The sequence below is a fragment of the Pleurodeles waltl genome, chromosome 1_2 (assembly GCF_031143425.1).
Source record: "Pleurodeles waltl isolate 20211129_DDA chromosome 1_2, aPleWal1.hap1.20221129, whole genome shotgun sequence".
Classification (NCBI taxonomy): domain Eukaryota; kingdom Metazoa; phylum Chordata; class Amphibia; order Caudata; family Salamandridae; genus Pleurodeles; species Pleurodeles waltl.
Window position 1 is genome coordinate 1,065,668,778 of NC_090437.1, and position 144,179 is coordinate 1,065,812,956.

Below are 144,179 nucleotides of genomic sequence, written 5' to 3' on the forward strand. Positions count from 1 at the left end.
GTGAGGGAACCGTCCTCAACATGCTGCTTTTCTTTTTCAGGTGCTGTAATTTGTCTCACAGTTGTTGGTACTCTTAACAGCGCTTCTTCATGATCTAGCGGACATGCCACTTTCTTCGTGTGACTCCTGTGAATCCAGTTCGGGATCCCAGCACACTTCACAGCTGTTGTGGTTGTTAGAACCACTTGGTATCGTCCCTTCCAACGAGGTTCCAGGCACGTCTTGCGAACATGTTTTCGGACAACAACCCAGTCACCAGCTCTCAGGTTGTGCCCTGGATCATGGATCGGTGGCAGTGTGGTGGCAACCAACCTGCTGAGAGAAAGAGCAGACTACATCAGCCAGACCCTTGCAGTTATCCAACACCATGTCATCTGTAATGTTGACAAGTACATTTGCAGTTCGCCCATCACATATGGGATGCTGGTATTCCTCAAGATAAAGGTGTCATGCACAGAGCCAGGATACTTAGCATTCACATGGGAGATGTACTGGTCCACCAAACACAGCATCTGCACATTCATAGAGTGATAGCTTTTTCTATTCCTGAACACTTGTTCATTTCTCCCGGGGTGGACACATGCTACATGTGTACCATCTATAGCACCAATGATGTTGGGGATATGTTGGGCATAAAAGTCAGCTTTCACTGTGGCCAGATCCTCCACCTGGGGCAATACAATGTAGTGGCACATGTGTTTAAGCAGGGCTGACAACACTCTGGTCAACACGTTGGAGAACATTGGCTAAGACATCCCTGATGCCATGGCCGCTGTTGTTTGGAAGAAACCGCTTGCCAGGTAATGGAGCACTGACAGGACCTACACTAGAGGGGGGATACCTGTGGGCTGGCGGATAGCTGACATCAGGTCTGGCTCCAATTGGGCACACAGTTCTTGGATTGTGGCTCGATCAAGTCTGTATGTTAGTATAATCTGTCTGTCCTCCATTGTCTCAAGGTCCACCAGGGGTCAGTACACTGGAAGATGTCTCCATCTCATATTCATCCTCAGCGGTTTGAGCCTATGGAGGAAAACGGTGAGCAAAGGGTCATAATCACACATCTAGTGCAATAATGATGCATTTCTACATTTACAGTACCATTATGTGAATCCAAGAGTCAGTTGCTGTGCCAATGTCTGCTGTGACGCAGTTAGGTGCCATGGCATCTGCCCCCTTGAAATGGCGGCTGCCTGACCTGTGAGGAGGGACAAGTGGAAATAAGGTGTTGTGCACCGCTGCGGAAGGCGGTCGTTGACCACCACGTAACTTTGCATTGTTTATCATTGGGCCCTAAGGGTTCCATTAGCCAATGGTGATGTATGCCAGCGGTGACGGTATGCACCGTTGCGGACGTGTTCACCATTTTCTATCTCTTCACTCACTTGCTACCTGACCTTCAACAGGAGAGGACCTACACTGCAAGTGCTGCTGTGACCTGTGTCTGGAAGCGACAATGGCTCATGTGTCTGTGAAAGGGCCCCTCCTTTCAATGAGGAGGAGTTGGAGAGACTGGTGGATGGGGTCCTTCCCCAGTACACGTTACTCTACGGTCCTCTAGACAAACAGGTGAGTACACTGTGAGCATGATGCGTGGGCCATGAATGTATGGAGTGCTGTGTATATAAGCCACATGTAGGGGGGGTCCGAGACATCCTGGCCAGAGTGCTGCAAATATGGTGGTCAATGTATGTGCATCAGGGGATTGGAGGGATATGGTGGGCCATGAGTGTGATGGTCCGGACGGTTAACTAATTCCATTTTCTGCTGTCTTTTTCCTGCAGGTCAGCGCCCATCAGAAAAAGGGTATTTGGCGTGCCATTGCGAAGGAGGTGCGGACCCTGGGGGTCTTTGACAGGCAGAGCACCAACTGCTGCAAATGGTCGGAGGACCTGCCCCGCTGGGTAAGGAAGATGGCTGAGGCCCACCTGGGGCTGGCCTCCCAATGAGGAAGGGGTGCCCGTCGTACCCTGACCCACCTGATGTTCTGCATCCTGGCGGTGGTCTATCCGGACTTCGCTGGGCCCTTGAGGGCATCATAGCAGCCACAAGAGGATGAGTACATATTTTGATTCATTACTTTGCGCACGTTAAGCTTTTACCTTGGTGGGGATGTGGTCTGTGGGTGCCCTTAGGCCAGGGCGAACATGGTAGGGTAGGTCCCTTGTTGGGCAGGCTCTGAAGCACTCCAAACCCAATAGTGTTAGTGGGCATCTACTACTGGTCAGGGCGCTGTTTGTTTTAGGTCTGCAGCTGATGGCGTTAGGCATTGTGCCCCATGGGCTGGTGACTGGCATTGTAACTGTTAGTGCATGGCCTAGTGCATAGGGTTGTTCTCTGTGAGTTGTGTACGCCAACGGTAGTGTTGTTGCTGGCATTGACCAAGTATATCCTCTGTCTCTCCCCCCCTTTTTGTTTTGTCACCCTATCATTGTGTGCATTAGCATCATCTGGTGGAGGAGCAGAGGCACTGGCAACAGAGGGAGCTGCATCCCACATGGGCCTGGAGGCCGAATCCACCTACGGTGAGGGCACCAGTGGGACAGAGACTCCTCTTCCGATGGAAGCTCCCTGGCGGTGGTCGACACCTCTGTGCCCACCCCAACAACAGGTACAGCCACCACCCCCCCTACCAGCACCGCCCTCCCAGCAGCCCCTCTTTGTGTTTCCCGTGCCCGCTCACCCAGGAGGATGGGCATCTCCTTCGCCCCAGGCACCTCAGGCCCTGCCTCAGTCAGCCCTGCTCCCCTCAGTGAGGAGGCTATTGACTTCCTGAAATCCCTCACTGTTGGGCTGTCAACTATTCTGAATGCCATACAGGGTGTCGAGAGGCATTTGCAACAAACAAATGCATTCCTGGAGGGCATTCACTCTGGCACAGATGGCAGCCATTGTCCCTGTCTATAGCCTACCCCCTCCAACTTCCTCTACCCAGTCCCAATCCCCTCAACCCCAACCTATCCCAAGCACACCTTCAGACCAGCATTCACCCAAATCAACGCACAAAAGTGGCTCAGGCAAACACAAGCACCACACTTCATCTCACAGACACTCACACAAGCACCATCCCCATGCAGACACACCAACATCCACTGCCTTCACTGTGTCCCCCTCCTCCTTGTCGTCCACCTCCCTCCCAATAGTGTCTCCACTCACACCTGCATGCACTACATCCTCATCCACTAACTACATCATCAGCACGCCCATCACTACACACGCCTCACTGGCAATCACCACCCCCACATCCATGCACACGTCCTCCTGTGTCCTTTCCCAGTGTGTCTGTGACACCTCCTCCCAAAGTACCCAAAAGCAAGCACCCACCCTCCCAACAGCCATCCATCTCCCAACAGCATCCAGCCCATGCACCTGCACCCAAACTACAACCACTGCCTTTTCCTCCACTCGCAGACCTTCTCCCATTTCCTTCCCCAGTGTCCCTAAGAAGATTTTACTGGCGAACATTGACCTCTTTCCTACCCCTTCCCCCTGTCCTTCCCCTCGGGCCAGGGTGGCCAAAACCCAGCCCAGCACCTCAGCCACCAAGTCCACATCCGTTGTGGTTCCTGCAGCTGTCAGAGGATCAAACGGGGCACCCGTCAGCCCAGCTAGTGTGCCACCAACCCTTGCAAAGGCAAAATCGATTCCGCCACCTGGCAAGGTGAAGAAGGGGACAGCATCCAGCGAGGGAAAATGGCCACAACCACCCAAGAAGGCCACCTCAAAGACTCCAGCTGCAGAACTAAGGTGACACCACCATCTGCCAAGGTGAGGAAGGGGCACAAAACACCAGGCAAGGTACTTCTGCCATCTGAGGCTGCAGGTGAAGGCCTGGTGGCTACCAGCACAACCGCCAGAACCGCCACCTGCACCGCGGCCCGCACTGCCAGCAGCCCCCCACCGCCGCAAGCACATCTACTGTCAGCAGCAGCATCCCCAGTGGACAACCATCCGAGGCTGCAGGAGAAGGGCTGGAGCCTCCCCCAACCACTGGCAGCACCGGCACCTGCACCTGCACCGCGGCCACCATTGCCACCTGCACCGCCGCAAGCCCCGCCGCAAGCACCGCCACCTGCACGGCTGACAGTAGCACCACTGCCAGCAGCAGCAGCCCCAGTGGGCAGCCATTCAAGGCTGCACGAGAGGGGCTGGAGCCTCCCTCCACCACTGACAGCACCCCAACGGCAACAGCACTACCACCAGTGTGCAGCCGTAGCAGCCGCTGGATGGACTCTAGCCCTGCATCCATAGACTATCATGCATCCTGGTCACTGCAAATCTCGTGGCTCAAATACCCAGGTGAGGGACTGTGAACTGCCACACCCCTATTGTTGCATCACTGGGCACAGAGCCCCTCCAGAACCAGTGGAGAACGGTATCCACTCACACTATCCTTGACAGGATGAAGAACACATGGCACAAAGCCCCCTCCAGAACCAGTGGAGAAAGGCATCCACTCACCCTAGCCTTGGCAGGATGAAGCACACTGGGCACAAAGCCCCCTCCAGAACCAGTGGAGAAAGGCATCCACTCTCCCTATCCTTGGCAGGATGAAGCACACTGGGCACAAAGCCCCCTCCAGAACCAGTGGAGAAAGGCATCCACTTAAGAGACTATGGCTTTGCACTCCCCAGGACCAGGCAGTGGGCAAACCACCCACTTGAGAGACGTGAGAGACTTGATAGACTTAAGAGACTGTGCCTTTGAACTCCCTAGCACCAGGCAGTGGGCAAACCACCCACTTGAGAGACTATGGCTTTGAACTCCCCAGGACCAGGCAGTGGGCAAACCACCCACTTGATAGACTTGAGAGACTGTGGCTTTGCACTCCCCAGGGCCAGCCAGTGGGCAAACCACCCACTTGAGAGACTTGAGAGACTGTGGCTTTGAACTCCCCAGGACTAGGCAGTGGGCAAACCTCCCACTTGAGAGACTTGAGAGACTGTGGCCTTGCACTCCCCAGGACATCGCTGTGGGCATGGGGCCCCCTCCAGAACCAGTGGCGTTGTCCTATCTTCCGGCTGAGGTGGCCCTCCTTCCCCGTCCCCCTGAGTTGCCTGTGTGTTTTCGACCTGATGCCCCTGCAGTGTTCTCTCCGTATTGAGGCAGGTGTCAAGTGTGGGCTTGACCTATGTGATAGGGCCCTGTGGCCCACGGACATTTCGAGTGGACAATGGACTGTCTTATGTACATATTGTATATATTGTAAATACTGTTTTTGAATTTGTAATGTATATCTGACTATTTCTAAAATGACACTCATTTGACTCAATTCCTTTTGTCCTTGCGTTCTTCCAGAGGGTTACGGGGTGTATATGTAATGTTGTTGCATGTGTTTGTGTGTACGGTGTCAGGGGTGAAGGTGGGGGTGTTGCATGTTGCGTGTGTATGTCACTCTCCCCCCCCCCACTCCCCTGTGTGCTAGGTGCAGTACTCACCGTGGTTGTCGCCACCGACATTCGTACTCCTGGTAGATGAGAAGATACTCTATAAACAAAGGTGGGGACTGGGAGATTACTGGTCCAGTGCAGAGTCTCCCAAAATGAACCTATAATATCAAAACAAGTGCACTGTTCCACAAAGGAGAGAAACAAGGAAACTAATCCAGTTTGGAAGTGGCGAATCTGTACTGAGTATTCTTAGGAGGGCCCTCAAGCACCCATTTGGGTGACAGGTATCATCATCGGGCTTGCTCCTCGCCAGACTGGTGCTGCAATGCCTGGCGGTCCATCCAACATTCTGGGTGGCACTCAACCATTGTAAAATTGCTAACAACAAGGGTCTGGGAAAGAAACTGAATCAGAAATGGAGAGTGTAGAAAAAGAGACAAAACTCTAAAATTGGCTCTGAACCTGAGCCACTATTTTAATGTGATAGAAATTGGGTTCAGGCCAAGATTAAAAACAAAAATATTAGAGTGATACTGGAAATAATGTACCGTTACACTCTATAATCTAGGAAGGTAGTTCACCTAATCCTACATGGTCAACATGTTTCGCGTCTATGTTTGGTCACAAAGTGATCCAGTGACGCTTCTTCAGGACCCACGAAAACAGCTTTTGATTATTAAACTACTTCTCCTATGTGCCAGTAATTTATCAAGTGCACATAAAGTCACTTACAGTGTAGAAGACAGAGTATGTCTAAGTCAGTCGGTCAGTATAGTCGCCCATCCCATATTAGAGATTGGGCTCCCTAGGTCTGCGCTAGCATCAACCAAGGAAAATGAATTTTTTCGATCCTCAGTCCGTCCGGGAACCTGCCCCCTGCTGCGCGCCTGTAAACGATGAGAAGATACACCAACATTGGTAACACCTGTAGTTCGGGCTCCATGGCATCCTAGTTCTTCATTGAGTGTCTAGAGGTGAGTTGTTTCCCTTCTCTGTACTGTTTCCGCTGTGCTTTTGATGGCGTTGATACTGCCCCGGAAAAGCTGGTGGATGGGTGGGTTGTGATTTGGTGGGCGGTACATTGACTTCCACCTGTCTGTTGGTGGTTACCGCTGCGGTGTTTGTTGCTACCACCTTGGCGGTCGGAGTGTTAAAGTGGCTGCCTCTGTTGGCGGTTTCCACCCTGGTCGTGATTCCATTTTTTTTTACCACCGGCCTGTTGCCGGTGTTACCGCCACTTTAACAACGTGCGCCAGGGTTGTAATGAGGTCCTTTGTCTTACACAGCAAGTCCCTTCCCAATAGGGATACCGGGCTTGAATTGCAGACTACAAAATTATGCAGTCCCTGGAAATGGCCAATCTCAACTTGAACTGGATCTGTGATCGGGTTTGTCAAATACTGATTCGCTACCACCACAACCAGAACTGTTCGACCTGAAAGGGGCAAATTTGGAACTTCTGTACTTCTCACTGTAGAGCTTGTAGCTCCTGTGTCTACCAGAAATGAGACTTTGTGACCCATAACCTTTTCTCTCACATAGAGTCCTCTCTGATCTACTTCTAGAAAAGTTGCAAGCACACATGGCTCCTCATCAGAACTATCGCTCATCCAGTCACCATTTATTTCATTCTCACTATGTAACGGGAATTGGTGTACTGCATGACTACTTCTGTCTTGTCTCTGACCTGTGACATGTTGAGAAAGCATCATCTGTTACTGCTCAATCGGGCCTTGAGGTATCTGCATTTGCTATATATGTACCATGGTAACCTGCTGCTGCATCGGCTGCAACTGTGACACTTGTGCACGAGGCATTTGCACCTGTTGCATGGGCTTAAAATTCTCCATTTGACTCACATTATTCTGAACATTTGGTTTAGGACCCCTTAATGTCAGTCCTCTCATATTCTGAAATGTGTTGACATCGTTACTTTGCTGAACAACACCCTCTTGCACCATCATCGGATACTCCGGCTTCCATTGTCCCACGGCCCCACAATCGTGACACAGCAATAACTTCTTCATTCCTTGCACATCAATCTGAACCACTACAGTATTCAAATCCAGAACACTATTAATATTGCCTCCGCGACCTCTACCTCTCATCTGAGGCTGGAACATGACATTTCCCTGCTGCTGTAGCATCTGTTGCACAAAAGTCCCCTGTACTCCTGTTTGAGCTGCCTTAATCTGTATCACCGTCACCCTCTCTTTCAACTTTTTTGCTTCAACTCAGTCTCATCATTACAGTATTTCGCATACTGCAACAGCTCATCAATCGGCTTCGCCTGCCACCAAATCAAATGACTCTTAATCATCTGACCTATCTCAGGTCTCAGTCCCTCCACAAACCTAAACACAAAATGCAGCATGTCTTTCGGCTCAATCGCTTCCTTGCCTCTGTACTCCTTGAACGCCTTCAACAATCTTTCAAAGTACGCATGTATCGATTCCTTCAACTCCTGCACTGGCCTGTCAATTCTCTGCCAATCAATTTTTTTGGGCGAGATCCTTGTCTTCAGGAACTCAATCACATTATAGTAATGTTTCATTACCTAAGGAGAAGGAGCACCTGTACTCTTATCCCTTTCTGGCTCACTTGTCGGCCAATCTATGGCCCTCTTACACTCGATCCACAAGTCTGCCAGAACCACTATCTCCAATAATATATTCACGTCTTCCCACAAACATTTCAAGAGCTTCACAAATCTGTCTGTCTTCTGATACCACTCTACCGGCTTTTCCCTCAGCTTTGGATAATCTTTTGTGAATGCCAAGGGACATGAACAAACTGTCCCCCTGGGATCTCTCTCATCGGTAAAATCTTCACTGGATCCTTGCCCTGTTGTACATTCTCAGGCACCACTAGAGAATCTAATTTCTTTTTATCCTTTTTCTTTGCCCATCTGCCTTCCCACTTCTCTAAAGCTCCCCAAACCTGAGCACTCTGCAGTAATTCCTTAAGGTGCGCCATCATTCCGGCTGACCTCATGTGTTCAAAATCTTTTGCCTGAAAATCCAATCTGTAGCTTCTCTTCAAATGCTTTGTTTTCTCAATTTCTATGTCATGCTTCTCTGTCAAGGCTGCTAATCTCTAATGTACCTTGCTCTCCTCTCTTGTAATTCTCTTATAAGTATCTCAACTCTGCCTCTGGGTAGGACTCACATCTATTCACCCCCATTGTTCCCTCTACCAGTTCACTTGCTTCCATACTTAGTCTGACACAATTGATCTGCTCTTCACCCTTGGAAACATTCTGTGGAGTAGTAAGCTTGTCTAACCATTCGGTCAACTGCTGAGCTGTCAGTCCCTGTATCGAAATGCTACTGGCGTTCACCGGTGGCACCTGCTGTACCACTGCACTTGATGTCTGCGGTGTCAATAATTTCAAGCTCTGACCTGTACTAGGTCCATTCACAGCATCTGGAAGTGCAACGAGTGGACTGAGATCTAACAATGAACTTGACCCATCAAAGGTTTGACCCATAGAATTGACTACCTGAACTTGCTCATTTGGTCCCCTCCTCACTAGACTCTGGGACATCTCTCTTTGCTCACTCATGCCTGGTTTCTTCTGGGCAAATAATGGTACATTGGATTAGAGACCAACAGTAAACAGCAGCGATATTGCACCACACCCTTTGTCTAACTAGTATTAATCTGTATCAGTCTCACTGTCCCTATTGCCGTTGCCGGGACTGTTGGATCAGCACTAGTACTCGGACCATCGTCATGCACCGCATACGGTGGTGGTCGATCTCTCAGTGTCTGTGTAACAAGATCCTCAGTATCAGAGTCCTCCTCCACTATGGAAGACTTTCTTGCCTCCTGACTCTCAGGCGAAACCTTATTAGACTTTCTTGTTGTTTTCTTTCCTAACATCCTGTCTTCCTGCGTAATTGCTGGAAACAACTTAACATCCTGCAATGTCACTGCTTTCTATTTCTTCTGCTCCCAATCCCATCTTACCTCTGCTAATGACATTTCTACCTTTCTTATTCCCCTTTCGACTTTCATTTGTTGTTGCTGTCTAGCTACCAGCTCCCAAACTGCTAATGCCTCAAACTGTGCTGGTCTCGGAAAGGGCGGTTTTGCACCAAAAAGTATAAATCAGGGCCTATATGTCTAATTGGCTTTCCATGATTGGCATATTTGATGTACTAGTAAGGTCATAGTATGGCCTGTAAATCAAATGCTACTAGTAGGCCTAAACTTTCTCTTTTTCTACATGTAAGGCACCCCTAAGGTAGGCCCTAGGTAGAGCCATTGGGCAGGGTGCCATGTATGTTAAGGTAGGACATATACCGATGCAATTTACATGTCCTAACAGTAAAATACTGCTAAATTCAGTTTTCACGACTGCAAGGCCTATCTCTCTCATTTGTTAACATGGGGGCTGCCATTTAATGTTATTATACAGATTTGGAGTTTAGAGGCTCTGAACTTACAATTTAAAAATCTTTTATTGAAGTTGGTTTTTAGATTGTTAGTTTGAAAATGCCACTTTTAGAAAGTAGCTATTTTCTTGCTTCAACCATTCTGTGACTCTGCCTGTTTGTGTATTGCCTGTCTGGGTCACTTAGACAGTTGAGCTGTTTGTGAATCCCCTCTAGACAGTGAGACAAAGGGAATTGGGGTGTAGCCTGCATATCCTGATGAGCCATTTGTTCCAGAGTGGAGGGATGAGTGGCCACTTGAACCTGAATGAGCTGTGCCTGCCCTCTCACAATGCAGTCACCAACCCCATGGTTTGTGTCTGGGGCCTGGCCTGGGCAAGGTAGGATCTTGTAAACAACAGAGACTTTTCTTTGAAGTAGGATGGTAAAGTCGGATTTAACATTACTATTTTAGAACTGCCACTTTTAGAAAGTGCAAAAACAACAGATGATCGATGGAATGCAGAACAAATCAAACATTCATCCTTCATCAGCCAGGCTAGCTTGATTCTGGTGGCATAGCAAGCACAGGACCCACGTCTGGCCATACCCTTCCCACTTGGGGCAACAAATGCAAAAACATTGGATGATGAATGGAATGCAGAACAAAGCAAACATTCACCCCCAGTCACAGATCTGGGTTTAATCCATCAGTTTTTTTGATTGCCAGGCCATTTCAGTTTGAAACCAGCCATATGCAAATCAGTCTTGACCCTTTTCCCTATGGGAACAGTCCTGTCCAAACTGCCAGGCCAGGTCCTCCCTGGACCAGAAACAAACATCTTGGAACCAGTTTCAGGGTATCACTCTTCATCAGCCAGGCTAGCTTGAATCTGGTGGCATAGCAAGCACGGGACCCACGTCTGGCCATACCCTTCCCACTTGGGGTAACAAATGCAAAAACAACAGATGATGCCAGGCTAGCTTGAATCTGGTTGCATAGCAAAGTGGGCCTTTCTCTAATTTAACTGCTCTGTGTTCCTGGCAGCCTGTCTCTAATACACGTGTGGGCTAGGTGACAGCTCACACTTACACTTAGGGAAGTGCATTGCCCCCATACAAATGATAGATTACCCCTACTAATAGTCAGGAGCCAGGGCTAGGATGAAAGGTGGGCCTGTGCACTTCAAGAAGCTGCTTTGAAGTCAACCCACTTCAAAGGCACTTTTTGGTATAAGTACTGGGGCTATGACCCTAGCAAATCAGTACACTGCTGGAGTTGGGAAGAACTCTGTTAGAGTAAAGATTGCTGTGATGTGAGGATTGACATTTTGCCTGAAGTGCCTGTTCCAAGGAACTGCCTCTCTGCTTTGCTGAGTTATCTTTCTGCCTGCTGATCTCTGCCCTGCTGAGGGCAAGTACTGGACCCATCCTGCTGACCCCACAGTGACTCAAGGGCTTGCAGGCTCGTTCCCTGCTCTTCTGCAGTCTCAGGGACATCAAAGACTACCTGCAGAGGTCCCCGTGCTGCTGGACTCTGCCATCTGTGAGTCATACCTTTCCCTGAGGTGACCCCTGGGCCTCAGAAGTGGGTTCTGCAGCTGATATCTGCAAAAACCAATACATTGCTTAGAGTGCGTGAGAAATTCTACTGCATGACCCCTTTGAGGCACAGGCTTTTTCACTACAGCAGATTCACAGCCTGCACTGCCCAACAATAACATTATGCATGACTCAACGATGATACATCGCATTCACTTCAGTGAAGTTTGATGCATTGATGGGACACAACTGCGAGGTTCAGAACTGACACATCATGCTTGAACTATTGTATTGAAGGCTGCTGAGAGACCAAGTAGGATGAGGGCTGCTGTTTGTCCGTGGTTGAGGAGGAAGCCGATATTATCTGAGGTGGCGAGCAGGACGGTTTTGGTGCTGTTGTTAGTTCTGAATCCTGATAGGGAGATGTCCAGGATGTTGTTGTCCTCAGTGTGTTGGCATAGCTGAGTGTTGATTGCTTTCTCGGCGACCTTAGCTGGGAAGGGCAGCAGCAAGTTGGGGCAGTAGGTCCTGAGATCCATTGGGTTGGCTGTTGGGTTTTTCAGAAGTGGGCGGACCTCGGCGTCCAATCAGTCTTCGGGTTATTTTGCTGATTCTAGGGAGCAGTTGATGGACTTGGGCGCAATCGAGGTCCTGACCTTGTTGAAGATGTAATGGGGCAGGGGTCGGTAGGGGTTCCGGAGTAGATGCTGCTCATGATGGAGTGGGTTTCGTCTGTCATGAGGGGGATCCAAGTGTGCAGGAGTCTTAGGGGTTAGGAGGGTCCTGGCAGGGGTGTTGTTGGTGAGTTCAGAGAATCTTAGGGGGTCATTCTGACCTCAGCGGTAAAAGGGCCTTACTGCCGGTCAGAAGTCCGCCTTTCTACCGCCGCGGCCGCGGTAAACCGCCACGGTCATTCTGACCACCAACTGTGAAACCGCCAAAAACCCGACATCCAAGGAAGGCCGCCTCATCAGCGGGCCGCGGAAAACTGGAGATGACCAAACCTCCACCGTCACGCCAACACAAACACGCCCATGCCATTCTGACCCACGAATCCACGCGGCGGTCTTTCAACCGCGGTATTCCATTGGCGGTACACACCGCCGCGCTCAAAATACACACACAGCTCCAAAACACAGCCACATTGGACAATTTGAAATACACACACCTGACACACATACAAACAACACTCCCACACATCCAATCAACTATAAAACACACACCCACATCACCCACAAACCCCCACTAGTTGGAAATCGGAGAGAAGGCGATAGAGATAGAGATAGAGAGAGCGAGCACAGCAATCGAAAACCCCAACACACACAGGAACCCAACTTCATCACCCACACCACATTTACGCACACATCACCACATATCACCACGCACATCACCACAAACACCACCCCACACCTCATCCACACCACCCCATGGCACCCCAAAGACACCCCAGGTTCTCGGACCAAGAACTCAGGGTCATGGTGGAGGAAATTATAAGGGTTGAGCCCCAGCTCTTCGGCACACAGGTGCAGCACACCACTATAGCAAGGAAGGCTGAGCTATGGCAAAGGATCGTAGACAGGGTCAACGCTGTGGGACAGCATCCCAGAAATCGGGAAGATATCAGAAAGCGATGGAACGACCTACGGGGGAAGGTGCGCTCGATGGTGTCGCGACACAACATCGCAGTGCAGAAGACTGGCGGCGTGCATGGGTTCTGGAGTCCACCCTTTGCCAGCAGTGACACTTCAATCAGCAGCAAGGGGACAGCCAGCCCCCCCCCAGGCAAGAGGACCAGGAAACTAAAGGGCCGCCGTGAGAGGACTGACACGGCTGCCCCCAAGGAGCAAAGTTCGCCCACTTCACCAGCCACAACATCTAGGGGAGGCAAGGGCCCGAGAGCCCCATCTAAGGAGCGAAAGGGCAGCAGGGCGGAGAAGTCAGCCAGCAGGAGCGCGGAGCAGGAGGGCCCCACAAGCCCCATCCCGGGTGTTAGGGAGGACACCAAAGGGCCCAGGACTCCGTCACCGAAGAGTCCAGCAACAGCACGGTCGGAGGGCGACTGAGCAGGGAGTCCAGGCCAGGTCTGGCTCCCTTGACTTACTGGACGAGCACCGCTGAAGAGGGCCCCGCCATGCAGAAGAGCACCGCTGAAGAGGGCCCCGCCGTGCAGAAGAGCACCGCTGAAGAGGGCCCCGCCGTGCAGAAGAGCACCGCTGAACAGGGCCCCGCCGTGCAGAAGAGCACCGCTGAACAGGGCCCCGCCGTGCAGAAGAGCACCGCTGAACAGGGCCCCGCCGTGCAGAAGAGCACCGCTGAACAGGGCCCCGCCGTGCAGAAGAGCACCGCTGAACAGGGCCCCGCCGTGCAGAAGAGCACCGCTGAACAGGGCCCCGCCGTGCAGAAGAGCACCGCTGAAGAGGGCCCCGCCGTGCAGAAGAGCACCGCTAAAGAGGGCCCCGCCGTGCAGAAGAGCACCGCTGAACAGGGCCCCGCCGTGCAGAAGAGCACCGCAGAACAGGGCCCCGCCGTGCAGAAGAGCACCGCTGAACAGGGCCCCGCCGTGCAGAAGAGCACCGATGAACAGGGCCCGCCGTGCAGAAGAGCACCGCTGAACAGGGTGCCGCCGTGCAGAAGAGCCCCGCTGAACAGGGCCCTTCCTGTCAAGCACCGCTCCGCTGGGCCCTTCCTGTCAAGCACCGCTCCGCTGGGCCCCGCCGTCTCAAGCACCGCTCCGCTGGACCCTTCCTGTCAAGCACTGCTCCGCTGGGCCCTTCATCTCAAGCACCGCTCCGCTGGGCCCTTCATCTCAAGCACCGCTCCGCTGGGCCCTTCATCTCAAGCACCGCTCCGCTGGGGCCTTCATCTCAAGCACCCCTCCGCTGGGCCCTTCCTGTCAAGCACCGCTCCGCTGGGCCCTTCCTGTCAAGCACCGCTCCGCTCTTCCTGTCAAGCACCGCTCCGCTGGGCCCCGCCGTCTCAAGCACCGCTCCGCTGGGCCCTTCCTGTCAAGCACTGCTCCGCTGGGCCCTTCATCTCAAGCACCGCTCCGCTGGGCCCCGCCGTCTCAGGCACCGCTCCGCTGGGCCCTTCCTGTCAAGCACCGCTCCGCTGGGCCCCGCCATCTCAGGCACCGCTCCGCTGAGCCCTTGCTGTCAAGCACGCTCCGCTGGGCCCTTCCTGTCAAGCACCGCTCCGCTGGGCCCCGCCGTCTCAGGCACCGCTCCGCTGGGCCCTTCCTGTCAAGCACCGCTCCGCTGGGCACCGCCGTCTCAAGCACCGCTCCGCTGGGCCCTTCCTGCATGCACTGTTAACGGTTCACTGTGCCCACCATGCCTCCTCCTTGACCAGTGGAGACTGTAATCCACCTGATGGACTGTGGCTTTGCACTCCCCAGGATGGAACAGTGGGCAACCCACCTACTGTAGAGACTTGAGAGACTGTGGCTTTGCACTCCCCAGGATGGCACAGTAGGCATGGTGGCCCCTTCGTGGATCTGGCGTCGTGGACTCATGTGGCTGTGGTGCCACCCCCTTCCCTTCCCCCTGAGGTGCCTGTAGTTTTTTCATCAGATGCCCCTGCAGTGTTCTCTCCAAAGGACTCAGGTCTCCTGTGTGAGCTTTGCCCTTGTGTTGTTACACTTTGGCCCACGGACACTTCGATTTTCTTTTGATGTGCAGGACTAATTGCCTCGGTTATCCATTGCACTATATATAGAATTATTTTGATATTGATTTTTTGGCTAGTTGACCAATACTTTTCAGAGCCTATTTTGTACATAAATTTTTATTCACAATTTAATTATGTCTTTGCATTTTTCAGGGGGGTTTGGGTGGTGTCACTGTGACTTGTTGCTCTGCATTGGTGTGTACATAGTTTGGGGGGGTGGGGGTCGCATATGTGTGTGCCGTAAGCTTTCCTCCTTCCCCCTCCCGTGTGTCGTAGGTGCAGTACTCACCGTTGTCGTCTGCGCCGGCGTTCGTACTCGTGGTAGATGAGCAGGTAGACGAGAGCAGGTAGGATGTTTAATTCGGGTTCCATGCTGTCCTCCTTCCTCGTGGAGTGCGTAGAGGTGAGCGTTTTCCCGTTCGTAGTCTGTTTCCGCCGTGTTTTTATCGGCGGGGCTCCCGCCCCGGAAAAGGTGGCGGATTGGTGAGTTATGATACTGTGGGCGGTACATTGTCTGCCGCCTGTCTGTTGGCGGTGACCGCCGCTCTGTTTGTCTGTACCGCCGTGGCGGGCGGAGTGTTAATGTGGCGGGCTGTGTTGGCAGTTCCCGCCATGATCAGAATTCCATTTTTTGGACCGCCAGCCTGTTGGGGGGTTGGCCGCCGCTTTATCACCGACCGCCAGGGTTAGAATCACCCCCTAAGTGTCTGAAGCTATTGTAAATGTCTTTGATCTGTATCATGTTTTTTATTTCTTAGCTCTGTTTTCTCATGTTCTTTCCTTCTTTCCCTTCTTTTCTAGTCTTATTTTCTTTCTCAGTCTTCTTCTTCCCTCCCCCTTTATTCTTTCTCTGCATTTCTCTTTTTTCTTGTATTTACATAGTGTACTCCCTTTTTCTTATTTTTTTATTAGTCTTTTTGCAGTTTTATGTAGTGCAAACTCAACCTGAATGTATGGGAGCACTTCGCCTGAGCACCAATTTTTAGGCATGGGAAGATTGAGCGATTTGCCGATAATCACAACATTTTTAGCCAATTCCGAAACTCAAACCTGTTTCCCCTGTAACTAAATCAGCAGCTCTAAGTGCAGCGCCACATTCTGTCTCCTTTCTGTTTCCACTACCGTTCTTTTCTACATGTCTCTCTTTTCTGTTTTTCTTTTTTCTTTTCCTTTTTCTTCTGCTCTCTGTCCCTTCATACTCTGATGTTTTCCTTTCCTTCCCTTCCATACAGTATTTTCACTTTGCATACCTTCTTTCTTTTCTCTTTCTTTGTCCTGCCTTTTCTTTTTTTAATGAAAGTGGTGATGCAAATAAACAGGAGTCGTGGTGTAGGAGACAAAAATAAGAATAGTTACATTTTGGAGAAGAATACAATTTTGGTTGCAGAGAGTCATCCACACGTTGAGGGTGGTAGCTAACAGAAAAATGGTAAAAAGGAGACATTGTTGCATATTTATTTGTCATCTCCATATTAGCAATGACTTTTTCTGGAGGTGCAACAGAGAGTCACAAGTGATAGAAGAGATAACTTTTAGAGTGTGGGTGAAAAACTTGAACCTTTGTGGAAATTCTAGAAGAGAGGGACATGAAATAGAGTTGCCTACTTTAGTTAGTTGACAGCTACCATTGAAGCTTAAGAAAACCACATAAGAACTGTATACTCAGTATGCATTGTGGTATGGTTCACTGACCTGGTCTGCTCCTAGCCCACCCAGTTAACAATTTCAATACTTTTGATGTGACCACCTGGTAAATCGCACCCTCAGTTATGTGCTTTGACATGACAGTTATGAGAAGCCCTTAGGTGCTTTATCTTGCTACTTGGGTACTCTGCCCCACACCCTCATGTCAGATACATTTTAGTGTAGTAGAAGACCCTTCCAACTTGGTTGAGGGCACTGTGAAGTTCTGCAACCGACCCTCCAAGCGCATCAAACCACCACAGACCCTGCACCGCTGGACCACCCTCACCACAGCCGACACCTGCACCATCATGAGCAGCATCCACTCCTGAGCCCCTACGGACCACTGTCCTCACCATATTTTCAACAAGACCAACACATCCATCGCACCAGAGCTCTGACACACTCTTAAGTGTTCCATTGAGACAGCCACCTTCCCAGAGGACTGGAAGCATGCCTAAATCAATCAATCAATCAATCAAAGAAATTTGTAGAGCGCGCTACTCACCCGTGAGGGTCTCAAGACGATTGGGGGAGGGAACTGGGGGGGGGGCAGGGGGGCAGGGAGGGTCACTGGTCGAACAGACAAGTCTTGAGGTTCTTTCTGAAGACCAGTAGGTCTTTGGTTTTGCGAAGGTCGGTGGGGAGGGAGTTCCAGGTTTTGGGGGCGAGGTAGGAGAAAGACCTGCCTCCTGTGGTGGTGTGCTGGATGCAGGGGACTGTGGCTAGGGCGAGGTCGGCTGATCGGAGGTTGCGTGTGGGAGTGTGGAAGTTTACCCTTTCATTGAGGTAGGTTGGGCCGGTGTTGTGGAGGGATTTGTGTGCGTGGATGGGGATCTTGAATGTGATTCTCTTGTCTATGGGAGCCAGTGAAGGGATTTGAGGTGTGGTGAGATTCGTTCGTGGCGGGGGAGGCCAAGGACGAGGCGCGCGACTGTGTTCTGGATTCTTTGGAGTTTGCGTTTGAGTTTGAGTGTGGTGCCGGCGTAGAGGGCGTTGCCGTAGTCCAGTCTGCTGCTGATGAGTGCGTGGGTGACTGTCTTTCTGGTTTCTGGGGGGATCCATTTGAAGGATTTTTTTAGAGTGCAGTGTGTGGAAGCAGGAGGAGGTTAGAGCATTGATTTGCTGTGTCATGGAGAGGGAGGGGTCGAGGATGATGCCGAGGTTGCGTGCATGGGTTGCGGGGGTGGGTGCGGGACCTAGGGCGGTGGGCCACCACAAGTCATCCCATGTGGTTTTGTTGGGGCCGAAGATGATGATTTTGGTTTTGTTTGAGTTGAGCTTGAGGTGGTTAGTGGTCATCCAGTTGGCGGTTTCTAGGAGAGCGGCGTGTAGGTTGGTTTTGGTGGTGGTAGGGTTGCGGGTGAGGGAGAGGATGAGTTGGGTGTCATCTGCGTAGGAGAGGACAGTGATTCAGTGTGATCGGAGGATGTTGGCTAGGGGGATCATGTAGATGTTGAAGAGTGTGGGGCTAAGGGAGGACCCTTGGGGGACTCCGCAGGTGATCTTGGTAGTTTTGGAGTGGAAGGGTGGAAGGCGGACTCTCTGGGTTCGGTCGGTGAGGAATAAGGTGAGCCAGTCTAAGGCTTTGTGGTGGATTCCTATGTTGTGGAGGCGTGTGTGGAGTGTGTGGTGGCAGACGGTGTCAAAAGCTGCGGAGAGGTCTAGGAGGATGAGTGCGACGGTCTCGCCTTTGTCGACTTTGGTCCTGATGTCATCAGTGCATGCGATGAGGGCGGTTTCTGTGCTGTGGTTCTTGTGGAACCCAGATTGTGAGGGGTCAAGGGTGTTGGTTCCTTCGAGGAAGTGGGATAGGTGGGTGTTGACTAATTTCTTTGCAACCTTGGCAGGGGAAAGGGAGGAGGGAGATGGGGCGGTAGTTGGAGAGGATCTCCGGGTCGGCTTGTTTTTTTTTTTAGGAGAGCAGTGATTTCCGCGTGCTTCCAGGGGTCTGGGTAGGTGGCGGAGTCGAAAGAGGAGTTGATTATGTTGTAGAGTATGGGGGTGATGGTAGGGCTAGCTTTGTTGTAGATGCGGTGTGGATAGAGGTCGGAGGGGGAACCGGAGTGGATGAAGTTCATGTTTTTTTCCGTTTCTTCGTGTGTGGTAGGGGTCCATGTGGATAGTGTGGTGGGGGGTCTTGGGTGGGGGTTGAGTTGGGTGAGTGAGGGGTATGTGTGGTGGGTGTGTGTGATATGAAGCTGTTTTGGATGTCCAGGATTTTGGGGAGGAAGTGGTTGGAAAGGGCGTCACATAGGGGCTGTGTGTGTGTGGGGTCTATGTTGCTGGCTTTGGGTTTGGCAAGTTCATTGATGATGGTGAAGAGTTTTTTGCTGTTTTGGGAGTTGTTGTCAAGGCGTGTCTTGTAGTGATCTCTTTTGGCGGTGCGTATGAGTTGGTGATGGGTGCGAATGGTGGTTTTGAGGGTGGAGAAGTTGGTTGAGGAGGGTTCTAGTCTTGGAGTTCAGGGGTGAACGATGGGGCGTTCTTGATGTTGCGGGTGGTGATGTGTTTTTTGAGGGGTGCTAGTGTGTCTGCGCAGGTAGTGATCCATTTGGAGAGGTTGTGTGCTCCTGGGTTGGGGTCGTTGGTGTGGGGGAGGGTTGTGGGCCAGTTGGGAGTTTAGTCGTTCTGTGGGGATCTTGTTCCACATGCGGTAGGGTGTGGTATGTTGATGGTAGTGTGTGGGGGGTTTGGTGAAGGAGAAGTGGACGCAGCGTTGGTCAGTCCAGAGGAGTTCGGTGGTGTGGGTGTAGGCTATGTGCTGGCTTGAGGTGAAGATTGCGTCCAGTGTGTGTCCTGCTGTGTGGGTGGGTGCGGTGACCAGTTGTTTGAGTCCGAGGTTGTTGAGGTTGTCTATGAGGGAGGTAGTGTTGTGGTCGTGTGGGTTTTGTAAGTGAAAGTTGAAATCGCTGAGGATGATGTAGTCTGTGGAGGTGAGGGCGTACGGGCTGATGCTTTCGGCGATGGTGTCGCAGAAGGCGGGGCGTGGTCCGGGTGGTCTGTAGATTAGTGTACCTCTGAGGGTGGAGTTGTTGTTGATGTGGATGAGGAAGTGCATGTGTTCAGTGTTGCCGGTGATGCCCCCGCCTGGCCTGTTGAGGCAGTCTTTGCATTGGAGTTTGTATCCCTTGGGGGTGGCTATGGCTATGTCGGGTTCTGAGGAGGGGTTGGTCCAGGTTTCCGTGAAGAAGGCGATGTTCTATGGCATGTTTGTGAAGGGAGCAGATGTTGAGGAGCAGACAGTTCGGGTTTTGTGGTGGGTGGCATTGGTGTGGTGCGTGAGGGTATTGTTGCGGGAGGGCCTGTCCAATGAGAGGGCTGGGGCCGCAGGGGACGCAGCGGCGGGGAAAGACATAGAGGAGAACGGTGAGAAAAGGAGGGGGGAGGCGGGAGGGGCCGCAGGGGACGCAGCAGCGGGGAGAGACAAAGAGGAGAACGGTGAGAAAAGGAGGGGGGAGGCGGGAGGGGCCGCAGTGGACGCAGCGGCGGGGAAAAAGCAAAGAGGAGAACAGTAAGAAAAGGAGGGGGGAGGCGGGAGGGGCCGCAGGGGATGCAGCGGCGGGGAAAGACAAAGAGGAGAACGGTGAGAAAAGGAGGGGGGAGGCGGGAGGGGCCGCAAGGGATGCAGCGGCGGGGAGAGACAAAGAGGAGAATGGTGTGAAAAGGAGGGGGGTGGCGGGAGGGGCCGCAGTAGATGCAGCGGCGGAGAAAAAGCATAGAGGAGAACGGGAAAGGAGGTGGTGCGGAAGGCGGAGCGGGGAGCGACCTACCTGCAAGCAGGGTCAAAGGTTGCTCTTCTCACTCTTGAAAAAACCCACGGCTCCCTGGACCTCAAGAATTATCGCCCCATCTCTCTGCTGCCGTTCCGAGCCAAGGTCTTTGAAAAGGCCATTAACGCTCAGATCTGTTAGCACATCGAGCAAAACAACGTAATGGACACCTCTCAATCAGGTTTTAAGAGTAGTCACAGCACGGAGACCACCATCCTCACCACCACCAATGACTTCCACTCACTCCTCGACTGCAGTCATACAGCAGCCCTCATCCTGCTGGACCTATCGGCTGCCTTCAACCTCACGCTCTGCTCCAGGCTCCACGCAGCCGGCATCTGCAGAAAGGCCCTACAGTGGATATGCTCCTTCCTGTCTGGCAGAACACAGAAAGTCAGACTTCCGCCTTACCTGTCAGAACCTATAGAGATCAGCTGTCAAGTTCCACAGGGCTCCTCCCTGGGCCCCACACTTTTCAACATCTACATGGCTCTACTAGCATCCATCGTCAGGGACCACAGGCTGAACATCGTCTCCCATGCCGACGATGCCCAGCTAACCATCTCACTAATGAAATCTGGTCCCCATCAACCCTTGGCACCCCCCTCTACCCCAACAACCCATGCACACAACATTGGCTTCATCCTGGTCTCATCGCTCACCATGACTCAGTTGCACCCTCCCGCTTTTACACACTCCAACTCCATAAAACTGTAACCCATGCCCTGGTTACCAGCAGACTTGATTATGGAAATGCCCTCTATCCTGGTACCACCTAGAAGAACCTGAAGAAACTACAGCACATCCAAAACACCCCAGCGAGACTCATCTTGTACATTCCCCGCTGCAAACATATCTCAAAATCACCTAAGATACCTCCACTGGCTTACTACTGAGAAAAAGAATTACCTTCAAGCTTCTCGTCCATGCTTACAAGGCCCTCCACAAGCTAGGACCCACCTACCTCAACCACCGCATCACCTTCTACTCCCCCACCGGACCTCCCCACTCTGCTCAACAAGCACTAGTCACCGTACCCTGCATATGGAAGACCTCCTTCGTCTACCTCACGTCAAAGAGCTGGAACACCCTGCCCCTGCACCTCTGGCAGACACCGTTGCTACCTCAATTCAGGAAGGACCTTAAAAGCTGGCTCTTCAACTAAAGCTTAGAGGACTAACCCCTTAGCACCTGGAGACCCTGACAAGTGAGTAGTTGCGCTTTATAAAGCCTGTTTTGGTTTGATTGATTTGAAAATATTCTGCAGAGGTGCAGTGATATCAGTTCCTGGTTCATCTGTGGGCAGGAATAGAGCAGGAAAGAGCCTCGATCTCAGCACTTGTATAGCAGCATGTCACAAGGGTGGATCATCTGGAAAGCTGAGACACTTGACTTTCAACTGATACCTCTTCTATCCTGTAAAGCGCACGGCAATCACAGTGAAATGCAATCGCTTGGAACGTTCATTGAACAGTAGCTATTGTGTAGCAAATTGCTTCTCTGACATAATATCAAAATAAAAAATGTTGACCTACAAAATGTTATTAAAAGACTGTTGGCACCAGAAAATATTGCTATCCTACACATAACACTCAAATCATAACACACTATTGCTATAGAAAATTATCTAAAATACCTAAATATTGAAAACAAACATTTAGAATCACTAAATATCGAGATTGCAATGAATTCTGAGAAATACCACCAAAAACCCCAAAAATATTGTTAAGGAAATTATCACTAAAACATAACAAAGGTATGTATTTTTATTTTTTTCTGTAAATAGAGAAAGATATTGGTTAATGAAACATACACTACTGCTAAGAGGAAAACCATAATGAGCATTTACCCTATAGGATACAAAAATTATGAAACTATTCAAAAAACAGTAAAAATAAATGTAAAAACTGTTTAGCAACAAAAAAATAGAAACAAAAATGTAAAACAAATTGCTGCAGAAGTATGGGTGTCAGGTATGTGTTATTCAAATTGTCCAATGTGATGTTGTTTTCTATGTGTGTGTATTTTGAGCATGGCAGTATGTACCGCCAATGGTTTACCACAGTTGAATGTCCGCCGCGCTGATTCGTGGGTCATAGTGCTGTGGGCATAGTTCTGTTGGGGTGATGGTGTGGGTTTTGCTACCGCCATTTTATCACTGACCTTTGGGCTGGCAGGCTTATGTGTGGATATGTATAGTGACGGATTGCTATGTGTGTGTCATAATATGGGTAGCGGTAAACCGCCGCTGCAGCAGTATGTTGGTGGCAGTCAGCATGGAAGCGGGACTTACCGCCAGTGTCATAATGAGGGCCTCCATGTTTTAATAAAACACAAATTATTAATAATTACAAAAACAAAGCAAAATGTAAGTTTATTAATACAATAACTTGTTTAATCACAAAATTTATTAATTACATTTTTTGAATCAGTAATGGCTATAAAGAATTAAAGAAGGTAAAAAATAAATAAACAACAATAACTTTAAACATATCTCATTCTGAACAGTACAATTTAAAAAGCAGAATAACAAAAAGAAGAAAGATAAAAGACTTTCAAATAACACAGAACCAACTATCATAAAAGATGAAGAAACATTAAAATATAAGTACATAACAAAAACATGTATATATGTAATCCACTGATACAGCATGGGAACATTATTCTAATGCAAAGTATTGCAGAGACACGACCAAAAAAAGCTTTGGTTGAAACCATAAGGGAAACTAATCATCCTGTAAATCTGACTGATATTCAAGTTAGGAATGTTATACAGAACTTAAGAGAAGCAAATAAAAACTCACAAAAGCCCACAAATATATTAATTAAAACAAATATTCTACATGTTCCTAATGAAGAGACTATGCAATTCCTTGCCATAGAAAACCTGAAATAAGTAGAACAAAGTGATCCTCTGGACAAGCACCAAGAGCACTCAGAACATGTTACGTAACACAAATTCCTCAACATTCAAAATAATAGTGGATGATAGACAGGGCAGTTAAATCATACCCACCACTATCTACACAAATATACACTGTCTATTGGCAATACCATAACCAAAATGTCCCGTCGATATATACACTTTTTCCAAGCAAGCAAACTGCAACCTGCAACTCCTAACAGTAATCAAAATAAAAGCAAATAATTGCAATCCCCAATAAATTAATATTGATTTTGCAAAAACTATGCCTTCTACAATCCTAAATGGTTTAACCTCATACAGCAATACAAGGGTTCTACTACCACTTCTGTCAAAGTATGTAGAAAAACCTACTCAGTATACAATATGCCACATATTCAGAATTAACCTATACATTCAAAAATATTATACCATTAGCCTATGTCCCTTTCATAGCAGTAACCCAGCACTACAAGATGCATTAGTGGCATTTAAAAACAATGAATACTGACTACAGACTAAAACAGCACTTTAAAAATGTGTACAATAATATGAAAAGTATTAAAATCTTTAAAATAAAACTGTAGTTTGTTGTACAAATTATTTTAAAAACGCAAATGATTTAACTAGTATTAATATATAAAAGAGAAAAAAATTAAAATGTATGTAGAAATATGTAAATACTTTTTGGTAAAACAACATGCATGTATAGTTTTAAAAAAATGTACATAGTTCTATATACATTGTTCATGATTACCAAATGAAAATGTGTTCTTGAAAATAAAGCATACATGATCTTCAGTAAAAGTTGTTACTATAAACTGTGTAATTTTTTTATTGAAAACATGTTCAAAAAGAGGAAACATGAAAAAATCTAAAACAAAGTTTATACCATTACAAAATAAAATAAAACAGAATAAACTTAAAAGTAGGTGACATAAACAAACCGGGCAAAATTTATGTAACTTAAATTAAGTTTTCCCACTCTTAAGAACTTTGTGGAAACTATAAGTCTTTTGGTGGGGGGGTAAGATTTACTATCCCCACTTCAAGGGTAACCATATTGGGGGAAGTATTGGACTTTAAAGGGTGCTGGCGATGTTGGATTAAATGTTGCCTCTCCAAACTTAATTACATTTGGGAAAGTGTTGGACTTTGCTGGCATGGAAGCTGATTTACTATTTCCACTCCAAAGGTAACCACACTGGGGAAAGTATTAAACTTTAGCAGGGATTTAAAAATACTACCCAATAAATATCCTAAAAAATAAAGGCCCTCATTACAACCTTGGTGGGTGGCGGAGGCCGCCCGCCAAGGTTTTACCGCCAAGTGGCCACCTATGCGGCCGCAATCCCGCCGGCCGCATTATGATATCCCAGCTGGGCCGGCGGGCGGAAACAGAGTTTCCACCCGCCGGCCCAGCGGGGATGTCGGCCGTAACATTGGAGCCAGCTCCTAATGGAGCCGGCGGTGTTGCGCCCGTGCGACAGGTGCAGCTGCACCCATCGCGCTTTTCACTCTCTGCTGTGCATACAGTGAAAAGCTGGGTGGGGCTGTGCCTGGGGGCCCCAGCACTGCCCATGCCAAGTGCAAGGGCAGTGCAGGGGCCCCCAGGGGCCCCGCGACTCCCCTTCCCGCCAGCCTTTCAATGGCGGTCTCCACCGCCATGGACAGGCTGGCGGGAAGGGGAGTCGTAATCCCCTGGGCAGCGCTGCCCTGGCGGATTAAAACCGCCGGGACAACCATGACGGGAAACCTGTTGGTGGTACAATCGCCAAAACAACCCTGGCGGTCTTTGACCACCAGGGTTGTAATGAGGCCCAAAATGTAATATTCAACATTATATACAATGATATTAAATACAATGAAAACAATCAGCAAAAAGAAAATATATTCTTGCCTGCAGGAACCACCATGATATACATGACATTACAATATTAACAACTGATAATATTTTTGATACAATGTTAAGGTCATGTGGTGAGGATATTCAAAAAGCCATGACCTGGCCGCCCACCTGAAAAAATCATAGAGTATCTGGCCACAACTTTTCTCCAGAAATCTCAGATCAATGCATTCTTCATGTTGCTGGAACAAAGATCGGTGTATTTCTTTCACCTCCTTTTGGCCCTTAAGTGTGTCTGGGCACCAAAAAAGGGACAGTTTCAAGTAATACGGACTATATTTGAAAATCGGGGAAGTTTTGAACATGTGAAGTCATGCTGTATAGGTATTTTAAGTTAAGCATTTCACTTGTTGCAAGCAATGTTAGTGGTATTAACAGGGAAATAAACTGCTTAAATTAGCCTACTAGACCATAAAACAACTCTAAAAACTGTCTAAAAACCAGCCTACATGCTGATCTGGCAGATCAGTCTTTCTGCCATTGCCAGAACTCTCTATAGGCCAGTTCAACCCTGCTCATTTTCATACCACTGACATAAAACGTGATCCAGTCCCAAATTCCATTTCACAGTGTGTAATATATCATGCTTTCATGCATTCATTTGTTTCAGTGCTGTTTCATGCCCCATCCGACCCTTGTTTAAAGAATAAAGTGAGCTGAGTTGCATAAAGGTGTTTAGGTTGTGGGTGGATGATTAACTTCATTCTTCATTTGCTAAGTGTTTGCATTTTATGTACAGTATGTTTCAGTACTGTTTTATGTTATATATGACATTTGTGTAGTGCATACTGTAATCTGAGTTGTCACCAGGTTGTGGGTGGGTTTTCATGTTGGGGTGCAGAATTTTATGTTTCACTTCACCCTGCATTCCTTAAGAGCATTTGAATTTTCTGTATGGTGTTTTCAGTACTGTTTTAGAGAACGCTTTACCCTTGATCAGTGGAAACTGTGAACTAGTTGCCTCTAGGTGGCTAGACTGTGGGTGGTTGTTCATGCTGGGGTTAAAAATTTAACTTTTTACATTTGCATTCTCTAAAAATATTTTCTTGGTTCTAGATAGTATGTGTCAGCATTGTTTTTTCCACATTTGACCTTGTATGGTGGATACTATGAAATAGTTCCTCCAGTTGTTCATGACATGGAACAAGAAAAAGCTCTGGAGATGAGGCTGAAGGCAGTGTGAGTTTTTCATATTGTCTGTCAGAAACCACACTGAGCAAAAGTTACTGCTTCAGAAATAGTGACTGCAGCTTACCTTGAATCTCTAGAAATGTGATCATGTTACTGACATTCCTACTGTGATTATCGTGCAGGTGTAGTTATAGTTAGGTTACAGTTTCCATAAGAAGAGACATTCATGTTTTGTTTATAACTTTGGTGCTATTTGATAAGCCTGCTACATTTTTCTAAAAAAGTTCATCTACCTCAGTTTCGTCCTGGAAATTTTCAGGGAGATCCATGAAGCGGGAGCCAAGAAAGATGGGGATTCCAAAACATTGCAAAACATTGACTTCCTGTTTTAATTCCCAAAACAAATGTTAGAAAGTAATACAAAAAAAGGCTGAAAGGAATTTCAGAAAATAAATAGAAAAAGTCAGTACTTTATTCTGGAAACATGCTTTTCAGTATTTGATGTAAAGCTGTTTTCAAGAAATTTGTGCTGAAAGAAGGGCTCATGTTAATCATATAAGAGTTATTAAGCTAGGTAATTCTAAAGTGGTAGTGGAGATGTGCTCTGATTGGGCACTTTAAAGGGGATTAACCGATCGTGATTAGCTGGTCACAACCTGACCAATATCTTGTAGCATTATTTATGGACTCAGACAAAAGACTCCTGCATACTGAAATGAATTAGGAAAAAATGTAAGAGAACAGGGTGAGTACACCTTGAGCTACAGAGGCATGTTGTTGCAGCCATTACATGACTCAGAAGACACAGTCCTCATTGAAACGTTCTGTAGTGAATGCCAGGTTTTAAAGGTCACATTTAAATGTTGCTGACAGATTTTAGACACAATATGGATAACTTGGTGGTGCTAAACTCATTTTGAAAAATTGTGGTGAGTTCTCAGATGATTTTATCATGTGAAAAATGCTGTCCCTCTGCTGGGATCTGGCAAGTCATGTTTGAAAGAAAACAAATTCCCTTCATGATTTCTCTTCAAGGTTATGTGCAGTGTTCCTGACGCCAAAATGAAAGCACTTTTTCTGTAGATTCACACTATTTTCTGCATTCTTGTATTAATATGTTTGATGCTCTGATTAAAACATGTACATGCCAGAGAAGCAGCAGTCTTTGATTTGATTCCACAGTATTTGACTGCTGGTTTCCACAATGGTCTAATGAACAATTGGAGTGCTAGCATTCTTTATTTACACCAAAACTGTAGCACAACCAAATCCACCTCATTGGAAAACATTATGCAAAACTTAAATCATTTTCTGCAGAAATTAGCAAAATGAAGGGGTTTGTTTTGTCATGAAAGTTATGTTAGTGCTCTAAAAGGCTTAACTGATGACACATTTTCTATGAGTTGTCAATTATCTTTCCCGTCGATGTCAGTAACCTTCTGACATGCAAACTGAGATAGTATTTGCAACACCAGCAGCAGCCTGTCAGTTAACTCCTCAGTGTTCTTCTGCAGCACTAGAAAAAACAAGCCATTACAGTAAGGTGACACATTTACAAACCATGTAATATTTATGAACAGAAAGACATCTGAAATTCACCAGTTATAGTTCAGTGAACTAACTAGCTAACTATAACGAGCACCCCATCAAGAACTACTGATGACTAAACATATTATATTACTCATAACATGTTAAAAGACATAATTTTTGAAATTACTGATGACATCTCAAGTGACATCTCTGATGATGTCATTAATGATATTGGCCAATCAATGTAACAGTTTGCCATATGCTTTGATAGTGGAAAGTATTCACTAATCCACACCTGGACCTAATTTTCTATCACTTTTGTAGTGCTAATGGATGTAACATTTTGCAACATATACAACATGAAGCATATCTAGGAGATTATTCATATTTCAGATGAATCCCTGGTATTATTCAAGGGACGGCTGCTGTATAAGCAATACATCAAAATGAAGAGAGCTCTGAATAGTATCATATTGTAGCTTCTTTGGGAAAGCTTTACTCCTATACATAAACCACTATACCCATAATCTAAGATTCTTTGCAGTCTGGTGCATCCTATATTCAACAAGGGATGCCACTTCTATTTAGATAATTTGTACACCGCAAATCTACTTTTCATGGTGGTGTTTTCTATGGCCAAATCTGTTTGTTATACCGTGAGTAGCAACAGAATAGTACTTCCCATGGAGCTGCTTACTACGGAGCTTTCAAAGAGGCAGTGAAGTGATTTGTGCTTTATGGAACTGCTGGCCTTCAAATTTCAAGATTGCAGGCAAGTGTATCTTTTTACATACATATATAATAAGACAACATCATCGTTTACCATTCTCCAGACATGGTAAAATGGCTGAAACCTGGAAACCTAATTGCATTCTCCTCTGTGAAAATTACATGAGTGGTCATGACAAGCACAACCAAATACTTGAGCCTGACAATGTGGTACATAGGACCTTCATCTGATATATGAAGCTGGCTGTAAAAATGGCAAACTGCAGTGTGTATGCTGTATATTTCATTCAGTTCCCGGATGAAAGATGTGCTTTCTTGACTTTGAGAAAGCAGTCATAAGTAACTTTGTTTCAACTGAAGCTGGAACTGTTATCACTGAGTAGAAGTCTCTTTTGAGCTTAGGTGGGTGGAACTTTTTAGATCTTCTTCCTGAAACAGAGAAACACATAACTTACTGGAGGTGTCAAGTTTGCTACTTAAAGGTTATCATGCCATTGTCAAGGTACTAATGTCCCCACGCTCCTTCCAGTTTCTTGAGCTATGGGCGAGGAGCCACTTTACTGTATTTCACTAGTCAGTGGGTGAGGATGAATCCTGTCCACTCCCTAACCAATGAAGATAACGTTTTTAAAGGCAAATCTTCCCACTTTTATAGCAGATCCTGTCTGTCTTTCCAATAATGCACAGGCTGTTTTGCCTTGTAGGGAGCCTGTACACCAGTTAGGGGTATGTTGATGGAAACAGACAATCCCCTGCTCCTTAGCTACGCTAAATTGTCTCTGGTACCAGCTCCCACTGGGCTGGTATTCAACTGGCTACAGAAAGCCTAAAGAACAAAAGCCTTCCCTTCTCTTCAAACACTCAACTCTCAATGGATAGGCTTCAGACTTGCCCCTTTGAATTAAATGAAAGACATGCACCTTCCCATCTGCTTTTCTAGGCTCACAGATATCACATACCTTACACCCAGCCCATTCTGCCAAACAGGCCTAAGCCATTGCAGTGTTCTGGGAGCAATTTTCTCATCTTGTTAAGACTAAGCAAAGGCTGTGATAGCTGCTGGCAGGCTCATACAAATTACACTCCAGGAGCTCCAGCCAGGGAAAATATAATTTTCTAAACGCCATGGTGGCCATTACAACCCTGGCGGTCAGTTTTGAAGCGGTGGTAAACTGCCAACAGGCCGGCGGAACAAAATGGAATTACGACCGTGGCGGAAATCGCCAACATAGACAGCCACATTAACACTCCGACCGCCACGGCGGTACAAACAAACAGCATGGCGGTCACCGCCAACAGACAGGCAGAGGACAATGTACCGCCCACAGTATCACAACCTACCAATCCGCCACCTTTTCCGGGGCGGATTCACCGCAAACAAAAAAACGGCGGAAACAGGACTTCGAAGGGAAAACGCTCACCTCTACCCACCCCACGAGGAATCCGGACACCATGGAACCAGAGCTCCAGATCCTGCCAGCCCTTATCTTCTTGCTCCTCTACCAGGAGCACGAACGCGGGAGGCGAAGACCACGGTGAGTACTGCACCTATGACACAGGGGAGGGGGGAGGGAAAAAACAGAGACACACACACGCAACACGCAACACCCCCACCATCACCCACTACAACACACACACTAATCCAGCATGATACATTACAAATCCGGAAGAATCCGGAATCCGGAAGAATGCAAAGACAAAAGGAAATGAGTGTAACCATTGTAATGTATTAAAATCCAGTACACAAAAATATATATACACCATAAACAAATATATACACCAAGAATAGTAGAACACTGGGCCCACACGGCATGGGCGAGGCCCACACTCAATCCCCGAACATGACAGAGAGAACACTGCAGGGGCATCAGATAGCAATAAAACAGGCACTCAGGGGGAAGGGAAAGGGGGGGCACCTCTGCCAGTTGAGCGCACAACGCCAAATCCACGAGGGGGCCACATGCCCACTGTTCAATCCTGGGGAGTGCAAAGCCACAGTCTCTCAAGTCTCTACAGTGGGTGGGTTGCCCACTGTTCCATCCTGGGGAGTGCAAAGCCACAGTCTCTCAAGTGGATAACAGTCTCCACTGGTTCTGGAGGGGCCTGGTGCCCAGAGTGCTTCATCCTGCCAAGGACTGAGGTAGTGGATGTATTTTTCCACTGGTTCTGGAGGGGGCCTTGTGCCTAGAGTGCTTCATCCTGCCAAGGACTGAGGTAGTGGATGTATCTCTCCACTGGTTCTGGAGGGGGCCTTGTGCCCAGAGTGCTTCATCCTGCCAAGTACTGAGGTAGTGGATGTTAATCTCCACTGGTTCTGGAGGGGGCCTTGTGCCCAGAGTGCTTTATCCTGCTTGTGACAGACTCAGTAGCATCAGTGCCCTTTTCGCTCATGTTCCAGCGGTGCTTGTGGTGGCAGTGTCCTGTTCAGCGGTGCTTGTGGCGGCGGTGTCCTTGGCAGCGGTGCTTGTGGCAGCAGTGTCCTGTTCAGCAGTGCTTGTGACAGCGGTGTCCTTGGCAGCGGTGCTTGTGGCGGCAGTGTCCTGTTCAACGATGCTTGTGGTGGCGGGGTCCTTGGCAGTGACTCAGCTGGTGGTGGTCCTGTCTGGCCCAGCGGGGCTGGTGCTGGCGTTCCTGTCTGGCCCAGTGGGGCTGGTGCTGGTGGTCCTTTATGGCCCAGCGGGGCTGGTGCTGGTGGTCCTGTCCTGGGCAGCTGGTGCTGGCGGTCCTGTCCTGGGCAGCAGGGCTGGTGCTGGCGGGCCTTTCCTGGGCAGCTGGGCTGGTGCTGGCGGTCCTGTCCTGGGCAGCTGGGCTGGTGCTGGCGGTCCTGTCCTGGGCAGCAGGGCTGGTGCTGGCGGTCCTGTCCTGGGCAGCAGGGCTGGTGCTGGCGTTGGCCTCCTGGGCAGCGGGGATGATGGCGGTGGCCTCCTGGGCAGGTGGGATGATGGTGGTCTTCTCCGCCGTGCTGCCCTTCCCAGACTTGCTGAGTTTCTTGTGCCCCTTTCCCACCTTGGAAGGTGTCGCAGCTGACTCCACTCTCCCACCTGTACCCCTGGGAGCGGCTTTGGTGGCTGGAGTCTTCCCCCTCTCCCACCGGGCACTGGCCAACTTTTGATGCTTGACAGGTGGGGGACTGTCTGTGCTGTGGCTCCGTGCCACACTGGGTGCCCTGCTGCCCAGTGCACTCCAGATTCCGGTGACTACAGGCACCACTGGTCCCGGAGATGTTGTGGCTGAGGTGCTAGGTTGGGACCTGGAGAGTCAGGCCCTAGGAGACTGACGGGGTGGGGGAGGTGAGGGAAAGAGGTCAAGGGTGGACAGGAAAAGTTTCTTGGGAACACTGGGACGGGTAGCTGGAGGGGGTTTGGGAGTGGAGGAAGAGGTTGTGGTTGTAGGAGGTGTTAGTTTGGTGACTTTGGGTGAAGGTGCATGCGCTGTAGGCTGTGGTGAAGTGGATGGCTGTTGGGTGGGTGTGTGGCTGCATTTGTGTATCTTGGGATGTGGCGTCACAGACACTGGGAGAGGACACAGGGTACGTGTGAATGGTAGTGGGGGTGGTGACTGCACGTAAGCGGGGTGTGGTGGTGGGTGTTGGTGTGAGTGTGCTGGTGATGGAAGTAGTGGCTGTAGATGTAGTGCATGCAGGTGTAAGTGTAGATGAGACTGGGAGGGAGGAGGGAGACGAGGAGGAGGGGGACACAGTGGAGGCAGTGGATGTTGGTGTGTCTGCGTGTGTGTGATGCTTGAGTGAGTGCCTGTGGGATGTGTGGTGCTTATGTTTGCCAGAGCTTCCCTTGTGTGTTGACGTGTGTGCATGCTGGTCTGATTGGGATAGGCTGAGGTACAGGGGATTGAGTCTGAAAAGCTCGCTGAAGGGCCGCCTGACCAGAATGAATGCCCTCCAGGAATGCATTGGTTTGTTGCAACTGCCTTTCTACACCCTGGATGGCATTCAAAATGGTAGACTGCCCAACAGTGAGGGACCTGAGGAGGCCAATGGCTTCCTCACTGAGGGCAGCAGGGGTGACTGGGGCAGGTCCTGAGGTGCCTGGGGCAAAGGTGATGCCCACCCTCCTGGGTGAGCGGGCACGGCGCAAAAGCTGAGGGGCTGCTGGGAGGGCGGTGCTGGTAGGGGGGGTGGCGCCTTTACCTGTAGATGCGGAGGGCACAGATGGGGCCACCACCACAAGGGAGCTCCCATCAGAGGACGAGTCTGTATCACTGGTGTCAGCTCCTGTCCCCGCCATGGAACTCCCCTCACCCTCCGTCCCACTGGTGAATTCAGAGTCCGTAGTCTCGCCCTTCAGGGCCATGTGGGATGCAGCTCCCTCCTGCTCCGGTGCCACTGTTCCTCCGCCTGATGATGCTAATGCACACAAGAACAGGGAGACCACAAAAAGGGGGGGGGGAGACAGAAGAAAGACATGTTGAGTGCATGCATTACCACTACTGTTGGCGGACACAACAGACACAGAAGCCCCCTGCACTACGACGTGCCCTTGGGGTCCATTGTTCAATCCCTGGGACATGGCCTACAAGGCTACGGCCGACATCTGCACACATGGATGTCACAGGAGCCTGACTAGGTGTAGTTGGCACTGTACACAGGTGGGGTGGGGTGCCACAGGGTCTGCCAGTACAAGGGGACCTAACTAGCACACTCGCCCTGGCCTAGGGAAACCCACAGCCCACCTCACCCACCCATACACCTCCACTGCGCGCAAAATCAGCTGAATGAGAGTGTACTCACCCCCTTGTGGCTGCTGTGATGCCCTCAAGCGCCCATCCAACTCCGGGTACACCACTGCCAGGATCCTGAACATCAGGGGGGTCATGGTGTGACGGGCACCCCTCCCATGTTGGGAGGCCATCCCAAGCTGGGCCTCCGCCGTCTTCTTGCTCCGGCAGCGAATGTCCTCCCATCTTTTACGGCAGTGGGTGCTCCGTCTGTGGTAGACCCCCAGGGTCCGGATTTCCTTAGAGATGGCACGCTAAATATCCTTCTTCTGGTGGGCGCTGACATACAGGAATAGTACAGGGGAAAAGGAGAAGATATAACCGTCCGCACCGTCACAGTCATTGGCCCCCTTCCCTACCCTTGCCATGTGGCACATGCACTCACTGTCGTTTCATGCACGCCTCAATCTCCCCCCCCATCTTTCATCCACTCCACTCCACACAGGCATAGCCCATACAGCATGCTCCCAGTGTACTTACCTGTTTGTCTGGAGGACCGTAAAGTAGCGTGTACTGGGGGAGGACCCAATCCACGAGTTTCTCCAACTCCTCCGATGTGAAGGCAGGGGCCCTTTCCCCAGACGCACGAGCCATTGTCTATTCCAGACCGAGGTCACAGCAGCACTTGCAGTGTAGGTCCTCTCCTGTCGAAGATCAGGTATCGAGTGATTGAACAGATAGAAAATGGCGGTCACGTCCGTAGCAGTGTGTACCGTCACCACCGACGTACATCGTCATTGGCTCCTGGGACCCATGGGGTCCAATGTTAACCAATGCAGAATTGCTCCGCGGTCTTCAACCGCCTACCGCGACTGTGTACAACGCCAGCGCAGTTACCTCACATCCATTTGTCCCACTTTACAGGTCAGGCAGCCGCCATTTCAGGGGCCCACATGGCTTAATTTTTCACTGCGTCACACATACCTAGGCCTTGCCTCAACACTCATACAGGCCAAATTTCGGAATATGATTCATGTTCTGTGTAAGCTGTGGGTACGTACCTCTGAGTTGGTTGACTCTGTGGTCACTGTTGTCCTTCATAGGCACCGTCCGCTGGGACATGTGAGGAGATGGCGGCATCCTCCGGTGTACAGACCGCTGGTGGAACTGTCAACAATGGAGGAAAGACATGTGATCATCACCTACAGGCTTGATCGTGCCACAATCCTGGAACTGTGTGCCCAGCTGGAGTCAGACCTGATGTCAGCTATCCGCCATCCCACAGGAATCCCCCCTCTAGTGCAGGTGCTGTCAGTTCTCCATTTCCTTGCAAGTGGGTCATTTCAAACAACAGTGGCCATAGCATCAGGGATGTCCAAGCCTATGTTTTCCAACGTGTTGTCCAGAGTGTTGTCTGCCCTGCTGAAACACATGCGGAGCTACATCATTTTCCCTCAGGTGGAGGATTTGCCTACAGTGAAAGGTGACTTCTATGCCCTGGGACAGATCCCCAACATCATAGGTGCCATTGATGGGACACATGTGGCTTTGGTACCCCCCGCAGGAGTGAACAGGTGTACAGGAACCGGAAGAGTTATCATTCCATGAATGTGCAGATGGTGTGTTTGGCAGACCAGTACATCTCCCATGTGAATGCCAAATTCCCTTTCTCAGTGCATGACGCTTACATCCTGCGGAATAGCAGCATCCCTTATGTGATGGGTCAACTCCAGAAGCACCGTGTGTGGCTATTAGGTGAGCACCTGGAAGCAAGTCAGTGGGAATGGTTGTCTGGGTCTGAGGATATCCCTACAGTTTAGTGTTTGTCTAACAGTTGCCCTCGCCATTTGCTGGTGACTCTGGTTACCCCAACCTGTCATGGCTACTGACCCCAGTGAGGAATCCCAGGACAAGGACAGAGGAACGCTACAATGAGGCCCATGGCCGAACTCAGCGGGTTATAGAGCGGACCTTCGGCCTCCTGAAGGCCAGGTTCAGGTGCCTCCATATGACAGGTGGATCCCTATTCTACTCACCAAAGAAGGTGTGCCAGGTCATCGTGGCCTGCTGTATTCTTCACAACTTTGCTTTGCGACGACGGGTGTTTTTTCTGCAGGAGGATGGTCCAGATGGAGGTGTTGTGGCAGCTGTGGAGCCTGTGGACAGTGAAAACGAGGAAGCAGAAGAAGAGGACATCGACAACAGGAACTCGTTTATATTGCAATATTTCCAGTGAGACACAGGTAAGAATACAAACCTGCCTGCTACATGTACTTTAACATTACTATCTCTCTATTGTCTGTCGTTTGAACCCAGTGTATGGTCACTGAGTTGTCACTTTCCCTTGCGATTTCACAGATGCGGGTCCCACTGTGTGACATCTGCTTTGTTTCCTCATGGACTAGAGCTGTGTGACATAGGTATGTTGACATTACATTTGAAAGAGCATTTTGCCACTGTAATTGCTAATACACTTTTTCAAAATCACAGACAGACTCCAGATTGTTTTGTGCTTTAAGGGTGTTTATTTATGTGTTCAAGATTGGGGGGGTTGTAAAATGGTGAGGGATGATGGTGGAGGAATGTCCATGGCAGAGTCCAGTCTAATAATCTCACAGGTGCATTGCCCAAATGGGTATAGGAAGTGGAGCTGGGGCAGTTTGAGGATGAACAAGGTGACAAAGTGGGACAGAAGGATGACATTCAGGGTGGCCTTATTTCTTGGCCGGGGTCTTGGCATCATTCTCTGTCTTTGTCCTGGATCTCAGGGACCGTTTGCGGGGTGGTTCTCCCTCTGCAGGGGGTGCGGTGCTGGTGTGGTGGTCCTGTGGCGGTGCCTCCTGTCCACTAGCGCCGGCGGAGGTGGTGGGCAGTTCATTGTCCAGGCTAGTGTCAGGGGCTCCTTGTTGTGCCACAGTGTCCCTCCTGTTGTTGAGGACTTCCTTCAGCACCCCAACAATGGTGTCTAGGGTGGAATTGATGGATCTGAGTTCCTCCCTGAAGCCCAAATACTGTTCCTCCTGCAGGCGCTGGGTCTCCTGAAACTTGGCCAGTACCGTTGCCATCGTCTCCTGGGAATGGTGGTAGGCTCACATGATGTTGGAGAGGGCCTCGTGGAGTGTGGGTTCCCTTGGCATGTCCTCCCCCTGTCCCACAGCAGCCCTCCCAGTTCCCCTGTGTTCCTGGGCCTCCGTCCCCTGGACCGTGTGCCCACTGCCACTGCCCCCAGGTCCCTGTTGTTGTTGGGGTGGTGGGTTAGCTTGGGTTCCCTGTAGTGGTGCACACACTGCTGATTGACATGTCCTGGGGACAGAGGTTTGGGCCCGCTGGGTGGGTGCTGTGCTGGTGTTTCCAGAGGGGGGAAGCTCTGTGGTGGCCTGTGACTGTGTCAGGGGAACCGACTGTCCAGAGGTCACCGATGGGCCGGGCTGGTCATCTAGATCCAGTTGGACAGAGCTGCTGTCATCACTGTGGGCCTCTTCTGTTGGTGGTGTGGACATGTGTGGACCCTCCTATCCGGTGACGTTGGGTAGGGGTCCTGCGGGGGTATAAAAGGATGTTTATAACATCTGTGTGTGTCATGGTGTGCAATGGGTTGGTGACCGTGTACCCCAGTGCTTGCATTCCTGTGTGGGTCTTTGTGTGATGGTGGTTTAGGGGGGTGTATGGGTATGTGCAGTGGCCATGCATTGGTGATGGGTGTCCATGCTTTGTTGTTGCATGAAGGGCTTGGTGTTAGGATGTGTGGTTTGTGATGTTGGGACATTTGTGAGGAGTTCGAGTGATGGGGGTGAGGGTGATGGTAGTGGTATGTGATAGCATGCAAGTAGGGTGGGGCATGTAATAGAAAAGATTTGACTTACCAGAGTCCATTCCTCCATCTACTCCTGCAAGGCCCTCAGGATGCAGAATAGCCAAGACTTGCTCCTCCCATGTTGTTAGTTGTGGGGGAGGAGGTGGGGGTCCTCCGCCAGTCCGCTGAACCGCAAGGTGGTGTCTTGAGACCACGGAACGCACCTTCCCCCATAGGTCGTTCCACCTCTCCCTGATGTCATCCTTATTTCTTGGGTGCGGTCCCACTGCGTTAACCCTGTCCACTATTCTGCACCATAGCTCCATCTTCCTAGCTATGGAGGTGTGCTTCACCTGTGATCCGAATAGCTGTGGCTCTACCCGGACGATTTCCTCCACCATGACCCTGAGCTCCTCCTCAGAGAACCTGGGGCGTCTTTGCCGTGCCATGCGGTGGTGTGGGTGATGTGTGGGGTGGTGTCTGTAGTGATAAGTGGGGTGATATTTAGTGGTGTGTTGTGTGAGGTGCGTGGAAGCTATGTGGGTGATGGTATTGTGCGCCTGTGGTTGCTTGGTAGTTGTTTGTAGTGTCTCTCTCTGGCCTTCTCTCTGTAATTTTGTCGTAGGGGTTTGTGGGTGATGTGGGTGTGTGTTTTATATTGTAATGGGTGTGTGGGAGTGGTGTGTGTATGTGTATCAGGTGTGTGTATTTTGAATTGTCTAATGTGGTGGTGTTTTGTAAATGTGTGTGTATTTTGAGCGTGGCGGTGTGTACCACCAATGGAATACCGCAGTTGAAAGACCGCCGCGTGGATTAGTGTGTTGTGATAGTGTGGGCGTATTTCTGTTGGCGTGACGGTGGAGGTTTTGTTATCGCCAGTTTATCACTGACCTTTGGTGTGGCGGACTTGTGTGGGTGTCTGAATTTTGGCGGATTCCGAGCAGTGGGTCATAATGACCGTGGCAGAATTCCGCTGCCGCGGCGGTGTGTTAGCGGTCTTCTGCAGGGCGGTAAGCGGCTTTTACCGCCAATGTTGTAATGACCCCCTATGTTTCTTAAATTTTTATTACAAATCTAGTTGCACCATTGAATTGGATTTTATTTTAAATAATGAAATTAGTAGTTGAACCACTTGTCTAAATTATCCCAAACCTGAGATAGCAAACATAATATGTTGCTCTGCACTACTCGGTATAACTTTGACTCCTGAGAGCCTTCATTGACTGCTTATTTTCAAATGTTTGCAATAAAACCCTTTAACTTTTCATTGAAATTTTCATTGGAAAATGTCACAAAGGGGATGGGGCTCTGCTAGAATATAGCTGAATTTCACAAGTTCTCAAGAGAGTGAGACAGAGAGAGAGAACATAGAGGACTTGAAACATGCTATGTTTCAGAGATGGATAACAAATGACCTCATGGCTTGAATGTGGACAAAGAATTGTGTACTCTTTTAGGTTGATTTTTATCATGTATTTTGCTAGACAACAGTTGCTATTGATAGAATGATTTTAGATCTCTGAGTACACTGCTATTAGACATAGCAGCCTTAGGGTAGCCCCCCCAACTTCTTGCAAGCTTCTTCCACTTTGCTGACCTCATTTTGTTGCTGCAATTAGGACTCTGTGCACTTTACCACTGTTAACCACTGCTAAAGTGTTGTTGCTCTCTCCTATAAACATTATAGTGTTCGCTTATCCTCAAATGGCACATTTAATTTGCTTACAAGTCCCTAATAATGTGGTACTATTTGTGCAAACAGCCTATAAATTAAATGCTACTAGTGGGCCTGAAGCACTGATTGTGCCACCCACTCACATTGTCCTTAACCGTGTCTCAGGCATGCAATGGCAGAGACTGTGGATGTAGTTTTACACTGCCATAGCGACCTGCCAAAATAACCCTTTTTTTGCCAGACCCAAACCTTGCCTGTTTATACATATATGTCACAGCTAACGTAGGCTTTGGACACTCCAGAGGGCAAGGTGAAATGTAGTCAAAAGACAGGACATGTACTTAAGTTTTACATGTCCTGGTAGTGAAAAACTCCCAAAGTCATGTTTTTACCACTGAAAGGCCTATCTCTCCCACAGAGAAGGATTACTTTGTTGCGACTCTGTCGTCCCATTTCTAGGGGGCGCTTTAAGGGGACTCTCGGTAGCCTGGAAATCACCTTGAACACTTATCTAGAGTCCCTTGCTGACTCCTGTTTGTTTCTCTTTTCGCCATGGTATACTTGTGTAGTACTCCATTTGCTTCCTGGGACTGCAAATCCAATAATGCACAGCCTAGTAGTCAGGAAAGCCTGGATTCTGTTTCCTATTGTTTTCTTTGGGAGAAGTCCAGTTGCTCCTTTTCACTGGACCCTCTCCTCCAGGACTTGCAAGTGTCTGAAACTACACACACACCTGAGACCTCTCCTGTGCATCCCAACTTGGATCTGCTTATAAGCAGCCATTTCCTCAAGATCCTCATCGTGCATTGGAGTTTGATTCCTTTGTGTTACAGACCCTTTGTCGGATGGTGTTCCAGTTTTGTTCCTGTTCTGTTCCAGCTTGATCCTGTTTCCTGTTTCTCTGCCCTGCTCCTGATTGTTCCAGCCAGAGTCTGATACCTATCTCTTAGCCTTGTACCTGTTTGTTTCTTCCAGAGCCTGCTCCCTGTTTCTCTGTCCTGCTCCCGCCTTGTTTCAGCCTGAACCTGCTCTCTGTTTCCCAGTCCTGTTTTCTGCTTATTCCTACACCCTGTATTCCAGCCCTGTCCTTGCCTGTTCCAGCCAGATCCTGCTCTCAGTTTCCCAGTCCTATCTCTGTTTGTTCCAGCCAGAAGTTTGCACCCAGTTTTCAAGTCCTAGACCTGCCTTTGCTTCAGCCTGAGCCTATTCCCAGTTCTTGACTCTGCCTCTAGTTTGTTCCCTTCTGTTTCCGTTTCTTCTTGGTTATTTGTGTCTGGTAAGTGTTCTATCAGTCTTCACCAGTGTATAAGTGTCCCCCTTTGTACTGGGGTTGGCTCCTGGTTTCCAGGAGGCAATTCCAGCCCCCATCCTTGTCTAGTGTTATACGTTGTCTTTCATGCCTAACAGTGACAGTGTGCTATTGCTGTTTTATCAGGAATTGCCACTGTGTTTCCAGCTGGACCCACAAGAGCGTGTCTTGTGTATGTAAGTACTATCCTTGTTTGTGCTCTAGGGTCCAGAGACAGAATCACTTATGCTGCCTCCTTTCTATGGGGCTGGCAGGGTGACTATCTGTAAGAGCAAACTGCAGAGAGGCATTGACGTTCCCTGTCACTGTGGGAGGTTCTGCGCCTTACTCTGTGTACAACCCAAGCGTGTTTGTCCACTAGTAATCTGTTTCCTGTTTGTTCACACAAGGGTTGCTCTGCTTTTGCTTTCCTGTGCCTGTCCATAGCTGTCCTATCCGTGTATGCCTTTAGCTGCTCTTCTGCCCCAGTATACTACCTCTTTAGGATATTCGGTGACCTCAAGGGGTGTCCCAACCAAAGTCCTGATCAGACCCGCCCGAATGCATGACAGAATGCACGAACCAAAAATTTCAAGCTCCCCAGGCAGTAAAGGCTCACACAGACCTAAAATGTTTTCCTGCCATGTTAAGACACCCCTTTCTAAACCTTTACATTCTCTGAAGACCTTTAAAAAAGGCCTTAGTTTAAAGGATAGACTTGTTAAAGAAAACCAAAGATTGCAAATTCAGTACTACATTGCGTGGCTTGCTGATCCATCAATGTTCAATTATTATCATATCTGTGATTATGACCCCCAATCCCTGTCTGTAGAAGAATTACAAAGAAATAATGAGTTTTTGGAGATTCTATTACCTCAAACTGGGGAGAACGTTCCTAACCATGAAAATGCTTTTGCTAACTCTGCACAAGACACTTACTCTCAAGAAAGACTGGTTAATTCCTTGCCTCGTGCTAGTGCATCCCAAATTCACGTCCTGGATTCTGCCAAAACAAAGAACCCTGACACTGTTCAAGAAGCCACACTAGGGATTCCCTGGTTTTCTGTTGAGTGCTTCAGCCCATCTAGGCCAGTTTCTCATAATTCAAAGTAAAGTGCTGACTCTTATAAAGACCTATCAGTCCCTCAGAGATTTCAAGTCAGCAGGCTAGACCCTGAATCTAAGGGATCAGTAAAGACTGTGGGATTCCTTAGTTCAACTCGAATGGCTTCTGCTACTCCCAAATTGAACGACAGTACATCAGTCTCAATTCCTAAGTGCTGTGCTGCCTCTTGTAAAGACCTATCAGTCCCTCAGAGCTTTCAAGTCAGCAGGATAGAACCTGTATCAAATGGATCAGTAAAGACTGTGGGATTCCTTAGTTCCACTCAAAAGGCTTGTGCTCTTCCCAAATTGGATGATAATACACCAGTCTCAATCCCTAAAAGCTCTGCTAAACCCTTTTCTATTCTGAGTGGGTTTGATAACAATATAGACATACACACACTAAAAGAGCAGTTTTGGCAGATTAAAGGCAGATATTGGACTTCTATGATGAATATGTTATAACATACACTAGAAATCTTGCCTGTGGGCTCTCTTCATCAATGCATATTTCACTGTTGCCAGAACCAGACATTCTGTTCATCTGTAAGGTAGAAGAAGTAACAGAGCAGCTGATGGAAAATACTGAAAGGCAATTTAAAAACCTGAAAAAAGAAAATTATCATCAGCTTTGGCTTAAAGAACAGTATGCTACCTCATGTGCCTCTCCAAAGACTACTATAGAGCAGATTTTCCCTGCCATGAATGAATGTCAAAAGACTGCTCCAGTTATAAATATATCAGCCTCTTCTTCGGACTCTCTCTCAGCTTGTAGTTTTCCAGAGAATATCCCTGTGCAGTTGACTGAATCTCTGACATCTCTAGGAGAATTGACACCTCTTGGTTCAAAGGATGAATCAGAGTCTTCCGAAGGAATTCTCTCAGCCACTCTATCAGAACAAATAAAGTCAAAGGAAGAAGACAATGTTGTTGCAGACTCCAATAGCTGCACCATAAGAAACCAAGATATAACTTTACTGGAGAGTAAGGGCAAGATGTGCAACAGTGTTGAAGAATCTGAATCTAGTGATGACAGTGGTTCCTGCCCTGCGGTGAACAAACCTGCAGATAGTGTTGTTCAAATGACACACACACCTGAATCTTCAGATTGTGGGGATACTCCTGCCCTTTCAAATGCTATCATAGAATTTGCAGATAATGAAGAGACAGTTCCTCTTTCAAGTGAATTAATGGATTTTTCGGATTGTGAAGAAATACTTGCAGTTATTAAGAATGTAGTGGACTTTTCAGAAAGTCTAAAAATCTCTTCTGTGTCAAAGCAAACCGTGGAAATTTCAAACAAGAAAGAAAGCCAGCAATCAGAAACTGAACAGCATGTCATAAGAATTGATAGCCATCTCCTAGAACAGGACACAGTTGCGGCCTCAACCACTGATCCTGACCTGCTGATCCATGCCAATGTGTATCCTGTTTCCAGCTCAACGGTTAGTGAAGAACAGATCTCTGATCTACCGGTATCTGATCTTGATGTAAATCCAGCCACACTTATGTCACCTGCTGTGTCCCTAAAATTAAAGACTCCTGAAAGCTAGCAATCTGAAACCGAAGCTCAAGTACTGAAAGATGTAATATTTCCCACTAAAACTAAAGACTTGAATTTGAATCTTGTATTCGAAGATCTGATGATAAGTACTGTACTTAGTGTTTTATTGCAAGAAACCATCATCAATTCAAAGGCAAAAGCTGAAAATTTAGATAACAATGTAAAGGCGATTTCTGAAGAGACTCCAGTTCTATTTCTTTCCAAAGAACAACCTTTCAGTGTTAACAGAGTTGAAGATCAACTACCTGTAGTAGAAATGCTCTGCAAAGAAACCATTTCTGATACCACGAATGCACCACAGATCACTTGCAATGAAGAAATCTTAGTCTTGTCTGAAGATCACCCTAAAGAATTAGATTGTGGAACTTCTACATTTTCAGTTGTTAATCCAGTTCTAAAGACTTAAAAACTCTTGTTGCTCCTGAATTTGACACTCCGAAGTCATCCAAAACTAAAGAAAATTCAGACTTTTTCATGTTTACCTTGAGAACACCAGTTACCCCGGTCTTCCAAGTCTCTATGCTTTGCAAGCCTCAGACCACATTCCATGCAAATACTGCTGCAGAAACAGACACATCCTGCTTGTCAGAACGTATTACAGACCTGACAGTTACTAATACGCCAATTATCTCCTCCAAAGAAGAAAGTTCTGAACAGGAAACTAATGTCCTAAAGACTACCGCCCTTAATGCCATTCCAGATCTCCTTGCTCCTGAATCCACTTCACCAGAAACCAACTCAATGCACTCCTCCCATATCAATCAAACAATAAATAGGAAAGACATTGGAGCCCATATGGGTATTAATACATGCTTTGCTCATTGGATGATTCATCTGTGGCAGGACTGTAAACTTATCAACCAAGGTTGGTGTTGGATTGTCTTGCATTGGCTTTTCCTCTTCAACTTTTTTCAGCCGAAGGAATGCCTTCTCTTCTTGAGCAGACTGGTGGGAGGGGGTATACTGTTACAACTCTGTCGTCCCATTTCTAAGGGGCGCTGTAAGGGGACTCTTGGTAGCCTTGGAATCACCTTGAACACTAATCTAGAGTCCCTTGCTGACTCCTGTTTGTTTCTCCTTTCGCCATGGTATACTTGTGTAGTACTACATTTGCTTCCTGGGACTGCAAATCCCATAATACACAGCCTAGTAGTCAGGAAAGCCCGGATTCTGTTTCCCATTGTTTTCTATGGGAGAAATCCAATTGCTCCTTTTCACCGGACCCTCTCCTCCAGGACTTGCAAGTGTCTGAAACTACACACACACCTGAGACCTCTCCTGTGCATCCCAGCTTGGATCTGCTTATAAGCAGCCATTTCCTCAAGATCCTCGTCGTGCATTGGAGTTTGATTCCTTTGTGTTACAGACCCTTTGTCGGATGGTGTTCCAGTTTTGTTCCTGTTCTGTTCCAGCTTGATCCTGTTTCCTGTTTCTCTGCCCTGCTCCTGATTGTTCCAGCCAGAGTCTGCTACCTATCTCTTAGCCTTGTAACTGTTTGTTTCTTCCAGAGCCTGCTCCCTGTTTCTCTGTCCTGCTCCTGCCTTGTTTCAGCCTGAACCTTCTCTCTGCTTCCCAGTCCTGTTTTCTGCTTATTCAGGTGGGAAAGTACCATCTTGCCTGGAATGTTACCCCCATATTTCACTATACATATGTTATTTTTTTCTATGTGTCACTGGGACCCTGCCAGGCAGGGCCCCAGTGCTCATAAGTATGTGCCCTGTAACTGTGTTCCCTGTGTGATGCCTAACTGTCTCACTGAGGCTCTGCTAACCAGAACCTCAGTGGTTATGCTCTCTCTGCTTTCCAAATTTGTCACTAACAGGCTAGTGACTACATTTACCAATTCACATTGGCATACTGGTACACCCATATAATTCCCTTGTATATCGTACTAAGGTACCCAGGGTAGTGGGGTTCCAGGAGTCCCTATGGGCTGCAGCATTTCTTTTGCCACCCATAGGGAGCTCTGACAATTCTTACACAGGCCTGCCACTGCAGCCTGCGTGAAATAACATTTACCACTGCACTTAAGTAACTTATAAGTCACCTATATGTCTAACCTTCACCTGGTGAAGGTTGGGTGCAAAGTTACTTAGTGTGTGGGCACCCTGGCACTAGCCAAGGTTCCCCCACATCGTTCAGAGCAAACTCCCCGGACTTTGTGAGTGCGGGGACACCATTACACGCGTGCACTATACATAGGTCACTACCTATGTATAGCGTCACAATGGTAACTCCGAACATGGCCATGTAACATGTCTAAGATCATGGAATTGTCGACAATTCCATGATCCCCCGGGTCTCTAGCACAGAACCCGGGTACTGCCAAACTGCCTTTCTGGGGTCTCCACTGCAGCTGCTGCTGCTGCCAACCCCTCAGACAGGTTTCTGCCCTCATGGGGTCCAGGCAGCCCTGGCCCAGGAAGGCAGAACAAATGATTTCCTCTGAGAGAGGGTGTTACACCCTCTCTCTTTGGAAATAGGTGTGAAGGGCTGGGGAGGAGTAGACTCCCCCAGCCTCTGGAAATGCTTTGATGGGCACAGATGGTGCCCATCTCTGCATAAGCCAGTCTACACCGGTTCAGGGATCCTCCAGCCCTGCTCTGGCGTGAAACTAGACAAAGGAAAGGGGAGTGACCACTCCCCTGACCAGTACCTCCCAGGGGAGGTGCCCAGAGCTCCACCAGTGTGTCCCAGACCTCTGCCATCTTGGAAACAGAGGTGTTGGGGGCACACTGGGCTGCTCTGAGTGGCCAGTGCCAGCAGGTGACGTCAGAGGCTCCTTCTGATAGGCTCTTACCTCTCTTGGTAGCCAATCCTCCTTCCTTGGTAGCCAAACCTCTTTTTCTGGCTATTTAGGGTCTCTGCTTTGGGGAATTCTTTAGATAACGAATGGAAGAGCTCACCAGAGTTCCTCTGCATCTCCCTCTTCACCTTCAACCAATGGATCGACCGCTGACTGCTCCAGGACGCCTGCAAAACCGCAAAAAAGTAGCAAGACAACTACCAGCAACATTGTAGCACCTAATCCTGCCGGCTTTCTCGACTGTTTCCAGGTGGTGCATGCTCTGGGGGTAGCCTGCCTTCACCCTGCACCAGAAGCTCCGAAGAAATCTCCTGTGGGTCGACGGCATCTTCCCCCTGTTAACGCAGGCACCAAAAGTCTGCAACACTGGCCCTCTGGGTCCCCTCTCATCCTAACAAGCGTGGTCCCTGGAACACAGCAACTCTGTCCAAGTGACTCTCACAGTCCAGTGACTCTTCAGTCCAAGTTTGATGGAGGTAAGTCCTTGCCACCCCAGGCTAGACTGCAAAGCTGTGCACCGCGTGATTTGCAGCTGCTCCGGCTCCTGTGCAATCTTCCAGGATTTCCTTCATGCACAGCCAAGCCAGTGTCCCCGGCATTCCGTCCTGCATTGCACAACCTTCTGAGTTGTCCTCTGGCGTCGTGGGACTCCCTTTTGTGACTTCACATGGACTCCAGTTCACTCTTCTTCTAAGTGCCTGTTAGGGTACTTCTGCGGGAGCTGCCTGCTTCTGTGAGGGCTCCCTGAGTTGTGGGCACCCCCTCTGTCTCCTCCTCCAAGTGGCAACATCCTGGTCCCTCCTGGGCCACAGCAGCACCCAAAAACCTCTACCGTGTCCCTTGCAGCTAGCAAGGCTTGTTTGTGGTCTTTCTGCATCGGAACACCTCTGCAAGCCTCATGGCGACGTGGCACATCCATCTTCTAAAGGAGAAGTTCCTAGTCCTCTTCTTTCTTGCAGAACTCCAAGCTTCTTCCAACCGGAGGCAGCTTCCTTGCACCTTCAGCTGGCATTTCCTGGGCTCCTGCCCACTCTCGACAGTGTAGTGACTATTGGACTTGGTCCCCTTTTCTTACAGGTACTCAGGTCCGGAAATCCACTGTTGTTGCATTGCTGGTGTTTGTTCTTCCTGCAGAAACCCCCTAGCACGACTTCTGTGCTCTCTGGGAGTAGTAGGTGCATTTTACACCTACCTTTCAGGGTCTTGGGGTGGGGTATTTTTCTAACCCTCACTGTTTTCTCATAGTCCCAGCGACCCTCTACAAGCTCACATAGGTCTGGGGTCCATTCGTGGTTCGCATTCTACTTTTGGAGTATATGGTTTGTGTTGCCCCTATACCAATGTGCTCCTATTGCAACCTATTGTTATTCTACACTGTTTGCATTACTTTTCTTGCTATTACTTACCTAATTTTGGTTTGTGTACATATAACTTGTGTATATATCTTATCCTCTTACTGAGGGTACTCACTGAGATACTTTTGGCATATTGTCATAAAAATAAAGTACCTTTATTTTTAGTAACTCTGTGTATTGTGTTTTCTTATGATATTGTGCATATGATACAAGTGGTGTAGTAGGAGCTTTACATGTCTCCTAGTTCAGCCTAAGCTGCTTTGCCATAGCTACCTTCTATCAGTCTAAGCTGCTAGAAACACCTCTTCTACACTGATAAGGGATAACTGGACTTGGCACAAGGTGTAAGTACCTCTGGTACCCACTACAAGCCAGGCCAGCTTCCTACAATTCCTACACCCTGTATTCCAGCCCTGTCCTTGCCTGTTCCAGCCAGAGCCTGCTCTCAGTTTCCCATCCTATCTCTGTTTGTTCCAGCCAGAAGTTTGCGCCCAGTTTTCAAGTCCTACTCCTGCCTTTGCTTCAGCCTGAGCCTGTTCCCAGTTCTTGACTCTGCCTTTAGTTTGTTCCCTTCTGTTTCCGTTTCTTCTTGGTTTTTTGTGTCTGGTAAGTGTTCTATCAGTCTTCACCAGTGTATACGTGTCCCCCTTTGTACTGGGGTTGGCTCCTGGTTTCCAGGAGGCAATTCCAGCCCCCATCCTTGTCTAGTGTTATACGTTGTCTTTCGTGCCTAACAGTGGCAGTGTGCTATTGCTGTTTTATCAGGAATTGCCACTGTGTTTCCAGCTGGACCCACAAGAGCGTGTCTTGTGTATGTAAGTACTATCCTTGTTTGTGCTTTAGGTCCAGAGACAGAATCACTTCTGCTGCTTCCTTTCTATGGGGCTGGCAGGGTGACTATCTGTAAGAGCAAACTACAGAGAGGCATTGACATTCCCTGTCACTGTGGGAGGTTCTGCGCCTTACTCTGTGTACAACCCAAGCGTGTTTGTCCACTAGTAATCTGTTTTCTGTTTGTTCACACAAGGGTTGCTCTGTTTTTGCTTTCCTGTGCCTGTCCATAGCTGTCCTTTCCGTGTATGCCTTTAGCTGCTCTTCTGCCCCAGTATATTTCCTCTTTAGGATATTCGGTGACCTCAAGGGGTGTCCCAACCAAAGTCCTGATCAGATCTGCCCGAATCCATGACATACTTTGTTACATTACGTAAATGTACTTCCCAATTGTGAAGAGATAGGCTATTCAAGTTTAGTGTCATGGGAATCATAATTACAAAAAAATCCCAACTTTTGGTGTAGTCAGATTTTAAAATGCAATCCCGAAAATGTCACTTTTTGAAAGGTGGCATGTTTCTTGCTTTAGCCACTTGGTTCTTGCTGTCTGTCTTAGATCATATGTCTGGGGTGGGTGAAAGCTTGGCTTTGTATATTCCTTCTAGCCTGCCACACACATTGGTAGCTTAGGTGTGACTTTTTGGGCCATTCTAGCAGGATGGGAGGGAGGAGTTGGGCCCAGCCGCACTTACACCTACATAGACTGTGTCCTGTCCACATGAAAAAGGCTGCATTTTGTGAGTGTAGAACCAGGACAGGTAGTCTGCCAGGAGGAAGGACAGCTGTGCTGCTACAAAGACCTCCACATTGCTGGACTGCTACTCTGCTGGACTCCTGCCCTGCTGTACTGACTGACCTGCTTCCCTCTGCTGAGGTGAGAGGGACTGGACCTGCATCACTTGAAAACAGGAATCACTTGAACCCAGGACTCATAGTAATTCCAAGGGCCAGTTGGCTAGCCTCATGATCACGTTTCAGGGTCATAAAAGACTTCCAACCACCTGCTTCTGCACCTGGACTCTGCCAGCTGTGAGTCTATTGTGTTAAGACATTCCACCCTAGTCCTGTACCCTTGGGTGTGGGCCTAAAGTGATTGCCAGCTGAACTGACACATCCTCTCTACTGAGTGATTCATCCCAGAGAAGAATGTTGGCTGGGCAGCACATTACTGATCAGAACCAACACATCGCCACTGCTATGTAGATTGGACCCATCGCAAAAGACGTGCATCTCTGTTGCACCCCTCTATCTGTGGTTTAATGCATCACCTTCAGAACAGCTGCTGCACAATGTTTTTGCTGGAGTAAACTCCTCTCATCTCCTGTTGACAACAGCCTCATTATAAATGCTGAAACTCTGTATCACAGCTTCACTGCTCATTGGAATCAATGCAATGCCTTGTTGGCACAACCCAGCCTCGACACCAGCCTTTGCATTCCAGGCCCTATCAAATGAATCAACAATGTAAATGCAACCTCATCACGTCCTGGAGCTGAAGCACTGCCTCAGCTGCATGACATGTCTTTAATGCAGCAATGGTCCACAACCAGGATTTATGGTGCATTGTTACAGCTGGCCTAACTGGATCCTTGTAGGAGACCCACACTCCATCAATGTGGGCCTGACCCATGACTTTGTCTCAATCCATCACAACCAGATTTTTCCAATAGTGCTTCTTGGCACTATTTTTAATTAAACATTTGAAATTCAAGATCTCCATTTCTACTTATTGGATTTTTGTTATTTTGTTCTTGTTGTATTTATTTTTCTCACCTGATGTGGGATATTTTTGTGTAGTGTTTTCACAGTTTTACTGTTTGAAACTTTGCACAGATACTTTACTCTTTGCCTTTCAGTTATTCCTGACTGTTCTGTGCCAAGCTAACAGACGGTGCGCACAAGGTAATTTAGAGTATGCTTGTGCCTTACATTGACTAGGATTGTGCTTGCTGCTTGACCAGGGTTTATACCCCAGTCAACCAACAACCCAATTTCTAACAGCTGGTTCAAGTAGAGAGAGTTTTTCAATAGATTAATACAACACAATATACTTGAAAAGCAATAATCTTTTGGTAACGAGCTGAGTGATTGTTTATATTGATTTAATTTGGATGGCACATACACATGAACAATATTCTTGTGGACACAGCCCACTGAGGCAGAATGGCTTGAGCCAAACAGGTGTATTCAATCATCTAATGAAATATGTTGTCATGAAGTGGAATTTATTTCAATGAACTTGGATGGCAATGAAAGCAACAATAATTTGGCTGAGCACAATTTTTCTTTTGAATCTTTTTTCTATGACGTAACTAAAATTCAATTTGAATGAGATGAATGTTGAATGTCTATTATGAAGTTTACATAGGTTGTTTTGTCTTGATATTATTTGATATGTTTTCTTTTGCATTAATTTGATGTACCGAGTCTATATGGTAAATCCAACATTTACAAGATTGGGGCTATTTTCTTGAACTCTCATTATGAGTAGTTTGTTTATGTTAACCATAAGGAGCTATTACTGAATGTATCAACAATGATACGTATATCATCATCAAGGGTGTGCAAAGGAAAAACATTTATGTGCTTCAGCCGCATTAAAAATGAAAATGTAGATGCAGCAAGTGACAGTCTCATTCCTAAGGGGGAAAAAGTAAGTTACATGCAAGTGAGTGCATGGTGTGCCATGTACCACGAACGGCCTGGAGCACATGGCAACCACAAATTCAGAGGTTGGCCATTGGTGGGGGTATATGATTGTAATAACATTTTACTTTACATTGAAAAAAAACAAGAAATTCACTGAAAAAAACAATTTAAATTAATGCTATAGTTAGATGAAATGTTCAGTAAAATCATAGGCCCTCATTACGACCTTGGTGGGCGGCTGAAGCCGCCTGCCAAGATCTGACCGCCGGCCGGCCGCCAATGCGGCCACACTCCCGCTGCGGCCATCAGGAGATTCCCGCAGGACCGGCGGGCAGAAACCTGGTTTCCGCCTGCCGGCCCAGCGGGGATCTCGGCCGCAACACAGGAGCCGGCTCCAAATGGAGCCGGCGATGTTGCGGCCGTGCGACGGGTGCAGTTGCACCCATCGCGCTTTTCACTGTCTGCATGGCAGACAGTAAAAAGCTGCACGGGCTGGTGTCAGGGGGCCCCTACACTGCCCATGCCAGTGGCATGGGCAGTTCAGGGGCCCCCAGGGGCACCACGACTCCCCGTACCGCCAGCCTTTTCCAGGCAGTTCAAATAGCCAGGAAAAGGCTGGCGGTAGGGGGACTCGTAATCCCCTGGGCAGCCCTGCAAGCAGTGCTGCCCTGACGGATTAAAACCGACGGGACCAACGTGGCGGTAAACCGCCGGTCCCGACGGTGCGACCACGGCGCTTCCGCCACGGTCATAATCCCCGTGGAAACACCGTCAGCCTGTTGGCGGTGCTTCCATCGAAACAGCCCTGGTGGTCTTGGACCGCCAGGGTTGTAATGACCCCCATGATGTTTTAAACTAAAAAAACACAGAAAACAACCAGTTATAGATATGGTAACCGGAGGTAACAATAACTCGTGCCCTGAGGTAACTATAAGTCACGTCCCCAACATGCACAGGATTTTCATCAATACTTTCATTGCAAATGTTGCAGTGATATTGTAAATGTTGTCATAGAAGATGTCATGAGTGATGTAATATGTGGGTAATTAGGAGTGCATGGTGAAGGAGTTAGGTATAGCTACCTTAGAACGTGAATTAAGAGTTATATTGTTACTGAGCATTTCACCAACTATAACATTAGTTTATCCTTTTCAGTGAAATTCTAGTTTTTTTTTATAAGTAAAGCAATATTTTATTACCATACATAGGCAGCCAACCCCACACCACAAGGTTGGCCATTGAGTTTGGCCTGTGTCCAGGCCCTGTGCCCAACCCCCTCAAAAGCAACCAACCACACGCTGAGCACAGTCTTTGGCTGTGGCAGTGTGGCTTGGCCAAAGGTTGGCCCGCAGCCAGGCCCTGTGGACAAACTACCCAAACGCAGTCATCTCCTCCTGTGCGCAGCCAACCCCATGCTATGCACAGCCTTTGGCAACATGGTGTAGGGTTTGCCTTCAGGCCTCAAGGACCACATCTCCCATGGACAAAACATATATTAGAGGAGGAGAGTGTGCAGCCACACTACCCAAGCCTTAACAGGCCCTGGGTAGCCCATCCCATAGTAAAACATTGAACAAGAGAAGGTAAGGGGGCCGCATACCCTAGCCAGAGCCTTAATTGGTCCCAGAGACCCTATCCCCCGGTACCAAATTGTAAGGAGAGGGTTCATGCAACCCCCTTCCCTGAATGTTAATAAGTCTTGGAGGCCTCATCCTCTGGGGCCAAATACAATAATAAAAAGGGGAGGGGGAAACACAGCCTCTTCCTCGTTCCTTATCAGGCCCTGGAGACCGCACTCCCCTATGCTATTTGTTACTCTAAAGGGGAGGGAGGCTGCATGGACCTCCCTTCTTGAGCCTTCTCGGGCCTTGCGGATCCCATATCCCAAGACCAAAAAAACCCTCAACCTCAGCCAGCTCCCTGCATGGTGCAGCAGTCAACATTGCTCCCACCCGGAAGTAGCAGCTACTTACGCTGCTCCCTCTGGGTGGGAGCAAAATGAGTTCTGTTTCCCTGCCCACATCAGTGCCAGCAGGGAAACAGAACCCAAAATCTGCTCCCTTCTAGTGGGAGCATTTTAAAATCTCTGCTGGCCAGGAGCAAACTTAGGATTGCAAGTACATCAAAATATGAATGAGGAAAAACAGGTCTGCTCAACTGGAAAATATATTGGGTATTAGTATCTCCAAGAGCAATGTCTCCTTAATTATTACTGTGGCCTGCCAAAATAACACAGCTGATCAGAGGCAGCAAGCAATCTGCAGCCTGGTGAGGTCTCAAAGATCCCGTGCCAAGGACCAATCAATCACCAAGTCTGTGTCATTGTGAAGTGCAGGCAATCAGGCAATGATATCATTAAGCAGACTAGTTTTATTAATTAGAAAACATTTGTTTTCGGAATGCATTTTCTATTTATGACCTGTTGTTTAACTATTACACATTAGGGACCATTCTTTCTTGAAAACGTTACCAAAATACACTCATGGCATAGAAATTTAAATGTCAACTTTGGACTGCTGAATCACTGTACCATTCACTAGTACAAGAGGCAAACTTGACTCCAGGCCTACCACTGTAGCCTGGCTGCTGCAGTTTCAAAACTGAAATGTGGTCTGTGAAAGTGACTAAGACCCTCATTACAACATTGGCGGTAAATGCCGCCTACCGCCGTGCTGACGGCCACCAACATACCATATCTGCGGTGGTATACTGCTACGGGTATTATGACCCACACATAGAAATCCACCACTATACAGACACACACACAAGTTCGCCAGACCAAAGGTCAGTGATAAATTGGCAGTACCAAAACCCACACTGTTAAATACGCCCACAGTATCAGGACCCACGAATCACCACAGTGGTCTTTCATCCGCGGTACACCATTGGCGGTACAAACCGCTGGGCTCAAAAAACACACACACTAACAAAACTGCACCACATTGGACAATTCAAACTATACACACCTGCCACACATACACACACCACACCCACACTCCCACACCACTATAAAACACTCTCCCACATTACCCACAACCGTTTAAAAAAAAAAAAAGATTGCCAACTGAGAGAGAGACAAGCCAGGAGCACCCACTCAATCTGAGCCACAGAACACCATCACCCATACACCAACCATGCACCTCACAGCACACACCCCAACACAGCATACCACACACCCTCACACATACCACTCACACCACATCCATGGCACCCCAAAGACACCCCAGGTTTTCAGAGGACGGGCTAAGGGTCATGGTGGAGGAAATCATCCGGGTAGAGCCACAGCTATTCGGATCACAGGTGCAGCAGACATCCATTGCAAGGAAGATGGAGCAATGGCGGAGAGTTGTGGACAGGGTCAATGCCGTGGGACAGCATTGGGGAAGGTGCGTTCTGTGGTTGCAAGACACCAGGTAGCCGTACAGAGAACTGGCGGTGGATCACCACCTCCTCCCCCACAACTAACAATATGGGATGAGCAAGTCTTGGCGATCACGCATCCTGAGGGCCTTGCAGGAGTAGCAGGAGGACTGGACTCTGGTAAGTCAAATCTTTACCTGCATGCCAACCCAAACTCCTACCCTTACCCTCACCCCCATCACTCCACCACCTCACATATACCCCACTATCACAGTCCACCCATAACAAAACCAAGCCCTGCATGCCACACCAATGCATGGACACCCATCACAGACCTGCATGGACACCCATCACTAAAGCATGCACATTAGAGGGAATCACCTAGCCCACAAAATCACAACTCACACAAGGCAAAGCTGACAGGGCAATCACAACCATACAGGGAAACACACCCATCCACAAGATGGCACATGCAGATACAATAGCACTGCATTTACATCCCCACTGGACCCCCACTCAACGTCACTGGAGAGGAGGTGCCACCAACATCCAGTCCCCCCCTAGAAGAGGCCCATAGTGATGACAGCAGCTCTGCACACCTGGATCACGATGACCAACCTGCCCCATCAGGGACCTCTGGACAGTCGGTGACCCAGCCACATTCCCAAACCACCACAGAGCTCCCCCTCAGGAAACACCACCACAGCACCCACCCAGCGGGCCCATACCTCTGTCCACAGGACACGTTAAATAGCAGTGTGTCCACCACTTCAGGGAACCCAGGCAACTCCAAAAACACAGGACGATCAGGGACCTGGGGTCAGTGGCAGTGGGCACACGGTTCAGGGGACAGAGGCACAGGACAACAGGGAAGCTGGAAGGACTACTGTGCAACAGGGTGAGGACAGGCTTAGGGAACCGACTCTCCACGAGGCACTCACCAACAGCAAAAGAAGAATCACCACACAAAAGGTCCTTGCGATCCAAGCAGAAGCCAGAGAACATTGCCAAGACCCCTGCCAGGAAATACGACTCCACTGAATGTCACCCTTCTGTCCCACTCTGTCACCCTGTCCACCCTGAACTGCCATTGCTCCAGTTCCTATGCCCCCTTGGACAATGCACCTGTGATACAAAGACACTGGACCTTCCTCCACCATCACCCCAACCCATTACACACCCCCTCCACCTCTTAGTCCTTAAATAAACACCCTTGGAACAAATACAACTATGGAGTCTTTCAATTGATTGAATTACGTATTAATTTAACAAGCTGTAAACATTTCAAATCATATGTACAGTACTACATACATTGGTATGAACTGTAGTGGGCAGCACTAACACACTTGGAAGCCAGAGTGGGCCACAGAGATCTGAAAATAGAGATGCCAAAGGGTACAGTAAGTGGCTATAGACATAGGGAAATCAGGCTGCCATGAACAATGTCTAACACAAAACTGCAATGGAAAGTGAAGTTACAGTGTCTTACCTGTGTGTCACTGGAGGTACTGTTATATGAGTGAGTTTCTGCTGTCCACATCTTCTTCCTCTGCCTCCTCTTCCTCACTGTCCACAGCCTCCACCGCTGCCACAAGACCATCTCCAGGCTCATCTTCCAGCAGAAAAGGCACCCAGCGTCTCAAGGCCAGGTTGTGCAACATGAAACATGCAATGATGATCTGGCACACCTTCTTGGGTGAGTAGCACAGGGATCCACCTGTCAAATGGATGCACCGGAACCTGGCCTTCAGGAGGCCAAAGGTTCTTTCAATGATCCTCCTTGTTCTCCCATGTGCCTCATTGTAATGTTCCCCTGCCCTTGTCCTGGGATTCCTCACAGGGGTCAGTAGCCATGAGAGGCTAGGGTAACCAGAGTCACCTGCAAATATTCAAGGGATACCTGTTAGACATACACTCACCCTTAGGAACAACCCCACACCCATATACCTACATCAACTGGGTGGAGACCATGGGCTCACCTATTAGCCACACATGGTGCCTCTGGAGTTGAAACATCACATATGGAATGTTGCTATTCCTCAAGATAAAGGCATCATGCACAGAGCCAGGATACTTGGCATTCACATGGGAGATGTACTGGTCCGCTAAACACACCATCTGCACATTCAGAGAGTGAAAGTTTTTTCTATTCCTGAACACTTGTTCATTCCCCTGGGGAGGGGACAAATGCTATATGTGTACCATCAATGGCACCAATGATGTTGGGGATATGTCCCAGGGCATAGAAGTCAGCTTTCACTGTGGCCAAATCCTCCACCTGGGGGAATACGATGTAGCTGTGCATGTGTTTCAGCAGGGCAGACAACACTCTGGTCAACACGTTTGAGAACATAGGCTGTGACACCCCTGATGACATGGCCACTGTCACTTGGAAGGAACTACTTGCCAGGAAATGGAGCACTGACAGGACCTGCACTAGAGGGGGGGATACCTGTGGGGTGGCGGATAGCTGAAATCAGGTCTGGCTCCAATTGGGCACACAGTTCTTGGCTTGTGGCCCTATCAAGTCCGTAGGTTAGGATAATGTGTCTGTCCTCCATTGTCGCCAGGTCCACCAGGGGTCTGTACAAGGGAGGATGTCTCCATCTCATATTTCTCCTCAGCAGTTGAAGTCTAGGGCGAAAAACGGTGAGCAGAGGGACATATTCATACATCTATTGAATTAATGATGCATCTCTTCCTTTACAGAAACAGTATGTGAATTTGAGAGTCAGTTGGTGTGCCAATGTCTGCACTGACGCAGTTAGGTGCCATGCCCTGTGCCCCCCTGAAATGGCAGCTGCCTGACCTCTGTGGAGAGACAGGTGGAAATGAGGTAATTCTGCTGCTGTTGTGCACCGTAGCGGTCGGCGGTCGACGACTGCCATGCAACTTCGCATTGGTTAACATTGGGCCCTATGGGTTCCAGGAGCCAATGGTGATGTACGCCGGCAGTGACGGTACGCACTGCCGCGAACGTGACTGCCATTTTCTATCTGTTCACTCACTTGCTACCTGACCTTCAGCAGGAGATGACCTGCACTGCAAGTGCTGCTGTGACCTGTGTCTGGAAGCGACAATGGCTCAAGTGTCTGGGGAACGGGCCCCTGCTGTCACTGAGGAGGAGTTGGAGAGACTGGTGGATAGGGTCCTACCCCAGTACACTTTACTCTATGGTCCTCCAGACAAACAGGTGAGTACACTGTGAGCATGATGTGTGGGCCATGAATGTATGGAGTGCTGTGTGTGTCAGCCTTATGTGGGGGGGGGCTGAAGGGTCCTGTGCAGAGTGCTGCATGTACGGTGGTCAATGTCTGTGCGTAAGGGGATGGGAGGGGTATGGTGGGCCATGAGTGTGCCGGGCCAGACAGTATGACTAATCCTTTTTCTGCTGTGTTTTCCTTGCAGGTCAGTGCCCATCAGAAAAAGGGTATTTGGCGTGCCATCGCCGAGGAGGTGCGGACCCTGGTGGTCTTTGACAGGCAGAGCACCCACTGCCGCAAATGGTGGGAGGACCTGCACCGCTGGGCAAGGAAGACGGCGGAGGCCCAGCTGGGGCTGGACTCCCAACGAGGAAGGGGTGCCCTTCGTACCCTGACCCCCTTGATGTTCCACATCTTGGCGGTGGCCTATCCGGAGTTGGATGGGCACTTGAAGGCATCACAGCAGCCACAAGGGGGTGAGTACAGATTCAGCTTCCTGACTGTGCGCGCATTAAAGTTATACCTGGGCGGGGATGTGGGCTGCCCCTAGGCCAGGAGTGAACATGCAGGGTAGGTCCCTTGTTAGGCAGGCTCTGAAGCACTCCAACCCCAACAGTGTTAGTGGCCATCTACTACTGGACAGGGTCCTGTGGGTTTCAGGTGTGCAGCTAATGGCTTTAGGTATTGTACCGCATGGGCTGGTGACTAGCTGTGTAACTGGTAGTGCATGGCATAGTGCATAGGGCCACTGTGTGTTGTGTACGCCAACGGTAGTGGTGTTGCTGGCATTGACCAAGTGCATCCTCTGTCTCTACCCCCCCTTTTTGTTTTGTTACCCTGTCCTTGTGTGCATTAGCGTCATCTGGCGGAGGAGCAGAGGCACCAGCAACAGAGTAAGCTGCATCCCTCATGGGCCTGGAGGCCGAATCCACCGACGGTGAGGGCACCAGTGGGACGGAGGGCGAGAGGAGCACCACGATGGAGACAGGAGGGGACACTACCGACAGCGACTCCTCCTCCGATGGAAGCTCTATGGCGGTGATTGACACCTCTGTGCCCACCCCAACAACAGGTACAGCCGCCACCCCCGTACTAGCACTGCCCTCCCAGCAGCCCCTCAGAGTGTTTCCCGTGCCCGCTCTCCCAGGAGGGTGGGCATCTCCTTTGCCCCAGGCACCTCAGGCACTGCTCCAGTCAGCCCTACTGCCCTCAGTGAGGATGCTATTGACCTCCTGAGATTCCTCACTGTTGGGCAGGCAACCATAGTGAATGCCATCCAGGGTGTAGAGAGGCATTTGCAACAAACAAATGCATACCTGGAGGGCATTCACTCTGGCGTGGAGGCCTGACAGAGAGCATTTCAGGCTCTAGCCTACACACTGATGGCAGCCATTGTCCCTGTCTCCAGCCTCCCCCCTTCACCTTCCTCTACCCAGTCCTAATCCCCTGATCCCCAGCCTATCCCAAGCACGCCTTCAGACCAGCAATCATCCAAATCAACACACAGAAATGGCTCAGGCAAACACAAGCACCACACTTCATCTCACAGGCACTCACACAAGCACCATCCCCATGCAGACACACCAACATCCACTGCCTCCACTGGGTCCCCCTCCTCCTCCTCATCCACCTCCCTCCCAGTAGCGTCTCCACTCACACTCGCATGCACTACATCCTCATCCACTACCTCTATCACAAGCACGCCTATCACTACACACCCCTCACTGGCAGTCACCACCCCACATCCATGCACACATCCCCTGTGTCTGTGACACCTCCTCCCAAAGTACACAAACGCAAGCACACACCCACCCAACAGCCATCCACCTCACAACAGCATCCAGCTCATGCACCTGCACCCAAACACAGCAGACGGACACCTCCTACACCCACTCTCTCTTCCTCCACTCCCAAACCTTCACCCTCTTCACGCCCCAATGTCCCTAAGAAGCTTTTCCTAGCCAACATTGACCTGTTCCCTACCCCTCCCCCCGTCCTTCACCTCAGGCCAGAACCCAGCCCAGCACCTCTGCCACCAAGTCCACGTCCACCGTGGTTTCTGCAGCTGTCAGAGGCTGTAAGGGGGTACCCGTCATTCCAGCCAGTGCGCCACCAACTCCTGCCAAGGCCAAGAAGATTACGCCACCTGGCAAGGTCAAGAAGGGGACAGCATCTAGCAAGGAGAAGGAGCCACAACTACCCAGCAAGGCCACGTCAAAGACTCCAGCTGGCAGACCCAAGGTGGCACCACCATCTGCCAAGGACAGGAAGGGGCACAGAACAACAGCCAAGGCACTTCAGCCGTCCGAGCCTGCAGGTGAAGTCCTTGTGGCTACCAGCACAATCTCAAGCACCACCACCTGCACCGCTGCAAGCACCGCCTCAAGAACCACCACCTACAGCGCCGCAAGCTCCACTACTGTCAGCAGCAGCAGCCCCAGTGGGCAGCCGTGCGAGGCTGCAGGGGAAGGGCTGGAGCCTCCCCTCACTACTGGCAGCACCGGCACCTGTACCGTGGCCAGCACTGCCACCAGCACTGCTGCAAGCACCGCCACCTGCACCGCTGAAAGTAGCACCTCTGCCTGCAGCAGTAGCCCCAGTGGGCCGCTGCCCGAGGCTGCAGGGGAAGGGCTGGAGCCTCCCCCCCACCACTGGCAGCACCCCCACCAGCACCGGCACTACCACCACTGTGCAGCCATAGCCGCCGGGGGATGGACTGTAGTCCTGCCTCCATGGAGTATCATGCATCCTGGCCACTGCAAATCTCGTGGCTCTGACACCCAGATGAGGGACTGTGACCTGGCACAAAACCCCCTCCGGAACCAGTGAAAGAAGGCATCCACTCACCCTATCCCTGGCAGGATGAAGCACACTGGGCACCAAGCCCCCTCCAGAACCAGTGGAAGAAGGCATCCACTCACCCTATCCTTGGCAGGATTAAGCACACTGAGCAAAAAGCCCCCTTCAGACCAGTGGAAGAAGGCATCCACTCACCCTATCCTTGGCAGGATGAAGCACACTGGGCACCAAGCCCCCTCCAGAACCAGTGGAAGAAGGCATCCACTCAACCTATCCTTGGCAGGAGCCCCCTCCAGAACCAGTGGAAAAAGGCATCCACTCACCCTATCCTTGGCAGGATGAAGCACACTGGGCACTAAGCCCCCTCCAGAACCAGTGTAGGAGACACCCACTAGAGAGACTGTGGCTTTGCACTCCCCAGGACCAAGCAGTGGGCAAAGCACCCACCTGAGAGACTGTGGCCTTGCACTCCCCAGGAGCAAGCAGTGGGCAAACCACCCACTAGAGAGACTGTGGCCTTGCACTCCCCAGGACCAAGCAGTGGGCATGGAGCCCCCTCCTGGAGAAGTGGCGTTGTACCATCTTCTGGCTGAGGTGCCCCCCCTTCCCCATCCCCCTGAGGTGCATGTGTGTTTTCAACCTGATGCCCCTACAGTGTTCTCTCCATATTGAGTCAGGGTCAAGTGCAGGCTTGGCCTATGTGTTTTGGCCCAGTGAGCCACAGACATTTTGAGTGGACATTGTCCCGCCTTTTGTAAATATTGTATTTTGTAAATACTAAACGTATTTATGACTATTTCTAATATAACACTTATTTGACTCAATTCCTTTTATCCTTGCGTTATTCCTGAGGGTTATGGGGTACATATGTAATGTTGGTGCATGTGTTTGTGTGTATGGTGTTGGGGGTGAGGGTGAGGGTGGGGGTGTTGCGTGTTGCGTGTGTGTGCCACTCTCTTTTTCCTCCCCTGTGTGCTAGGTGCAGTACTCACTGTGGTCGTCGTCGCTGGTACTCCTGGTATATGAGCAGATACACCAGCATGGGAAAGACGCGCAGCTCGGGCTCCATGGCATCCTGGTTCTTCCTTGAGTGTCGAGAGGTGAGTCGATTCCATTCAGAACACTGTTTCTGCCGTGCTTTTGATGGCGTTGGCACCACCCTGGAAAAGGTGGCGGATTGGCCTCTCATTATACAGTGGGCGGTACATTGTCTTCCGCCTGGCTGTTGGCGGTTACCGCTGCAGTGCTTTTTGCTACTGCCATGGCGGTCGGAGTGTTAAAGTGGCTGCCTGTGTTGGCAGTTCCCGCCGTGGTCATGATTTTTTTTTTTTTTACCGCCGGCCTGTTGGCGGTGCTACCGCCGCTTTAACACCGACCGCCAGGGTTGTAATGAGGCCCTAAATTTGACAGAAAAAAACTTCCATTTGAAATATTAAAGTCACCAATAGGTACGTCTTGCCCACAAAGTAGGGTGCATGGTAATTTAAAAGTAAGATATGTAAGAAGTTAAAGTTAACATGTCCTGACAGTGACTTAGCACCAATCAGCTATTTTCACTGTAGAAAGGCTATCTGGCACACAGGGAGACACCAGGGAGAAATATTAAATATTAATTCTACTATCTCAGGTTAGGGACTAGTAAAAATATGATTAAACATATATTTATAATATTTAATTAAAACCCAAAATACTGGCAGTGTCATATTTTTGAAAAATGTTAAGTAAAAATTACCTTTATCTGATAAATAAACATTTTGGGGTCCAATGGCATCTACAATCAATCATTACACCCACACTAATTATCTTTATAAATGTTTTTCCTTTGTTCAGATGACTGAGAGTGACCATGACCCCCAAAAGAAATGTATAAACATCAAAGTAGATCAGTTGGAAACTCGGACCACAGCAAACAGTAACAACATGATTGCTGTTAATGGCAAGAAGCTTAAATGGAAAAGCATCATGAAAAAGAAAGCTTCTAATTTGTGTGGAACACTACAGCTGCGATGTTCAACCTTTAAAAATAAACTTCTCAATTTCAAGACTAGTGACGATTTGTTGATCACTTGGAAGTATATATTAGAATCCACTTGATCTGTTTTAATAACAATGGGGGCCATTACGACTTTGGCGGTCCCAGGAATGCCATGTTAGTGGCGGCTCTGTGTGTGACTCTTAATATGGTGGTTGCTTTACCACCACCATGGTGGTCTTTTGGTGGCCGCCTCTGTGGCTATCCGCCAGTCATAATGAGGCCCAAAGTTACCAAAGGCACAACAAAATAGTCCTCAACCACCCAGAATCCATCAACTAAATGAGGGAAAGAGGGTCTACCGTAAGACATTGTGACTCACTTTAAAATTATCACCATCCTATGATTGTGACGCAATAATTAAAAATGTGAAGATTGCATTCAAGAAGAAAAATAAACAAATAAAACCGGATGGTCAGGAAAACGCCTGACCAAGTTGTTGTATGCCATCTCGACCTGTAACAAAAGAGCCTTCTGGACTTTGGTTGGTCAAGGCTTAGGATCGTACAAGTGCCCTAACAACATGTTTCTATCAAATGATCAGTGGGAAACACATATGAAGTCCTTGTATAAATCTACCATCAGTGCCTCATTCAATTTTCCAAGTGACATTGCAACACAATCTATTATCACTATGGAGGGCATATCACAATTAATGAGAAGCTCTCACTCCTCTAAAACTGCTGGTCTCAATGGGATAACAATTGATCTGGTCAAACTAGACATTGGCTTTTGGAGTTCACTCCTGGAACAGCTATTGTCTCATGTAATTAAGTCTGGGCAAATTCCATCATCTTGGAAAGGTACAGCAGCTCATCTTATTTACAAGATTCTCCCTAAGCAAGAGCCAACCAGCTATAACATTACTAATCCTAGATTTTCAAGGGAAGCTATTTGCCAAGCACCTACTGCATAATTGAAAGAATTGAGTGGAGGATCAGTTGTTAGCAACATTAATACAAATGGGATTCCCCTCTGGTGGTTCCACTGTTGAAAATATTATGGCTTGGAATCTACTTGTGAAAACAAAAAATCCTTAGCAAAGAAATCACCATTATATGCCTGCTTTGTGGACTACTCCTCTGCATTCAACAAAGTGAATTGGTACAGGTTATGGGCTAAGCTTACGAACTGGACAATCGATCCCTGTCTGCTGCACTTTCTTATTCAACTGCACACTGATACATGGCTGCAGGTAAAGTTAACCACTGACAATACTGTGACACCTAAACTCTGTATGGGAATGGCCTTAAACAAGGTCGTATTTTGGCACCTTTATTGTTTTCTTTGTATATTGCAGACTGAATAGAGAAGTTGGAGTCAGACCAGGCTTGTCCACCCAAGTTGGGAGAAGCTAAGATATCATACTTGGTTTACGTTGATGATTTGTTGACATTCTCTCGGAAGCGATTAGGCCTTCAACATCAGTTAAACAAACTAAATAAATTGAACTTGTAGAATGGACTAATTACCAATGTATCAAAAACAAAAATCTTGATTTTTGGAAAGAAACCTAAGTTTGTGAGATGGGTCCTTGAGATACTATGATTGAAATAGTCAAACAATACAACTATCTTGGAATCACATTTCACAAAAATACATCATGGTCTAAGCATCAGGAAGCTCAAATCTGGCAAATTTGTTTAGCGGTAAAGCAATTAAACCATAATTGAAAGCATTAAACATGAAACTTATCCCATGCTTGTTACATGTGTGTCTAGAGCTAAATCAAAAGACCATTTCCAGCCTTGACAAAACTTTTATGTAATGTGTCCATAACCTCCTTCATCTCCGTATGGCTACTCCTCACTGTGTTATCAGGCTAGAACAAAGGGCCTCATTATGAGTTAGGCGGTCCGCACTACAGATGGTCAACCACCACATTGCAACTTAGGTGGGTGAACCTGCCAGGGATCCACCGCCACAGCCAGGAATGTAGTTCCTGATGGAAAGATGGTGGTCTGAGTTGTGCTCAGCCACAGAGGCGCTGAACTTGGCTCCACCGTTCTTATTACAACTCAGCTTTCTGCAAGCCTTTCCATGGCAGTCACCCAGCCATGGAAAGGCTGGCAGAAAGCTAGTGCCCGGGGCCCCAGGGAGCTTGTGCACTTCCCATGCACTTGACATGGGTAGTGCAGGGGCCCTCCTGCCCTGCTCCTTTATAATACACACAGGAAGTGTGCATTCATAGGGTGCCGTAGTGCTACTTTATTGGCTTCATCTCCCTCACAGGAGCCAAAACCAATACTGTAGCACTGTTCTCGCTGGTGTGACCAGCGGGAAAGTCGTAACACATTGTTCCTGCCAGTCAGCCCGGCAAAAACATTATAATACCTGTGGGTGGGATGTCGCAAAGCATGATGGTGGCGTTCTCTCCATGGTATTGGGGGTCCTGTGGTTGGGCCACCAATGTCGTAATGCTCCCCTAAGTCTAAATCAACATCAGTTAAACAATCTAAATACATTGAACTTGTAGAATGGATTAATTACCAATGTATCAAAAACAAAAATCTTGATTTTTGGAAAGAAACCTAAGTTTGTGAGATGGGTCCTTGAGATACTATGATTGAAATAGTCAAACAATACAACTATCTTGGAATCACATTTTACAACAAGACATCATGGTCTAAGCATCAGAAAGCTCAAATTTGGCAAATTTGTTTAGCGGTAAAGCAATTAAACCATCATTGAAAGCATTAAACATGAAACTTATCCCATGCTTGTTACATGTATGTCTAGAGCTAAATCAAAAGACCATTTCCAGCCTTGACAAAACTTTTATGTAACGTGTCCATAACCTCCTTCATCTCCGTATGGCTACTCCTCACTGTGTGATCAGGCTAGAACAAAGGGCCTCATTATGAGTTAGGTGGTCCGCACTACAGATGATCAACCACCACATTGCAACTTAGGTGGGTGAACCCGCCAGGGATCCACTGCCACATCCAGGAATGTAGTTCCTGATGGAAAGACGGTGGTCTGAGTTGTGCTCTGCCCCGGAGGCACTGAACTTGGCTCCACTGTTCTTATTACAACTCAGCTTTCTGCAAGCCTTTCCATGGCAGTCACCCAGTCATGGAAAGGCTGGCAGAAAGCTAGTGCCCGGTGCCACAGGGAGCTTGTGCACTTCCCATGCACTTGACATTTATAATACACACAGGAAGTGTGCATTCATAGGGTGCTGTAGTGCTACAGTATTGGCTTCAGCTCCCTCACGGAAGCCAAAACCAATACTGCAGCACTGTTCTCGCTGGTGTGACCATCGGGAAAGTCATAACACATTGTTCCCGCCAGTCAGCCCGGCAAAAACATTGTAATACGTGTGGGAGGGATGTTGCAAAGCATGATGGTGGCGTTCTCTCCATGGTATTGGGGGTCCTGTGGTTGGACCACCAATGTCATAATGAGCCCCTAAGTCTAAATCATCAATGTCACTTCTTTACAGTAGCACATTGAATTACTTCTGTGGCTGTGATAAAGCAGATCCATCATCACTGACATGTTTAATCCCTCAAGAAATGAAGGGTATACAATGGTTTAGATTTACATGCTTTATCCTCAATTGCAAAAAGACATGAACTACCTGATTTAGAGTCGCTGGCAATATTAAATCAAATGTCACAGAAGAGTCTATTCTGTGGAACTTTTAATGCTAGCCAGACAAACTCCGAATTAGCTCAGGCCAAACTATATGACCATATTGACTTAGGGGGTCATTATGACCCCGGCGGACAGTGGTAAAATGGAGAAAAGTACTGCCAACAGGCTGGTGGCACTTTTCCCTATATTAAGACATTGGTGGTTTGGCTCAAGCCTGTCCTTTTTCCTGATGCTGGCCAGTACCATCTGGACCCTACTGTTGGCCTCTGCTAGAGTTTTGAACCTTGAAGTGCTGTTCCTGAGGTCCAGAAACCCTTAACTGTGTCTAACAAGTCTTCTTCTACCACATCTGAAAACTGGGACTTAAATACTTTTTGGACTTGAAAAAACTCCTGAAGATCAAGACAAACCTGCCAAGTCTCTCCTCGTCAGAGTTTGACCTCGCTGGGCTGAAGAAACAGGTTTGCCACTCTCTGAGCTTCTCCCCAGCAGCAAATCAGTTTCAGTGTGATCTCTGCGAGAAGGTACAGCCTTGCCCCGATCAAGGATTTTGAAAAAAACAAAGGGCCTGATTTAGATCTTGGTGAAGGGTAATATCTGGTCCACCATATAACGAATTCATTATATCCTATGGGGACTGTAATACGGCAGATGGAATATCTGTAATGTTTGTGATGGAGTATTCTATCCTCCGAAATCTAAATCAGGGCCTAAGTCTGAAGGTAAAAATCCTGACAGGGTAAAGGTGCTAAAAGTATCCGACCAGCGAGACGTCTTCCCTTGGTGCAAAATTCAAATAAATTTGCCCACTTGAAGCTTTTCAGTCAATGCCAGGTGCTTCACCTGCAACTCATCCAATGCTTATGCAACATTGTGGAGCCTTCCTCATACACAGCCTACTGCCTTGCCCCGCTGAAGGATTTTGACTTCCAGAAGACAGACTAAATCCCAAAGTAAAACCTCCAAATGTGTCAAACCTGGTTAGTGTAGCTGGCCCTCACTCCATTACGGTGAGCCTAAGAACCTGTCTAGAACCTGGTGTAGTGAGATCATTGAATATCTTTGATGCTTTGTGCTTCTTGGCACTAGTTGTACTTACATTTTTTTAAACTAATATCTCAATTTCCCCTAATTTTTGTAATTTTTATGTAATTTTGTGTTGGAAAATATCCTTCGCTGACGGATCACACCAAACATTTTACCTTCCTCCTCTTCTTTTTCTGACTTAGTTTTTTGTTTTTTTGTTTTAGGACTCTGAGCACTTTCTCACTACTAACTAGTGTTAAAGTGCATGCATTCGCTCACTAAAACATGGTAAGATTGGTGCATACCCAATTGCCATTTTTAATTTACTTATAAGTCCCTAGTAGAGTGCACTACATGTGCCCAAGGTCTGTGAAATAAATGTACAGGGGCTTGCAGCACTGATTGTGCCACCCAAACAAGTAGTCTCAGGCCTGCCACTGCAGTGCCTGTTTGTGAAGTTTCACTGCCTCCTTGTCTTGGCATTTAAAATCCTTTGCCAAACATCAGACTCCCCTCTTATTACACTTAAGTCAACACTAAAGCAGGGCTAAGGATAGCCCCTAGGGCAGGGTGCTGCATAAGTAAAAGGTGGGACATGTAATTTTAAGCTTTGCATGTCATGGTAGTGCAAATCACCTACATTCATTTTACATTACTGTGAGGCCTACCCTTCTCATAGGTTAACATTTGGAATTCCTTAATATACTTTCAAGCTGTAATTCCTGATTAGAAAGGAGTAGCTGTATCATGATTCGTGTTAGATTTGGCATCCTTGGCGTGTTATCCCCTAACTTTTTTGCTTCTGTTTCCCAGGTTGTTGACGTGTGCTGGACTCCGTTTTTGCTGTTTTTGTTACTCTGGACACTCTATCACTGCTATCCCGTGCTAAAAAGCAAGTGCTCCTATACAAAATGTGTATGTAATTGGTTCATCCGTGATTGGCATATTTGGTTTACTGGTAAGTCCCTAGTACAGTGCACTAGAGGTGCCAAGGGCCTGTGAAACAAATGCTACTAGTGGCCCTGCATCACTGGTTGTGCCACCCACATTAGTAGCCCTGTAAACATGGCTCAGACCTGCCACTGCAGTGTCTGTGTGTGCAGTTTTTTTAAACTGCCAATTCAACTTGGCAAGTGTACCCACTTGCCAGTCCTAAACCTTCCCTTTTCTTACATGTAAGACACCCCTAAGGTAGGCCCTAGGTAGCCCCCTGGGCAGGGTGTAGTGTATGTTTAAGGTAGGACATATACTAATGTGTTGGATATGACCTAACAGTGAAATATTGCTAAATTCAGTTTTCACTGTTGCAAGGCCGATCCCTCTCATAGGTTAACATGGGGGCTGCCTTTAAACATGATTAAAGGTGGATTCCCTTTGGGAGCAGATAGGCATGTGGAGTTTGGGGTCTCTGAGCTCACAATTTAAAAATACATCTTTTAGTAAAGTTGATTTTAAGATTCTGTGTTTGAAAATGTAACTTTTAGAAAGTGAGCATTTTCTTGCTTAAAACATTCTGTGACTCTCTCTAGACAGTAACACAAAGGGAGATGGGATGTAGCCTGCATATCCTGATGAGCCACCTGTGCTAGGAGGGAGGGAAGGAGTGGTCACTCACGCCTAAAAGGGCTGTACCTGCCCTCACACAAAGCAGTCTCCAACCCCCTGGTGTGTGTCTTGGGCCTGGCCTGGGCAAGGCAAGATTTCACAAACAGGAGAGACTTTTCTTTGAAGTAAGCCTACTTCAAAGGGAAAAATGGGTATAAGAAGAGCACCCAAAACCACAGACTCTAGATCACTTCTGGAAATCAAGAAGAACCTCTGCCTGGAGAAGAGCTGAAGGGCTGAGGAGAAGTGCTGCCCTGCCTGTGACTGTGCTTTGTAGAGATATCCTACAGTTGCTGCTTCTGCCTGTTGAAAGGGGATAAAGACTGGACTTTGTTGTGAATTCCTGCTTGTGAAGAAATCTCTAAGGGATTGTCCTGAACTTGCTTCCTGTTGTTGAAGTCTCAGGGCCATCAAAGACTTCCCCTGCCAGCATGTGGATCTTCTGCTGAGAATACTGCTCTGCCAAGTGGTGCCCTATCCAGTTCCTGGGGCCTTGACAGGTGAAGCTGGCAGACCAAGCCTGAAAATCCAGCTTTCCCTCAGCAGGGTCAGAGAGCAACAGGCTGCAGGGTGGTACAGCAGAAAAGCAGCCCTTCTGGGTCAGCAGTCCAGCAGTTTAACAGTCCTTGTTGCAGAACAGCAGGTATTCTGACAGAGTCAAGTTGTAGGTCCTGAAGTGTCTGATTTGTTGGGCCAGAAACCAAGTACTTTATCCAGTTGTGCCTTTGAAGTGGGGAATACTTCAAAGAAGGGTCTTAGACGTGCACTGAGTTCCTTTCCTCCACCACTGGCTCCAGACAATCAGCAGGGGTTAATCATTCCTCTGTGTTGGGACAGGCACTGCCAATTACGGTGTAGGTGGGATCTTCTCCTGCCCTTCCTGTCCAGGAAGAGCCACCAGAATGTGTATGAATTCAGATGAGCATTCATACACACCTAGGGGCATATTTATACTCTGTTTGCGCCGGATTTGCGTCATTTTTTTTTACGCAAATCCGACGCAAAGCTAACTCCATATTTATACTTTGGCGTTAGACCCGTCTAGCGCCAAAGATCTTGGAGTTTGCGTCATTTTTTTGCGTGGACACCTACCTTGCATTAATGATATGCAAGGTAGGCATTCCCTTCTAAAAAATGACTCTAAGGCATGTGCGCCTTATTTAAACTCCCGTGCAAAAATGACGCACGGGAGTGGGCGGGCCTGAAAAAATGACGTCCAGCCGTTTTTGCGTCATTTTTTAACGCCTGGTCAGGGCAGGCGTTAAGGGACCTGTGGGCTTGGAAGGAGCCCAGAGGTGCCCTCCCATGCCCCCAAGGACACCCCCTGCCACCCTTGCCCACCCCAGGAGGATGCCCAAGGATGGAGGGACCCATCCCAGGGAACTTAAGGTAAGTTCAGGTAAGTAATTTTCTTTTTTTGTTTTTGAGGCATAGAGGGGCCTGATTTGTGCCCCCCTACATGCCACTATGCCCAATGACCATGCCCAGGGGACATAAGTCCCCTGGCATGGCCATTGGGCAAGGGGGCATGACTCCTGTCTGTGCTAAGACAGGAGTCATTTCAATGGGGGTTGGGAGTAAAAAAAAATGGCGCAAATCGGGTTGAGGCCAATATTTTGCCACAGACCTGACTTGCCCCATTTTTTGATGCCCAAGCTCCATTTTCCCCTACGCCGGCGCTGCCTGGTGTGGGTCATTTTTTTTGACGCACACCAGTCAGCTGCGCCGGCTAACGTCATTCAATAAATAAGGCGCCCGCATGGTGCTTTGGAATGGCGTTAGCCGGTGTTAAAAAAATTTACGCACAACTGCGTTGGCGCAGTTGTGCGTAAAAAAGTATAAATATGGCCCCTACTCTTTCTGTATTTTGGCTGTCTGGAGGTAGTGCACAAAGTGTATCTGTCACCCACCCCAGACATGTATTTGGAGACATGGAGCAGGCACATAGAACTGTGAGAGCAGAGAAATGTCCAATTTCTAAAAGTGGCATTTCTAAAATAGTAATGTTAATGCTGTCTTTAACAGTAAAGAGGATCTATCATTACTATTCCACAGATATGAATTGGTAGAAATGGGGTCTTTGATTAGCAGTCAGGTTACCCCTGTCCAAGCAAGGACCCTCACTCTAGTCGGAGTAAAGGAGAATCACCCTCAGCTAACCCTCGCTAACCCCCTTGGTAGCTTGGCATGAGCAGGCAGGCTTAAATTTAGAGTGCTAGATGTAAAGTATTTGTAACAACACACACAGCAACTTAATGAAAACACTACAACATGACACAACACAGGATTAGAAAAATAGAAAATATTTATCTAAAACAAAACAAGATCAAAATGACAAAAATCCAACATACACAAGTCAAGTTATTAATTGAAAGGCAAAAAGAGTCTTAAATCCTTTGGTAAACAGATAAAACAGTGTTAGCATTGAAAAGTACCTGGGTTGCGTTAAAATAACATGCATGGGTGAGCGTGTGTCGAAAAATTTAAGCAAGCGCATGTGTCATTTCTCCTTCTCTGGTCGGACCGGCGTACGTCGTTTCTCCTCCACTCTGGGGAGCGATACATCGATCCAGGCAGCACTCGGGCCTGGGCAGTCATTGCATCATTTTTCCACACCCATCAAGGTTTGTGTAGAAAATCCTGCTGCACGGTGATAGCAAAACTGCGCTGTGTGGGTTGCGATGATACCAGCCTCTGTCAGCGATACGGCACGTCGTTTCTCCAGCCGCGTCTGTCAATCTCCCAGCCGGCCTGCAAGCGCTGGGTTGATTTCAGCTGTGGAGCTGGTGGTGCGTCGTTTCTTCAGCCGCTCTTGGAGGTTGTGTCGGAAATTTTCCCGCACGGCGGTCTGTGGTAACTCTGTAAAGGGAGTCCCATTACAGGGACAAAGAAAGTCATAAAGCCCTTGAATTGAAGATTAAGGGGGTGATTCCGATAGAGGCGGGCGGCGGTAGCCGCCCGCCTCGCGGGAACCGCCATATGGCCGCTCCGCGGTCGAAAGACCACGGAGGCCATTCAGGCTTTCCCGCTGGGCTGGCGGGAGACCGCCAGGAGGCCGCCCGCCAGCCCAGCGGGAAACCCCTCCCCACGAGGAAGCCGGCTCCGAATGGAGCCGGCGGAGTGGGTATGTGCGACGGGTGCAGTTTGCACCCGTCGCGTATTTCAGTGTCTGCATTGCAGACACTGAAATACTTTGTGGGGCCCTCTTACGGGGGCCCCTGCAGTGCCCATGCCATGGGCATGGGCACTGCAGGGGCCCCCAGGGGCCCCGCGGCACCCCCTACCGCCATCCTGTTCCTGGCGGGTCTCATGGCGGTAGGGGGTGTCAGAATCCCCATGGCGGCGGAGCGCGCTCCGCCGCCATGGAGGATTCTCCCGAGCAGCGGAAAGTCGGCGGGAGACCGCCGACTTTCCGTTTCTGACCGCGGCTGAACCGCCGCGGTCAGAATGCTCGACGGAGCACCGCCAGCCTGTTGGCGGTGCTCCCGTGGTCGGTGACCCTGGCGGTCACCGACCGCCAGGGTCAGAATGACCCCCTAAGTCTTATCTTGCCAAAAGTGGAAAAAGTCCTGGTACTATGAATTCTATGGAGGATCCACTCCCAAACCCCATATTTGAAAAACTGGATTAAAATTCCTTTCTGTAAATCATCTCTTCCATGAGTCCCTCTTCTTCCTCTCCAGACCCCATACCTGCTTGTTTAGTAATAAAATGCAGTCAAGGCATTACACATACTCTGCTCTAAAAAGTTAGCAACTTTCTAGAAGATGGCATCTTTAAAGCAGGTCTAAAATATTGGCAAATTACTCCGTTCATCAAGAAACACAAGATCTGATTTAGATCCTGGTGATCGCACTGCCAAACTGCACAAGCAATGGACTCACGAAGACTGCCAAGTCAACTGTCTTTCACCCGCCATATTCAGATATATTGCAGCTGAGCTGAAGACCACCACGGAGTGCTCTTTCTATCCGTTAGGCAAGCGGGTTCCTAACTGATGTATTGAGATGTTACAGTTCGACAGACAGTGTATTGGTGGCGGTATTTTGATGGAGGGAGGACATCTCAGGACCCATTGGACATCGGACAAAGCCAGTGGCTGTAGAATGGAGATAAGTCACACACATACTCTACCCTTCACATATGCGTCCACCTCCATCACACATGACACACCACATACACACCATGATCTATTGCCAATACACCACAACACAACACTTACATGCTACAAACACATATACATGTACATCCATGACACAACATACACACTAGTGTCACTGCCACCACACACAACACAACCACAATAACCAACACACTCATCTACAAATGCACATGCACAGAAGCACAACTATGCACATCAAGACAGTGACTGCCACACAACAGCATGTACCTGGGTTTTGCATGCAGCAACACAACATACACAACAACATCCATACTATATGCATGTGGCCCACATACTGACACAACCACATCACTCACTACACCTCTTCCACCTCACCCAGCCAATTGCACACACATATAAATGCACTGACTCACAGACAACTCAAGCACAATATGACATGTACAGGTGACCTTGAAATGTACACACATCAGCATTGTTGACAAGTGTGAATGTACTGTCATTCTGGTTCCAGCATTCATTTGTCAATGAAAACTGACACCATAATGACAGTTGTGTATGTGTTCGATATGTGTTGTGCACCAGTGTGGCCCATCCTGTCTGGCCCACCCTAGTCCCGGACATATGCATGGCACTGTGATTTAAAAACAAATACTGTAACATGTATATGTCTGCGCTGGTCCCGGGACCATTTGCAGTGACCCCCAATGTAAACAGCCAATGAGGGTTGTCTACCTTCATGTCCAGCAACGGCAGGGTCATGTTTTCTCCGGGATTCTGTGGCAGCAGCGACTGAGGGTCCTATCCAGTCTTGTCCAAGTGCTAATCAAAAATGAATGGGGAGAAAAGGTGGGTTTTCACCCCCTTGCTCTCTCAATCTGCCAAGTCAGAAGTGGTGGTTGGACCGCCACTTGTTTTTTTTTTTGCAGTATGGCGCATTCAAAATCTGCTCGTCTCTTGGTGCGTCTGGAGTCCTGTCGTCAGCCAGACTTTCCTGGGGCGCCTTGGAAGTGGATGGGAGTCCTAGGGGGAGTTGGCAGGACTCGGTGGCTTAAAGTCTATGGGTCCATTAACATCTAAATATGGCGGATGGACCATTGTGTCAGCGGACGGTTTTTCAGTCAGAAAACTGACGGCATAACGCTTACCACCAACACCTAAATCCGCCCCAATGTCAGAACAAAATGGCCTACAGAATTTTAGACCCTCTCTCAATCACAGTTCATAGAAAGATATTTTAAAGAGATTGTGCATCCCAAATTCCAAAATAGGTCACAAATAATAACCCTCTTAACCCTTTTCGATCTGGCTTTCCAGCCAACATTCATACATTTGAATTAATAATGATACGAAGAATAGACGGCAGATCTCTGTACAGTGTTTGATTTGCTAGATCACAATTCTCTTCTTCAGATTCTTAATTCCAGAATGGAAAATAAGGAAATGTATGGAGCTGGTTTAAATCTTTCATTTTTTAAAGATCCCAATATGTGAATCTCAACTCTTTCGAATCTCATTCGCTTCCAATGAAGTATGGTGATCACTTCATCTACTGAACTCTTAAATGGAACCTCAGCGAACAATACACATCGCTTACCAATTCTCGACTTCTTCCTCTGTGATTTAGCAAACTAGATGTAATCATTTCTTCAAAAAAAATGCCATCAAAAGACACAGGGCCAGATGTATCAAGAAAGGGCTTTGCGAATCGCAAATAGCGATGTTTAAGAAATCGCTATTTCCGAGTCGCAATATGCCATGTGTCACTATTGCGATTCGGAATAAGCGATTTCTTAAAATTCGCTATTTGTGGTTTGCGAGGCCATAATACTGAATCGCAATATGCGAGAACGCAAATTGCGATTCGGTAATTGAAAATCGCAAATTGCAAGAACGCACACCTGGAGGAGCCTGATGACATCACAAGCAGGAAGTGAGTCATCCCAGGCAGTTTGCAGGTGCCACACCCAAAGGAGCACTCTGAGAGAGACAGCCCAGACACAGTGAGCAACTCTGTGAAGAAGGCAGGACTGCAGAACCACCATGGACACCTATGCACAGGGAAAGGAGAAGGGAGAAAGGAAAAGGAAACTAAAGTTTAGTGAGCAAGAAGTAGAAGTGCTCACAGAGGAGGTGGTGAGGAGCCATGACTGCTTGTTTGGTAAAAGCTCACTCCAGGTGCCTGAGAGTGAAAAGCGCCGACTCTGGGCAGACATTTAGACCAAAATCTGCGCTGTTGGAGTTGCGCAGCACTCTGTGGAGGAGATAAAGAAGAGGTGGTACGACCTGCGTTCCCGTGCCAAGGAGAGGGTGGCAAGACGACTGCAGGAGGCAAGGAGCACAGGAGGCGGCCCACCCACAGAGACACCCTCCACCCCGATGGAAGACCTAGTGGAGTAGACACTCCTCCCAGAAGCAGTGAGTGGGGTCACTGACATCGACACATCCGGCAAACCAAGCACCAGTAAAGGTAAGTGCAATATTGAAATGTAACCCCATATGTGTATGTACAAATGCCCCTTAGGAATTAGCAAGTAGGGCAAAGCATTGTGAGAAGTAGTCCATTTCACATTTTAGAAGCAGCACAACAATGCCTTATGGGAGTGATAGTCCACAACCCAGAGCTGAAAGTAGCACATAGAATGTAATTAGGCAGAGCGACACCCAGAAGAACACAACACCCACAACATTGTGATGAGAAGTAACTGTACATTTATTACAATTGTGTGACCTTTGGTGACACATACATAACTGACATGCTGCACATTGTTGTTGCAGGTGGCCCAGGCCCAGCAGCTTCTGCAAGTGCCGTTGTGGGGGATACTGAAACCCACCCTGCATCTGACTCAAACACCAGCGAGTCACAGAATATAGCGCCCATCCGACGCAGGGCTAGGGCTGTACCGCTACCCAAACTTAGCCAGGACTCTGATGACCTGCAGGATGACGCCCACACACCTTCCCCAAGTGACAGATGCACTGGTATGCAGGAGTCCCAGCGTAGCACAACACCCCGCAGGAGGCCTACGTAAGCAGGCGCACAGGCTTTTGAAGCAGGTGAGGGACCATCAGTGTTCGGTGGCCTGGAATCTGCTATGTTGAAGCAGCAGCGCCTGCAAAACTAGAAAATCTCTACTTTACAAAGGCAGATGCAGGCACACAATTCAAACATGGGGGGGCTGCATCAGCAGTTGGAGTGCCTCAATTCGAACCTCACTAAACTGCATGAGGGACAGATCCAAGCATCGGAGAACACCAGGGAGCTGACAAGTGCAGTGAGGGAACTGTGTACTGAGCTGCGCCACGACAGATTTAGCCACCGCAGGCAGGAGAGACGTTTTATGGGGATGTTTGGTGGTTTTTGTCACTCTGTCAATCGCCTTCCAAATTCAACAGCCCTCTTATCATGGCGTGCTGTGGCTGCACAGGTGGAGGCAGCGCACAGCAGTAGAGATGTGGCACAAGGACTGGTGCAGATCACAAATGTGCTTGACAATATGCTGGGTAACCACTCCGCCACACCCAGTGAACTGGGACTGGGGGACACTGAGGACACATCTAGCCTCAGCAGCGTAGTGGTGCCCTCAACTGATGCTAGGCGTCGTAGTGCCAGGCACAGCACTGCCACTGAGGCAGAAAACAGAGGTGCCAGTGAGGTGACTGCGCACTCGAGTGGCTTGCGTGGCCGTAGGAAAGGAGAGCAATGGCCACAGGGGACTGTTACTCTTTGTGTCATACAGTAAACTATGAATGAATAGTGAAATACTGTTATCTGCTTTTGTTTTTAGTTTCATTTACTTATTTTTGCTGCTAGTGAAACTGATGATACCTGACATTAAGGTAATACATTTACTTACTACAAGTACAAATGTCAGTGGAGTTGTGTTGTTCATACATACATCTGAAATGGTTGTGCGTGATGTCAGCACACCTTTGCCTGCCCTCTGCTGCACTGGTCCTGTCTGCTGGCTGTAGGGGTAGTATGGGATCATCATCCTTATCAGATTCAGAATCAGATATTTCCACAGGTATGCCCCTGGTGGTTGCAAGATTGCACAAGTAGCCACTATTCTACATGTTGTCTCTGGGCTGTACTGTAGTGCCCCTCCACTTTTGTGGAGGCACCGGAAGCTACTCTTCAGCAGCCCAAAGGTGCGCTCCACCACATTGCGGGTTGCCCTGTGTGCTGCATTGTATCTCCGTTCAGCAGGTGTTGTAGAATTGAGGTAGGGCGTCATCATGTAGGTGCGCACTGCGTAGGCACTGTCTCCTGAAAGGAACAGAGGGTATGATGAGTAACTGAGCCATCTGACGTCACCACGCCATCAATGCGCCACTGTACAGAGGGTCAATGCCTAGTAGATATCCTTCTCCAAACTCCCCAGCTAGCAGTCTTGTGTGAATCCCGCTGTGGCGAAAGATGTACGAATCATGTGTGCTCCCTGGGTACCTGGCCACGAGATCAGTTATGATATAGGAGGCATTGCATATCACCTGTATATTCATGGAATGTTGGTATTTACGGTTGCGGTACACATACTCTGTGGCTGATGGTGGACAGATTGCAACATGTGTCCCATCTATGGCACCTAGGACATGGGGGAACTGTGCTATCTGGTAGAAATCAATTTTTGTCTGCTGTATTTCCTCTGGGGTGTGGGGAAATCAGATGTACTGGTGTATTCTGCTCAGCATGGCGTTGATAAATGCATTGAAAAATCTAGAGAGGGCACTCTGTGATACCCCTCCAGCTGCTGCTATGACCCCTTGATAGCTCCCTGAGGCAAGTAGGTGGAGGGAGCATAATACCTGCACATGGGTGGGGATGCTATTTGAGCTGTGTCTTGTGCGCTGCAGTATGGGTTGTAGCTCAGCTATGAGGTCAAGTATCATGGCTGAGTTCAACCTGTACCTCTCAAAAATGTCCTCCTCAGTCTGGTCAAAAAGGGTTATGCGCACTCTGAAAAGGAGCTCCTGTCTCCTCCTCCCTCTCCTCAAACCTGCCAAGATCCTCATTTTCCTCGCCATGACATACAGTGCAGCCATTGTGGAAAAGTGGCTGAGGCATTCTGGGCCTCTTTATATAGGTTGCACCTGGTTACCACCTGGTTTCACTTAGTGGTATTTTGCATGTGCAAAATGCCATTCTGCGATAAAAAAGCAATTTGCGATTTTTTGGTGCATCGAATTGCAAATTGGTTTTGCGTGTCGCATTTTGCGTCTCGCAATTTCCGACTTAAAATACCGAATCGTTAATTGTGATTCAGTATTTCATGTCGCAAATTGCGAGACGCAAAATGCGACACGCAAAACCAGGTCGCAACGCTGAAAATCGTAATTTTTGCGATTCCTTATTTTTGGTCTGCGAATTCCTTTCATGCATCGCAGACCACGTTTTTGCATTCACAAACGGCCAAATTTAGCGATTCGCACCATTTGCGAATGCAAAAACGTTTGATACATCTGGCCCCAAACTCCTTCTCCTTTTCTTGAACGAGAAATCTTCCACTGTACAGAGACGACTGACGGATCTTCATCTTTTAGGTATGTTCCCAGTTTTGGTTCCACATTCCAAGTTGCTTAGCCATATCTTGAACTACAGCCGCCCCCTGATTAAAATCATCACCGTACTAACCAAAGAGGCATCTTATCAACTCTACCTACTCAGAAAACTAAAAATAGCCATTGCTCTGCAGTCTTCGGATCTGGGGCACTAGCCCTAGTTTTAAGTATGCAGATGGTAGAAGGGATGCTAAAGCAGGCCTTCCAACACCTGCCGCTGTTTTTCTTTGTATGATTCTACACACCGTAGCTCAGTTATTTGCAGGAGAAAATTCATCAGATCCCATTTTTCCATTTTGAAGCACCTTCAATGGGCACCTTTCAAAGCGAAAGATGATTTCAGGGTTGCGTGCACCATACATAAAGCTAGCCACACTGCTCTAATTCTTGAATTCACAAAGCAAGGAAGGCAATAACTACAGGGCATGCTTTCTTATGTCTTGCTGATAGGTTGTGGAACTCTACTGCCTTCATAAAACTAAACCCCTTACCTGCAGTTTTTCCGAAAGATGCGAAAACGTAACTCTTCAAGCCTTAATTGCCTGATTCACACAAGGCTAATTCCTACCAACCTTCTTTTGCAATGTCATATGTCAATGTTAGTGTGAAGCATTTTTTCAGTGTACTTTGTGCTGTACGCCCATGTTCACAAATCATTGCTCGTTACTAAATTCTCAGATTTGGCTTTACAACTCTACAACTTCACTATTACTTGTAAAGGGTTCCATTGCACTGCGGTTAGGTAAGTATTATAGTAAACACTTTAAAACATAAATAAACAAAAAATGCTCAGATATAATGTTCCAGCTCCCAGGGTACAAATTACCATATGTGCATAAAGGACGTATTACTTCCAGAACATTATACAAAACGGAATTTCACATAACCAGCTGCACTAGATGCGCAATTAGGAATCTAATATGTTTGCAGCCAAGAATCCACAGCCAATGGTCAGGTGTGTCTGAACCAAGTGAAGATCTACAGTTGAATAGCAATGATTTGTTTTTGGTTTGGCCTTATTTAAGAAAGCCTTCCAAAATGTCAATCAGATTCAGAGAAACTGCATCAACTTTGGTGCACAGGACAGCTCAAGTGAAATTAGGATGTAGGGCTCATGTGACAATGGTGGAGACTGTTAAATGCCCACAGAGGCCTTCCCAAGGGAAAATAAAAATGTGAGAGGTGAGATAACTCAGTGTCACAGCTCTCGAACTTTGCTATTTAGTAGCCAAACAGTGGAGGAGCGGGAATGACAAGAAGGGCAAGCAGGGTGAGCCCTGATGCAAAGGGTGTTAGAAGGAGTAGTGGTAAGCTTTAGAGGTGAACAGAATTCTTCATGCCACCTGCAGAACAGAAGTAATTCTTCCTTACTCCTGTAACATGGAACTGTTTAATAATTCAGCCATTCTGCTGACAAAATCAAATCAGCACTGAATTGGTACTTAAGGATGGGAGCAAGCAGTCCCTCTATGGTTAAAACTCATATTGCAGATTAAAGGGTAATATCCTTTGCATTGGCACATTTGTGTATAAGTACTTGGGCTCTGACCCCACCAAATCAGTACACCACTGGACTTGGGAAGAACTCTGCTGGAGTAAATACTGTTGTGCTGTAAGGAATGCCACTTTGCCGGGCTGACTATTCCGAGGAACTGCTTCTCAGATTGTTGAGCTGCCCTGCTGCCTGTTGATCTCTGCCCTACTGAGGACAAGGACTTGACTCATCTCACTTGAACCGAGAGTGACTCCAAGAGCTTGGCTTGACAATGGGCATAACAAAGGCCACAACAACCCCTGTGGTGCAGAGTGGCCTGAGCTCCAAAGGGGCCACGCAGCAGAGCACATGACCTGAATGAATCAGGAAGGGGGTGCCCCTCCATGTTCCTTGTGTCATTACGCCACTGGGCTTGACTCCTGTTTTCTGAAGTCTCAGGGACTCAAAAGTCTTCTTGCAACTCTCATTGTGCTGCTAGACTCTGCCATCTGTGAGTCCTACCCTTTCCTGAGGTGCCCCCTCCAGTCCTGGGCCTCAGAAGTGGGATCACAAGCTGCTTTGCTACAAAACCGAAGCATCATCACCTTTGCACAGATCGCATCACAGATCGCATCACCCTTTAATGCTGATAGAGAGGATGTTCGACACCAGTGGTTTTACATCCTGTACCGCCCTACGATGACACTCTGCATGGCTCAACAATGACACATTGCATTCCTCTCAACAGGGTTACCACTGAAGCAAGACCCAGCTGCGAGGCTTGACACTGATGCATCGACCCAACTATGCAGGTCAGAACCAATGCATCACCTCTGCATCTCTCCTCAATGTAGACACTTTGTTCCATCTAAGGTACTCTATCAGCAGATCCTTGCATGGGTTCTGTAGCTAGTCTACCCTTTATTGCGGTTAGCTTAAAGTTTGAGTTTGCACCAGTGCCGCTCAACCTCAAGTAACCTTTTGATACTAGTGACTTTTAAGCAGTATTTGTAGTTTATTATTTAAAAATTCATATCCCTACTTCTGTTGCATTCTGGTTGTTTTGGTCTTGTTTTACTCAGATAAGCAGTCTATTGCTTTAAACATCAATGGAGTCTTTTTGTGGTGTTTCCATTGCTTTACTGTGTGTGTGTACTGCACAAATACTTTACTCTTAATTTTAGCCTGCCTGCTCTGTGACAAGCTACTGGAGGGTGAGCACAAGCTAATTTAAAGTGTGTATCTGACTTACCCTGACTAGAGTGGTGGTCCTGCTTGTACAGGCTGGATACTCTGACAAACAGAAACCCCAGTTCTAAGATGCACTTACTCATTTACACCTACCACAAGTGTTGATGGAGCCAAGGGGTATACATTGTAAGTGTATTTGGCACTATTATGCATAACCCTTAATGTCCTTGCATACTCTGCAGTAATCATTGCAGATGTAAGGATACCAAGGGGAATGCATGGTGCTATTTAAGGGTTCCTAGGGGTATGCACATCAGTGCCAAATGCACTGAAATGCATAACTTTCAGTGCCCTTACATACTCTGCCGTAGTTACTGCAAAGTATGTAAGGGCACTGAGGAATATACTCTGGGGAGCATACCCATTGACACCCTTTCATACTCAATGTATTTAAGGCTTATATACTCTAAGTGTATAAGGGTGCCTATGTGATATGTGCATCAGTGCAGCCAATGGCTGTTAAGAAGGACTAGAAGAAGAAGCTGTTCCTCTATTTTAAAAAATCACCACAGATTGTCTGCAGTCATTTTTCAACATAGAGGGACAGCAATGGAGTATATAAGCCAATGTGTAAGGGCACTCAGAGGTATGCACACTTGCACAGCAGTTTGGTCAGTGTGTTTTAAACAGGCTGGAAGAGGGAGCTATGTTTAACAATCACTGCAGATTAAAATTTAATCTGTGGTGGTTTTAAACATAGGGGGACTGCTTCCTCTCCCAACCCTATTCAACAACCAATACAGTGCTGATTAACTCCACTGGAGAAGCAGCAGAATTCATTAGTAATTTTGTGTTACATGAGCAACACAGAATTACTAAATTACTCCAATTCCAATGAAGTAATTAAAAATTCCATCCACCCCTAAATGTAACCCAATGTGGTTGTACACATGCTTCTAGACATGCCATCCATAATCTAACAAGAAAAAATTATACCATAAACTGCTAACACGAGTGAGAGGCAGAGAGTATAGTTTTAAAACTGTATTTTATCATAGAATAGCATTTGCTCTGCTCTTTATACCATTAGGAGAGGTTCAAAACACTTTAGCATGATAGTTGAGGAACTGGCTATTATTTTTGTATGCTTGTTAGAGTATAAGCTTACTGCAGGTACAGATAAAGCCTGTGTGTTCAATGTTTGAGTCTTAATTTCATGAAAACTGGCAGGCCGTTAGCAAGTTAAGCCTAGTAAAGAAATTTCAAATCTAATGGATCTGCTGATGAATTGGGCACACATTTACAGATAAATACAATATATGGCAAACATTAGGCTTGTTTAGCTTACTCTTGATATTCTGAGTTTCATGAAAATCCATCAAATCAATCAAGGTAGGGCAGTGCAGATGGAGGGTGCAAGCTTACACTCGCCTTGTGTGCAGGATCCATTTGAAGAAGTGCACTTTTATATCTGGTAAAAGGGGACTGGGACAAGAGGAAAAACAAATACACCAGACTCCATCACTCTACCTCTTCACTTTTGTGGGTCAAGGAGGTCAGCAAGCTCTAGAGGATCTTTACATCTACCATGAAGAAGGGATTGTTCTTTAAATTAAATATAGGACATGTTTGAGTGTTTGTCCATGTGTGTTGTGTGTGTGTATGTGTGTGTGTGTGCATGTGTGTGAGTACATGTGTTTTTACAAAAAAAAAAAATATGGTTTTGGTTTGTAACACACCTTAACTTATTGAGTCTAAAATGCTCAATCTATCACATAGTGTGCGTTTTCAATCAATCAATTGATTTTTATAGCACAGTTAATCGTAATACAGGGTATCTCGGTGCTTGCAGGGTTTATGGGACTCAGTCGAATACCCAGGTCTTGTGCGATTTTCAGATTTCGGTAGAAATGTAGAGGTGCGGAGCTGCAGGGAGATGCCATTCTTGCCTGTGGATTTTTCCTACACTCCGCTGCTGAGTGCTGTGACCGCCATGGAGAACTGGAAGGAGGAACCTCTGGACACTCTGGAAAGGGATCTGCCCAATTGACTTCAGGGCCAGTGTTCTCCCCAAGGGCCAGGGAGTTTGCCCCCTTTAAACACCCTGGGAACCAGTTGGGAGAAATCCCTGGACTTTTCGGCTCCCAGAAACCAAGATAAGGAGGAGAGCTGACACAGTGTACGGGGAGAACCAGCTCTATGAGAACTGCACTGCTTTGGAGATCAGGCAGGTCGCTGGATCTGACCCTGATGACAAGAGCTTGCCACCAGGAAAATGAGTCCAGGATCATCAACATTGGCCAAATGGGGCCCAAGGTATGGCATTTCAAAGTTGGATGACCTTTGAGCTTTTTATGCTCCTGAGCGCGTGCCTCTCCGCTTCCCCAGGATGCACTAGGGTCTAGGGGTTGCAGCAAAGAAGGATCCCCTAAGAATATGGAGCTGGGAGAGGGAGTACATGTTGTCCCCTCCCTGATGCTTTGAAGGCCTAGTTTCCTCATCCCCCAGGCTGTGTTTATGCTTGGGTGGTCCAAGGACCCCATCTCTGGGCCCCGATCAATGCCTATGTGGAGAAGCGCTGTACTATCCCTGTGGTGTGATAATGTTGTATGGGGCCAAGGACCCCATCCCTGGGCCCAAGCATAAAAGAGATAGTGGGAACCCCTACCGCACTCCTACTTTGTGGCCAGCTCTCTCCTCCATGCTTCCCCTGCCCAAAACTGGGAGGCCAGCCACAGATGACATGCCTGGCTGCAGGAGCAGGCAGGCCAGACTGGTGGTGCCAGCTCCCATAGAGCCATGAGTGCTGCTGGCACGGGGAGCTGGGTGAGGACAGTTTGGGGTGGGCTCACTGAGCTGTCCCCCTATGTGAGACTCTGCCACACGGGGTGCCCGGATGGGACGGGGGCAATCCAAGGAGAAAAAGGAACTGCGCAAGGCTGCGAGAAACAAGAGAAAAGCAAAAGTAAAAGCATCAGTTCACTCCCAGCTCAGCCAGAGAGACAATACTTAAATATTCACTGCTTCCAGAGGAGCAACTCATAATGCCCTGTGGAGCCTGGTGATTTTTGCCCTTGTTTCAGTCATTCCTCCCCTTGAGATGGCCCCAGGACAATGGTGTCACCAATGGTATTAGGAAGGTGCAGCCTGTCCCCACAACATATTTCAGGAGTCTGCACCCTAAGTTGAGGGTGAGGGAGGGGGGATAAGGGGGCCAGTGACACATTCACCACACCAGGACTTTCCTTACATTTTTCAGCACTCCAAAGGTTGGAGCTTTTGCTCTTCATTTGGGAGTGCTGCATTTTCTAGGGGCTAAGTAAATGATTGCATTCATCATGGCTTGAAAGGCCTAAAGGTGATTAAATGAAATATATGTAGTGTATGGTTGCAATGCAATGTTGTTACAATGTGATGCTCTCTAGGGGATGTTTTTATATTTGCAGTTTGATGATTATTTAAAATGTACAAAAATACATAAGCATGTATTTTACTGATTACAAATGTGTTATTGGTTAACATGGTGATTGCAGCATATTGTTTGGTGTTCGTAAACCTTGAGAAAACCAATAGGCTCACTTGATATTTTTGTGTATGTGGCTAAAAACAAGGTACCGACCGGACAATCATTTATTGTTATTGTTGAGTGTCAGTGAATGGTGATTATTAGCGCCCCCCCAGTAGGCTTTGGATTGCTCCTCCTCACTGCTCTGAGAGAGTCAAGCATTACAGTTGGGTACTTGGTTTCCAGTAAGGGGATTGTAGATGTTTTCTTCTGTATTCTGTAGTGGTTTACATTTCTACTGCGCTTTTTTTTTACTTTAAGGGATTTAATAATTTGCATTAAAGAAGCGAAACATATGAAATCCTTCTGTATGCTTCTTTTGCATTGTACTTTTTATTTGGTTTACTTTCTTGGGTCTTTTGTGTGTTTACATGTGTTTCTTAAAATGTTCCCACTGAATACACGAGCAGAATCTAACCTAACTTTAATTGCTTTATTGACTTTTTGCTCCTTCAGTTCGAAGTAGGTAGCGTACCCCAAACCATCAATGGCTACGAACTGTGACAGAGTAAAACATTTTATCAAAACAATTCCAGAGAATTAATGCAAGCACCTGCTCTTGAACATTATCCCATCTATTTTTGTTTTCTATCGTTGCATCAAAAAAGGCCAAGCGAAACCTTGCCTTTTCAAATAAAAACAAACTGATTGGAAGACCAGCTGGTTCACTTATCAGTGAACAGGGCTCTGTTGTTAAGGCAACTGAAGTTCTAAAAATAATTTACATAAAAGGACATCACCTAAAGAGCCGATCTAGGTAGCCATGACAACAGAAATGTTCAAACCATCAAGAGTTCAGAAGGTTTTCTTTCCAATTTAGGACTCAACAAGCTCTGGAGTGTTTTTGTAACTCTGCTTTTTGTGCAAAGTGCCCTTTTCAGTGGGCATGTCTATGCTCTTCTTCATCGGTTGAAAGGCCCACAATGGCTGAATGTCTTACGGGTATGTTAAGGTAGTTTTTATGCCCACACGTCAAAGATCCTGTTTAACACAAACCATCAAGAGAGAAATTGTCATAATTATGTTTTTTTTTTTTCACTTAAATATAAGAAATGTTCAGTTCACACTTCGCGTACATTTAATGGCAGAAGAATCTATCAAATCAACCTGCGCTCCAAATTACAAGAGAATAACACGTTTTCACAGAAAGGTTTGAGCTGTTAGGAACGAGTCACTTCAGAAATGGTAAGAGTCTCACTCAGTTTGAGTGATAATATATATTGAAATGCTTAAAGAGACAATAGCCAATAATAAGCAAACTATTTTGGTAACTTGAGTGATAATATGTTTTCAAATGGTACTTACAGTGGGGAAAGTGAATAACAAGCAAAAGATTTGGTATGCTTAATTTTCACTGAAACAACATGGTATTTCTACATTTCACTGGGAAAAGTATATTAAAGAGAGCCCCAATATCGTAAAAGAAAGTGCTATCAACATGACTGTAATGTAAGTGGTATCTGTGCAAAGGTTGCCCCCCATATCAGCTCTAGTTCTTTACGAGAGAGAGGACGGTTTTACGCTTTGACCTGCCCCTATAGAATACTTAGGTGGTTCGCCAAGATTCCATCAATAGCTTCAGAAATACATCGAATTCCTAATTTTAAGTATAACAGGACACCCGAAACATTAATGCCACAGTCTGAAATCTTGACAATGCGGGCTGTGCCAAATTCTGGCATTAATTTGGGATTGTCCCATAGAAATAGGGAATTACAAAATAAAGTAAAACCCTTACATATTTCCTGCACCCTGTGCCATATTCAATCAACTTGCTGTGTCTTACTTTGCAAAATTCGCCCTCAGAACCCTGAGGTGATGTATTCGGACACTAGTTAGAATACTAATTTAAGCAGAAAACTCGCTTTTCCACCTAAATTAGGTTATTAGAGAATTTAGTAAATGTGGTCTCCTGCTGAGCTTTCTTCTCCTAGGGACAGCATTTTGAAAAAAAACAATACCAGTTTAAATTATACATACATGCCATACTCGACGTACTCGATTAACATTCCTTTTTCTGATATTGTTAGAGATTGAAGAATATGCACTGAAGGAAACAGTCCACCACTGAGATGTTCATTTCCCATTCACGTGATTTGCTACACGATTGAAGAATATCAGAAACCACCTGCACATGTTTCTAAATCAAATGTAAGCGAAGTGTATACTTGAAACCTGTTATACTTTAGGGAAAAAAACCCTCTATTATAACAATTTCTGTTAAAAACGGGGCTTCTGATTGGCAGCCAGTTTGCACTCTGTCCAAGCAGGGACCCTTGCTCTAGTCCGGGTAAGGGAGATACACACCTAGGATAACCCCTGCTAACCCCTTTGGTAGCTTGACACAAGCAGTCAGGCTTATCTCATAGACAATGTGTAAAGAATTTGTACCGTCGCACAAAGTAACACAGTGAAAACACCACAAAAGGACTCAACACCAGTTTAGGAAAATCGGCACAATTGATCTGAGTAAAATAAGACCAAACGAGAAAAATCCAACATACACAAGCAAAGTTACGAATTTTCAAAGATTAAACTTCTCTATAGGCCTTTGAAACACAACTGCTTCACTTTGGTGTTATCATAGCCTCATCACGGAGTCGTTCCCAACAATCAAATGCCAATGGTGCTGGTCAGGAAGTCGCATGGACCCCCAGGTACAGTACCTTTTGAGAGTGAGGAAACAAGTCGGTTCATGGAGTCGGGGAACCGAGGCATCGCTGGATCCAATGTGACGTTCATGTGCTTTGGAGTAGTGGAGCAAGGCATCAGGGTGAATCATCGGGACCTTGCTGCTGAGCAGTGGAGATGAGGTGGTGTCGGCACAAAGCATTGGTTCCTTATGCTCCAGCAGGGTCGATGTCCGGTGGATCAAGATGTGGTGGGTCACGCCACGGGGCTGCAGGCGCCTTGGCAGAGTCCGGTGCCATGGACGTCGTTGACAAGCCACTCGGGACTCCCAAGGTCACAGGACGTCAGTGGGCTGCAGTGGCTTCAAGCTTGCAAAGTCAGTCATGGTCATCGCGCTGCAGCGGTTACCAAGGCTTCTGTTGCAAGTGACGTCAAAGGGTCAAGCAGCAACATCAGTCCGGGCATCGTCCGAAGTTGGTGCACTTGTTTTTTCTTGGTTTTCAGACAGCTTTTACTCCCCAGGGCCCAGAAACTGGAATAGGCAATACCTGGTGAGTTAGAGTCCACAGCAAGTGAATCCAGAGGATGGTAGGTGAAGCCTTTGCTGTCCCTGAGACTTCTTACCAGGAGGCAAGCTCAGTCCAAGCCCTCAGAGAAACTTCACAAGTAGGATAAAATGCAAAGTCCAGACTTTGCCCTCTCTGAGGCAGAAGCAGCAACTGCACACCAACCCAGCAAAGCACACACAGCAAACGGGCATTACTCCTCCTCCAGCTCTTCAGCTCGTCTCCTTGGCAGAGGTTCCTCTTGATCCAGAAGTATTCTAAAATTCTGGAGCTTTAGGTTTTCTACTTATACTCATTTCTGCCTTTGAAGTAGGCAAATTTGAAACGAAAGTCTCTGTTGTTGACAAGGTCCTACCTTGCCCATGCCTGGCCATAGACACACACTAGGGGGTTGGAGACTGCATTGTGGGAGGACAAGCATAGCTCTTTCAGGTGCAGATGTCAGCTCCTCCCTTCCTACTCTAGGCAAGGAGACACATCAGGATATGTAGTACACTCCTCAGCTCCCTTTGTGTCACTTTCTAGAGGGAATTTACAAACAGCCCAACTGTCAGTCTGACCCAGAGATGGATTCCACAAGTAGGCAGAGGCACAGCATAGTTAAGCAAGAAAATGCCCACTTTCTAAAAGTGGCATTTTAAAACTAAAAATCTAAAAAACTACTTTACCAAAAGATGCATTTTTAACTTTTGAGATTAGAGACAGACCACAAACTCCACATCTCTATATGCTCCCAATGGGGAACTGCATTTAAAAGATATTTAAACGCAGTCCCCATGTTAACATATGGGAAGGACAGGCCTTGCAATAGTGAAAACTGAATTTGGCAGTATTTCACTATCAGGACATGTAAAACAAACCACTCCTACCTTTTAAATACACTGCACCCCTCCCCATGGGGTTACCTAGGCCCTACCTTATAGGGGGGCCTTACAAGTACAAAAAGAGAAGGTTTTGGGCCTGGCAAGTGGGTACACTTGCCAGGTCAAATTGCCAGTTTAAAACTGAACACAGACACTGCGGTGACAGGTCCCAACCATGTTTACAGGGATACTCATGTGAGTGTCACAATTAGTGCTACAGGCCCACCAGTAGCATTTGATTTACAGGCCCTGAGCACCTCTAGTGCACTTTTCTAGAGACATCCTTGTAAAACAAATAAGTCAATCATGAACAAGTCAATCACCAATACAATTTACACAGCGAGCACTTGCACCTTAGCATTGGTTAGCAGTGATAAACTGCCCAGAGAAAAAAACCACAAGAAAATGAAGTCCAGCACACAGTCATAATTACAGGAAACCCAGGCAAAAAAGATAGGGGAAACCACACAAAGCATGCCAGGTCTAACATTTTCTTTCTTTATGGTTTGTGTTTAACAGGACCCTTTGACATATATGCATGAAAACTACATTAACTTACCTGTAAGACATTCAACCATTGTAGGCATTTCAACCAATAAAGACGGGCATTGACAAGCCCACTGAACAGGGCATGGTGCACAAAACGCAAGGTTACAAAAACAGTTCAGAGCTTGTTGAGTCCTAAATTGGAAAGAAAACCTTCTGAACTCTTTATGGTTCGAATATTTATTTTGGCATCACTACCTGGATCTGTGGTTTACCAGTTTAATTAATATATAATAAAATATATTCGATTCCTGATCATAAAATAAGTTTCATTATCTGGGTCGGGCTGGGAGGGTAAATAGGTCCGGCACCAAATTTAAAGTGGCCCATACTAGCAAATCAGATAGCTGAAAAGTGGCTCATGTTTGCCAAATTGAGGGGGTTTGGAACTTGTAAAGGCACACTTTATCAGTGTTTTGCAAGGTATGGAATACTGCACTGACTTAAGCTGCAATTTATTTCAATGTTGGCTTTATTATCAGGGAAATCAACTGTGAAAGCTGGCCCAGCATGCCATAAAACAGACCCAGAAAAGCCACAAACCTGGCCCATACATTGACCAGTCAGACCAGACTGTTGGGTACTGCCTGTTTGCCTGATAAGCCAGCCCAAACCCGAGTATTATCTAGTGCTGATTGAAAACCATTTGTATTCCTCCGACCTGTAGACTAAACTCATATGCAAATATTTGTAATGCAAAAGTAAAAATGATTGTGCATAAATATAAAGTAGTCAAGGTTGCCAAATGAAATCAAATTGTCTCAAATTGAACTCGGTCAAGTCCATGGTGGTTGTCTTCAGGAAAAATACATCGCCATGGAAATCCACCTAGTGGCCCATACACCTTGAACCCACCCACATGCCCTGCACAGAAAGAGAAATCTAACCTCAGAATCATCTTAGACAACAAACTGAACATGACTGTCCAAGTTAATACAGTTGTTACAGTACACTAAGGGTGCTGTAAAAAATCTTCAAATGACTAAACAACAGCACCAGGAACATGATTACCCAAACCCTCATCACCAGTAGACTAGACTATGAAAACCCAGGGATTACCAAACAGCTCACAAGAAGAATGCAAACCATTCAAAATGCAGCAACTAGTCCTCACTCTCCCGTGCTGAGCCCACATCACACCACACCTAAGAGAACTTCTCTGTCTCCTGGCACTCAAGTGGGCACACTTTATAGTCCTCACCACAGCATTGACCTTGCCTACCTGACCAGCCGCATTCACTTCCACCAACTTTCTAGACACCTCTGCTCAGCAGCCGCATTCACTTCCACCAACCTTTCAGATGCCTCCACTCTGCTATTGACTTCCTAGTACTGAAGACCAGGCTTTTCAAGTAAGACCCTAGGACTGGCCTCACATACATGCTGCACAGCAACTAATTGCACCTGTTGGATTAGCACCCTGAGACGTACCGGTAGCAGTGCATGGATTAGGAGTAGTAGTTATACTAATCGTGTGTATCTACATGTTTAGGGAGGAAACAATTTTCATTAGGATAGGATATATGTTGGTATGAGTTATTATCATAAATACTCCAAACTCACTTGCCTAGATTAAACCTTTTTGGTCAGGTTTATTGCATTGCAAAGTATGACTGGTTACATACTAAAAACAACAAGAACTTTAATGCCTAATACAGAAAATGTAAAGTTTAATGTTAGGTGTTTCACAAGTGGGTGATTGTATTGCAGTCAAGTGGCCTTTGTCATTCAGTGCATAGTAATCAGGCATTCCAGTGAAATGTATTTATATGCTGCCAAAGAATAGAGACTCAAGTGCTGAGTGCAGGACTTTGTGACATAAGGTGACAGTCCTTAACTGTAGACAGCATATGAAAGCTAAATTTAGAAACTCATTGAGAATTTGTTGTTAGTCTTATCAAAATGAAACTAAGAGCACCAAACACATTTGTAAGTTCAGTTCAATTTATTTTCTGTTAAACTGGAGACCATTGGTTACCTTCATGAAATAAAGTGGTTGAATTTCTGTCATTTTATTTTATTATAAAAAGCTACATACCACAATGCAAAGTCTTGACAACACAATGAACAGAATTGCATTCATTAACAGTAATTAACCTCTTGCTTAGCCCTTCTTTTTATATTAGCGGTACCTCTTGTTTAAACTGTCATAACCGTTTTCCATAAAAGGTATCCACACCAAATTTGTGTCCTTTTTGCCTAACATTGGAAGGATTCTAAAGGAATTCGGGTTTGTAGATTCCCCTGAAGGCAACAGAGCAAATACCCAAAATATATCTAAATGTCATTTTTTTGAAGAAATAATGATAAGAACATGGGGCCAATTTTAAGAAAAGTGGCAAGGCACCCAATACTTTCATCTGTAACTTCTGTAAAGTCTTGTCACAATGGTCAGTTTACAAAAATCATATAAACCATAAGAATGTTCCATTCTCTGCAGTCGTGTGGCTGGGTCTAGCGCCAGCAACACACAATACCACAAAATGCAACCTGAAGTCATCACATTTTCCCAACAAAGTCAATGGTGTTGAATGGTGATGGATGGAAAGCTATAATTATTCTCAGCCTCGCTAAGGGTTGCATTCCAGCCCATCATTTGTAACCCACCATGCCACTCTAGAAAAAGACCTGCCTTTTGTGAATCAGTACCAACCCTGCTCCTCATTGTTTTACAATGTGGTTAGTTGAAGAAATTGTGCTCCAACTCAACCGTCAAGTGAGGACACCTACCATACCCAGACACTTCTCAAAACTTGATGCCTGGGGATGTCTAGGTTGGTATGACTTGAGTAGACCTCATAAAGTTTTGTTTCCCAGAAGCCCTTGCAAACCTCAAATGCTGGCTAACAATTCACATTTTTGTTATATTTCTCTGAGGGAAAAATCCAGAATCTTTGGAAATCTACAAATTGCCTACTTCCCAGCATTCCCATATATCTCCTGATAAAAATGTTACCCTACACATATGAATGCAACCGCAACAGAAAAGTGTACAAAACGCAACCTGGACACATCAACATTTTCCACGAAAAACCTACCTATTTTGCAATGTGAGTGATTTGAGATTTTGATTCTTATATCAGCTGGTACCCAAGGAAACCTACAAAGCACATACATTTCAGAACACTAGACACCTGGAGGAGTGCATTTCACAAGGATATATTACCAGAAAACCCTTTAACCCCTTCGCTGCCAGGCCTTTTCCCCCTCCTGTGCCGGGCCTTTTTTTGCCTATTTGGGGCAGTTCGCGCTTAGGCCCTCATAACTTTTTGTCCACATAAGCTAACCAAGCCAAATTTGTGTCCTTTTTTTCCAACATCCTAGGGATTCTAGAGGTACCCAGACTTTGTGGGTTCCCTTGAAGGAGGCCAAGAAATTGGCCAAAATACAGTGAAAAATTCGTTTTTTTTTAAAAAAATGGAAAAAGTGGCTGCAGAAGAAGGCTTGTGGTTTTTCCCCTGAAAATGGCATCAACAAAGGGTTTGCGGTGCTAAACTCAGCAGCTTCCCAGCTTTCAGGAACAGGCAGACTTGAATCAGAAAACCCAATTTTTCAACACAATTTTGGCATTTTACTGGGGAATACCCCATTTGTGCAATTTTTTGTGCTTTCAGCCTCCTTCCAGTCAGTGACAGGAATGGTCATGAAACCAATGCTGGATCCCAGAAACCTAAACATTTCTGAAAAGTAGACAAAATTCTGAATTCAGCAAGGGGTCATTTGTGTAGATCCTACAAGGGTTTCCTACAGAAAATAACAGCTGAAAAAGAAAAATATTGAAATTGAGGTGAAAAAACCATCAATTTTTCTCTACGTTTTACTCTGTAACTTTTCCCTGCAATGTCAGATTATCGAAAGCAATATACCGTTACGTCTGCTGGACTCCTCTGGTTGTGGGGATATATAGGGTTTGTAGGTTCATCAAGAACCCGAGGAACCCAGAGCCAATAAATGAGCTGCACCCTGCAGTGCGTTTTCATTCTATACCGGGTATACAGCAATTCATTTGCTGAAATATAAGGAGTAAAAAATTGCTATCAAGAAAACCTTTGCATTTCCAAAAAGGGCACAAGATAAGGTGTTGAGGAGCAGTGGTTATTTGCACATCTCTGAATTCCGGGGTGACCATAGTAGCACGTGAATTACAGGGAATTTCTCAATTAGATGTCTTTTTTACACACACTCCTATATTTGGAAGGAAAAAATGTAGAGAAAGACAATGGGCAATAGTACTTGTTTTGCTAATCTATGTTCCCCCAAGTCTCCCGATAAAAATGGTACCTCACTTGTGTGGGTAGGCCTAGCACCCGCGACAGGATATGCCCCAAAACACAACGTGGACACATCACAGAAAACAGAGCTGTTTTTAGCAAAGTGACTACCTGTAGATTTTGGCCTCTAGCTCAGCCGCCACCTAGGGAAACCTACCAAACCTGTGCATTTCTGAAAACTAAGGACCTAGGGGAATCCAAGGAGGGGTGACTTGCGGGGCTCGGACCAGGTTCTGTTACCCAGAATCCTTTGCAAATCTCAAAATTTGGCTAAAAAAACACATGTTCCTCACATTTCTGTGGCAGAAAGTTCTGGAATCTGAGAGGAGCCACAAATTTCCTTCCACCCAGCGTTCCCCCACGTCTCCCGATAAAAATGATACCTCACTTGTGTGGGTAGGCCTAGCGCCCGCAACAGGATATGCCCCAAAACACAACGTGAACATATCACAGAAAACAGAGCTGTTTTTAGCAAAGTGACTACCTGTAGATTTTGGCCTCTAGCTCAGCCGCCACCTAGGGAAACCTACCAAACCTGTGCATTTCTGAAAACTAAAGACCTAGGGAAATCCAAGGAGGGGTGACTTGCGGGGCTCGGACCAGGTTCTGTTACCCAGAATCCTTTGCAAATCTCAAAATTTGGCTAAAAAAACACATGTTCCTCACATTTCTGTGGCAGAAAGTTCTGGAATCTGGGAGGAGCCACAAATTTCCTTCCACCCAGCGTTCCCCCACGTCTCCCGATAAAAATGATACCTCACTTGTGTGGGTAGGCCTAGCGCCCGCGACAGGATATGCCCCAAAACACAACGTGGACATATCACAGAAAACAGAGCTGTTTTTAGCAAAGTGACTACCTGTAGATTTTGGCCTCTAGCTCAGCCGGCACCTAGGGAAACCTACCAAACCTGTGCATTTCTGAAAACTAGAGACCTAGGGGAATCCAAGGAGGGGTGACTTGTGTGGCTCAAACCAGGTTCTGTTACCCAGAATCCTTTGCAAACCTCAAAATTTGGCTAAAAAAACACATGTTCCTCACATTTCTGTGGCAGAAAGTTCTGGAATCTGAGAGGAGCCACAAATTTCCTTCCACCCAGCGTTCCCCCACGTCTCCCGATCAAAATGATACCTCACTTGTGTGGGTAGGCCTAGCGCCCGCGACAGGATATGCCCCAAAACACAACGTGGACATATCACAGAAAACAGAGCTGTTTTTAGCAAAGTGACTACCTGTAGATTTTGGCCTCTAGCTCAGCCGCCACCTAGGGAAACCTACCAAACCTGTGCATTTCTGAAAACTAGAGACCTAGGGGAATCCAAGGAGGGGTGACTTGCGGGGCTCGGACCAGGTTCTGTTACCCAGAATCCTTTGCAAACCTCAAAATTTGGCTAAAAAAACACATGTTCCTCACATTTCTGTGGCAGAAAGTTCTGGAATCTGAGAGGAGCCACAAATTTCCTTCCACCCAGCGTTCCCCCACGTCTCCCGATAAAAATGATACCTCACTTGTGTGGGTAGGCCTAGCGCCCGCGACAGGATATGCCCCCAAACACAACGTGGACATATCACAGAAAAAAGAGCTGTTTTTAGCAAAGTGACTACCTGTAGATTTTGGCCTCTAGCTCAGCCGCCACCTAGGGAAACCTACCAAACCTGTGCATTTCTAAAAACTAGAGACCTAGGGGAATCCAAGGAGGGGTGACTTGCGGGGCTCGGACCAGGTTCTGTTACCCAGAATCCTTTGCAAATCTCAAAATTTGGCTAAAAAAACACATGTTCCTCACATTTCTGTGGCAGAAAGTTCTGGAATCTGAGAGGAGCCACAAATTACCTTCCACCCAGCGTTCCCCCACGTCTCCCGATAAAAATGATACCTCACTTGTGTGGGTAGGCCTAGCGCCCGCGACAGGATATGCCCCAAAACACAACGTGGACATATCACAGAAAACAGAGCTGTTTTTAGCAAAGTGACTACCTGTAGATTTTGGCCTCTAGCTCAGCCGCCACCTAGGGAAACCTACCAAACCTGTGCATTTCTGAAAACTAGAGACCTAGGGGAATCCAAGGAGGGGTGACTTGCGGGGCTCGGACCAGGTTCTGTTACCCAGAATCCTTTGCAAATCTCAAAATTTGGCTAAAAAAACACTTGTTCCTCACATTTCTCTGGCAGAAAGTTCTGGAATCTGAGAGGAGCCACAAATTTCCTTCCACCCAGCGTTCCCCCACGTCTCCCGATAAAAATGATACCTCACTTGTGTGGGTAGGCCTAGCGCCCGCGACAGGATATGCCCCAAAACACAACGTGGGCATATCACAGAAAACAGAGCTGTTTTTAGCAAAGTGACTACCTGTAGATTTTGGCCTCTAGCTCAGCCGGCACCTAGGGAAACCTACCAAACCTGTGCATTTCTGAAAACTAGAGACCTAGGGGAATCCAAGGAGGGGTGACTTGTGTGGCTCGGACCAGGTTCTGTTACCCAGAATCCTTTGCAAACCTCAAAATTTGGCTAAAAAAACACATGTTCCTCACATTTCTGTGGCAGAAAGTTCTGGAATCTGAGAGGAGCCACAAATTTCCTTCCACCCAGCGTTCCCCCACGTCTCCCGATCAAAATGATACCTCACTTGTGTGGGTAGGCCTAGCGCCCGCGACAGGATATGCCCCAAAACACAACGTGGACACATCACAGAAAACAGAGCTGTTTTTAGCAAAGTGACTACCTGGAGATTTTGGCCTCTAGCTCAGCCGCCACCTAGGGAAACCTACCAAACCTGTACATTTCTGAAAACTAGAGACCTAGGGGAATCCAAGGAGGGGTGACTTGTGTGGCTCGGACCAGGTTCTGTTACCCAGAATCCTTTGCAAACCTCAAAATTTGGCTAAAAAAACACATGTTCCTCACATTTCTGTGGCAGAAAGTTCTGGAATCTGAGAGGAGCCACAAATTTCCTTCCACCCAGCGTTCCCCCACGTCTCCCGATCAAAATGATACCTCACTTGTGTGGGTAGACCTGGCGCCCGCGACAGGATATGCCCCAAAACACAACGTGGACATATCACAGAAAACAGAGCTGTTTTTAGCAAAGTGACTACCTGTAGATTTTGGCCTCTAGCTCAGCCGCCACCTAGGGAAACCTACCAAACCTGTGCATTTCTGAAAACTAGAGACCTAGGGGAATCCAAGGAGGGGTGACTTGCGGGGCTCGGACCAGGTTCTGTTACCCAGAATCCTTTGCAAACCTCAAAATTTGGCTAAAAAAACACATGTTCCTCACATTTCTGTGGCAGAAAGTTCTGGAATCTGAGAGGAGCCACAAATTTCCTTCTACCCAGCGTTCCCCCACGTCTCCCGATAAAAATGATACCTCACTTGTGTGGGTAGGCCTAGCGCCCGCGACAGGATATGCCCCAAAACACAACGTGGACATATCACAGAAAACAGAGCTGTTTTTAGCAAAGTGACTACCTGTAGATTTTGGCCTCTAGCTCAGCCGCCACCTAGGGAAACCTACCAAACCTGTGCATTTCTGAAAACTAGAGACCTAGGGGAATCCAAGGAGGGGTGACTTGCGGGGCTCGGACCAGGTTCTGTTACCCAGAATCCTTTGCAAATCTCAAAATTTGGCTAAAAAAACACATGTTCCTCACATTTCTGTGGCAGAAAGTTCTGGAATCTGAGAGGAGCCACAAATTTCCTTCCACCCAGCGTTCCCCCACGTCCCCCGATAAAAATGATACCTCACTTGTGTGGGTAGGCCTAGCGCCCGCGACAGGATATGCCCCAAAACACAACGTGGACATATCACAGAAAACAGAGCTGTTTTTAGCAAAGTGACTACCTGTAGATTTTGGCCTCTAGCTCAGCCGGCACCTAGGGAAACCTACCAAACCTGTGCATTTCTGAAAACTAGAGACCTAGGGGAATCCAAGGAGGGGTGACTTGTGTGGCTCGGACCAGGTTCTGTTACCCAGAATCCTTTGCAAACCTCAAAATTTGGCTAAAAAAACACATGTTCCTCACATTTCTGTGGCAGAAAATTCTGGAATCTGAGAGGAGCCACAAATTTCCTTCCACCCAGCGTTCCCCCACGTCTCCCGATCAAAATGATACCTCACTTGTGTGGGTAGGCCTAGCGCCCGCGACAGGATATGCCCCAAAACACAACGTGGACACATCACAGAAAACAGAGCTGTTTTTAGCAAAGTGACTACCTGTAGATTTTGGCCTCTAGCTCAGCCGGCACCTAGGAAAACCTACCAAACCTGTACATTTCTGAAAACTAGAGACCTAGGGGAATCCAAGGAGGGGTGACTTGTGTGGCTCGGACCAGGTTCTGTTACCCAGAATCCTTTGCAAACCTCAAAATTTGGCTAAAAAAACACATGTCCCTCACATTTCTGTGGCAGAAAGTTCTGGAATCTGAGAGGAGCTACAAATTTCCTTCCACCCAGCGTTCCCCCAAGTTTCCCGATAAAAATGATACCTCACTTGCGTGGGTAGGCCTAGCGCCGGCGACAGGAAACACCCCAAAGCGCAACGTGGACACATCCTAAATTTTGGAAAAAAACAGAGGTGTTTTTTGCGAAGTGCCTACCTGTAGATTTTGGCCTCTAGCTCAGCCGGCACCTAGGGAAACCTACCAAACCTGTGCATTTCTGAAAACTAGAGACCTAGGGGAATCCAAGGAGGGGTGACTTGCGGGGCTCGGACCAGGTTCTGTTACCCAGAATCCTTTGCAAACCTCAAAATTTGGCTAAAAAAACACATGTTCCTCACATTTCTGTGGCAGAAAGTTCTGCAATCTGAGAGGAGCCACAAATTTCCTTCCACCCAGCGTTCCCCCACGTCTCCCGATAAAAATGATACCTCACTTGTGTGGGTAGGCCTAGCGCCCGCGACAGGATATGCCCAAAAACACAACGTGGACACATCACAGAAAACAGAGCTGTTTTTAGCAAAGTGACTACCTGGAGATTTTGGCCTCTAGCTCAGCCGCCACATAGGGAAACCTACCAAACCTGTACATTTCTGAAAACTAGAGACCTAGGGGAATCCAAGGAGGGGTGACTTGTGTGGCTCGGACCAGGTTCTGTTACCCAGAATCCTTTGCAAACCTCAAAATTTGGCTAAAAAAACACATGTCCCTCACATTTCTGTGGCAGAAAGTTCTGGAATCTGAGAGGAGCTACAAATTTCCTTCCACCCAGCGTTCCCCCAAGTCTCCGGATAAAAATGATACCTCAGTTGCGTGGGTAGGCCTAGCGCCGGCGACAGGAAACACCCCAAAGCGCAACGTGGACACATCCTAAATTTTGGAAAACAACAGAGGTGTTTTTTGCGAAGTGCCTACCTGTAGATTTTGGCCTCTAGCTCAGCCGGCACCTAGGGAAACCTACCAAACCTGTGCATTTCTGAAAACTAGAGACCTAGGGGAATCCAAGGAGGGGTGACTTGCGGGGCTCGGACCAGGTTCTGTTACCCAGAATCCTTTGCAAACCTCAAAATTTGGCTAAAAAAACACATGTCCCTCACATTTCTGTGGCAGAAAGTTCTGGAATCTGAGAGGAGCTACAAATTTCCTTCCACCCAGCGTTCCCCCAAGTCTCCCGATAAAAATGATACCTCACTTGCGTGGGTAGGCCTAGCGCCGGCGACAGGAAACACCCCAAAGCGCAACGTGGACACATCCTAAATTTTGGAAAAAAACAGAGGTGTTTTTTGCGAAGTGCCTACCTGTAGATTTTGGCCTCTAGCTCAGCCGGCACCTAGGGAAACCTACCAAACCTGTGCATTTCTGAAAACTAGATACCTAGGGGAATCCAAGGAGGGGTGACTTGCGGGGCTCGGACCAGGTTCTGTTACCCAGAATCCTTTGCAAACCTCAAAATTTGGCTAAAAATACACATGTTACTCACATTTCTGTGGCAGAAAGTTCTGGAATCTGAGAGGAGCCACAAATTTCCTTCTTCCCAGCGTTCCCCCAAGTCTCCCGATAAAAATGATACCTCACTTGTGTGGGTAGGACTAGCGCCCACGAAAGGAAAGGGCCCAAAACACAACGTGGACACATCACATTTTTTTATAAAAAGCAGTGCCTACCTGTGGATTTTGGCCTATAGCTCAGCCGACACCTGAGGAAACCTAGCAAACCAGTGCATTTTTGAAAACTAGAAACCCAGGGGAATCCAAGATGGGGTGACTTGCGGGGCTCTGACCAGGTTATGTTACCCAGAATCCTTTGCAAACATCAAAATTTGGCCCAAAAAACACTTTTTCCTCTCATTTCGGTGACAGAAAGTTCTGGAATCTGAGAGGAGCCACAAATTTCCTTCCACCCAGCGTTCCCCTAAGTCTCTCGATAAAAATGGTACATCACTTCTGTGGGTAGGCCTAGCGCCCACAAAAGGAAATGGCCCAAAACACAACGTGGACACAACATATTTTTTCACAGAAAACAGAGGTGTTTTTTGCAAGGTGCCTACCTGTGGTGTTTGGCCTGTAGCTCAGCCGGCCCCAGGGGGGGGGGGGGCAGAAATGCCCTAAAATAAATTTGCCCCCCCAACCCCCACCCTCCCCCGCCGGGAGCGACCCTTGCCTACGGGGTCGCTCCCCCTGCGTGACATTGGCACCAAAAAACAAATCCCCGGTGCCTAGTGGTTTCTGCCCCCTTGGGGGCAGATTGACCTAAACTCAGCCAATCTGCCCCCAAGGGGGGCAGAAATGGCCTAAATACAATTTGTCCCCCAGGAGAGCGACTTTTGCCAGATGGGTCGCTCCCCATCTCTAAAAAAAAAAAACAAAGAAAAAAAAGAAAAATTCCCCTGGCGCCTAGAAGTTTCTGCCCCCCCCCCCGGGGGGGCAGAAATGGCCTAAAATAAATTTGCCCCCCCAACACCCACCTCCCCCAGGAGCGACCCTTGCCTACGGGGTCGCTCCCCCTGCGTGACATTGGCGCCAAAAAACAAATCCCCGGTGCCTAGTGGTTTCTGCCCCCTTGGGGGCAGGTTGACCTAAACTCAGCCAATCTGCCCCCAAGGGGGGCAGAAATGGCCTAAATACAATTTGTCCCCCAGGGGAGCGACTTCTGCCTGATGGGTTCGCTCCCCATCTCTAAAAAAAAAAAACAAAGAAAAAAAAGAAAAATTCCCCTGGCGCCTAGAGGTTTCTGCCCCCCGGGGGGGCAGAAATAGCCTAAAATAAATTTGCCCCCCCAACACCCACCCCCCCCCGGGAGCGACCCTTGCCTACGGGGTCGCTCCCCCTGCGTGACATTGGCGCCAAAAAACAAATCCCCGGTGCCTAGTGGTTTCTGCCCCCTTGGGGGCAGGTTGACCTAAACTCAGCCAATCTGCCCCCAAGGGGGGCAGAAATGGCCTAAATACAATTTGTCCCCCAGGGGAGCGACTTCTGCCTGATGGGTCGCTCCCCATCTCTAAAAAAAAAAAACAAAGAAAAAAAGAAAAATTCCCCTGGCGCCTAGAGGTTTCTGCCCCCCGGGGGGGCAGAAATAGCCTAAAATAAATTTACCCCCCCCAACACCCACCCCCCCCCGGGAGCGACCCTTGCCTACGGGGTCGCTCCCCCTGCGTGACATTGGCGCCAAAAAACAAATCCCCGGTGCCTAGTGGTTTCTGCCCCCTTGGGGGCAGATTGACCTAAAATTGGCCAATCTGCCCCCAGGGGGGCAGAAATGGTCTAAATACAATTTGCCCCCCCAGGGGAGCGACCCTTGCCTGATGGGTCGCTCCCCATCTCTAAAAAAAGAAACAACAAAAAAAAAAAACACAAAAAAAAAATTGCCCTGGCGCCTAGAGTGTTCTGCCCCCCCCCCGGGGGCAGTTCGGCCTAATAATAGGCCGATCTGTCCCCCGGGGGGGCAGAAATGGCCTAAAATAAATTTGCCCCCCCAACCCCCACCCCCCCCCCCCCGGGAGCGACCCTTGCCTACGGGGTCGCTCCCCCTGCGTGACATTGGTGCCAAAAAACAAATCCCCGGTGCCTAGTGGTTTCTGCCCCCTTGGGGGCAGATTGACCTAAAATTGGCCAATCTGCCCCCAGGGGGGCAGAAATGGTCTAAATACAATTTGCCCCCCCCAGAGGAGCGACCCTTGCCTGATGGGTCGCTCCCCATCTCTAAAAAAAGAAACAACAAAAAAAAAAACACAAAAAAAAAATTGCCCTGGCGCCTAGAGTGTTCTGCCCCCCCCCCCGGGGGCAGTTCGGCCTAATAATAGGCCGATCTGTCCCCCGGGGGGGCAGAAATGGCCTAAAATAAATTTGCCCCCCCAACCCCCACCCCCCCCCCGGGAGCGACCCTTGCCTACGAGGTCGCTCCCCCTGCGTGACATTGGCGCCAAAAAACAAATCCCCGGTGCCTAGTGGTTTCTGCCCCCTTGGGGGCAGATTGACCTAAAATTGGCCAATCTGCCCCCAGGGGGGCAGAAATGGTCTAAATACAATTTGCCCCCCCAGGGGAGCGACCCTTGCCTGATGGGTCGCTCCCCATCTCTAAAAAAAGAAACAACAAAAAAAAAAAACACAAAAAAAAAATTGCCCTGGTGCCTAGAGTGTTCTGCCCCCCCCCGGGGGCAGTTCGGCCTAATAATAGGCCGATCTGTCCCCCGGGGGGGCAGAAATGGCCTAAAATAAATTTGCCCCCCCAACCCCCACCCCCCCCCGGGAGCGACCCTTGCCTACGGGGTCGCTCCCCCTGCGTGACATTGGCGCCAAAAAACAAATCCCCGGTGCCTAGTGGTTTCTGCCCCCTTGGGGGCAGATTGACCTAAAATTGGCCAATCTGCCCCCAGGGGGGCAGAAATGGTCTAAATACAATTTGCCCCCCCAGGGGAGCGACCCTTGCCTGATGGGTCGCTCCCCATCTCTAAAAAAAGAAACAACAAAAAAAAAAAACACAAAAAAAAAATTGCCCTGGCGCCTAGAGTGTTCTGCCCTCCCCCCGGGGGCAGTTCGGCCTAATAATAGGCCGATCTGTCCCCCGGGGGGGCAGAAATGGCCTAAAATAAATTTGCCCCCCCAACCCCCACCCCCCCCCCGGGAGCGACCCTTGCCTACGGGGTCGCTCCCCCTGCGTGACATTGGCGCCAAAAAACAAATCCCCGGTGCCTAGTGGTTTCTGCCCCCTTGGGGGCAGATTGACCTAAAATTGGCCAATCTGCCCCCAGGGGGGCAGAAATGGTCTAAATACAATTTGCCCCCCCAGGGGAGCGACCCTTGCCTGATGGGTCGCTCCCCATCTCTAAAAAAAGAAACAACAAAAAAAAAAAACACAAAAAAAAAATTGCCCTGGTGCCTAGAGTGTTCTGCCCCCCCCCCGGGGGCAGTTCGGCCTAATAATAGGCCGATCTGTCCCCCGGGGGGGCAGAAATGGCCTAAAATAAATTTGCCCCCCCAACACCCACCCCCCCCCCGGGAGCGACCCTTGCCTACGGGGTCGCTCCCCCTGCGTGACATTGGCGCCAAAAAACAAATCCCCGGTGCCTAGTGGTTTCTGCCCCCTTGGGGGCAGATTGACCTAAAATCGGCCAATCTGCCCCCAGGGGGGCAGAAATGGTCTAAATACAATTTGCCCCCCAGGGGAGCGACCCTTGCCTGATGGGTCGCTCCCCATCTAAAAAAAAAAAAAAAGAACACAAAAAAAAAAACACAAAAAAAAAATTTGCCCTGGCGCCTAGAGGTTTCTTCCCCCCCGGGGGCAGATCGGCCTAATAATAGGCCGATCTGCCCCCAGGGGGGGCAGAAAAGGCCTTCCCAAAAAATTGCCCCCCCTGGGAGCGACCCTTGCCAAAGGGGTCGCTTTGTTGCGTGACATTCGCGCGCAAAAACAAACTCCCTGGTGTCTAATGGTTTCTGCCCCCCTTGGGGGCAGATTGGCCTTATCAAAATAGGCCAATCTGCCCCCAAGGGGGGCTGAAATGGCCTAAATATATATTGCCCCGTAGGGGAGCGACCCTTGCCTAAGGGATCGCTCCCCACCTAAAAAAAAAGAATTCATCACAAAAAAAAAAAAAAAAAATGGTCCCTGGTGCCTAGAGGTTTCTGCCCCCCCTGGGGGCAGATCGGCCTAATAATAGGCCAATCTGCCCCCCGGGGGGGCAGAAAAGGCCTTCCTAAAAAAATGCCCCCCTGGGAGCGACCCTTGCCCAAGGGGTCGCTCCCTTTTGCCAATTTCAAGAAGAAAAAAAAAAATCCCTGGTGTCTAGTGGGGTTTCAAAAGCCGGATTGCAAGCAATCCGGCTTTTGAAACCTGTGAGAAACTTCAAAGGGAAGGAAATACATTTCCTTCCCTTTGAAGCCTCTCGGGGCCTCCCCCATGGGATTGAAAAAGAAATGCAAAAGCATTTCTTTTTCAATCGCGCTGGAAGCTCTGCTTCCAGCGCGATGGGGGAGACCCTGTGACAAATCAGCGCGCGCTCGCGCGCTGACGTCACAGGGGGGGGTTGGGGTGGTCGGGGGGTGGGAGGGGAAGGGCTTCCCCTTCCATCCCTGACTTGGGGGGGTGGGGGGGAACCCCACAGAGGGAGCGAGAGCGCTCCCTCTGGGCTCTGTGCACAGGACGTAATGGTTACGTCCTGGGCACAGCAGCACTGTGCCTCAGGACGTAACCATTACGTCCTGGGCACAGAAGGGGTTAAAACACAAAAACAACCCTCACAGTTCTGTGAAAGAAGCTATCATAATCAGCATAAATCCACACATTTCCTACAAACCAGCATTCCTGCATATCTCTTGATAAAAATTGTGTGGGCCTAGTGTCTACCATATGAAATGGCTTAAAACTAACAAGGAAACATAAAATATTTCCACTTGAAAACCACAATGTTTTACTATTTGGGTAGCTGCTGATCTTGGACCCTAATTCAGACAGCACACAAGGAAGCCTACCAAACCCAAAGATTTTGGACAACTGAAGGACCAGCTGAAGTCCAAGGTGGTGTGACTTACATGAATCACACAAGGTTTTCCTATCCAAAAGCCTTTTGAAACCTCACGCTTTGCCTAAAAACGCACATTTTCCTCACATTCCTGTGAAGGCAAGTTCTAAAATATACATTGATCCTCAAATGTCCTACTACCCAGCATCCGTACATGTCTCCCGATAAAAATGCTATGTCATAATAAATGGATTTGTAGTGCATGTCTCCTCATCTGATAGTGTATAGAGGCGTTGAAGCATGTATATAGGTGGGGGAGTCTTGGAGGGATTTGTTGAAGAGTCAGGTCTTCAATCTCTTGTAGAATTTGAGAGCAGGGAGGAGACCCAAATTTGTAGAGGGAGGTTGTTCCATGCTTTGGGTGTGATGTAGAAGAAGGATAGGCCTTCCATACTACTTTAGCAGATACAAGGGGTGTATGTGAGAGAGTGTCAGACTGAGTAAAGTTGTCTTGTGGGTTGGTGGAAGTTAAGGTGGCTGGTGAGGTATGCTGAATTAAATTGCACAGTGCCGTGTATGCGTGTGTGAGGAGTTTGAATTGGTAGAGTTTGTTTATCGCAAGCCTGAGGAGTTCTCTGAGGTGTGGGGTGATATAGGTTTGACATGGGAGGTCTAGGATGAGTCTTGCTATAATGTTCCTGAATGGTCTGAGGTTGGTGGAAGAGGTGGTTGGAGATTCTAGTTTAGAGTGTGTTGCTTAAATCTAGTCTGCTTGTGACAAAGACAGGAGGGATGGTATGTCTGGTGTTCTGGGAATCCATCTGAAGATGTTTTCTGAGGATGCTCAGTGTATGGAATCATAAAGACCTGACTGCATTTACCTGAAGTGTCATGGTGAGTTCTAAGATGATCCTCAGGTTTCTTATATGGTTGGTGGGTGTTGGTGTGGGAGCAGCAAGCTGTGAAGGCCACGAAGTGCAAGGGGGAATTGCTGTTCCAGAAGATCAGAACTTCCATCTTGTCAGAATTGAGTTTTAGTGCCAACGCAGGCACTTTTCCACCACGGTGCAAGGATGCCTTCAATTTGAGGATGGTTGTTTTGTGCAAGAATGGACACCTTCCTGCACAGAATCTATCACAAGAGTTGTCTTCCTCTTACTATGTGTGCTGCATTCTGCAGCACACATAGAAGGGAGTAAATGGGGAAAAATAAAGATATCGCTCCACCTCGTCTCAGTTCCCTGCCACCTCAGGGTTGCAAAGGAATATGACTCATCCCCAGACTTGGGAACTCCGAAAATGTGTCATATTCCTTGACATTCCATGGGTGTTCCTTGGGAATACCAGCACTCATGGAACACCCCTTTCACACAGGTGTATGCGTGAAAAATGAAAGGTTCATATTGACCACTCATGAATAGTGAAGCCATATACTTTAGGTTGTATGTATCAACATTGCAATCTGTTGTAAGCCTCAGAGATCGGGTAATGTTTGTTAGACTAGAGGAGTGTCCATATGATAGTTTAAGAGCCCATGCAAATTTCCGATTCATCTTCAGATAATGCTGGCCCTGATAGTCTACAGGATGTGCAGACTGGTTCATACAATGATCTGCATTTGCCATTGTTTTTCCAAGATCCCTGTGCAGATGTGATGTAGGGCAATCATGCCCCACCAATCAAATAGTGTGCAGCAAGGTGACATGTATTTTGGACCACTTTCACAAAAGGGACAAGAAAAATAGTAGAAAAACACAAACCAAAAACAAACAAATAGATATTTGGTGGTGATATTTAGGACACAATTACCCATTCACTCGTCAAGGGACCAGAGCCTTCCTGCACATAAAAAATCTATCCCCTCAGCGCAGACTCCCTTTAACTACAGTGGAAAGCGACATAAGTTCAGCGCAGCCACAGGGGGAAACACCGGGGTGAACCATATTCCTGTAAATACAGCGCATCCCGGTGTTTCAATAGTGGCACAACACTCCTATTTTTGGCGCAGCACCACGCTGCACCACTTTGTGTAAATCTGGCCAAGGTTTCCAAGGGGCACTTTAAAAGCCTATTTTCAAAGGCCTTAGCAGCACACAGCTCTACTGGAGTGTCATTGATGTTGATGCTCCAGTGGCATAGTGTGCCAGCCCATAATTTACAAGACCACACCACACCAACCTGTGACACTTGTTATGGCCCTGTAATTGTGTAACCCTTTCACTCATTACACTGCATACATGGTGAGTTCCTGTCACTGTGGTGTTTCCCCGCTGTACCCATTGAATCCATGAGAATGTGACACATTCTCAGATTTAGATATATGGAAATGCGTCAGATTCCTATCCACCTTCAGGGATTGGATTGCAGTGGCATAACAGAGAGATTAGACGTGTTGGTCCACATTTTTTTCATATTTCAATGTTTGCAGCATTAAACAACACACATAGTAACTGGAAGTTGACATTCATGATTGTTCTAGTTGAAGAACATGTTCCTTTCAGCACATGTGCACTCATCCCTACAACGCAGGCACCCCTACACCATGGTGCAAGGGTGCCTGTTTTAGCGCTAGGGAGTAGGCAGTATACCATCCTCGAGGAAAGTACAGGTATGTTCTGCATTTTGGTAACTACCACGCATCCATGCACTTTCTAAATGATACAGCGCCGCACAGCAAGCTTGTTTGTAGCACCACTCTGCATCATACCCTCATACCTGGGGTTCCAGAGTTGGAAATTGATGTGTCGTAGACATGTTTACAGTGGATATCGATGCACGCTCTTCCTAGATTTGCACTGCTCAGGAATTGTAATCACAGACACTGTGTGCCAGCTCTGAGAGGATGGGCTTCTGTACTACTGTGTAAGATGGCTCACCTACATATCCCACTTAACATTCTGGTGTGTATTGTTGATCTGCAGAGTGTCCCACATCATATGACTCAGGACCACACCAATGTATGTGTTCAGACCTCCTCAGAATACCCACTTTTGAGTCCAGGTACACCAGTAAGGGGCACACAGCGATCCTACCCAACTCATGCATTAATTCTCACATGGCTACAACAGGTCAATCATGCATGTCCTTATCCAGTGGGACTACATGTTGTTTTGTTGCAGACAGCAATTTCTGGGGCCTTAACCCACATTGTAGTGGTGTAGTGGCAAGTCCCTACATCTCGAACCCACTTTAGTGGGCCTACCCATTCCAGCCTACGTTCCTCCATAGGTACCATGATTTATGGTGGTTAGGTGTTTCTTAGGATCCCTTCATCAAATCCCTGTTTGACCTCCTCCATGTTGTACATGTGGCACCCTAAGACAAAGTTGTGTTATTCTCCTTCCTGGCATGTGCCACTTGCTCCCCACGGTACACAGGACATGTAAGTGTTGTTCCCCAATGAGTTTTCTCTGCCATCCCTTCCCAGGTGTGCCAGAAGCATTGCCCAGTCAGATCCAGTGGTGCATGTGTATTTGTGTAGGTACCATGCAGTACACATGTCCATTTTCACCTCAGCAGTATGTACAGACTCCCAATTCAGACCACATGTAGCATTGCCATGAGGAGTCAGCACTTACTATGCATAGCAGTAGCAGTGTACCACCAGGCCCATACATAGGCCCTCATTACAACTTTGGCAGTCTTCCATCAAGACCACCAAAGCCACGGGTGCCAGGAGACCACCAGTGCTGGCGGTCTCCCGCCCGCCATATCATGGGTACTTCCGGATTTCTGCCAAACTTTGGGCAGAAATATAGCAGTAGTCATGCTAACAGGCGGAGGCACTCTGGTGGTTCCACCCTCGGCCCCGCCCCAGCAGTAGGACACCACCTGCCATATTATGGGCCATAATATGGCCTGGCCTGTCCTGCTGGTAGGGTGCCCCATCCCGTTCTCTGGAACAGGTAAGGGGATCGTCTGCGTGTGTGAGTGTGTGGTGTCTGCGTGTGTGCATGAATGTGTGTAAGCATGGTTGTATGCATGTCTGTATGTTGAAGTGAGTGTGTGTCTGCATGTCAGTGTGCATGCATGTGAGTATGCATGTTTGGACGGGTGTGAGTGTGCATGCATGAATGTATGTATGAATGGAATTGTGAGTGCATGTATGTATGTTGTTGTGAATGCGTGCATGAATGCATGTATGAATGGAGTTGTGAGTCCTATATGGATGTTCTTGTGAATGTGTGCATGTATGTGGGGAGGGGGGAGGTGGATGATGTTGCTGAAGGAGGGTTGGGGGGGTCTAGTGCTTGCTGGGGGGTGGGGGAGCCATCTACCGGTGACAGGGAAAGAATTCTGCCATGGTTTCCATGGCAGTGCTACCTCACGGAAACCATGGTGGAAACCTGGCTCCGAAAACCACCAGCGGTCTTCTGTGGACCACCAGGTCGGAGATGATCATCTCCAGTCCGCCGGTTCTGACCACCATGGCAGTATGGGTGGAGATGTGGTGGGTTGGCAGACCCCAAACCCACTATACTTATAATGTGGCAGTCTTCACCACCAGCCTGTTGGTGGTGGGACCACTACATTTACCCTTGCGGTCAGAAGACCGCCAGGATCAAAATGACCACCATAATCATTAGTTTGCACACACATGGTCCAGTGTTATACATTTTCACATCAGCCACCCTTCAATTGCTATTTTGTGATGAGTTCCTATAGCCCCTTCCATGGCAGGTGCAACCTGTATGCACTCCCCTGCTCACCATGTTGGGGAAGTGCAATTTATTTTCATGCAGAGTATAATAGACATGTCTCTTGCTATGCCCTATGTGCATATGCCTCTCATCACCCACACCCGAACCCTCTCAAATGAGCTCTTTGTCCTGTGACACAACTATTCCTTTCAGAGGATTTCCATCCTAGATTTGTATGCATAGGCCTAAGTGAGATCAAGTAGAACCATGATGGAGGGTTGTCTGCATTTGATCTAGGCAGCAATTTCTACATCATCGCTGAGGAAGGTGCAGGGATTCCTTTATTTTCAGTGTATACCACGCATCCCTGCACTTTCTACACAACACAGTGCTGCACAGAAAGCTGTCTGATTGCACTGCACTGCGTCTTTTCCTTGTACATGATGCACAAAGAGCCTCATTAATGTGGCAGGTGGCACAAGGTGGCAGAGCATGTACCTTTCTGTACTAAAATGGACTACTGGGAAAAGACAGAAATGTACCTTATCTACAAACTAAAACACGTTTCTTTCCTTTCCCCCGTGCTGGTGCACAAATTGCTGACTATTGCTAATGCAGGCAACCTTGCACCATGATGTAAGGATGCCTGCCTTGTGGGGATGAATGTTTGTGTGCAGTAAGAGATACCTTCCTGAACAAGATACAATCACAAGTGGAGTTTTCCTCTTTCTATGTGTGCTGCAGCCTGCAGCACACATAGAAAGCGGTGCAAATAGGATGACATGAAGATATTTCTCCCTGCTTCATCATTCTTACATCACCCATAGGGTGGCGTAGGAATATACCACATTCCCAGACTTGTAAATCTGTGACTGCATGAAATTCCTTCAGATTCCATGGCTGTTGCATGTGAACACCCCAAGCAGTGCCCATGGAATAGTCGTTTCATGCAGTATTGTACGTGAAAACTGTCCCAAATTACACGGCCATGAAAAGCAATGCAAGGTGGCATTGTGTGTCCTTGTACGTGTGGGCTGGCACTCTGCACCTCCGGAGGGCCAATTAAAATTGACACTCTGGTGGCATAACATGCCGCTAGGGCCTTGTAAATGAGGCCCAAAGTGAGGTAAACATTGAATGATGCTGCCCTTCACACAATGAAGAAAGTGATGTGATGGTTGTAGCCTGAGATGTGCAAATTGTGTGAGGTCAGTGCACATTACATCTTTGCTGTTTAAACACAGGTGCACCAGCATTCTACACTATAGCCTGCATTCTGGCACTGGAACAAGGCCCCACCCCCTTTTGACGTTGCATAGTGACCACACCCCACACTGGGAGACTTACCCTGTGGTTGTTGTAGTGCCTCATATGCTGCACTGTCATGTCTTTAAACTCCGGTGCCCAACTTCTCAGGGATCACAGCTGCCACCATTTCCTCCAGGTCATCTAGCTCCTCCTCGGTGATGGAGTTCCACCTCTGGCTTGCAATGCTGCCTTGCATTTTCTGGCCAGTTTCTCCTTTGTTCTGCATTTGCAATTATTCCAGAGCTTCTTACAGTTGATGACTATCCTCTTGACCTCTGCTGCCTGTCAACTTTGTCCACTATGGACTGCCACGTTGCTTCATTCTTTCCTAACGGTAATTTGGAGATGACAAATAGCTCTTGTTGATGCTGCATCATCTGAAAGATCAAGATCAAAATGTTGTTTTCCTCATGACTGAACCTGCAATTCCTCTTTCCCTTCTCCTGAGAGTCTGTCTGGACATCCTGGCTGGTATTGGGGTTGTTGGTGTTTTCTTGGGGTGTCTGGTCTTCAGGCTCTCAATTTCTGTTCCTGCAGTGTCTCCTGTTTGCATTTATGATTTTGGATGCAAAAGTGATGCTAGAATGACTAGCATCAGATTGTGTGCCACTAATCAGGCTAGCATCAGTTCTGCAGCACTAGCATCAGTTTGGTTTATAACGCGCTGCAAATATTTATTTTTTACGCTGCCCAGATCCTAACACTATGTAGCGCTGTTTTGTAAATATGGCACAAGTATGGCAGTAGTATCTGTCATTACACGGTGTTGATGCAATGCTGCGCTGCCTCAGAGTTGTGTCATTTCTTGTAAATGAGTCTCATAGTTTGTAAGGCTATCTCTGTCACTGCACTGTATGCAATAGAAATAAGATACTGTATAGCATATTCAGCTGGAAAAATAATAGTGACAACTTAAAAAGGGGACTAGTAACTAGTAAAAATGTTTGCAGTGCATCAGATGACACTAAGACTATACAGTGCAGCATTCAGAGCATTAATTAAAGGGTATTTTAATCATCTATCTGAAATCGTGCCCATTTAGGCATGCATTGCCAGATATCTCCCATTGGTCAGGGATGTTGAAATCTGGGTGCTAAAAAATCCCTGTAACGTCTTATGAGATTGATCTAGTTGCCAAGATAGCCCATGTTACTATTAAGGAGATTTATCTACCTCCTGCATCAAATTGTATCATCATTTTGTTAGTGACAACTGTTTTGTTCTCATTGTAGCAACTCAGATCAATTTACTAAGTAGCCTTTGAACACTTCCTAGGTTACGAAAATACCATCTCTCCTCACTAGAATTATATGGTTCAGATGAACTCAGAGAAGTCATTAGCGGCCCGCACCTTGTCCGACCACTCTCTGGTTCTTCTGGAGTTGGTGGGGCCCAGGGGATTGAGTGCCGCCTTCACTTGGCGGCTACCTCAGGGAGCGCTTCGGGATACTGCGTTTCGCACGGAGATCCGAGAGGCTATTGTTCACTATTTTGCTGAAAACACAGGATCAGTTAGTTCAGCCGGAACGCTATGGGAGGCCTTTAAAGTGGTCATCCGCTGGGTTTGTCTCTCAAAGCAACAAGGAGTGCTTCGCTCACTGCGACGAGAGCTAGCTGAATTGGAAGGGAGAATTTCTGAACTAGAAAATAAGTCAGTACGTGAGTGGTCGGGAGACACATTGGCGGAGTTGAGAACTGCAGTGTCGCTATACGAGGAAGCTGCGACTCGCGAGGTCTGTTTTTTGGGGAAACATGCCAGGGCAAGGCAATATGGTGAGGGAAACAGAGCAGGACGTACACTGGCAAACATGTTGCGTAGACCATGGGCCAGTGGTTATATCACTAAGATAGATAATTCCAAAAATGAGCGGGTGACGGGCTCTGAGGGAGTCATGAAAGTTTTTATCAAATTCTTTACAGATTTGTACTCTTCGACCGCTGGGCTGAACGATAAGGCTGCACAAGTCTATTTCACTGAGATTAGCCTACTTTGGTTTGATGATACACATAGAGCCTATTTTGATACTCCCTTCTCCCTGAAGGAGGCACAGGCGGCAATAAGTTGCTTACCTGGAGATAGGTCCCCCGGTCTGAATGGACTCACCTCAGCTTTTTATAAGGAATATTCTGATTTATTGGCCCCACAGCTGCTGGGGGTATACGCTGAGTAGATGGAGATAGGGATCCTACCTGCCTCCCTCAGAGATGCGCTAATCGTTATGATCCTCAAGCCGGTAAAGACCCACATAGCTGTGACTCATACCGCCCACTCTCCATGATCAACATGGATAATCAAATTCTGGCCAAAATGATAGCGGCTCGACTGAAACCGCTGATGCCAAGATTGGTACTGCCGGACCAGGCGGGATTTGTTCCCGGGCGGTCGACAATGTATAATCTGCGAACCTTCTTTGCAGTCAGGGGCTCGCTTGCGGCAGATGAAAAGGCAGCAGCAGTATTTTTGGATGCCACGAAGGGGTTTGATTCTGTGGAATGGAAATATTTATTTGCGCTGCTTGGCAGGTTAGGCTTAGGAATCCGATTTGTGAAGCTGATTCGGCTGCTCTACACAGACCCTGTAGCTCGTCTGCGGCTAAACGGAAGTGTGTCTGACCCCTTCCCGCTGGCACGAGGGACGCGGCAGGGATGCCCCCTGTCCCCATTGCTTTTTGCTATAGCAATGGAGCCGCTCGCAGCATATCTACCACAACATCACAACAAAAGAGGTTTGGGGTTCCAGCAGAGACCCATATTGGTCTCAATGTAAGCTGACGACATTGCGCTATACATCCGAGACCCTGAGACCAATCTTGATGTTGTATTAGACGAGATCGTCCGGTTTGGTACCCTTTCCGGTATTACGATCAACTGGTCGGAGTCGGTCGTGCTGCCTCTTTCTTCTGCGTTGGCGAGCTTTACGTCTCAATATCCCATTGAGTGGGCAAGCGGCCCGGTCAGAAATCTGGGGATTTGGCTGAGCTGTGACGCTGGTTCGCTCTGGAACGCAAATTTTGGTAACCTGATGACTTGGCTGGAAGACAGGGATGAGGCATGGCGACCGCTGCCACTGTCACTGATAGGACGAATAGCACTTGTCAAAATGATTGTGCTACCTAAGTTTCTACATCTTTTCGTGAATCAACCCATAGCACTCACAATCAGCTTCTTGCGACGTGTCCGCTCAGCACTGATTAGACTGGTTTGGGCTGGAGGACAGCCCAGAATCTCTTGGGAGAAGCTGACTTCCCTTCGAGATGGGCAGTCTCGCCGCTCCTGATCTAGAGCTTTATTATCGCTGCACGCAGGCTCAGTTTGCATATTACCGGATTCGCTCTGAACGATATCTGTGGCACCTTGCACCTGAAAGTGAGGCAGTCTGGCCTGACAAATTACCGCATATTCTGGGGAATCTATCACGTTCTGACTACGGTGGCGAGTGCATCCAGGGCCTGGACAGCCCTGCTGCACCAATCTGGGATAAGTGAGACCTATGCTCCTGCGATGCCGGTGCTCGCTATTGCAGAAGAGGCGATGTACAGGGATAGACGGCTGAGGTAATTTCTAATAGACTGAGACCTTTCCCTTCTAGAAGACTGGTTTGTAGAGGGGAGGTTGATCTCCCCAGCAGAGGCACTTGCGGAGAGGGCAGAGAATGCGCTGCCCCGACTATATGTTCGAAGAATCAGAGCGATGCTTCGCTCCCAATTTACGGAACTCCCGGCCACTCCAAAGACCTGTCAGGCAATGGAAGTGTTGTGGAATGCACAGTCGCCACGCAAACTCATTTCTAAACTATATAGAAGTGTACAAGAACAACAGAACGTCCTTGCGATGCCTGCTAAGGCAAAATGGGAAATTTAAATTGGGGAAGCCATCTCTGCTGAAACATGGAAACAATGCTGTGCACATATGAGGGCACTGTCCCCAAACTACCGGCTGAGGCTTATTCATTTTAAATGTATACACCGTTTATATTACAGTCCCTAGGGTCTTTATGCTATGGGGCTACGTTCAGATGCTAATTGTGCAAGATGCCACGCACTGGATGTGCAGAAGTGCACAACTTTTGGTTAGAGGTGAAGTCTGTACTTGCGGAGATAATTGGCGTGGATTTGCCCCTAACCCCTGCAATGGCGCTGCTTGGTATGATAGAAGAAGTTCCATTGGCATTGAGGAGATTGGTTGGTCTGCTGCTGCTTCTGGCCAAGTGCAGAGTAGCGGTGAGCTGGGGGTGAGCCCAGACCCAACGTAGATCTGACTGGCTCAAAGATGCTGTACTCTGTCAGCAGCAATTAACTATTCTTTGGGAGCTGGCCCCTGCGGGTTCCCGCCCAAGAGATATCTGGGCTCCCCTGCGTTCATTTCTGGAATCCTAGCATAGGAGAATGGTGTGTTCCTACTGATCCAACATACGAATCGGACATCATGATTAGAGCTGCTGAATGTCTTTGTTTTAGAAGCTAGATGGATGAGTGGATTCCATGTATGCGTCCCCCCCTTACTCCCCTGCATTTCTGCCTGCACATTGTAGTTTTTGGTATAGATGCCCTGTAAGTATACCTAAAGTGAGATACGAGGCTGAAGATGTACATCTGAATCTCGACTTAGAGACGAGTATACTCTGCTGCTACTGGAAACACGACTGTTTGTACTATGAAGCCCCTTACAAGAATAGACCGAACACTAGCTGAGGGGGATGTACTTGCTTGTTGATCACACTCAAGAGTATGTATAACTGTATTGGCTTGACAATGGGGCCTTAATGTTGGGCATTTGTTGTTTTGTTGTTCTTAAATTGAATAAAATATATATTTTTTTTAACTTTAAAAAAAAAGAGGTCGTTAGTAAAATTAAAGAAGCAATCTCCCCTTTTAAAGGTATTAAGCAGAAATAGAACACTGAGGGGTGACTATGAATAGAATGATCGAAAAGTGACTCAAACACTAAGGAGTAAATTTACTAGTTATTCATGCATTGCAGAACAGAAACCAGAGTTGCTGTGCTAAGGTTCACGAAAGGGAAAGAGCAAAACAGATTTGTATCAACATAGACATGGTGCTGTTTCTCTCTTCCCAAGTGCTGTTACACACTGTGACTGCCTAATACCATGCATACATCTTTGACCCATAGTGCAAAGGTGTTTGCATGAGTCTAGCATAGGTTTTGAACAGTATGGGTACTATCCTGAGGCTTACTTATACACTTTTCCCACTTTCTTTCAGAGGCAAGTTTGAAAAATGTGGAGGAAATAAAACGTTTCTCCTTCTTTGCACCTACCTCAATGTGGAGTATTTTTTGGGGCATATAACCATCTATCTATTATATGGTAATAGATAGGGCCTTGCATCCCAAGCAATGGATGGTAGCATGATGACCCCTCTGCACCACCCATGGGGTAGTCCCTTGACAAATAGTAACACAAAACAATGCAAAGCACTGGCAAAAATGTGTGCATATACATCTACTGTAAGACTTTCTGCCTATTTCACATACTAGCTGCATTGCAACAGAAAAGAAAGTGTGTTATTTAAAAACTATATGATGCTTATAATAGTATCTTATGACAGGAAAGGAAACAGTTTTATACATCATCAAAAAAGTAATTTTGATAGACAAAACAGAATATATGGGCAGTGCAAGCAATAAGGCTAAGATTTGGACACTGGTAGTGCTCTGCACCATTTGAAAATACCTCAAACTCACACTTTGCACTCCAGCGTTTCTGTTCCAAAAAATCTGTATGAAGCATTCCATAACTACAGTCCAATTCAACTCATAACTTTATTTCGATCCACACGTAGATCATAAAAGTACACATATTTTAAATCCTAAACTCATGATGTGAGAACAAACCGACTCCATTATTCAACACATTATGGAAATCTTCAGAAATATGTAAAACATTAAAAGAATTAACACATTTAAAAAGATTAAAAAAAACACACTTACACAAAAGCAAACATGCTCACTCCTGTGCCAAATAAAAAACAGGCAAGAACAAGTGTATTACAGACAGCTGCCATTCAAAGTTCAGCCCCCTGGGATGGTACATGGTAAATCTTGGTCATATAAAGTGTCAGTGCAATACGAATTTTAGAAGAAAAGGAATAGGGGTTCAAAATCCATAAGAAGTTTATATAATGCAAGGAAATACCTGAAGTGGAAATTAGCATTAAGACCTGGGTGGCACCCAATAGGTGCAGTTCATCTTATTAGCAATGACTACCAAAAAAGATATAATCGAACCCAGCATTCTCCCATCAATGCTTCTCCTGGAATGCTCTAACATCATTGGCACAAACACACTTAGACCACCAAATCCAGGCCAACTGGAGGTACCTTGTGATTGCAAACAGCACCAGCCTTGAGGTGTAGGTTTTTAGAATCATAGTGGCCGCAAGGTACCTCCTAATATTTAGGGTCCTACACAGTGGCAATAGCTATTCCTTTCTCTTGGAGACATGACTTGAGCAGAAAAACAGAAAATGAGATAGATCTTTAAGAGAGCCCTTACATGCCAGACACTCACTGCTCTTATTTGCCCACTTCAGGCAGAAAGCCATACTGGGTCAAGACTGGTATCTAAATTGTAAAAACTATTTCCTAGCTAGAAGGGGAGTGATCTCATTGATCGTGTCCTCCTAGCTGGGGTCACCTTAAACTCCAAAAAGTTCAGGGTCAGGGTCCCTGCACTACTGCCCATCACTTCTTCATATATATGTCATAATTATGACAAATTCACTGTTACTTAAGAAGTATTTAGAAAGAAGATAAAGGATATCACAATATTTTATTTCAACATTAGCATTTTACTATAGATCTGCAACCTATGGTGATGGCTGCCATTTGTTAAAGTCCCCTAAATCCACCACCTTTTAATTATAGACCTTTGCTATCCTTAGCCACAGAAAAGAATACAAAGTAAAAGAAACATGAAGATGAACTGTTAAAACCTTCATGTATTTTCTATTTTGTAGATGTATCCCTTTGGGTTAAATGTATTCATTTATTTACAAGTATGTTTTAAATGCAAGTACACAAATGCCAATACTGTAAAAGTACACTTCAATACAACATAATAATTCAGCTTGTTTAGATATATTCTTATGTTAGCATGGTTTGAAATCCATTTTTAGTTACTGTTTTTCAACAATGAACAAGATTTTATAAAATCTGATATCTTGATTTTGGAGTATTTCATAAAAAAAAAAACTATCTTGAATGGGCAATATGTATATAAAAGGCTAGAGCAGGGGACTCCAAACGTTTCTGTAACAAAAGCTACTTCTGTACAGTGAAAGTCATTGTGAGATACCAAAAGCTAAACTACTAGTGCATTTTTACCAGACACCCCCATCTACCCAGCTTCCTGGCTTTAAGCCAGATACTATGGTTTGAACAAAACAGTTCGACAAGCGGTGCTATGGCAGTGCATGTGAATGGTATGTATGTGTATGGGTAGCTGAGAGCCTATGTTATAAGTACTTGTGGCACAGGACATACCCTTAGCCATATGTGGCACCATTACATATATAACACATACATGCCACCATTTTGTTAAATGGGAGAAATTTAAGGTGCAAAAATGTTCATAATGTGGAACATTTATATGCACTTTAAATTTCTCTAATTTAAAAAATATATTGTATTTTTCAGTTATAAATATTGCACAGTGCTCCAGTGGCCACTCTGAGCAAGAGGCATGCTGTTTGTAAATGCAATGCTTTGAAAAAAAATGAGAAAATTAGAATGAAAAGTAAACTTAATTATACAGTGACTTTTCATTTAATTTTGTCTGATTTAAAAGCATTGTGAAACTGTGAAACCTCATTTTGTTCTCACCTCCAATACTGAGTTGACAAGTACTTTTATTCAAGGGTTAAATACCTAAGTGCTTCAATTCTTCACCTCTGTGCCCTGGTTCATAAATCTGACTCCAGCACAGCTCCTTATCAAGCCCTGCTATCTGCAGCCTGATGATAATAATGTAAAATAAACACAGCCTTCCCTTTACTTTAAAAGGTTTAAAATGAAAATCTGACCCTGTGCCTATTTAAATAGGAATTCCAGGCTGTGATCGACTGGTTGGCGACACCTGTGCTAGAGAGTCTTTATTATTAATTGTCTGGTCTACGGTCTTTTTAGATACAGAGGAACCTTGCTTTGGGTGTTAGAGACTGAGGGTCATCCGGTAGTTGTTAACTCCTATTCTTGTTAAAGGCTAATAAACAGGCACATTGATTCCCCTATGCAGCTTCTCTTATGTGCTGGTCTTCAGGGCATAGCCACTGAAAAGCAGCCAATGGAGGAGCAGCTACTGTCTTTTTATTGAACACTGCTTCCATTGTTTAAAAAGGTATGCATTTGTATACAATTTATTAAACTCAAATTGGCCCCTTTTCAGTGCAAATTTGAAATGATCCACCAAAGGAGAAAAAGGGACAGGGATGCAAAAAAATAATACCATACCATAATAATGTTCCAATCGCTTTTGTTGTTCTGTTACAAATATTATTGCTGTTATTATGCGTTTTTCATAGTAACTATTTGTACTGTGTGCACTAGGCTAGGGTTTTGATTTTTCTACATTTTGAAAAAATATTACTAGGTTCCTAATGTTCCTGAGTAGTCTACCTATGATGAAAGAGGGTTGGAGTTCCACAAACTATTCCTGTGAAGATTCATAGGATTGATTGTCACACACCTCACTCATGTAATACATAGTGGGTTGCTAGAGGTTGTGGTCCACTGGGTTCTCTGTCTCATGTTTGCACGTTTGACTAAGGGCCTAATTTAGAGCTCAGTGGATGAGTCATGCTGTCACAAACATGATAGATATCCTGTCTGCCATATTACAAATGTCATTGGATGTACTGCACTTGCAATATGGAGGATGGGATATCCATCACATTTGTGATAGAGTAACCTGGCAACCAAATTCTAAATCAGGTTCCAAGTCCTTGGTGTCAGAGAGTCTAGAGACACCTCTTCCAGGGCATGCTCAGGATTATCCAGAAAACCTATCATTTACACTGACTTTGGGGCCAATTTTTAAGTAAACTTGAATGACAAAAAGTGATTTTGTGAAGTATTACAAATAGCGCAGGTTTTTGTTGTGATATTGTTCTTCTCCCTCGTTTAATACAGGAGCTCCATTTTTTTGTGGTTTTGTCAGGCATCTGACTTATAAAAGGTTAGCACACCATTTTGGTTCTAGTTTTGAATATCATGTTTTGTTTTGCAATGGTGCAGAAGCCATTTCTTAACTTTTAGGTCACCAATTACACAAAACCTTTTGGCTAGGGGTTTTCCTAATAACGGAGGAGGTTAACAATCGATGTTAATGAACATAGTGCATACAGTTTCCAAATATTTTCCTTGTGAGTGAAGTTTGATGCTTTCTCCGCCCATGTGGACCACATTAGAGTGGGCGACTTTCAGTCAAGCACACCAAAGGTCTATTTGTCTCACCGACTTTAGGTGTATGATCACCTAGGCCTCGCCTACCACTCCACTTCAAGATTCATTCAATTATCTGTTCATGTCTCCACTTCTCTTATCCCTAAACCTCTTTCTCTTGGAGGATGAACCACCAATACTCATTTTCAGTTTGCATGCTGAGGATTGACTAACGAGGGATAGGGTGAGCAGTCTTCCCTCCTGGAAACCTTGTACTTCAGGTGAGTGAACTTTGACAGCTGTAGATTCCATTACTGGAAAATTTCATGAACGAAGAGGTACTGTAATAGCTGCTAAATATGAACGCTACTATGACTTAGAAGTCCTAGTAGAATAACAGAAGATCATAAACATCAAGCATGGTTTGGTGGACAACTACCACATGTGGTTCAGAATATAAGAACAAGCCCCTTGAATAATGAGCGGGCCTCTTGGTCCTTGTTAGTTGGGTACATACTGTATCCTGACTCTGTAAATCTAACAGGTCTATAAGGAGACACTGTTGTGAGGTTATTTCAGTGAGCTTTTTATGGGCATGTTTAGTCATAAGCCTGCCGCTTGTGCCCTTTAGCCTTATAACAATTTATTTTATTAATTTTAATTTCTGAGCAAAAGCTCCATTCTGCTATATTTTGTTTCTTTGATCTCATAAACTTTTAGCCTAGGAACTGTTTTCATTCTTCTTCGTAGAATATTCTTGTTCTATGCTCTGCTAAAGGCTGTACCCAATGTTGTTGTCAGTACAAAGTGTAACACCACAATCTTTGCTACTTTAAGAGAAATATAGGCCCCCTATACATTAGAGGGAAAGTCACAGCCAGAAGAATTGCCACTGCATGCTGCTGCTTCACTGCAGCTGTATGCTGAGACTTTACATCTTTCCTGCCTACATGGAAAAGGACTCTCAGTAGACCAACAGCCCTCTTCACAACTATGATAATCAGGTATAGAGGTGATGTTTTCTTAGGGATCCTAAAGGGCAAATTAGGGCTAACACTGCTGTGCTCTAGTAGTACCTTAGTAGCCTAGGTAGGAATTCCAGTCCTTAGCATTCTGACACTGTGGTGGAAATGTTCTTATGTTTCAATTTCCTTCTCAATGCTTTGCTATTATGATGTTTTATCACCTTTATCATTGCAGTGCATGCATTTTGTCTTGAACGCAGTTGATTCAATAAAATGTATTGAACCCATTCTTCCTTTTCTTTGACTTTGCCTGTGTGAGATGAATGTAATTGAGAGAAAACAATGAGATCTGTTAGACCACGATTTCCATGAGAAGTAAAAATGTCATGTGCACAGCTGCCACAAATCATCACCATTTTCAGCTGCTGGTGGGGTACTGCTAGCTGGCTGGAAGGGTTAGGCTGATAGTTGTCACACAGTGTGGAATTGGGCTCAGTTCCCTACAACCTGGCAGTGCTGCTGCCCAAATCCCAGTGGTACAAAGAGAGCCAATACAACATGGCGCCACCAACCTTTGGTCAGGCACTGAGCAATGGATCTCCCTGAGTTTCTCTGTCTCACTATGTACTAAAGGCACCCCAATACAATATATGGAGACATCTGTGGTGTTGAGGATGTTCTCCTCAGCTAGATAGGTAGTACCTATTTTAAACTGAAGGTTGTTCAAGCTTGAACTTTAAAAGGGTTAATCCCCAATTGGTGTCCTTATCTCTGAACCACTACATTGCAATAGCAAACCCAAAGTGTGTGGTAATTGCAGTAAATATGAAGCCCATCTTCACCAATAATTTATTAAATAATGGTCTTAAAACCCGGGGTGGCTGCTGTTACATTTGTGGTTGAGCCTCATCCAGCTTATAGAACAGAAGGTTTCTACTTTTGGGTCAATGTTCGAGCAGTTGATGGGAAAACTGACACATTTCAATATTATACAATTGCTAATGCACCTGCACAATACAGAGCATATGCATACATAGGAATACCTCTATCTTTTCAAGACCATCATAATTGCCTTGATGGCTCCCTACCCCATACAACACTACATGTTAGGTTACGTCCTCTGAGTATCTATCAGTCTCATTGTGCCAATGAGAGCCAACACAACACTAACTAAATCATTTAGAAGCCAAATATAGGGAACTTTGACAGTTTGTTTAACAATCAACTGCTATGGGGCATTTGTTTCTCATCCTGCACAAATGTTTCCTGCACTGCAAACAATTATTGCATAGCCTATTAATGCTAGCATGGGCAAAACAATTAAAAAGCAAGATGAAATTCCATTCTGGATTGCTCATAACAACTAATAAGCGAGAGGTGGTTATTCTCATACAACACCCTGGATAAACATAGGATGCAAACTATGATTGTTCTACTTGATATGATGCTACTAGTGGTAGAGTGGGCTACATGCAGAGCAACCTATTTTTACACTACTATGCATAGTACACCCTTATTGGTAATGCTACCAGAGCTAAAACAAATGCAGAATGAGCACTGAGGAGTACTGGCTTTTGATTAGGAATGAAAGCAATAGGTAATATTGAAACAGTTTCTTCAATACTTGCCAGCAACAAATGAACAGAACCTGAATTTCTGGTAGTGCGCCAGTGGTTGGCTGTTGGTGGAAGGCACAGACTGAGCATCACTGAAAGGATGCATATGTCAGTGAATCCGCTTGTGAGGTTGAAGAAAAAAGGGACTCATTCAGATTCAACGGATCATTTTAATGAAATGAAAGTAGTTGTTTTAGCAAAAACAAATTATAAATACTTCTGCAAAATGTGACTAGGGCTGTGGAGCTCAAACAACAATACTTAGCTAGATTCTCAAAGAGCATCTGATAGTGATTCCAAATAAAGAATGCATGCAGGCTTAGACACTTGGTAGATACATACACCCACCAGCCAAGGGTTTATATGTTAGAAATGAACATTGGGGGTGATTTATTGTGTAAAATTAAAGCTGCATTTTAGTCTCATTTATCATATGTTTATGATCTGATGCTTACAGAGAGTGACTGGCCTCCAATTTTCATAAGGGATGCACTGCAAGGTAAGAAGATAACAATGCAAGCATTGGCTTTTTTCATTCATGAAGAATGTAGGGAAAAATATGCATGTGAATGGCTTTACAACAGCCAAACCAACCAGGGTGAGATGAAATAATATGTTCCACTTGTGATTCCTTTGAGGATTGAGCCATTAGCCTCAGCCATTAGGCTCAATATCCTCTAAAGTCAAAAGCTAAGCATTATATAATAGCTATTTTCGATTAATTCCATTATCAGTGTACATTGCTACCTTATCATTTCACCATTAGCAATCCTTCTTCCTATTTTTCCAGTAATAGAACTGTAAAAAAAAACTGATTTGTATAGATTATTGAAATGTAATTGCATATAGCACACCTATGTGCTACAAAATGCACTGCACTAATGACAACATACTCAGGAAAAAATATAAAACAATGCTATACATGTCTAATTATTTGTTGTCAAAATGTAACCCCTGAATGACAGAATCTAGCAATTTTTTCATTCAGTGGTTTCCGGTACAAGGTTGCTTCATTCTGACATTTTGCAGCAGGAATTATGGAGATTTTACAAGGAAATCCACAGGAACTATCATATAGGGGGTCATTACAACCCTGGCGGTCCAAGACCGCCAGGGCTGTTTCGACGGAAGCACCGCCAACAGGCTGGCGCTGCTTCCTGGCATATTACGACCGCGGCGGTAGCGCCGCGGTCGCACCGCCGGGGCCGGCGGTTTTCCGCCACAATGGCCCCGGCAGTTGTAATCCGCCAGGGCTGCACTGCTAGTAGCGCTGCTCAAGGGATTACGAGTCCCCGACCGCCAGCCTTTTTCTGGCGGTCTGAACCCTGACAGGGCCCCATGCGGCTTTTCACTGTCTGCTATGCAGACAGTGAAAAGCGCGACGGGTGCAACTGCACCCGTCGCACGGCCGCAACACCGCCGGCTCCATTTGGAGCCGGCTCCCATGTTGCGGCCCACATCCCCGCTGGGCCGGCGGGCGGAAACTTGGTTTCCGGCTGCCGGCCCAGCGGGGATGTCCAAATGGGCACCGCGGGAGTGCGGCCGCATTGGCGGCCGCACGGCGGTTACAACTTGGCGGGCAGCAGTAGCCGCCCGCCAATGTTGTAATGACCCCCATAATGTCTTGGAAATTACAGATGATGACTTGACTGAACATGTAGATAGGGAGGACAGGATAGTGATACTCTTATCTAAATCTAAGACTGCGTATAATAGTGTGCTTTTTCTCTGATATGAATTGTTCAGTTAGGTTCAACGATTGGCACTGGACTTCCTGTAGATGTGTGCTACTTTAGAACCTTAAACCATAGTTATAAGGCCTGATGGGGTATCTTAAAGTTTGATTATGCTAGGGAGGTTAAGCCTTTGTTTGAATGAATTATACCCATGTTTTCTGAAAACACACATAAAGATGCCTGACATGGACTGCAGACAGACATTTTAGAGACAAAATAGGGCAACCAGACATCTAGAACTTCATATAGATCATTTTTGTATTTTTTTGCTATGGAACCATTTACTTCTAATCAGAACATTCTCACTGAAGTACAGGCAACTAATTTTGCAGGAACATCTTGCACAAGGGAAGTACATCTTTATGGTTTTCCCTATAAATACACTTGGGCAGCAACCAAAACTAGCATTCCAAACACATGTGCTCTACACCTTTGTTAGGTACAGAGTGGTGTATCTTTAAATGAAACTGGTGTAACATTTGAACATGGTCCATTACTTTAGATGCAGGAATGTGTACACTACACACAACATATTACACTTATTCCAAATATATTACCCATACATAAGTATAAGAGTGTTTTCTTTATTGATGGCTCTGCATGGCCTGCAGTTGGCATCAAAGAGAAACACGCTTGTGCTGCAGTGCAGGGACGTTTTTAAGATAATGACTTCAAAGTGCTACACACACAAAAGGTTCTGTTACTTCACTGCACAACTAGCAGGTATGAATCCTTCTACTAGCCCTTCAGAAGGCTAATTTGTCAGTTCACAAATCTATTGTGTCAGATTCAGCATTCTTTGTAGAAGGCTATATTGCATTTTACTGCATTGCTGCTTTAATGAATTCAGAGATTGAAATCAATACAAAGTAAATATCCTTGGGGAAAGATGGATGTTCTATAGGATAAGCTTCCTTTAATTCAGGTGCAGCATACCAGAGGAATTCATGCTAAAGAGATCAGTATGCAAATCTTTAAGGTAATTGCTATAACTCATCTCAAAATAAGATTGATGTAGATATTTTAGAGGCAATACTATTACCGGGGGTTCCCTCCAAAGTAGTATTATAATACCATTAAAGATAAACTTCCTATGCTTTTCACACCTGGAATCTGGGTAGGCACATTCCTCGTCACTGAGCTAGATTAGGAATAGTCAGGGCAGCTTATGAATGTGTATCTTTAGTGAATGCTTCCATGGGTCATAATGCATTAATGTTACATCAATGATACTGGTGGACATATTTGCCAATATTTAAAAAAATTAGTTATGTGTCAAAAATAAAATATTAAACTGTTGCAAGACTAGCACCTACTTCCCTTACTATCTTGGTCTAACCTTTCAGAGTAATTTTCTTCAATTGTATTGATTCGCTACTGAATATCAATCAGTATAACTTCATATTGGTTGCAGTCAAAAGTGGTTGCAAAAGACTTGCAGTGCCTAGTAGCAATGTGAGCAGTTAATACTTTTAATTCGGACAATGGTCCCGCTAAGGTATTTATGGATGCTATGTGTGCTGTGGGAATATGACTGCCATGTTTGTACCTATTTCACCTGGAAATTAACAGTATTATAGAAAGAGACAATGGTATGCTTAAACAATCCTTGTTACTAAGGCATCTAGATACATTATTGACATGGCTGCACTGTTGTATAGCTATTTTAGTTAGGCTTTAGACACAGTGGTTTAGCTAACTAGGCCTGCCACTGTGCACTTTCACCCTTTTATATTTTACATGGCATTGCTTTATTTTTCTAAATAATAGCTTCATTTGCAGTGCTGTTTTTATTTCTCTCTATCCTATTGTCCTTTCGCCTAGGAATGCATTGTGCACTTAGCAGGACATTTGGTTAATTTTGTGCTTTCTCCAAGGCTACAGTCAGATAGGGTTGCCGACAAACATAGTATGCTGTGTCTCCTGCATTCACAGAAACAGACACACTCATACATGGGGACCATTTCTTAGAATGTCAGCTGTTTTATTATAAAACACCCCTCCCAGACATGTTAGAGGGAGATTCCAGCAAGATGACCACGACTGTATGCAATTGCAGCAAGCTTCGCTACATCCACTTGTTTAGACGCCCGAGCACTGAACTGGATGGGGATGGTGTCTCTCTAGACTTCAGGCCTCTTCTTCAGGTATGAGGGATGATGTTCTCCCAGTGGGAAACCCAAAGGGCAGATTAGGCTTAGTATGGTGTGCTCATACTTAGTGGAGGCGAGGGGCTCTAGATCTACTCCCCTGTTTAGACAGCACGGTAGGACTGTTCTTGTGTTTTAAATTTTTAGACTCATGCCTGCTCCTATTGTCTTTCATTTTCCTTGTTTTTTCTATGCACCTGCTTTTATCTAAAATGCAGATATTTTAATAAATGGTTATTGAAACATATTCTGCCTTTATTGTTTTTGCCTGAGTGAGATCTTGGTAACTGAGAGAACGGCATGTGATCTGATGTACCACGATTCCCTGGGGAGTCTATCTTATCATGAGCTTGGTTGCCACAATCATCTCGGTCAGAGATGGGGCACTGCTAGTTAACCAGAAACCCCAGAATGGGCTGACAGGTGTCACCAGGTGTGGAATTGTACTCAGTACCCACAACCTAGGCGATCCTACCGCCCAAATCCAGTAGCTCATTACCCTAATGAGAACCTACGTGATAGCATAGTCTGTATGGGGTTCAGAGATCACTAAATAATTCACATAGAGGAGGATTAGGTGGTGACAACCCATACAAATTACTCTTTGGATTACCAATGTATGTGGCTGATCTTGATTTCCCTGGAAAGGTGGCAGAGTCAAAACAAAAATCAGTTGACCATCTTTTACAGGTAAATCTACTGCAGGCTGCTCAAGAAACTAGAAAACATTATCCAATGTGAAAATCTCTGCCACTGATAATGAGAAAAATGAACATTCAAGCGGCTGATAGATGGCTGCTCAAAATGGGAGAGCTAGTTCAGGAAAATCTCCCTGCCAAGAACATTTTTAGACCATCATCTAGACCACTGGTTCCAGTTCTTGGGAAATAAGGCACTGTTATAGTTTTTTGCTGCTATTTCTTGATGTGAAGAAAAAGAGTAATGTGTACATTGATCTAATCGAAAAGCATTACGTTCAGTATAACCCCAGCAACACCAAGGTGCCTCTTAAATGGATCAACACATCCTCTCCATACTCTGTAGGAACAAACCTATGGGGCTGAATATTTTGCATTTCTTCGCAAGAGTCTTGAGATACCTTTGACTGCGCATTCACCTATTAACTCATGGCCATATCATAATTAGTTTTTTTCCTTTGCAGGCTCTATGATCTATTATGACATCATGGGCTCTCAATTGAATTATTCTAATTAGTGTTATGAGAATCACACTAATGATATCTTATGTCCCCTTATCTATTTATATATGTATAGATCAGAATTGACTTTTCTAGCCTGGACTTCCCCGATGTGGCCCTACCATTAATTTTTGGAGGGTAAGCTATTGTGAATATTTACATTCCTAAATTGGCTTGTGCACTCTTATTTATTATTATTTTTTCCTAGTCACTCATATACCACTTGGCACTAGAGTGAATTTGCACTTCAATCTTGGGGTTGCACAGTATATATATTGTATATGTATTGTTTTGTGTTTAATGCTAATTGAGGTTCTCTGCTTTTTATATTTCCTTAGGTTTTTGACTTTTATATGTGATAAACTTCGCAATTCAAAGGATTAGGTATATTATTGGGTCCTGACGAATCGCATAAGGTAATTCCTTCGTAACAAGCGAGAAACATGTTGACCAATCATATAGAGTGACACAGGGGATCCTGTGTACTCTGTCTTTTGAGGTTTATACCTACCTGGCTTTCATGGTAATTGTGGTCATTACCCCACCAATTCCGAACTTTATTTGATTTTAATCTTGTCAGAGGTTGAGTCATGAGCATTAAAATTATTAGATTCTACCTCTAGATATTTAAAAAAAAAAAAATTCCTATTTACCAATCCTTCACTTTATTCCTTTTCTCAACCGGCCAGAAACGAGTTTTCTAAAAAAGATCTCCGGCAAAGAGCCCCCCTGTGGGGCCCGTCAGGCATTGCAGTGCCGGCCTGACGAGGAGCTGGCCCTATGATGAAGCATGTCACCGGATGGTGAGTGAGGGCTTTTGCTTCGATAAAGTTCGCCTTTCAATGACTCGCTGAACTATTTCCTTGAAAGAAACCCTTTAGCATTAGGTGGAACCGTGTGTAACCTTTTTTGATTTCTTATCTATTGGGAACCTTACACACGGGACCAGGAGTTATTCTCCGAATATCCCATTTTTCTTGCCCCTCCTGTGTTGTTTTTTTTGCTGAATATTTTTAACCTCATTCTGGGGACTGATGAGACTATGGTTTCCCCTGCTTTACACCAAGGGCCAGCTATATCAATCTTAACAAGTAAACGTAAGGATGCAATATCAACAATCGCAACTTCTGTAACCATTGTATTATGAACCATCTACCAAACTCACAGCAATGTAGATGATACCACTGCAAGAATTATGCTATGTGAAACTGATTCTCATTCAGGTATGAAGCAAACACAATAATTATCTCTCCTCTTCCTCAGCACTAAAAATAAAATGACCTTTGCTGTTGGTTCCATGACAGATACCTTTATCCTATATACGTATTGCTACTAGATTGGACTGGTATGATGATTTTAATTTTTTTATTGGTAAATAGGAACTAAGGGCCAGATGTAGGAAGCCTTTTGCGCCTCGCAAACTGCGAAAAACGCAGTTTGCGAGGTGCAAAAGACTTCACGCGATGCACAACCTCAAAATGCGAGTCGGTATCGACTCGCAATTTGAGGCTGCGACTCGCAAATAGGAAGGGGTGTTCCCTTCCTATTTGCGACCGCATCGCCATGCAGAGTTGCTTTGGGACCGCGAATGCGGTCGCAAACCAACTCGCAGTTACCATCCACTTGAAGTGGATGGTTCCTCCTTCCCCTTTGTGAATGCCAATAAAAATATTTTTTTCAGAGCAGGCAGTGGTCCTATGGACCACTGCCTACTCTGAAAAAACCGAAACCAAATGGTTTCGGTATTTTTCTTTTTGCAGCTCGTTTTCCTTTAAGGAACACGGGCTGCAAAAAGAAAAAAAAAACTGCTTTCTTCAAAAAGCAGTCACGGACATGGTGGTCTGCTGTCTCCAGCAGGCCACCATCCCTGTGAGTGCCTAGCCTCGCTATGGGGTCGCAAACTGTGACCCACCTCATTAATATTCATGAGGTGGGTCTTTGCGACCCCATAGCGAGTCGCAGAAGGTGTCTGAGACACCTTTCTACATTTGGTTTTGCGAGTTGCAATTTGCGAGTCGCTATGACTCGCAAATTGCAAGTCGCAAAATCAAACTTACCTACATCTGGCCCGGAATTCCTCAAAACAATAGTACAATATCCTGTCGAACAGGCATTGCAACTACATTCTTCTTCTCAGAGCACAAAAAGGGATTATCGTTCTTTGAACATTGCTACATATCCTATGCTTATCAAATAATGGGTCCAACATAAACGATTCAGAATCCTTACTTTTTTAAAATATTCCTGGATTGCATTATTGTTCCCTGGATATTTGCAAATTGATGAAATATAAATGCCATTATCTAATAAATGATTTGAGAGCATATGCTTTATTTGACTGCGAACAGCGCTGTCCCAATGATTAAAATCATCAAGAATCATTCTGTTTTGAACTTTATGTGCCCCAATATATAAATCAAATATATGATTATACATAGTAAGAGCATTGTTAGACAACACCCAAAAAAATGTCAAAGGTTTCCCTATTTTAAGAGAGATGACAGATCTGATTGATCTTTATTCTCATGAACCAGACAAGCTGAACACAAATCCCAATTACAAATCACATGTTTATTTATTTAACACAGTTTATTGATTCATTTGCAGAACAAGGTTATGCATATTGGAAAGAAAATATTAACAAAAAGATTGAATGGGAGCATTGTCTAATCAAGGACACTGATATCCTGTTTATGGAATGCACGAGTCCCAGAGGAATAACATGTTTAAAAATAAAATAGTGCCGCAAACCACATCCATGACCTTTGTGTCTTATAGAGAATAAAATGCACCATTAATTGTAAAAACATGTTTGACATGTGTGCAGGTTTCAAAAGAAAGAAAAACAATACTGGTAATGGTTCTGCTGAAATTATGCAGAATGTAATAAACAATTTAAAATTGTTTGGTTCCAGTGGAATAGCCCTGTGGCCGATAAATAAAGATTTATGTATGCACATATTTCTGTTGAATAAATCAAATCCTAAACAGAAGATATACCAGAGATGGCTGTGCTGTTAATCAAAATCTTTCAACACTTATACAAGGCATGGATTTAATTGACATTCTTCTGAGGATACTTTCTGGAAAAAGCTTCTTTTTCAAAATACATCTTGTCATTAAAGAAGAGCAAGCAGGTATGTAAAACTTTGGGTCATTGGTTAAATAGGTGGTGACCCTTGATCAAGCAACAGCCACAATCCCTGTCAGGATGAACCACAAAAATCAATACATTAAACTATGCTTAACCATCTGGTAGTTTGGCACACAGGCAGTAATGCCTAACTAAGAGGCAATATGCAAAGTATCCATGCAGCACACAAACAGCAATAAAGTAAAAATTTAGCAGAAGAAAATCCCCAAAATCCCACACCAACTTAGAAAAAGAGAGTTAGGTTTAATAAATTATTTGAGACCAAAATGACAAAAACCCCATCTGTAGAACTGAAGTTATGAATTTTCAAAATTTAAAGTAAAGTATATCATCTGAAAGATCAAAGCATTGGCTATGGACATCTAGTCAAGCCGGGAAAGGGTTGAAAAATATGACTGATCACAGTGCGAGTCAGATACAAAAAATGGATTGGTCCCTGTCAGTGCTTACCTTCAGATTTAGAAGAAATTTAAACAAAAAATGTTCTGAAATGGTGGAAGTTCATTTTGGCAAAGATGCAGGCGGTGTCTGAAAAGGAGGTGGTGGTGTTGAAGAGCCTCTGGATGAAGTTGCATTGAAGATTTTTACATTAGGACTCTTTTTTAGGAATCAAAACTCTCCTGTGGTATGAAGCAGGGGGCAGTGACTGTAGAGTGTTCTGAGAGGCTGTATACATCTTTGGTGAAAAACCGCTGAACAGGATTATCTGCTGAGGAGAAGAATGTAGCTAGAGATGCCACAAAGTCAGGCTGACTGATGATGCACCTTGGGAGGGTAGACAAGCAGGTTGGTCCCGGTCTTCTATCAGTTCTCTGAGCAGTTTTCAGCCAACAATTTTTTAAGTCTAAAGTTTTGCATTTTGGCTATCTAGGCACCTTCAAAACTTCAAACAAGGGTCCTGGACTGGAGGGAAACCACTTGGATTGTTCATGGCTCACTGGAGCTGGGTCCAGGTGCAGGTCCAAGATGGTAGGAGCCTTTTCTGTGTCTGAAGCTCTGATCAGGAAGACAGCCAACTAGTCCTTGTAGTTACTCTGTGTAGGAAAGTGAAGAATTATCTGGTGTGGGAGTAGCCCTCAGCATGTAATACTCTCACAATGCCCCAAAGATGGTCCTTGGATTCACACTAGTAAACCCTTAGCTCAGTCCTGCTAGTGTGACAAAGAACAGTCACACTTTACTTAGAGGAACATGTTTACAGCACTACACAGTACCAACCTGGATGATAAGTAATTCACACGACTTGAAAAAAATCCAACACCAATTTATAAAAATAGAGCTTATTTTTATCTTAATGTAGACACTGAAATTAACAAAACTGAATAAGTATAACAGGAGTTATAGATTTTAGAAGCAGTACTGCCAGTAGAACTGGCATTTGGACATTGCTTTGGAGTCTATGGGAAAAATATCACTGGTTCCAAAAATATACTTGTAAAGCAAGTTGTGTGAAACAATCTTGGGGTTAAGGTTGTGCAGTTCCAAGGGTTAGTCTGAGTGCATTGTTGTCCTGGCTGTCTGTGGTACAGAACGGGACTCATGTTGAAGTCATTGGCAGGGAGCCACTGGTGACAAATGACCACTTGAAGGTTGTGCTGAGGAGAACCCTTGCAGGGTTAAGGTTGAGCGAGTCCTGGGACTAGGCCACAGAAGTCAATCCACTTCTACCTACTCTGTGGGTTCCGGGTGTTGTGCTGTCCTGGCTCTGCGTGGTGCTGAACGGAACTCATGCAGGTGCTGATTTTTCCATGTGCAGATGGCCGTGACATAAGGGATACAAAATCTCAGCTGTAAGGTCACTGCTGATGTCAATCACAAGTGCTAGGAAGTGCCCTCCTGCTGCAGCATTGAGGTAAGGGGTCAGTTACTGGGATGGTGACCAGCAAGCCTTGGTAACGGTAAGGATGGCAAAATGCTTTGGAGACATCTTGAGGTCCAGGGGAGTAAGGTACTGCCCCATAACTGCGTGAAAGGCTTGCCTACACATTCCACAATGCACTTCACCAGCTGGATTCAGTAGATCCGTTAATGTGCCCAAACACCGCCAACTCTTTGGTTCCAGGGTGTCTTTTTACCTGCAGTGTCTAGGAGACTGGTGTCACCAGTCCACAGAAGTTTGAGTTTGCTTCTGGCTTCCACAAAGGTCCCTCTGGTCAGGAGAGATTAGTATCAGCCAAGCACGAGAGTCGATCATGCAGTTCACAGTCTGTTGCCTCAGGGACAGATTATCCTTCTTTTTCCTTGGTGAACTAGGCTGAGTCCGGTTGTTGGTGATGCAGAGCTCCTCTTTGCCTCTTTGTAGTTCTTAGAAGTTAGTCCATCAAATTTGAGCTTCTTATGTCACAGGTGTCCCTTAAATCCTGGATTTATAGGATTTAAGGGTGTGGTGGGTAGTGGCCAATGGGCAGCTAGCTCCTTAAGCTAATCGCTCCCCTGAGGTGACCACATGCGGTGGCACAGGTCACTTTTAACTACCCACAACCCTCTATTCTGCCACTCTTAAGAAGGCAGAAATCTAAATTTAGTGCAGAGACTGGGCTGAACACAGCCCTGCATGCCTAATTTTGCTTCTGACCATGAGCAAATGTGCCTGGGGCATAAGGAAGGCTGTTTCCTCCAATGGCAGACAGCACTGATGGCTAACAGGGGCAGTGAAGCCTTTGCAGCTCACTGCCCTGAAGGATCTATTCACTAGCCCAGTTGGGTGACAGGAGGGTGACCACCTTCCTGCCTCAGCATTTGATTCTGATGCCTGGGAGCACCCAGGCTGCCTGACAGGTGGTCAGAAACATGTCTTGGTGGCAGCAAGCATGGTACAAAGCATGGACTGACCAGTCAGAGCACAAAGAAGGGTGACAAACAGGTGGGCAAACTCTACTGTGCCACTTGGGTGCATGCCAGCAGTCTCTCAACACCAGACTCATATTGGGGGAGAGAAAGCACATTGTTTGACATCAAACTCGGCACTTAGGGCACCCCGCATTAAAAACCCCACCATACAAAAAAAAAAACAGCGTGGTACATCTTTTTCCATTAAAGGGGCCACTTATGGAATTTATTACCCATAAATATAAGATCTATGGATAACTAGCTGATCTTCAGAAAACTTCTCAAAAGCTTGCTCTTTTCTCCATAGCTACTATACTCAAACAGCGATGAACTGCATATCCCTGTGGATGTAAACATTTATAATGTGTTTATATGTACATATCTAGATATGTGTATTTCTTTATATAAATTTGTATAATGCACAGTTTCAATGTAAGTTGTTTGATTAGCTGTTTATGAGACTCTGTTTTTATTTTATCAATCACAATAGGTAAATATTATGTTAACTATTCATCTACAAGCATTTCATATAAATATTGAAGGAAATATTGAGGAAAGAAAATAATGTTATAAAAGTACACAAATACATTTTCTTCAATTACTGCAACACTTGAAAGTCTGTGTTGATATGATAAATCTCATTTTTGTTTCCTTACACATAAATTCCCTTACTATGTAATCATGTATCTATATATTTATTAAATTCGTCGCAATATACAAGAGAAAACAAAGGGAACAAAAATGACTCTTGAAAAATCTTTAGTCTGTCTCACATCACACTATACCAGAATCAATATGTTCTCCGTCTCTACTCTCTGAATCATCCCAAACCCATTCTACTACTATGATCTCCAAAATAACCCTTCCTAGACTCTCCTCCCCTCTACCCCTCCATGTCACCAAATAATTTAGGAAGAGAACACATACACTTTGGCCTGATTAGCAGGTCCCAGCGCACAATCTGAGTCAAAAAAACATCATATAGGGGTCTGAATGGGCGCATAAATTAGGGCAGCATCTGCAAAGAGCCCAGTTACCTTGCACTCTGGTATTCATGGGTTCAAGTGATGAAATGGGGTTAGCAGCAGTAAAAGCCACTGAGGGCTCAAGATAGGCTCCAGGCAGCAAAAGTAGTTCTTCAAGGTGAAGAAAGCAGTCTTTTGGCGACAGCACCTCAAGTTAGCAGGTAGTCCTCTGTGAGTCCTTGTACTGGTTCAGAAAATTAACTGAAGAGTGGGTCTGAGTGTTCTATTTTTACCCGGTGTCCTTTCTTATGATAGCATAGGTTTCTAGAGAAGTTTCATTACTCCCCTGATCCCTACCAAGCTGGCTACATTGTCAATGTAGCGGTGACAAGACCTTTGTGTGAAGGCAGTGCACTGCCCATTCAGTTGCAAGTGGGGTTACACCCAGTTCTGCCACCCAATCCTGCAGGGTGATGGCCTATGTTGTGTGGCTGTCTAGAAGGAACAAACAAAGTCCAACTAAACCCAGTCATGTGACTGAGAACAGGCTGGAGGCACAACATGGTTAGGGGAGAAAAGTCCCAACTTTCTAAAAGAGGATTTTTCTTTATAATTAATTATAAATTTCTCAGACACTAAACAGGAAATATTTGCCTGTCCCAATCAAAAGTTAGCACTTATCAAATATAATAAGGCAACCCAATGTTATCTTTTTGAGGAGATAGGCCCCATAGTAGTGAAAAACACTTTTTTACCACCAGCTCATTAACAACGTAAACGTATATATCTAACCTTTTATTTAGAATGCACTCTGTCCTATGAGCTGGGGTGACTTATATGCAATAAAAGATACATTTAAGACTTGGCAAGGTAGTTTAAATGCCAAGTAGAAATGGAAATTTAACACTGCATTCAGTCTCCAGTGGCAGGCCTGAGACATTTCTTTTGAGGGCTACTTATGTGGGTGGCACAATGAGTGCATCATGCCCACTCGTAGCAGTTAATGCACAGTCACTGCATATAAGCTATGTGTTAGACCTGACAGCCTTAGGATGGTCACCCCTAACTTTTTGCCTGCCTCCCTCCACTTTTTGGACACTGTTTTTGCTGGCTTTTAGACTCTGCGCACTTTACCACTGCTAACCAGTGCTAAAGTGCATATGCTCTCTCCCTTAAAACATGGTAACCTTGAATCATACCTGATTGGACAATTTAATTTACTTATAAGTCCCTAGTAATGTGCACTCTATGTGCCTAGGGCCTATAGATTAAATGCTACTAGGTGGCCTGCAGCACTGGTTGTGCCAACCACTTAAGTAGCCCCTTTTCCTTGTCTCAGGCCTGCCACTGCAAGGCCTGTGTGTGCAGTTTCACTGTCACCTCGACTTGGCATTTAAAAGTACTTGCCAAGCCTAAACCTCCCCTTTCTCCACATATAAGTCACCTCTAATGTGTGCCCTAGGTAACCCCTAGAGCAGGGTGCTGTGTGGGTGAAAGGCAGGACATGTACCTGTGTAGTTTACATGTCCTGGTAGTGTAAAACTCCTAAATTCGTTTTTGCACTACTGTGAGGCCTGCTCCCTTCATAGGCTAACATTGGGGCTGCCCTCATACAGTATTGAAATGGTAGCTGCGGATCTGAAAGGAGTAGGAAGGTCATATTTAGTATGGCCAGAATGGTAATATAAAATCCTGCTGACTGGTGAAGTTGGATTTAATATTACTATTCTAGAAATGCCACTTTTAGAAAGTGAGCATTTCTTTGCACTTAAATCTTTCTGTGCCATACAATCCACGTCTGGCTGGGCTTAGTTGACAGTTCCTTGTGCATTCACTCAGACACACCCCAAACACAGGGTACTCAGCCTCACTTGCATACATCTGCATTTTGAATGGGTCTTCCTGGGCTGGGAGGGTGGAGGGCCTGCTCTCACACAAAGGACTGCCATACCCCCTACTGGGACCCTGGCAGACAGGATTGAACTGAAAGGGGACCTGGTGCACTTCTTAGCCACTCTTTGAAGTCTCCCCCACTTCAAAGGCACATTTGGGTATAAAACAGGGCCTCTGCCCTACCTCATCAGACACTTACTGGAGAAGAAACCTGAACCAGAACCTGCATCCTGCCAAGAAGAACTGCCTGGCTGCCTAAAGGACTCACCTGACTGCTTTCTACAAAGGACTGCTGCCTTGCTGTTGCCCTGCTGCCTTGCTGAACTCTTGTCTGGCTGTAAAAGTGCTCCCCAAGGGCTTGTATAGAGCTTGCCTCCTGTTCCCTGAAGTCTCAGGACCAAAAAGACTTTTTTTTTTCACTTAGACGCTTCGTGCGCCGAAATTTTCGACGCACATCTTGTTCCGTGGCGAGAAAAACGGCGCACACCGACGCTGATCAACGCGTCGCCTTCGGGACGACCAGAACTTCGACGCACGGCCTCGCAAGGACAATGTCGCCCGACCTCCAGAGGAGAAATCGACGCGACGCCTGCTGTGAGAGCGAAACTTCGACACACAGCCCCGCAGAACAACACGCAGCCGGTAAACAAGCAGGAGAATCCACGCACAGACCCTGGACATCTGGTAATCCCTGCGATCCACAGAAAGAGACTGTCCGCATGCTGGAAAACGACGCCCGACTTCCCTGCGTGAAAAATAACGACGCAAGTCCGTGTGTGTTGGGGAGAAATCGACGCACACACCCTTTTTCCACGTATCTCTTCTTCTGTGGCCCTCTGAGGAGATTTTCCACTCCAAACCAGGTACTTTGTGCTTGAAAGAGACTTTGGCCCTCATTCTGACCGCCAAAGTCCCGCCGTCAGGTTACCGTTCCGCGGTCGAAAGACCGCGGCGGTAATTCTGACTTTCCCGCTGGGCTGGCGGGCGGTCGCCTTCAGACCGCCAGCCAGCCCAGCGGGAAAGAGGCTTCCACGATGAAGCCGGCTCGGAATCGAGCCGGCGGAGTGGAAGCTGTGCGACGGGTGCAGTTGCACCCGTCGCGTATTTCACTGTCTGCGCAGCAGACAGTGAAATACATTTAGGGGCCCTCTTACGGGGGCCCCTGCAATGCCCATGCCAGTGGCATGGGCACTGCAGGGGCCCCCAGGGGCCCCGCGACCCCCCCTACCGCCATCCGGATCTCGGCGGTCCGACCGCCGGGATCTGGATGGCGGTAGGGGGGGTCGGAATTCCCGCGGCGGTGCAGCAAGCTGCGCCGCCGCGGAGGATTCAATGGGGCCGCGGTACACTGGCGGGACCCCGCCAGTGGTGCCGGTCCGACCGCGGCTTTACCGCCGCGGTCGGAATCCCCATTGGAGCACCGCCGGCCTGTCGGCGGTGCTCCCGCGGTCCTCCGCCCTGGCGGTCAAAGACCGCCAGGGTCAGAATGACCACCTTTGTTTGCTTTTTAAAGACTTAAGACACTTTATATCACTTTTCAGTGATATCTCTACAAATTCACATTGCAACTTTATTCGTTTTGACCTACAATTATCCTGATAAATATGATATATTTTTCTAAACACTGTGTGGTGTATTTTTGTGGTGCTATATGGTGGTATTGAATGATTTATTGCACAAATACTTTACACATTGCCTTCTAAGTTAAGCCTGACTGCTTGTGCCAAGCTACCAGAGGGTGGGCACAGGATAATCTTGGATTGTGTGTGACTTACCCTGACTAGAGTGAGGGCTTTTGCTTGGACAGGGGATAACCTGACTGCCAACCAAAAAACCCATTTCTAACACTATGCCACTCTGCAAGGGACATATAAGTAAATTCAATTAAATATGCTAATCAGGTATAAGACAATTTTACCACGTTTTAGGGACTGAACGCAAACACTTTTAAAATGGTTAGCAGTGGTAAATTCCAAAGGCTAACTAAAATTAATTTCAGCAAAATGTGGTGGTCAAAGGCAAAATGTTTGGGGTAATAACACCTTGTGGCTAACAGGTCTAAAATGTGTCCCTCCAACTGAAAATGGAGGGAGCTACCCAAAACTCCTGGGAGTGCTCATCACTAAAGTGGACGGACCTGGACAAATAATCAGCAGTGGAGTGGCCTGACCCAGGAAAATGATCCCTCTTAAGGGGCAGTCCCTGTCTGGAGATGGATCACCTCAAAAGTATTGGATTCTCACCCCTTATCTGCATGAGCAAACTGAGTGGCCTATGGTCTGTCTGAACCCTGAAGTTAGTACCTAACAGGCATGGTTTCTGCTTCGTCAGTCCCCAGACCTTAGCATAGGCTTCCCTTCCAGTAGAACTTTACCTCCGCTCCCTGGGAAGTAGCCTCCAAGAGGTGAAAGCCTGAGGTTGGGCTAGGCCCTCTGCATTTACCTGTGATAATGCTGCCACATGCCATGCTTTGAGGTATCAGTCTGCACTATAAATTCCTGAGAAACGCCAAGGGCTTAGAGCACAGAGGCTGTGCACATGGCCTTTTTGAGGATGTCAAATTCTTTCTGATGGGCCTTAGTGTGCTGCTTCTTGGAAGTCAGCTCAGTCATGATTGCAACAATGGTGCCATATCCCTTGATAAACCTCCTGTAAGCCATTAAAGCCCTGAGAGACCCTCACTTCTGTCTGGTCTTGGGGCACTCTCAGGCCAAGGTTATCTCTATTGTGGCCTGGAGGGGCTGGACCCAGAGGTCTACCTCCTCAGCAAGCTTTCTGGGTTCAGTAACCCAGCTATCTAGCTATTACTAGGTAATGGTTCAGCTCTGTAAAACAAGTATTGAGCATGTGCTTCCTCAAGTTGACTGACCAACATAATCATCTAATTTGATAACCCTAACCCAGCTATAAAGTGTCTTACTGGACTAGTCTAAGAAATCCACCCAAGACTGGTATTGGGGTTTGTGGCTGTACCTGAACCTCTAATGACAATTCAGAAAAGTCATATTAAATTAGGTAATATGGATTTCATAGGGGCAGGATTTGTCTGGTTACCCACTTCAAGTGAGAAGCATGTCTCTCCCCACAGTAAGCATGTACTTCCATAAGCTGACCCCCAGTGGTCCTTTGGAACCTTGTGTACCTTCAGAGCTGCCTCATATGCATGTTGATATAATCTCTTGTCATATGATTAGGCACCAGGTCTTATGGTACACACACTGTCTCCTCTCCAGTGGACACTGGGGTATGCTAACTCCATTGCTGCTGGCTTCTGGGTTCTGCCTGACCTTGAAGTCCAGCTTCCCCAGATCCATCCCATGTGCCAGCAGACATTTAATTTCAGTCAGGGCCCTCTCTTCTTAAGGCTCTCTCTGCCTGAGGCATCCTTTCATCTACTTCCAGCTTCAACTTGGCAAGCTTCAGCCTGAGCTCCCTCTTCACCTTACTATCCCATAGTTCCGCTGGAGACAGGTTCCAGTAGACACACTGCTTTATGCCCCATCCTTGGTTGGGTTGGGTTGTGCTCATCCTGTTGCTGAGGCCCCTTTTCCTCTCCCTCATCATCATTCAAATTTGCCCATTCCTCCTCTGGGTCATCCCCCTGTGGTGTGCCAAGGAGAGGCATTGTTGTTGGAGAGCACCTGGCTAAGTCACAGGAGGAGGTGGTCTCATTGGGGAGCCTTCAGACAAAGTCACAGGGAAGATGTCTACATTTGGACTTCATCTCTTTTTGGGAAATTGAAAAACTCAAGTGGGATGAGACAGGCGGCTGTAGCCAACAGAAGTTCCAGAAGGCCTGATGTACCTTTAGCAAAGGACATCTGAGCAAGATTTGCTGCTGTTGAGAAGAACAAAGGGCAAGCTTCTGCAAAGTCGGACTGACTGGCAATGTATCTTGGGCAGGCAGACGAACAGGTTGGTCCTGGTCTTCTCTCTGTTTTCAGAGCAGTTTTTAGCTCAAAGCTTTTTAAGTCCCAAATTTAGGATTTTCGCTATGTGGTCTCCTTTAATACCACAACCAAGGCTCAGGATTAAAGGGGCACCACTTGGGGGTTCAGGACTCATTCAATCTATGTCCGAGTTTAAGATGGTTGAAGACTTTTCTGTACCTGGGGCTCTGATCAGGAGGCCAGTCATCTAGCACATCATTCCAACCCTGGCGGTCTATGACCGCCAGGGTGGCTGTCCACGGAAGCACCGCCAACAGGCTGGCGGTGCTTCATGTGGGATTCCGACCGCGGCTGTAAAGCGGTCGGCCAGCCGGGTCCAGCGGTTTCCCACCGGATTAGCCCCGGCTGGGAGAATCCTCCATGGCGGTGCTGCAAGCAGCGCCGCCATGGGTATTCCGACCCCCTTCCCGCCAGCCTGTTTCTGGCAGTTTTCACCGCCAGAAACAGGATGGCGGGAACAGGTGTCGTGGGGCCCCTGGGGGCCCCTGCACTGCCCATGCCACTGGCATGGGCAGTGCAGGGGCCCCCTAACAGGGCCCCAGCATGATTTTCACTGTCTGCATAGCAGACAGTGAAAATCGCGATGGGTGCAACTGCACCCGTCGCACCCCTGCAACACCGCCGGCTCCATTCGAAGCCGGCATCTGTGTTGCTGGCCCTTTCCCGCTGGGCCGGCGGGCGCTCCCTTGTCGGGCACCCGCCGGCCCAGCTGGAAAGTCTGAATGGCCCCCGCGGTCTTATGACCGCACAGTGGTCATTCGGCGGCGTAAGTTTGGCGGGCGGCGACCGCCGCCCGCCAAACTCAGAATGACCCCCATAGAGCACTCTGGTAGTCATGGGGTCAGGTGATGAAACTGGTCTGAAGCAACAGGGCAGCCCTCTGAGGGTTCAAAACAGACTCCAGGTTACAAAGCAGTCCTTTCAGGTACAGCAAAGCAGTTTTGTGGAGTACACAGCAGCCCACATCAGCAGGAAGTCCTCTGATAATCCTTCCACAGGTCCAGAAAGTGAACTAAAGAATGGGTCTGAGGGTCCTGTTTAATACTTGGTCCCTTCATTGAAGCAGGAGATATTTCTAGAGAATTCTTTTTGAAATGCTTGAAGTTTCCTGACTACCCTGCACTGGCTCCAAGATGACAGCATGACCACAGCAGGGATGGCAAGTCGTTTGTGTGAAGGCAGAACACAGCCTATTCATTTGCAAGTGGGGCTGTGCTCAGCTCTACCGCATCCTGTAATTTGATGACCCATCCAGGCACATCTAATTCCTCTATTATGTGGAGGTCAGGGAGAAATAAGCAAATTCTAAGTGTCAACTATATCTAGGTATTTGATCCAGGATAGGCTGCAGGCGCCAAATAGTTTAGGGCAGGAAAATGGCAACTTTTATCAAGTGGCATTTTGAAAACTCTAACTTAAAATCCAACTTTATATTGAAAGAGGATTTTGAATTACAATTACTCAGATACCAAACACAAACAGTTTCATTTTCCCAATCAAAAGGTAGCATTTCTTAAATGTAATAACGCAATTTAATGTTTCCCTGTGGGATAAGTAGGCCTCTCAGTAGTGAAACATGAATTTAGGAGTTTTTCAGTACCAGGACACTTGAAACTTAAAAGTACACGTTGAACCTTTTAATTACAGTGCACCCTGCCCTATGGGCTACCAAAGGTTTGAAAAGGAGGTCATTGTCAAGTTGAGTTGGCAGATTTAAACTGCATTCAGGATCAAATAACAGGCCTGGGACATGTTTTTAGTGGCTACTTAAGTGTTTTGCACAATACGTGCTGCATACCCACTAGTCAAAAATAGAAAATCGTAAATTTTTATGCAAATACATCCATTCCACAATGAAATAATCAGTTTCCATCTGGAATATGACTTATTCAATCTCGAGTAAATTTATGAGAAGGTTTTAAAACCTTACTGTGCTTCCATATACAATCCTTGTGACAAGAGTACGTTTACATTAATGTATCCCTAGAGCATACCATTTTCTGTTTTTGAATAATATTTGCCCTGGATATGTGGAGTTGGATGGGCAAACCCCTCTTTGGTACTTTCTGCACACCCACTGGTAGCAATTAATATGCAGGCCCTGGGTATATGGTATACCACTCTACAAGGTACCTATATAAATATGCCAAGCAGGTGGCAGCTAATTTGACCATTTTTAGGAAGTGAGCACAAGAACTTTAGCACTGATTAGCAGTGGTAAAATGCACAACGTCCCCAGGCCAACACACCTGAATTTCAGCAAGAAGTGGGGGGACAGGTAAACTGTTTGGGGGAAGATTACCCTAAGGTTGACAGGTCTACCAAGGTATATTCTCAAAGACATAGGGCCCGATTCTAACTTTGGAGGACGGTGTTAAACCGTCCCAAAAGTGGCGGATATACCACCTACCGTATTACGAGTCCATTATATCCTATGGAACTCGTAATACGGTAGGTGGTATATCCGCCACTTTTGGGACGGTTTAACACCGTCCTCCAAAGTTAGAATCAGGCCTATACTTGACCCCCAGTCTTGTCTCCCATCTTTCAACTTGATGCTCTAAATCACCCAAGACTGAATCAATCAATACTTTGCAAATCTGCCTAACTCTGCCTGCCTCACCCCTTAAAAGTTCCAGTAGTGGCATTTGATCAACCAAGAATTTTCACTATGAAACTTGAGTATACAGTCCCTGACCTACAAATATTCCAATGTTTACACTTTTCCTCCTTTTTTAGTGTTACCTCCAGACCCTTCACCAACTTATCCCCTAGGCCCTCTAGACCCAATCCCCCAATCACTCTGCACCTCCACCCACCCTAGTGAAGTTTCTGACTTGAAATTGGTCTGTTACTGGTTTGTGTGCCCTCCATCACTAACCATAACCTGAAATGAATCCTCATTATTTCTCCATTCACCAAACAAACTAAATTGATAATATAAAGCCAGCAAACTAAATTATATATAGAAAGCCAGAAAAATTAATTTTATATGAAAAGACTGTTACGTCCTACATCCTACAGATGACGTAGCCCCAGATCAACATGATCAAAAATTGACAATCAGAACCATAAAACCTTAACCCCACAGTAGGCATATCAGATAAGGCCTATTAATGTATTAACATTGTAATTATTTTTTTCCAAAAACTCTGGCCTTAATTTCTGAAGTAAACATATGAGTTTTATCATTCTTGATAATTTTTAACCTGGCCGGATTCATTAGCCATAGAGGCCATGGATGGTGCCCTTGTCACCCCTTGTCCTGAAAAGGGTTGATTAACTGCCTGAGCTTCCAATGCGTCTCAACTGTTACGTGGCAAAATTCCAGTCTCACAAAGAAAAAGCAGCCATCCCTGCTGAGCTTCACCTCCGGCCAAGCTTTCTCAAATAACCCCTGCCCCTGGAGAAAGTTTCAGAAAAAGACAAGAATGTGATTATGTTTCTCTGTCCCATGTCCAGCTTGCTTCCTCACTAACGGAAATCTATGTGCCCTTTGAATTTCTCAGTCCCAATACCAACCCTGAAGCATGACCTTCTCAAACAGGTTGACTTTAAACGTCCTTTATCTTTGCCCTCCAAGCCTTCCACCACCCCTAATGCTCCCAAATTGTTACTCAGGAACATGAGTCAATGACCTCTTCTGTCACTTCCAAGTGGCTTCCACTTACTTGTTGGTCCACTGCCTCAGCAGTAGGATGCCCATCGCTGATTATACTGGGGCTAATACCATGTTCAGTACCTGACAGTGGTTGTGTCTTTTAGTCTTGCACCATACCCTCTTCCTCTCTGGGCGGTGCTGCTTGTCCTGCTCCTTCCATGGTGCTTTCTGCAGTGGAATTTTACAATGCCAGGTGAACACTCTGCTCCTCTTTTCCAAGCTAACTTGCTTCTGCTTCACAATGGGCTTGTTGATGAGGTCCACAATGGAAACTCCTGAACACCTGATTGGGGTGAAGACTCCTAGGGCCATATTTATACTTTTTGACGCAAAACTGCGCTAACGCAGTTTTGCGTCAAAAAAATTAGCACCGGCTAACGCCATTCTGAAGCGCCATGCGGGCGCCGTATTTAATCAATGACGTTAGCCGGCGTTAGCCGCCGGCGCTGCCTGGTGTGCGTGTAAAAAAACGACGTACACCAGGCAGCGCCGGCGTAGGGGGATATGGGGCTTGGGCGTCAAGAAATGGGGCAAGTCAGGTTGAGGCAATTTTTTCGCCTCAACCCGATTTGCGCCATTTTTTTCGACTCCCAACCCCCATAGAAATGACTCCTGTCTTAGCAAAGACAGGAGTCATGCCCCCTTGCCCAATGGCCATGCCCAGGGGACTTCTGTCCCCTGGGCATGGTCATTGGGCATAGTGGCATGTAGGGGGGCACAAATCAGGCCCCCCTATGCCACAAAAAAAATGAAAATAACCACTTACCTGAACTTACCTTGATGTCCGTGGGATGGGTCCCTCCAGCCTTGGGTGTCCTCCTGGGGTGGGCAAGGGTGACAGGGGGTGTCCCTGGGGGCATGGGAGGGCACCTCTGGGCTCCTTCAGAGCCCACAGGTCCCTTAACGCCTGCCTTTTGCAGGCGCTAAAAAACGGCGCAAAAGCGGGCGTACGTCATTTTTTTGGACCCGCCCACTCCCGGGCGTGAATTTTGCCCGGGAGTATAAATCCGACGCACATGCCTCGGATTCGATTTTT